Raw genomic sequence first — 144,179 nt, 5'->3', positions numbered from 1 at the left:
CCTTCATTAAGTTCATATGCTGATGATAAAATGAAGGAGGATTTTAGATAATATTTTCGTGGTCCAGGTAGTAATTACAATCGGCATGCAAACCCGGCATGGCAAATGAGGTGCACACGCAATATATTGGTCAGAATTTGTACTTCATCATGTTTTTTTTTGTATTCTCGTTGTGATAGTATAAAATGTAATGTATAAAATCCTCTATTTTATTTTCTAAATCAGTGAAGTAGGCCAAATCCTGGCCCTGATGTAGGGTGGAAATGCGTTCATTTTACTCTGAGCAGTGAATGAATTGTTATACACTTCCACTGCCCTCTGACAGTTAGTTCCTCAGTTTCTTCTTCACTTCAGTTTGCTCCTCAATTCATGCGCCTCCTTTGGAGAGTGAGGTAGCAGCGTTGTTACCTTCACCCCAGTAGCCTAAGTATTCACATCATTGTCATACAATCATTAACCACTATTGCATTTCATAACAAAATTGGCATGCGCTTGAAACGATTTTGACCATAGTCTGAACATGCTTGAAGAACAGGCCCCCTTTTTCCCTACACCATCCAGCACGCTGCCAAGGAGCGATTCCACCACAGCAGAGTTCATAGAGGTCCACGTGCTGGACGGCAGATCCATCACCATAGTCAGCGCCAGCACCCAGACAGACTGGGAGTGGGTGGAGCAGGCACTCACAGACAGCTGTCAAGGTAGTCAGAATGTCCGATGGGTTTTGGGTTCGAATGCGTCACACTTCTTTTTTGCTGCTCTCCCCCTCTGACGACTCAAACATCTGTCAGCACCTTCCTACAATTATTTCCTCTCTCGTAGTTCAAAGTGAAGTGGAGAGGTTTGAGCCAAAAGCCTCATCACAGACAGTTCCCCAGAGTATAGTTATTGGGCCAGATTCAGAGGTAAGGTAATGTGGTACCACAGCCTATGGTATATGATTAGTTAATAGAAAACAGTTCAATCACAGTAGGCTATTCAATCAACCAATTTACTACCAAACCCAACAAACTGAAAATAGATCACAACAAACTGAAAGATTTGAAATGGTATAACAGGGTTTATATTTTGTGTCCTCTTTGGAAGATCGAAGAGACAGATATGGAGAAGGAGAATGAGTTGTATGGTATACCTAATGTGGGGCCACCTTCCATGTTGGCCTACAAACCAGAGTCGAAACAACCGCCTGTTCATTTTGAAAAGGTAAGCAACCTCAAGCCCTTTGGATGAGAAATGGTACCATGACTACAAAGTTAAAGTGAGGACTGTCAGCTTTAATTTGAGAGTATTGTCATCCATATCAGATGAACCGTTTTGTATTAAAGTAGTAAAAAGTACATTTTTCGGTGCCATATTTGTAGCACGCAATCGTTGGCTTACGATAAGGGCTGTGTTTTGACTCGGCTTACCCTGGCGTGTCGTTTTGATAGCCGTGTCAAAAATGACCCACTACATCATTTACCGTTCAATTATATTGCGCACGAAAATAATCTGAAACACAACCAAAACTAACAGCAAGTGCATCCAACAATTTTGTGGAGTCACAACGAGCTTGATTTAGTCATTAAGTGCTATGAATATGGGACCAAATACCTAACTTTTTACTACTTTAATACACATACAAGTAAAAAAAAAAATCTATACTTTTTATCCCCTGTATAAAGTGCAGTAATTTCTAAACGGTACCCTAAAATTAAAGCTGACAGCCTGCACTTTAACCTCATAGTCATTGTATCATTTTGTTTTTGTATCATCCAAAGTGCTGGTGTACAGAGCCAAAACAACAACAAATGAGTGTCACTGTCCCAACACTTGGGAGCTTACTGTGTTTTTTCTTTTCCCACAGTGCTTCTTGTTTTCATGACATATTTCATGTTACATACATAATATTGTACTGCACATGCATACACTACTGGTCAACACTTTTAGAAGACCTACTCATTCAAGGGTTTGTCTTTATTTTTAGTATTTTCTTCATTGTAGAATAATAGTGAAGACATCAAAACTGTGAAATAACACATATGGAATCATGTAGTAACCAAAAAAGTGTTAAATCAAAATATATTTTATAGCCACCCTTTGCCTTGATGACAGCTTTGCACACTCTTAATATTCTCTCAACCAGCTTCATGAGGTTTTCACCTGGAATGCATTTCAATTAACAGGTGTGCCTTCTTAAAAGTTTATTTGTGGAATTTCTTTCCTTCTTAATGCATTTGAGCCAATCGGTTGTGTTGTGACAAGGTAGGGGGGTATACAGAAGACAGCCCTATTTGGTAAAAGACCAAGTCCATATTATGGCAAGAATAGCTCAAATAAGCAAAGAGAAACAACAGTCTATCATTACTTTAAGACATGAAGGTCAGTCAACACCGAACTTTGAAAGTTTCATCAAGCGCTATGATGAAACTGGCTCCCATGAGGACAGCCACAGGAATGGGAAACCCAGAGGTACCTCTGCTGTAGAGGATACGTTCATTAGAGTTACCAGCCTCAGAAATTGCAGCCCAAATAAATGCTTTAGAGTTCAAGTAACAGACACATCTCAACATCAACTGTTCAGAGGAGACTGTGTGAATCAGGCCTTCATGGTTGATTAACTGCAAAGAAACCACTACTAAAGGGCACCAATAAGAAGAAGAGCCTTGCTTGCGCCAAGAAATAAGAGCAATGGATATTAGACCAGTGAAAATGTGTCCTTTGGTCTGGGGTCCAAATTTGAGATTTTTGGTCCCAGTCTTTGTGAGACGCTGTGTGGGTGAATGGATGATCTCTATGTGTATTTCCCACCGTAAAGCATGGCGGAGGAGGTGTGATGGTGTGGGGGTGCTTTGCTGGTGACAATGTTTGTGATTAATTTAGAGTTCAAGGCATATTTAACCTGCATGGCTACCACAGCATTCTGCAGCGATACACCATCCCATCTGGTTTGGGCTTGGTCCCACTATCATTTGTTTTTTAATAGGACAATGACCCAACACACCTCCAAGCTATGTAAGGGCTATTTGATCAAGAATGAGAGTTATGTTTTATTCGTAAGAGAAATTTGAAGTGTTTTAATGAGCAGGCTTTCTTTCATGATTTGTTTTATTTTGACTGGAGCAAGATTGAGCTTATCCCTGATGTGGAAACTGCCTGGAAATTCTTTCATGATGGTTTTTCCCAAATAATAAACAAACATGCCCCATTCCGCAGGTTCAGGGTTAAAGGGCGGGATAATCCATGGTTTTCTTCTGAGCTGTCTTGTATTATTCACGACCGTAATCTAGCCTGGGCTAAAGCAAGGAAATCATGTTCTGATGCTGATTGGCTTATTTTTAGGCAGTTACGAAACAAGTGTTATTTTCTTCTCAGGAAGGCCAAGTCTGAATATTTTATCTGTTACCACTGATAACCTGAATGACCCTAGAAAGTTTTGGAAGGCTATTAAGTCTATGTCTGGTAACAGTAATGTTAATGAATTACCGTCATGTGTTTTGAAGGACTTGCTGTATATGACAACTGAAATGCTGAATTGTTTCAATGAGCACTTTTTATCATCTGGTAGTCTGTTTGATTCAGTGTCCTCTGTACAACCCTGTGTGGATGAACCAGTGAGAGCTGGTCAAACTTTTAGCTTTTTGCCATTCTCAGTGCAGGTGGTACTTAAAGTCCTGAAATCCTTAGATCAGAGAAAGCCTGCAGGTCCTGATCTTTTGGATCCCTGCATTTTAAATCTGGCAGCTGATTTCATAGCTGAACCACTTACATATATGTTCAATCTAACCCTGGAATGTAATGAAATCCTGAAAATCTGGAAATCAGCATTTGTCCTACCACTTTTAAAAGGGGGAGATCCAACTCTTATAAATAATTATAGGCCAATCTCAAAGCTGTCACCCCTGGTGAAAATACTTGAAACCCTTGTAAGTGAACAACTAAAATAGTTTTTATTTACTAACTCTATTTTATGTACCAATCGGGCTTCAGGAAGAAGCATAGCACAGTTACAGCAGCCATGAAGGTTTTAAATGACATCACTGAAGCCATTGACAAAAAACAGCACTGTGTTTCACTTTTTATTGATCTCTAAGGCTTTTGATACAGTTGATCATGCTATACTAAGGCAGAGATTGTCGAGTGTAGGTCTTTTGGAGCATGCAATTGGATGGTTTGCTAACTATCTGTCTGATAGAACTCAGTGCACTCAATTTGATGGACTTATGTCTGTTCATTTGTCTGTCTTGAATGGTGTGCCCCAAGGCTCTGTACTTGGTCCTCTCTTATTCACTATTTATATAAATGATTTAGACAAAAATGTCCAAAATGCACAACTTCATTTTTATGCTGATGACACTGTTATTTACTGTTGTGCCTCGTCTCTTACAAAAACTTTCCATAACATACCAACTGCTTTTTATACTGTTCAACATACCTTGTGTCAATTGAAGCTTATCCTCAATACTGACAAAACTAAACTAATGGTGTTTTCTTATGCAAGAAATAGACCTCTGAACCTTCACCTATTACTACCTGTCAGGGCAAGGAGATTGAGGTTGTAACCTCATATAAATATCTTGGAATTGTAATTGATGATGGTCTCCCTTAAATTGCATATTCAACAACTTACAAAAACATTGAAGCTGAAATTGGGATTTTATTTTAGGAGTAAGGCCTGTTTTTCTTTTGAAGCCAGAAGGAGGCTAGTACAGCTACATTTATGTCTTTACTAGACTATGGGGATATTTTATATATGAATGGTTCCGCTCAGTGTTTGAGATTAATTGACACTCTTTACCATGGCACTTTGAGATTTATTTTAAACTGCAAAACCCTTACGCACCACTGCACTTTCTATACCAGGGTTGGCTGGCCTTCTCTAGTCACTCGTAGGCTCAGTCACTGGTATACTTTTACTAACAAAGCCATTTTGGGTTTACTACCTTTTTATTTGTGCATTTTTATTGTTCAGAAATGTGGTGGGTACTCTCTTCGTTCACTGGACTTTATCCTGCTAACTGTTCCAAATGTCCGAACTGAATTTGGTTAAAGGGATTTTATGTCCTCTGCGTCGTCTTGGAACACCTTACAAAATACTTTTAAACTGGAAGAACTTGTCCTGATTGGGGTTTTTAAATCACTGATTAAGGATTTTGAGGCTGATTCCCTGACCTGTCAATGTTTTTAAATTTGCTGTTTTATACTCTTGTGAATGCAATGTTTTTTACTAGATTACTTGTAGTTTTTCATGGTGTCTGTCCGTATTTGTTTTTGTAGTGACTTGGTGCTGCCTATCTTGGCCAGGGCGCTCTTGAAAAAGAGATTATAATCTCAATGAGCCCTTCCTGGTTAAATTAAGGTTAAATAAAACATAAATAATGTGGAGTGCTATATCAGATGATTGGCCTCCACAATAACCCAACCTCAACCCAATTGAGATGTTTTGGGATGAGTTGGACCACAGAGTGAAGGAAAATCAGCCAACAAGTGCTCAGCATATGTGGGAACTCCGTCAAGACTGTTGGAAAAGCATTCCAGGTTAATTTTTTTATATTTTTTATTTCACATTTATTTAACCAGGTAGGCCAGTTGAACAAGTTCTCGTTTACATCTGCGACCTGGCCAAGATAAAGCAAAGCAGAGTCTCAAATACAAAATATATTTTGATTTGTTTAATACTTTTTTGGTTACTACTTGTTTCCATATATGATATTTCATAAGTTTTGATGTCTTCACTATTATTCTACAATGTAGAAGAAAAACATTTGAATGAGTAGGTGTGTCCAAACTTCTGACGGGTACCGAACATGCATATTCTATAGCACTGTACATACATTCTATAGCACTGTACATGCATACATAATATAGTACTGTACATGCATACATAATATAGTACTGTACATACATTATATAGTACTGTACATACATTCTATAGTACTGTACATGCATACATTCTATAGTACTGTACATGCATACATAATATAGTACTGTACATGCATACATTCTATAGTACTGTACTTACATTCTATAGTACTGTACATGCATAATATAGTACTGTACATGCATACTATAGTACTGTACATGCATACTATAGTACTGTACATGCATAATACAGTACTGTAAATACATACATACTATGGTACTGTACATGCATACTATGTTACTGTAGATGCATACTATATTACTGTACATGCATACATACTATGGTACTGTGCATGCATAATATAGTACTGTACATGCATACATACATACTATAGTACTGTACATGCATACTATGGTACTGTACATGCATAATATAGTACTGTACATACATACATACATACATAATATAGTACTGTACATACATACTATAGTACTGTACATGCATAATATAGTACTGTGCATAATATAGTACTGTGCATGCATAGTTTACATACACTTAGGTTGGAGTCATTAAAACTCGTTTTTCAACCACTCCACAAATCTCTTTTTAACAAACTATAGTTTTGGCAAGTCGGTTAGGACATCTGCTTTGAGCATGACACAAGTCATTTTTCCAACAATTGTTTACAGACAGACTATTTCACTTATAATTCACTGTATCACAATTCCAGTGGGTCAGAAGTTTACATACGTTAAGTTGACTGTGCATTTAAACAGCTTGTAAAATTCCAGAAAATGATGTCATGGCTTTAGAAGCTTCTGATAGGCTAATTGACATAATTTGAGTCAATTGGAGATGTACCTGTGGATGTATTTCAAGGCCTACCTTCAAACTTGGTGCCTCTTTCCTTGAAAGATTTGGAATTTGGAAATCAGCCAAGACCTCAGAAAAAAATTGTAGACCTCCACAAGTCTGGTTCATCCTTGGGAGCAATTTCTAAACGGCTGAAGGTACCACGTTCATCTGTACAAACAATAGTACACAAGTGTAAACACCATGGGACCACGCAGTCGTCATACCGCTCAGGAAGGAGACACGTTCTGTCTCCTAGAGATTAATATACTTTGGTGCGAAAAGTGCAAATCAATCCCAGAAAAACAACAAAGGATCTTGTGGAGATGCTGGAGGAAACAGGTACAAAGGTATCTATAGCCACAGTAAAACGAGTCCTATATCGACATAACCTGAAAGGCCTCTTTTTGGAGATATGTCCTCTGGTCTGATGAAACAAAAATAGAACTGTTTGGCCATAATGACCATCGTTATGTTTGGAGGAAAAAGGGATGCTTGCAAGCCGAAGAACACCATCCCAACCGTGAAGCACAGGGGTGGCAGAACCATGTTGTTGAGGTGCATTGCTGCAGGAGGGACTGGTGCACTTCACAAAATAGATGGCATGAGGCAGGAACATTTTATTGAAGCAACATCTCAAGATATCAGTCAGGACGTTAAAGCTTGGTCGCAAATGGGTCTTCCAAATGGACAATGACCCCCAAGCATACTTCCAAAGTTGTGGCAAAATGGCTTAAGGACAACAAAGTCAACGTATTGGAGTGGCCATCACAAAGCCCAGACCTCAATCCTATAGAAAAGTTGTGGGCAGAACTGAAAAAGTGTGTGTGAGCAAGGAGGCCTACAAACCTGACTCAGTTACACCAGCTCTGTCAGGAGGAACGGGCCAAAATTCACCCAACAATTTAAAGACGACGCTACCAAATACTAATTGAGTGTATGTAAACTTCAGACCCACTGGGAATGTGATGAAAGAAATAAAAGCTGAAATAAATCATTCTACTATTTTTCTGACATTTCACATTCTTAAAATAAAGTGGTGATCCTAACTGACCTAAGACAGGGAATGTTTACTAGGATTAAATGGAATTGTGAATTGTGAAACTGAGTTTAAATGTATTTGGCGAAGGTGTATTTAAACTTCCAACTTCAACTGTACATGCATAAATACATTACTATGGTACGGTACAACATTTTACATGAGAAGAATGATGGTGAAGCTTGCCCTACTCTAGATCCCAGTGTTGCCCATCTCTGGATCCTCTGAAGCTCAGTCCAAACTGAAAATAGAGTTTGTTCTATGTGACTACTGCCAGCAACCCTGTAACCCTTTCATACGCCGGGAACAATTGGAAAATAATCGTGACCTGGAATTGGTGAGTCCTGCTGACAGTGAAGTTGTTCTTCATCAATTCAAAGCCAAACAATGCAAGTAACAATGGGCCAATATTTAAATACCTGTTTCAGAGAGAGAGACTGGAATGATTGCATTCTAATGTTCCTTTATCGTTCCTGGTGTGGATCACATGCTGCTAAGATTGTAGATATGGGTTAGAATTAAGTTAGAATGAAGTTGTCTCCTACTCCCATTGAACAGTTGTTTTGTTATGTTTCTACTCAGCTCTTTTGCTGTGAACGGGCTCAGAAAATGCGAGCGTTTCTCCTGGAAGAGGAGCGGGCCTTAGCCTCCATGGAGATGAACAGGAAGATTGATGTGGGCCCTCACCCACCCTTCATGAACAAACACGAGAAGAGAGCTGCAAAGGAGCGGGCAGAGCAGAGGTGAGAGGATCTAATTTAGGTAATACCCTGTCCATTTTGGTGTCAGCTGTTTGAAACCCTCTGCAGTCGTTATTCATACAATACTTATTGAGTTTTGCGGAGCAGCGTAGAGCTGTTGTAAAGGAAGTTGTGAAGGAAGTGAGTTTGTGTTTATACAGGACCTCCCGCCCCCACCTACCATAAAACAATCATGTGAATGTGGAGCTATACAGAGCCCTCTGCATTGTTACAAAATTTAGGAGGCACATGGCAATGGGGTATGGAGCTCAATTTGGACTCTGTGTGCTTCCAGAGGCTCTGCAATTGCGTCATACGGAGTCCCCGACCACATTTTCAGATCAAACATAAGTTGTCTCTAATCGGGGCTCCCGAACGGCGCTGCGGTCTAAAGTACTGCATCGCAGGGCTAGAGTCGTCACTACAGATACGTGTTCGATCCCTGGCTGTGTCGCAGCCGGCCGTGACAGGGAGACCCATGAGGCAGCGCACAATTGCGCCCAGCGTCGTCCGGGTTAGGGGAGGGTTTGGCTGGGTGGGACGTCCTTGTCCCATCGCGCTCTAGTGTCTCCTTGTGGCGGTTGGGTGCATGCACGCTGACTTCGGGTCGCCAGCTGTACATTGTTTCCTCCAACACATTACTGCGGCTGGCTTCCGGGTTAAGCGAGCTGTGTGTCAAGAAGCGGTGTCGTGTTTCGGAGGAAGCATGGCTCTCGACCTTCGCCTCTCCCGAGTCCATACGGGAGTTGCAGCGATGGGACAAGAATGTAACTAACAATTGGACATCATGTAATTGGAGAGAAAAAGGGGTATAAAGTACCCCCCCAAAATATGTGTGTGTATATACAGTTGGGCAAAAAAGTATTTAGTCAGCCACCAATTGTGCAAGTTCTCCCACTTAAAAAGATGAGAGGCCTGTAATTTTCATCATAGGTACACTTCAACTATGAGAGACAAAATGAGAAAAAAAATCCAGAAAATCACATTGTAGGATTTTTTAATGAATTTATTTGCAAATTATGGTGGAAAATAAGTATTTGGTCAATAACAAAAGTTTTATCTCAATACTTTGTTATATACCCTTTGTTGGCAATGACGGAGGTCAAAAGTTTTCTATACGTCTTGACAAGGTTTTCACACACTGTTCTTGGTATTTTGGCCCATTCCTCCATGCAGATTTCCTCTAGAGCAGTGATGTTTTGGGGCTGTTGCTGGGCAACACGAACTTTCAACTCCCTCCAAAGATTTTCTATGGGGTTGAGATATGGAGACTGGCAATGCCACTCCAGGACCTTCAAATGCTTCTTACAAAGCCACTCCTTTGTTGCCCGGGCGGTGTGTTTTTAAGTGGGAGAACTTGCACAATTGGTGGCTGACTAAATATTTGTTTGCCCCACTGTGTATGTATGTGTGTGTGTGTGTATGTGTGTATGTGTGTATGTATGTATGTATGTATGTATGTATGTATGTATGTATGTATACATACATATGTGTGTAAATAAATAAGAATTAGCCTCTAATCGAATGATGGTGTACCTCACACCTCTCAACATACATGTGTAATAGAGTACCACAGTATGAGTCAAAATACCCATAAAACCTAGCGGTCAAATAGGGAAATGGTTCCAATCGTTTTTGCACCCTTAATTTCTCCAATAGGGGATTTTAAAAATACTTAAAATAAGGGTCGAGTTTCGTGTAGGCTTACCATTGCTTGACGTTTTGATCTCTTTAGGACAAGGTGACTTTTATCAATATATTCGCCTGTATTTACCCCCCAAAAATGAAATGCTAAAATGATTGGAACCATTTCCCTGTTTGACTGTTAGGTTTCATGGGTATTATGACACCTCCACTGTGGGGCTCTATGGGCCCTTTTTAAGACTTAAAATCTAAACGTGGTCAAAGAGACACATTCTTACGTTTTGGAAAGAAGAGGAGGATGTCTTGGGTTCTCGATCTTCTGAGAGATTTCCACTTAACCTCCCAAAGTAGTGTCCATCACTCCAAGCTGTTCTGATGATGCACTCTGAGGAAGGCCAAACTCTATTTTAACTTAAGGTTGTTGGAATGGGAACTTCAGAAGGTCCTGAAGAAAGGCAATCAGAACCGATTTTTTTCAGGTAAGAGTCAAATTTTCATGTACTCACTAAAACACCTTGATACATTAAATAGTTACAACTATTATAATCTTAACTAATATGAGATGGTGAGTATAGTGATTTTGAACTCTCAGACAAAAATGGCAATACTGGTTTTTTTTTCTTGTGTATTTAAGGTCAGATCAAAACCATCTCCTACAGACTGTCCAATGAGGTTTGGACTTTCCGAGAAGAGTCTCACTTCCCTAAGATGGACATCATGAACTCCTCAGATATCTTCACCCTCCAGGGGGAGACGGACAGGCAGCACAGAGAGAGGGTAGGTTTCTGTATTAACACCATCCCTGTACTGGCATTGGCACCAGCTTATCTCATCTGAGTGCTCTCTACACCTATTCCCTTACTGTTACTCCCTTACTGTTCAGGTCCATGCTACTCCCTTACTGTTCAGGTCCTTGCTATTCAGGTCCCTGCTACTACCTTACTGTTCAGGTCCATGCTATTCCCTTACTATTCAGGTCCCTGCAATTCCCTTACTGTTCAGGTCCCTGCTATTCCCTTACTGTTCAGGTCCATGCTATTCCCTTACTGTTCAGGTCCATGCTATTCCCTTACTGTTCAGGTCCCTGCTATTCCCTTACTGTTCAGGTCCCTGCTATTCCCTTACTGTTCAGGTCCATGCTATTCCCTTACTGTTCAGGTCCCTGCTATTCCCTTACTGTTCAGGTCCCTGCTATTCCCTTACTGTTCAGGTCCCTGCTATTCCCTTACTGTTCAGGTCCATGCTATTCCCTTACTGTTCAGGTCCATGCTATTCCCCTACTGTTCAGGTCCCTGCAATTCCCTTACTGTTCAGGTCCATGCTATTCCCTTACTGTTCAGGTCCCTGCTATTCAGGTCCCTGCTACTCCCTTACTGTTCAGGTCCATGCTATTCCCTTACTGTTCAGGTCCCTGCTATTCAGGTCCCTGCTATTCCCTTACTGTTCAGGTCCCTGCTATTCCCTTACTATTCAGGTCCTGCTATTCCCTTACTGTTCAGGTCCCTGCTATTCCCTTACTGTTCAGGTCCCTGCTATTCCCTTACTGTTCAGGTCCCTGCTATTCCCTTACTGTTCAGGTCCCTGCTATTCCCTTACTGTTCAGGTCCCTGCTATTCCCTTACTGTTCAGGTCCATGCTATTCCCTTACTGTTCAGGTCCCTGCTATTCAGGTCCCTGCTACTCCCTTACTGTTCAGGTCCATGCTATTCCCTTACTGTTCAGGTCCCTGCTATTCAGGTCCCTGCTATTCCCTTACTGTTCAGGTCCCTGCTATTCCCTTACTGTTCAGGTCCCTGCTATTCCCTTACTGTTCAGGTCCCTGCTATTCCCTTACTGTTCAGGTCCCTGCTATTCCCTTACTGTTCAGGTCCCTGCTATTCCCTTACTGTTCAGCTCCATGCTATTCCCTTACTGTTCAGCTCCATGCTATTCCCTTACTGTTCAGGTCCATGCTATTCCCTTACTGTTCAGGTCCATGCTATTCCCTTACTGTTCAGGTCCCTGCTATTCCCTTACTGTTCAGGTCCCTGCTATTCCCTTACTGTTCAGGTCCCTGCTATTCCCTTACTGTTCAGGTCCCTGCTATTCAGGTCCCTGCTACTCCCTTACTGTTCAGGTCCATGCTATTCCCTTACTGTTCAGGTCCCTGCTATTCCCTTACTGTTCAGGTCCCTGCTATTCCCTTACTGTTCAGGTCCCTGCTATTCCCTTACTGTTCAGCTCCATGCTATTCCCTTACTGTTCAGGTCCCTGCTATTCCCTTACTGTTCAGGTCCATGCTATTCCCTTACTGTTCAGGTCCCTGCTATTCCCTTACTGTTCAGGTCCCTGCTATTCCCTTACTGTTCAGGTCCATGCTATTCCCTTACTGTTCAGGTCCCTGCTATTCCCTTACTGTTCAGGTCCCTGCTATTCCCTTACTGTTCAGGTCCCTGCTATTCCCTTACTGTTCAGGTCCCTGCTATTCCCTTACTGTTCAGGTCCCTGCTATTCCCTTACTGTTCAGGTCCATGCTATTCCCTTACTGTTCAGGTCCCTGCTATTCCCTTACTGTTCAGGTCCATGCTATTCCCTTACTGTTCAGGTCCCTGCTATTCCCTTACTGTTCAGGTCCCTGCTATCCCCTTACTGTTCAGGTCCCTGCTATTCCCTTACTGTTCAGGTCCCTGCTATTCCCTTACTGTTCAGGTCCATGCTATTCCCTTACTGTTCAGGTCCCTGCTATTCCCTTACTGTTCAGGTCCATGCTATTCCCTTACTGTTCAGGTCCCTGCTATTCCCTTACTGTTCAGGTCCCTGCTATCCCCTTACTGTTCAGGTCCCTGCTATTCCCTTACTGTTCAGGTCCCTGCTATTCCCTTACTGTTCAGGTCCCTGCTACTCCCTTACTGTTCAGGTCCCTGCTATTCAGGTCCCTGCTATTCCCTTACTGTTCAGGTCCCTGCTACTCCCTTACTGTTCAGGTCCCTGCTACTCCCTTACTGTTCAGGTCACTGCTACTCCCTTACTGTTCAGGTCCCTGCTACTCCCTTACTGTTCAGGTCCCTGCTACTCCCTTACTGTTCAGGTCCCTGCTACTCCCTTACTGTTCAGGTCCCTGCTACTCCCTTACTGTTCAGGTCCATGCTATTCCCTTACTGTTCAGGTCCATGCTACTCCCTTACTGTTCAGGTCCCTGCTACTCCCTTACTGTTCAGGTCCCTGCTATTCAGGTCCCTGCTATTCCCTTACTGTTCAGGTCCCTGCTACTCCCTTACTGTTCAGGTCCCTGCTATTCAGGTCCCTGCTATTCCCTTACTGTTCAGGTCCCTGCTATTCAGGTCCCTGCTACTCCCTTACTGTTCAGGTCCATGCTATTCCCTTACTGTTCAGGTCCCTGCTATTCAGGTCCCTGCTATTCCCTTACTGTTCAGGTCCCTGCTATTCCCTTACTGTTCAGGTCCCTGCTATTCCCTTACTGTTCAGGTCCCTGCTATTCCCTTACTGTTCAGGTCCCTGCTATTCCCTTACTGTTCAGGTCCCTGCTATTCCCTTACTGTTCAGGTCCCTGCTATTCCCTTACTGTTCAGGTCCCTGCTATTCCCTTACTGTTCAGGTCCATGCTATTCCCTTACTGTTCAGGTCCCTGCTATTCAGGTCCCTGCTACTCCCTTACTGTTCAGGTCCATGCTATTCCCTTACTGTTCAGGTCCCTGCTATTCAGGTCCCTGCTATTCCCTTACTGTTCAGGTCCCTGCTATTCCCTTACTGTTCAGGTCCCTGCTATTCCCTTACTGTTCAGGTCCCTGCTATTCCCTTACTGTTCAGGTCCCTGCTATTCCCTTACTGTTCAGGTCCCTGCTATTCCCTTACTGTTCAGCTCCATGCTATTCCCTTACTGTTCAGCTCCATGCTATTCCCTTACTGTTCAGGTCCATGCTATTCCCTTACTGTTCAGGTCCCTGCTATTCCCTTACTGTTCAGGTCCCTGCTATTCCCTTACTGTTCAGGTCCCTGCTATTCAGGTCCCTGCTACTCCCTTACTGTTCAGGTCCATGCTATTCCCTTACTGTTCAGGTCCCTGCTATTCAGGTCCCTGCTATTCCCTTACTGTTCAGGTCCCTGCTATTCCCTTACTGTTCAGGTCCCTGCTATTCCCTTACTGTTCAGGTCCCTGCTATTCCCTTACTGTTCAGGTCCCTGCTATTCCCTTACTGTTCAGGTCCCTGCTATTCCCTTACTGTTCAGGTCCCTGCTATTCCCTTACTGTTCAGGTCCCTGCTATTCCCTTACTGTTCAGGTCCCTGCTATTCCCTTACTGTTCAGGTCCCTGCTATTCCCTTACTGTTCAGGTCCCTGCTATTCCCTTACTGTTCAGGTCCCTGCTATTCCCTTACTGTTCAGGTCCATGCTATTCCCTTACTGTTCAGGTCCCTGCTATTCAGGTCCCTGCTACTCCCTTACTGTTCAGGTCCATGCTATTCCCTTACTGTTCAGGTCCCTGCTATTCAGGTCCCTGCTATTCCCTTACTGTTCAGGTCCCTGCTATTCCCTTACTGTTCAGGTCCCTGCTATTCCCTTACTGTTCAGGTCCCTGCTATTCCCTTACTGTTCAGGTCCCTGCTATTCCCTTACTGTTCAGGTCCCTGCTATTCCCTTACTGTTCAGCTCCATGCTATTCCCTTACTGTTCAGCTCCATGCTATTCCCTTACTGTTCAGGTCCATGCTATTCCCTTACTGTTCAGGTCCCTGCTATTCCCTTACTGTTCAGGTCCCTGCTATTCCCTTACTGTTCAGGTCCCTGCTATTCAGGTCCCTGCTACTCCCTTACTGTTCAGGTCCATGCTATTCCCTTACTGTTCAGGTCCCTGCTATTCAGGTCCCTGCTATTCCCTTACTGTTCAGGTCCCTGCTATTCCCTTACTGTTCAGGTCCCTGCTATTCCCTTACTGTTCAGGTCCCTGCTATTCCCTTACTGTTCAGGTCCCTGCTATTCCCTTACTGTTCAGGTCCCTGCTATTCCCTTACTGTTCAGGTCCCTGCTATTCCCTTACTGTTCAGCTCCATGCTATTCCCTTACTGTTCAGGTCCCTGCTATTCCCTTACTGTTCAGGTCCATGCTATTCCCTTACTGTTCAGGTCCCTGCTATTCCCTTACTGTTCAGGTCCCTGCTATTCCCTTACTGTTCAGGTCCATGCTATTCCCTTACTGTTCAGGTCCCTGCTATTCCCTTACTGTTCAGGTCCCTGCTATTCCCTTACTGTTCAGGTCCCTGCTATTCCCTTACTGTTCAGGTCCCTGCTATTCCCTTACTGTTCAGGTCCCTGCTATTCCCTTACTGTTCAGGTCCATGCTATTCCCTTACTGTTCAGGTCCCTGCTATTCCCTTACTGTTCAGGTCCATGCTATTCCCTTACTGTTCAGGTCCCTGCTATTCCCTTACTGTTCAGGTCCCTGCTATCCCCTTACTGTTCAGGTCCCTGCTATTCCCTTACTGTTCAGGTCCCTGCTATTCCCTTACTGTTCAGGTCCATGCTATTCCCTTACTGTTCAGGTCCCTGCTATTCCCTTACTGTTCAGGTCCATGCTATTCCCTTACTGTTCAGGTCCCTGCTATTCCCTTACTGTTCAGGTCCCTGCTATCCCCTTACTGTTCAGGTCCCTGCTATTCCCTTACTGTTCAGGTCCCTGCTATTCCCTTACTGTTCAGGTCCCTGCTACTCCCTTACTGTTCAGGTCCCTGCTATTCAGGTCCCTGCTATTCCCTTACTGTTCAGGTCCCTGCTACTCCCTTACTGTTCAGGTCCCTGCTACTCCCTTACTGTTCAGGTCACTGCTACTCCCTTACTGTTCAGGTCCCTGCTACTCCCTTACTGTTCAGGTCCCTGCTACTCCCTTACTGTTCAGGTCCCTGCTACTCCCTTACTGTTCAGGTCCCTGCTACTCCCTTACTGTTCAGGTCCATGCTATTCCCTTACTGTTCAGGTCCATGCTACTCCCTTACTGTTCAGGTCCCTGCTACTCCCTTACTGTTCAGGTCCCTGCTATTCAGGTCCCTGCTATTCCCTTACTGTTCAGGTCCCTGCTACTCCCTTACTGTTCAGGTCCCTGCTATTCAGGTCCCTGCTATTCCCTTACTGTTCAGGTCCATGCTATTCCCTTACTGTTCAAGTCCCTGCTATTCCCTTACTGTTCAGGTCCCTGCTACTCCCTTACTGTTCAGGTCCCTGCTATTCCCTTACTGTTCAGGTCCCTGCTACTCCCTTACTGTTCAGGTCCCTGCTACTCCCTTACTGTTCAGGTCCCTGCTACTCCCTTACTGTTCAGGTCCCTGCTACTCCCTTACTGTTCAGGTCCCTGCTACTCCCTTACTGTTCAGGTCCATGCTATTCCCTTACTGTTCAGGTCCCTGCTATTCCCTTACTGTTCAGGTCCCTGCTACTCCCTTACTGTTCAGGTCCCTGCTACTCCCTTACTGTTCAGGTCACTGCTACTCCCTTACTGTTCAGGTCCCTGCTACTCCCTTACTGTTCAGGTCCCTGCTACTCCCTTACTGTTCAGGTCCCTGCTACTCCCTTACTGTTCAGGTCCCTGCTACTCCCTTACTGTTCAGGTCCATGCTATTCCCTTACTGTTCAGGTCCATGCTACTGCCTTACTGTTCAGGTCCCTGCTACTCCCTTACTGTTCAGGTCCCTGCTATTCAGGTCCCTGCTATTCCCTTACTGTTCAGGTCCCTGCTACTCCCTTACTGTTCAGGTCCCTGCTATTCAGGTCCCTGCTATTCCCTTACTGTTCAGGTCCATGCTATTCCCTTACTGTTCAAGTCCCTGCTATTCCCTTACTGTTCAGGTCCCTGCTACTCCCTTACTGTTCAGGTCCCTGCTATTCCCTTACTGTTCAGGTCCCTGCTACTCCCTTACTGTTCAGGTCCCTGCTACTCCCTTACTGTTCAGGTCCCTGCTACTCCCTTACTGTTCAGGTCCCTGCTACTCCCTTACTGTTCAGGTCCCTGCTACTCCCTTACTGTTCAGGTCCATGCTATTCCCTTACTGTTCAGGTCCATGCTATTCCCTTACTGTTCAGGTCCATGCTATTCCCTTACTGTTCAGGTCCCTGCTACTCCCTTACTGTTCAGGTCCCTGCTACTCCCTTACTGTTCAGGTCCCTGCTACTCCCTTACTGTTCAGGTCCCTGCTATTCAGGTCCCTGCTATTCCCTTACTGTTCAGGTCCCTGCTACTCCCTTACTGTTCAGGTCCCTGCTATTCAGGTCCCTGCTATTCCCTTACTGTTCAGGTCCATGCTATTCCCTTACTGTTCAAGTCCCTGCTATTCCCTTACTGTTCAGGTCCCTGCTACTCCCTTACTGTTCAGGTCCCTGCTATTCCCTTACTGTTCAGGTCCCTGCTATTACCTTACTGTTCAGGTCCCTGCTATTCCCTTACTGTTCAGGTCCCTGCTATTCCCTTACTGTTCAGGTCCCTGCTATTCCCTTACTGTTCAGGTCCATGCTATTCCCTTACTGTTCAGGTCCATGCTATTCCCTTACTGTTCAGGTCCATGCTATTCCCTTACTGTTCAGGTCCCTGCTATTCCCTTACTGTTCAGGTCCCTGCTATTCCCTTACTGTTCAGGTCCCTGCTATTCCCTTACTGTTCAGGTCCCTGCTATTCCCTTACTGTTCAGGTCCCTGCTATTCCCTTACTGTTCAGGTCCCTGCTATTCCCTTACTGTTCAGGTCCCTGCTATTCCCTTACTGTTCAGGTCTCTGCTATTCACTTACTGTTCAGGTCTCTGCAATTCCCTTACTGTTCAGGTCCCTGCTATTCCCTTACTGTTCAGGTCCCTGCTATTCCCTTACTGTTCAGGTCCATGCTATTCCCTTACTGTTCAGGTCCATGCTATTCCCTTACTGTTCAGGTCCATGCTATTCCCTTACTGCTCAGGTCCATGCTATTGCCTTACTGTTCAGGTCCATGCTATTCCCTTACTGTTCAGGTCCCTGCTACTCCCTTACTGTTCAGGTCCCTGCTATTCAGGTCCCTGCTATTCCCTTACTGTTCAGGTCCCTGCTACTCCCTTACTGTTCAGGTCCCTGCTATTCAGGTCCCTGCTATTCCCTTACTGTTCAGGTCCCTGCTATTCCCTTACTGTTCAGGTCCCTGCTACTCCCTTACTGTTCAGGTCCCTGCTATTCCCTTACTGTTCAGGTCTCTGCTATTCCCTTACTGTTCAGGTCCCTGCTATTCCCTTACTGTTCAGGTCCCTGCTATTCCCTTACTGTTCAGGTCCCTGCTATTCCCTTACTGTTCAGGTCCATGCTATTCCCTTACTGTTCAGGTCCCTGCTATTTCCTTACTGTTCAGGTCCCTGCTATTCCCTTACTGTTCAGGTCCCTGCTATTCCCTTACTGTTCAGGTCCATGCTATTCCCTTACTGTTCAGGTCCATGCTATTCCCTTACTGTTCAGGTCCATGCTATTCCCTTACTGCTCAGGTCCATGCTATTGCCTTACTGTTCAGGTCCATGCTATTCCCTTACTGTTCAGGTCCCTGCTACTCCCTTACTGTTCAGGTCCCTGCTATTCAGGTCCCTGCTATTCCCTTACTGTTCAGGTCCCTGCTACTCCCTTACTGTTCAGGTCCCTGCTATTCAGGTCCCTGCTATTCCCTTACTGTTCAGGTCCCTGCTATTCCCTTACTGTTCAGGTCCCTGCTATTCCCTTACTGTTCAGGTCCCTGCTACTCCCTTACTGTTCAGGTCCCTGCTATTCCCTTACTGTTCAGGTCTCTGCTATTCCCTTACTGTTCAGGTCCCTGCTATTCCCTTACTGTTCAGGTCCCTGCTATTCCCTTACTGTTCAGGTCCCTGCTATTCCCTTACTGTTCAGGTCCATGCTATTCCCTTACTGTTCAGGTCCCTGCTATTTCCTTACTGTTCAGGTCCCTGCTATTCCCTTACTGTTCAGGTCCCTGCTATTCCCTTACTGTTCAGGTCCCTGCTATTCCCTTACTATTCAGGTCCCTGCTATTCCCTTACTGTTCAGGTCCCTGCTATTCCCTTACTGTTCAGGTCCATGCTATTCCCTTACTGTTCAGGTCCCTGCTATTTCCTTACTGTTCAGGTCCCTGCTATTCCCTTACTGTTCAGGTCCCTGCTATTCCCTTACTGTTCAGGTCCCTGCTATTCCCTTACTGTTCAGGTCCCTGCTATTCCCTTACTGTTCAGGTCCCTGCTATTCCCTTACTGTTCAGGTCCCTGCTACTCCCTTACTGTTCAGGTCCCTGCTATTCCCTTACTGTTCAGGTCTCTGCTATTCCCTTACTGTTCAGGTCCCTGCTATTCCCTTACTGTTCAGGTCCCTGCTATTCCCTTACTGTTCAGGTCCCTGCTATTCCCTTACTGTTCAGGTCCATGCTATTCCCTTACTGTTCAGGTCCCTGCTATTTCCTTACTGTTCAGGTCCCTGCTATTCCCTTACTGTTCAGGTCCCTGCTATTCCCTTACTGTTCAGGTCCCTGCTATTCCCTTACTGTTCAGGTCCCTGCTATTCCCTTACTGTTCAGGTCCATGCTATTCCCTTACTGTTCAGGTCCCTGCTATTCCCTTACTGTTCAGGTCCCTGCTATTCCCTTACTGTTCAGGTCCCTGCTATTCCCTTACTGTTCAGGTCCCTGCTATTCCCTTACTATTCAGGTCCCTGCTATTCCCTTACTGTTCAGGTCCCTGCTATTCCCTTACTGTTCAGGTCCATGCTATTCCCTTACTGTTCAGGTCCATGCTATTCCCTTACTGTTCAGGTCCCTGCTATTCCCTTACTGTTCAGGTCCCTGCTATTCCCTTACTGTTCAGGTCCATGGACTACCATTACTGAGTGATCTATATGTTTGTTTTTTAGAGAATACATTTGCTTCTGAGGTTCTATCCAAATGGCAAACCCTTCATCACGTTATATCCAGACGGAACAGGTAATGTGTTGTATCTTTTTATTTAAGAGACTCGGGCACCAGGCAATTGTACAACAGCTTAGCAATAAGTTCCTTAGTGAAAACAAAGCTATCCATCTGGGAATGTTGCTATCATCATCTCCTCTGTGGAGGCTGCTGACTTCACCTATATAATCATGGAGGACAAGGATTTAGAGCCAAACTTTGAGGCCATGTTTACAACCAGAGGCCAGTCTACGTGCTACCACCCCAATGGACTTATATGGTGTGTACCATTTAATACTTGCCATGAAAATCACATACACAGATCAACTGTGGCAGTGTTCTGCTGTTACTGCATGTCTATACTGGAACTGTGGCCTACTTGTGTTTGGAAACTGGACCTAAGCTTTGGGGTGTGTGTGTGTGTGTGAAGGGTGAACCTGACTCAGCTGGGAGGCTCCTGCTGCAGTGAGACCGGGGCTCTGAGACGACGCTGGACCTGGCTGGACCTTGAGCCTCACATCCAAGCCCCTCCCTTCCAGCCCATCTGTCTGGTCCTAGGTAGCCACGTCAGCCTCCGCATCCAGTCCCAGGAACGCATCTACCTCACATTCTCCTCTCACCAAAGCAGAGTACGTTTCAACGTGGGCTCCAAACTCAAGGTGAGTCGTCACAGGACTGTCTCAAGTAAGCACATATTGATGAACTTCTCCGTCGTTCATTGATTGATGGATTTTCAAGGATAAGGATAATTACAGTAATGCACATAAAACATACATAGCTGATAAGCTGCTAATCTCATGGACACGCTCCATCCCATGTGTTCTGTTTTCTGTTGTTTTTCTCTCCTAGCTAACCCATCCGGAAGGCCTAGTGATGCCGGGGCCAGACATCCTGCAACAACATCTCCAAATGAAAAGCCTGGAGATTTACACTCTGCTGGACCGGATGCAGACCTGCATGGCCTACCAGCACTCGGCCAATCCCCACAACATTAAGCCCCAGTACAGCCTCGTTGCCCAGATGCAGAGACTCAAGAGACAGATGGAAAAACAGAGTTCACCCAAAAACACCAAAGCTCTCATGGCCTCTAAGGACTTATAACAACTGACAACTCAAAGCCTGTGTTGTTCTAGAATTCATATTGTTGCTATGAAACCAAGGCATTTAGCATTTTATTCTAATTAGAAATAAATGCAGTAGCCATGTGTAGCTATGCTAAAATATTAGAAAAGACTGGTCATGTTTCTTGTCAGATACATTTTGAATAGATTTAATGGTTGGCCCATTGTGCAAATTAAGAAATTAGTCAGCAGTCTAAGGAAAATGATGAATGAGGCACCTCACTCTTCAATCACAAGTAGGCCTAGAAGATTCAGTTGAGGTCCCAACAACCCTTGAACCCACCAACCCAGCCGTTTAATGTTGCTGGTCGGCTGTACAGCTGCCACGCGACTTGAAGGATGTGTAGTGATGCAGGAAACCTACAAACGGGGTAATAATGTTTTGACTAACTAGTTTTATACTGACTCGGTGCAGGTATCATAGCTAACTCCGAATCTTCAATAGAAATAGGCCACGGTAGACAGAACCTTAATTACTCATCTGTGCAGCAGCCTGAAGGTCAACTGATTGACCATGACATTTCTGAACAGTCTCTTCAGAGGAGCTGTGTCTGCGATGTTATGCCCACGGCATTTACATAATTTAAGTAAAAATAAATCTTGTGAGTTAATTTAAGAGTTGGCATATCATATATTTCCATATATATATATATATATTTTTTTTTTTAAGTAGTAGAAGGGAAAAAAAATACATTGCAATGAGTTTTCATGTCAGTGGCATAATGTTGACTTATCTGAATGCCTGGACCACAGCTATGGGAATGTGTGGAGGTCATCTCCAGAATGAGCACCAGGACACAGACCGACTGGGTGGACCAGAGGAGACATGAGGACAGTAGCCGAGGTAAGAGGAGAAAAGTACTATCAGATGAGATGAGTGATGATTGTTATAGGTCAGACTTCAGAATTATGCTGATCCTCGAAGCATAGCATGTTGTTTACTTACTTAGCCCAACTACTTCCCTTTCTCCTGACAAATGATTCCTTTGCAGTCAACATTCAGTCAGAAGAAGGGACTATAAAACCTGTAGAGGAATCAGGGATCCCCTTGGAATGTGTGGAGACACGTCTTGACTCCGAGGTAGCTAGGCGAAAAACACCGATGTTTTTAGAAATATTTCCTCACTATGAAAAAATATAGTAAATCACTTCAAATCAATTCCAATAAATGTCTATTTCCTGTCTCTGAGAAGTCCCTGAAGTGCTCCAAGAGCGCGATTTGTGTTGAGGGGAAAAGTCTACATCTTCATCTCAGAGTATTTTTATTGTTACCAGTCTAACAGACATCAGACAGCGTGAAATGTTAGCGTTACTGTAGATACAGAATCCTGAAATCTGGAGTTTCTCCATTTTCACTTATTAATGATGAGCAATGTGGGCACTTCTGTTGAATAAATGATGAACTGCCTTTGTTGTCTCTCTTTAGAATCTTCCTAAAAACGAGGACCCGGAGATGGATCCGTCCCTAGATAATGAAGTGTTGGCTCACTCAGCAAGGATCTCCAAACTCCCACAGCTTGCCAAGTAGAAACTAAACAGTCACCAACACATTTTGACATGGTGATGTTTGTTATTATCACTGTTGGATTGTTTCAGAAAACTTTCTTCATGCTGTTTTTTTCTAAGTACATTATGGCTTAGCTGATTCAACTGAACACTGTCACGGTACAGTAATACCCCAATTGTATTACGCATACAATATTTTCTTGTATAATTTTTGGGGGGTTGTGAAAACAGTGTATTGCTGGTATGTAGGCCACTACAGGCGACTGACTGTATGGACATGGCTAAAAAGGACAGGCTAAGAGCTGAATGCTTGTTTCCTTTTAGAGCACAAGGGCATCCAGCTCGGACTCGTCATGGGAGCTCCTGGAAAGTGAGCTGGACTCTATTACCTGTGAGTACTGCCAGCAGCACAGGAAGCCCCCAGAGACCAGCTAGTCAACAATACAGACCCAGAGGAGGTGAGGCCTTCACAAACCACATACACAAGTCTCACACACATCTAACTCAGCCAATAAGCACAATCCTTTTTGTGTGAAACTGAAATTCACTCCAACCTGCAAAGAACCTCCAGTAACATTTGTCCCTCTGGATGTAATATCCCTGGTTTGATAGTTTGAAATCTCCCATTAGAGGCACAGCCCTTTGGTAGGTTCACCTGCCACTTAGATTGCTGGAGAGAAGGAAAAAAATCACTTGTACACAATATTAGATGTCAAAATTAAGATTATACATGAATAGTCATTTATTTTGTAATAACTTTGTGTATTTATATTGTACAGATTTAATTCGAATTAAATGGCATTTCAACAAATTGGCCGGTGTAGGCCGTCATTGTAAATGAGAATGTATTCTTTACTGACTTGCCTAGTTAAATAAAACAAAATTGCTGGGAAGGCTTTCCTCTAGATGGAATGTAAACCCATTTCATGAAGCTCCTGACGAACAGTTGTTGTGCTGACGTTGCTTCCAGAGGCAGTTTGGAACTCGGTAGTGAGTGTTGCAACCGGGAACAGATTTTTACACGCTACGTGCTTCAGCACTCGGTGGTCCCGTTCTGTGAGCTTGTGTGGCCTACCACTTCGCGGCTGAGCCGTTGTTGCTCCTAGACGTTTCCACTTCACAATAACAGCATTTACAGTTAACCGGGGCAGCTCTAGTAGGGCATAAATTTGACGATTTGACTTGGAAAGGTGGCATCCTATGACGGTGCCTTTTTGAAAGTCACTGAGCTCTTCAGTAAGGCCATTCTACTATGCTTGTCTATGGAGATTGCATGGCTGTGTGCTCGATTTTAAACACCTGTCAGCAACGGGTGTGGCTGAAATAGCCGAATCCACTCATTTTGAAGGGGTGTCCAAGTACGCGTGTGTGTGTATATAAATATGTGTGTATTTCTCTGCTGCGTTTGAAATGTGTTGTCTCTGTCAGTTGTTTTTGTTACGAAGTGGCCTGGAGGATGGCTGACTGTCTGTCGGAGGGGGAGCCTGTGTTCTGCGTGATCCAGGAGAACTTAAAGGTTGATGTGGGCCCTCACCTGCCCTTCAAAACGGCTGCGAAGAAGCGGGCCGAGCAAAGGTCAGGACCAGTCTATCTGTGATAGATGGGGTACTAATACAAGCAACTCTAATTGACTCTACTTTTGATATGATATCCCTCAGCACCACTTTAAATCATCACTGAAATCCCGACAGTACTGTTCCCACGACTCTAAATTCAGAGTTTTTTTGTCCTCAGAATAACCTATTTTCAACTAAACCAGATAAGTCTACTCACAAGGTCACCGCCTCTTTGTTACATGAAATGTAGTATATAATTTAAGGTGCTAAAAGTTATTTAATATCCACTGATAAAAGTGAAAACCTTTTATTAATACAAATGGACATCTTAGGCTGCTGGACTCCGTTGACATTCAACCTCATAGGTTCTGTTAAAAGTATCAACACTCAGTGTTAACCTGTGTAACCATTTGCTATCGACTTTCAAATGAGGTCTGGACTGCCAAGAAGAAGACCCATTCGCCGAAATGGAAATCATTGATTCTCCAGACACTCTGCCCCTTTTATGGAGAAGAACAAGGACAGATGGTATACAAACTGAACTCTTAAGAGACTCTCTTGAACTCTGAACTCTCAATGTATACAAAATACAGTAATGACATTAATAAAAATACAATTATTAAGTTTCTGTATTTTCATTATACATTTTTCAAAAGTATTGATGATTTGAGAATAAGCAGGATGGTGGGATCGTTAACCCTAATGGTGTGCAAGCCATCCATCAGGAAGGCTCGCCGGTCTCATATCTTCTGTGACACTAGAGGACAAAGATCTCCTACCAGAAATCCAGATCGTCTTTACATTCATATCATAATATTGGCATTTCTGAAGAAATGCAGTGCCTTTTTGACTTCATGAGTACTGTGTGCATTTGGGAAGCTGCTGTTCTCCAGGTGACATGTTGGGTAGGAGTTTTCTGACAGTGTGCGCCTGCTTGAAATAAAACATTTTAGCCTTCACCTTTTCAGCTTCATTGGGGCCTGTGTAGGCTTACTTTAATGTCAAGTTTACAAATGTATCTGTGATCTTGCTGTTTTGCATGTTGGGTGTGTCTGTGTGTTTTGCCTGGTTGGCAGGGTTGAACCTGATCCAGCTGGGATGCTTCTGCTGCAGTGACACCCGGGAATTGTCTGGACCACAAGCCTCACCTGCATGCCCCTCCCTGACTGGACTTGAATGAACCCCAACCAAAACCAAATGTAATAATCATACAGTACTCTAACCGTGTTAGAAGCACAGAATGAGCAAACAGTGATTTATAATAGGCACGGAAGTGACTCACAGTTTTCAATTCTCTCCTAACACCCACTCATATCAAGACTGATCTGTAGTCTTCTGTAGCTCAGTTGGTAGAGCATGGCACTTGCTAGGAGAGTGGGTTTGATTCCCTGGACCACCCATACGTAAAATGTGTGCACGTGTGACAGTCACTTTGTATAAAAGCATCTGGTAAATGGCATGTATTATATAAACATATAAATGTCCTCACTGTCAAACTTAACTATGTGTATGAACATAAGATTCAACAACTGAGACAAAAACTGAACAAGTTCCACAGACATGTGACTGACAGAAATGGAATAATGTGTCCCTGAACAAAGGGGAGGGTCAAAATCAAAAGTAACAGTCAGTGTCTGGTGTGGCCACCAGCTGCATTAAATACTGCAGTGCATCTGCTCCCCATGGACTGCACCAGATTTCCCAGTTCTTGCTGTGAGATGTTAACCCCACTCTTCCACCAAGGCACCTGCAAGTTCCCGGACATTTCTGCGGGGAATGGCCCTAGCCATCACCCTCCAATCCAACAGGTCCCAGACGCTCTCAATGTGGTTGTGATCTGGGCTCTTTGCTTGCCATGGCAGAACACTGACATTCCTGTCTTGCAGGAAATCACACAGAACGAGCAGTATGGCTGGTGGCATTATCATGCTGGAGGGTCATGTCAGGACGAGCCTGCAGGAAAGGTACCACATAAGGGAGGATGATGTCTTCCCTGTAACGCACAGAGTTAAGATTGCCTGCAATGACAACAAGCTCAGTCCGATGATGCTGTGACACACTGCCCCAGACCATGACGGACCCTCCACCTCCAAATCGATACCGCTCCAGAGTACAGGCCTCGGTATAAAGCCCATTCCTTTGACGATAAATGCGAATCCGACCATCACCCCTGGTGTGACAAAACCGTGACTCGTCACCATAGCAACAACCATCCGTAGCACGCGCTCCAGCAGGTATATCGCATTGGTCGTCCCCAAAGCCAACACTTACTTTGGCCGCCTTTCCTTCCAGTTCTCTGTTGCCAATGACTGGAATGAATTGCAAAAATCTCTGAAGCTGGAGTCTCATATCTCCCTCTCTAACTTTAAGCGTCAGCTGCCTGACCGATCACTGTACCTGTACATAACACACACGACTACCTCATCCCCATATTATTACTTACCCTCTTCCTCTTTTGCACCCCAAGTATCTACTTGCACATCATTATCTGCGCATCTATAACTCCAATACTAATGCTAAATTGTAATTATTTTCACCTCTAGGGCCCATTTATTGCCTACCACCCTACTCTTCTACATTTGCACATACTACATAAATAGAAAAATATTTTATTTTGTGTTGACTGTATGTTTGTTTGTGTAACTGCTCTGCTTTATCTTGGCCAGGTCGCAGTTGTAAATGAGAACTTGAGAACCTACCTGGTTAAAAAAGGTGAAATAAAATGTAAAAAATTAAGAGCACTTTTTGCCAGTCCTGTCTGGTCCAGCGACGGTGGGTTTGTGCCCACTGGCAACGTTGTTGCCGGTGATGTCTGGTGAGGACCTGCCTTACAACAGGCTTACAAGCCCTCAGTCCAACCTCAGACTATTGCGGACAGTCTGAGCACTGATGGAGGGATTGTGCGTTCCTGGTGTAACTTGGGCAGTTGTTGTCATCCTGTACTTGTCCCGCAGGTGTGATGTTCGGATGTACCGATACTGTGCAGGTGTTGTTACACGTGGTCTGCCACTGCAAGGACAATCAGCTGTCCATCCTGTCTCCCTGTAGCGCTGTCTTAGGCGTCTCACAGTACCGACATTGCAATTTATTGCCCTGGCCACATCTGCAGTCCTCATGCCTCCTTGCAGCATGCCTAAGGCACGTTCACACAGATGAGCAAGGACCCTGGGTGTCTTTCTTTTGGTGTTTTTCCGAGTCTGTGGAAAGGCCTCTTTAGTGTCCTAAGTTTTCATAACTGGGACCTTAATTGTCTACCGTCTGTAAGCTGTTAGTGTCTTAACGACCGTTCTACAGGTGCATGTTCATTAATTGTTTATGGTTCATTGAACAACCATGGGAAACAGTGTTAAACCCTTTACAATGATGATCTGTGAAGTTATTTGTATTTTTACAAATTATCTATGAAAGACTGGGTCCTGAAAAAGGGACTTTTATTTTTTGTTGCTGAGTTTATTACTTTGCTTTTCTGCAGTTGGAGCACACGACGGGCCAGAGACACCTCCACATGAAGCGATCTGCAACCTGCTGCAGAGGATCCAGAGCTAGATCACCTAGCAACAGACCACCATTCCACCCCCTTGCCTGGCGTCGCAGATGGAGACTGGAAGACACCTCTGGATAAGCACTGTTCAGCTACCTGAGCCATATCATTCAACACTCGTATGCCTGTGTGGTTTCTTTTTCATTAAAATACTATACTTTATTGGATACAGTTGCTTTTGTTAGGTTTTTGCAATGAAAATTGCACAATGAGACATTAGCACTTTTGTATAGTGGTGGACAATGAGACAAGGACAGCAGATATTCCAATTTGTAATCCTTTAAAAAAAATCATAATGTTCATTGATAAACACAGTAGTTAATTCTATACAAAGAGGGCTGCAGTTTACATTCACCTTGTAATTCATTGAATTTTTTGTGAATTCCTTGAGGCAAATATGTAACCGTAGTATATTCAATTACTGAGTAGACCAATGATTTCTCCATTCCTTAACATCGCCAGGCCACAGAGAAGGTAAAAGTATCCCAAGTACAACATATTTTTTATTTTTTTGTACAAGTTCTCAGGGTACTTCTTACATGTATGCAACAAGTTGACAAAAACAGTCACACAGAGAACAGGTTGATGTATCTGTTGGAAACCACTGACATACAAGACAACGGTTAGAAGGGTTTATTTTATCTAAAAACAGACCAAAGGGGTCATTAAAATCTGAGGGCTTTGCAGCACAGGCCTTCATAGACCAGAGATCTCCATGTCCATAGAGAAAGGAAGGTGTAGAGACCCATAGACCAGTGATGTCCATAGAGAAAGGAAGGCGTAGAGACCCATAGATCAGAGATGTTCATAGAGAAAGGAAGGCGTAGAGACCCATTGACCAGAGATCTCCATGTCCATAGAGAAAGGAAGGCGTAGAGACCCATAGTCCAAAGATGTCCACAGAGAAAGGAAGGCGTAGAGACCCATAGACCAGAGATCTCCATGTCCATAGAGAAAGGAAGTTGTAGAGACCCATAGACTAGAGATCTCCATAGAGAAAGGAAGGCGTAGAGACCCATTGACCAGAGATCTCCATGTCCATAGAGAAAGGAAGGCGTAGCGACCGATAGACCAGAGATGTTCATAGAGAAAGGAAGGCGTAGAGACCCATAGACCAGAGATGTCCATAGAGAAAGGAAGGCGTAGAGACCCATAGACCAGAGATGTTCATAGAGAAAGGAAGGCGTAGAGACCCATAGACCAGAGATGTTCATAGAGAAAGGAAGGCGTAGAGACCCATAGACCAGAGATCTCCATAGAGAAAGGAAGGCGTAGAGACCCATAGACCAGAGATCTCCATGTCCATAGAGAAAGAAAGGCGTAGAGACTCATAGACCAGAGATGTTCATAGAGAAAGGAAGGCGTAGAGACCCATAGACCAGAGATCTCCATGTCGATAGAGAAAGGAAGGCATAGAGACCCATATACCAGAGATGTTCATAGAGAAAGGAAGGCGTAGAGACCCATAGACCAGAGATGTCCGTAGAGAAAGGAAGGCGAAGAGACCCATAGACCAGAGATGTTCATAGAGAAAGGAAGGCGTAGAGACCCATAGACCGGAGACCACCATGTCCATGGAGAAAGGAAGGTGTAGAGACCCATAGACCAGAGATCTCCATGTCGATAGAGAAAGGAAGGCATAGAGACCCATATACCAGAGATGTTCATAGAGAAAGGAAGGCGTAGAGACCCATAGACCAGAGATGTCCGTAGAGAAAGGAAGGCGAAGAGACCCATAGACCAGAGATGTTCATAGAGAAAGGAAGGCGTAGACCCATAGACCAGAGATCTCCATGTCCGTAGAGAATGGAAGGCGTAGAGACCCATAGACCAGAGATCTCCATGTCCATAGAGAAAGGAAGGCGTAGAGACCCATAGACCAGATATGTTCATAGAGAAAGGAAGGCGTAGAGACCCATAGACCAGAGATGTTCATAGAGAAAGGAAGGCGTAGAGACCCATAGACCAGAGATGTTCATAGAGAAAGGAAGGCGTAGAGACCCATAGACCAGAGATGTTCATAGAGAAGAAAGGCGTAGAGACCCATAGACCAGAGATCTCCAAGTCTGTAGAGAAAGGAAGGCGTAGAGACCCATAGACCAGAGATGTTCATAGAGAAAGGAAGGCGTAGAGACCCATAGACCAGAGATGTTCATAGAGAAAGGAAGGCGTAGAGACCCATAGACCAGAGATCTTCATGTCCATAGAGAAAGGAAGGCGAAGAGACATTAGATACTGTACAGAATTATTTTCACTACGTCTCGCAATCCATTAAGGAAACCAAATGAAGCATAAATGTGGCAGCTGCTTGTCACTCATTTGCCACCCGACTAATGAATAAGCCTTTCTCTCCTCGCCTGCTTAGAGCGTCCTCCTTTCTGCCACACAACATTCACCCTGGTTTGATACACTCACTGAGTGTGCAGACTTAACTCTTGAATTAGAACATGGTAACGTGTAGAGAATTGCAGTTGACATAGCTAATAACCCTGGTGCAGCGGTCATCAACCTTTTCTGAGTCAAGATCACAGAGTCAAAATGCAAGCCGAGATCGATGAGGTTTGTGCAGTAGGCTATAGGCCCAATACATTATAATTGCATATTGGCTATGCTTGAATTGCCCTGCCAATGTTGTTCTTTTCAGACCACTTTGAAGTAATATTAACAAAACGTAGGTATATGATCACACTGGTAATAGATCATTTGTTTGTATTACATGTAAGGCACAGCTGAGTGAGCATAATCAATAGCTTTTGATTTTTTTTAACTGGACTGACGGCCTGCATCTGATGGTCAGTTTGAGTGGAGGGACTGAGCAGCGGTGAGGTTGCCTCTGACCCGACTCACCCTCCTTCCTCTCCCTCCGCTGAGAAAAGGGGGCACAGACCAGTCGATCACTTGGTTGGTGACCACTGCCCTAGTCCAACCGTAACCACTTCATTTGATTTAAACAAGTTGATTCAAGATCAGTACCATAAAGAGTCTTAATTTCCCACGATCCTACCTACCATCTGAGTGACTGACGATCCTACCTACAGTGGTTCTTCCTTTAAAAGTTGCGTCATACTGTAGCACACCTTGCGGGCTGCCGCAGAATTCTATAGCACGTTATTTTTTGTCAGCCATTAATGCTAGTTAGTGCTAGTTTGGCCACTAGAGGGCATCTTTGTGAAGCATTTGACTATAATATTTCCTGTACTAGAGAATTGAAAACTTTTCTTTGTAAGAACATAGTATATGGGATTGATTAAGACATTTTGCTTCATTAATTCGATTAATATTATGGTGTTTTTATTCCAATAAAAAACGAAAATATGGCGCTGTACAACGTGACCGGTTGGGAGTAGGCTACTGTACTATGAGCAAAATAATCCTAACATTTCCACACCCTAATCAACAATCAAATACAAATAGAGAAGACATGTCATTGATTGAACACAACCACTCAAAATTTATTTAACCTGTTTCAAATGATGCGACACAACCAATATAAGCCCGTTCAGAGAGCAAACAGGTTGTTGAAGGTGGGAAGAAGAAAGTCTGAGAATGGATAGAAGAAACAATGTGAGAGGACGAGGACGAGTGCGTATGCAAGGTGGGCGATGAGGAGGAGGAGGGCAAGAAAGAGGAAGAAGAGGACAAGAAAGAGGAAGACAAAGAGTGGGAATATCTGATGAAATTCGAGCAACAGTTATAGACCATGTTATTGTCCATGGACTGACAATGAGAGAAGCAGGACTTAGAGTGCAACCCAATTTGAGCCGATTTTCTGTGTCCACCAAAGTAAGGACATTCCGAGAAGAGAACAGGTACAGTATACTACTGTATTTTTGTAATTGCAAATTTACTGTACTACACTATATGCAGCTGTTTCAATAGACATTTGTAAAGTTAATCACTGTATGAATTGTACTGCATGTTTTGTAACTGCACAACTACGTTTTGTAGAATTGCAAGGCTGCCACATGCAGGTGGAAGGACAGCTATATTCACTAGGGAGCAAGAGGCCGTTATAGTTGGCCTGGTCCTTCAAGATAATGCAATACGAGAAATCCAGGAACGAGTGATACAAGACAACACACACTCCCAGGGAATCGACAGTGTGAGCATTTTCCACAATTGACCGTGTCCTCCATCGTAACAGGATGCAAATGAAACAAGTATACAGAGTATCTTTTGAGTGCAACTCACCAAGGGTGAAAGAACTGCGAGCTCAGTATGTGCAAGTAAGTGTACATTCAGAAACATTTACTGTAATCCAGATTGTCTACAGTACTAACACATACTATGTGAATGACATTACTCTTCAGTACATACAATGTATGTGAATCAGAAGCCTAATTGTACTCTACAGTATAGCACTGTCTCTGCACGACTTACAAAATCCTACATACAGTATATTGTATTTCTACACAGACAATATTTGACTTGGAATCCTTGGACAGACCCCATGAGTTCATCTTTGTCGGTGAAGCAGGCTTCAATCTAACAAAGAGGAGAAGGAGAGGCCGAAACATGATTGGACAGCAAGCCATTGTTGAAGTCCCTGGTCAACGAGGTGGCAATGTCACAATCTGTGCTGCTATCAGCAACCATGGTGTTCTACATCACCATGTTACACTCAGGCCATATAACACCCAGCACCTTCTAAGATTTATTGCCAATCTAAGAGATATTTTATTTGAGCAGCAGGTTCAAGAGCAGCAGGGTCAAGAGCTAATTGAGAATCTCATTCCCACCTAGGTGATAGTGTGGGACAATGTCAGTTTCCACCGAGCTGCTCAGGTAAGGGAATGGTTTAACATCAATGGGCAGTTTATGAACTTGTACCTCCCTCCATACTCACCTTTCCTGAATCCGATTGAGGAGTTTTTCTCCTCTTGGAGATGGAAAGTGTATGATAGACAACCCTACACCAGAGTAAATCTGCTGCAAGCCATGGATTTAGCCTGTGGTGATATAGGTGAGGAATCATGTCAGGGCTGGATACGGCACACAAGAGGCTTCTTCCCCCGTTGCCTCGGGAGGGACAATATTGCTTGTGATGTCGACAAAGTGCTCTGGCCTGACCCAGCCCAAAGACAAGAAGAAGCACATTGATCACGTTTACTCCTTTGATTTTTATCCTTTTTAGTATTGTATACTGTAGTACAGTGCATTGTAGGCTGCACACTGTACAATGGACAAATTGTATGGCCCTGAACATTGTGCTTTCCATTTATTAACAGTACTGACTGCTCAATAGATTTTGACTGGTTGCAGGTTCATATCAACAAACAACAAGAATTACAGTATCACAGAGACAAAGGACACGTTTGTGAGATGCAGGGTACAGTACTGTAAAAATAGGGGTACAAGGAGGAGGAAGAACAAAAAACAAAATTGCAAAGAGCAAAGCAGAGTAGTAATTTCTGATCCATTTTTTTTTAATCAATTTTGAGCTATAGAACATGTTTTCGTTCATCAAAAGACAATGACGGAAAAATATGAATATGTTTTTAGATAAAAAAATGTACTTCTCCCTGAGAATTGTATGTTTTGAACAATGTGTTTTCTATTTTTCGGTGTATTGTTTACTGACTGCTTGAGAGTGTATATCATTTTGATCACTTGGTTTATGATTTGAGAGCAGTGTTTGATTTTGAACACAGGTAAAACTGTTTAGTGGCGAATGTTTCATTTTGCGAGAGGAGTCAGAGGTTAAGTAATAGCGCTTGAAGATGAAGTTTTGTGTTTAATGTTTTCAGGAAATGGAGCAAGGTTTCAGAAATTGTGTTTTAGCCATTGAGAAAAACTTTAATACATTGCAAGTTGGGGGGGGGGGGTCACACCTACAGTAGCCGAGCTACTAGACTATCCTTTGTAAAGGTTGAAGAGTCTATTGTCCTGCTAATAGCCCATCCTTGAAATGTTTACCTACTTTGCAGCCTGCTACACTTGTTTTCTCTCCCTGTTTTTAGAGGGAGACAAACCAAAAGCCCACCGCCCGCCCGGGCCAAACCCTCCCCTAACCCGGACGACGCTGGGCTAAATGGGTCTCCTGGTCGCGGCCGGCACGGGTATCGAATCAACATCTGTGCCACTCGGGAGGCCCCATTCAAAGTTTTTAAAGCTTATCAATTGCATTGCACAAAGTATCAAAATACTAAAATACTACTTAAACAGGACTCAAAGAATTGAATTGAAATGTTCATTTTATTTTTGGATCACAGAAACAATGAGAAAATATGGAAAAATAAATAAATAATGAAATGTTAATTATTTAAAGCAGCCTGTGTAATCAGCACATTACTCATGTCGCCTACGGTAGGCCTACAGTATATCAAAAAATAATTAAATTTAGAGGATTCTAAATCTAAATTAATATCTAAGGGGCATTTTCCATTAGGGCAAATCTGGTCTGTGAGAATATCTAAGGGGCTTTTATATAATTATAATGCAGAGTTGTTAATAATAATAATAAATAGCTTTGTTTAAAAAAATAACTATATTTTTAATAACCCCATGTGATAGTGTGGTGCAATGACATCACCATCTACCACTAACGGTCGCAGCATAAACTCGTAACTTTTAAAGGAAGAACCACTGTACAAACTGAGTGACTGATGATCCTACCTATCTACCTACTGAGTGACTGACGATCCTACCTATCTAACTACCGAGTGACTGACGGTCCTACCTACCTACCAAGTGACTGACGATTCTACCTACCTACCGAGTGACTGACGATCCTACCTACAGAGTGACGATCCTACCTACCGAGTGACTGACGATCATACCTACCAACTGAGTGACTGACTATCCTACCTACCTACCTACCAACTGAGTGACTGACGATCCTACCTACCTACCGAGTGACTGACGATCATACCTACCAACTGAGTGACTGACGATCCTACCTACCAAATGAGTGACTGAATTGCTAACTGGACCTCGCCATGCTCAGAGCAGTTGTGTCAGGGTATCTTTGTAGGATTTTTGTGCATTTTTGTGTCTTCTTAGGCTGGTCCCTGAGGGCCAAAGTCTTGTCCGGTGGTACTTTTTCTAGACTCTCACTCCACCGAGGGCTCCTGGTCTGGCCAGGTCAGGTCAGGGCTGGAGTAACAATGCTGTCTGGCCAGGTCAGGGCTGGAGTAACACTGCTGTCTGGCCAGGTCAGGTCAAGGCTAGAGTAACACTGCTGTCTGGTCAGGCCAGGTCAGGTCAGGGCTGGAGTAACACTGCTGTCTGGCCAGGTCAGAGCTGGAGTAACACTGCTGTCTGGCCAGGTCAGGTCAGGGCTGGAGTAAACACTGCTGTCTGGTCAGGCTAGGTCAGGTCAGGGCTGGAGTAACACTGCTGTCTGGCCAGGTCAGGTCAGAGCTCGTCATCTTCTATGGACCAGCCCTTCAGGCTACTTATTCACAGACAACAGCAGGTTAATCTGGAGAGAGCGAGAACAGAAACACAGAGCTAACAACATCCAGCATGACAGCATGTCACTCCAGACGCCACTACACACAGTAAAAAATATATTGTGATCCCAATTGGATAACCTGAATAAAAGAAAGTTGATTAAATACACTTGTAAAAAGACCTTGAGATCCAACAGCCATCCCCAGTGCGAGAGTGATGAACCTTGTAATACCATGCCCTTGGTTCTGATTTTGTAGTGTTGCCAGTACAAGACTTGCCTGTTCCATAGAAGAGCAAGCGATGATCTGAAGGTCCCCTCCACTGTATCCCTTCTGAATCACGGTGTGCAGTCTCTGAAACCCCTGCTGGATGTTGTTCTGTTGGAGAAAACAGCAAGCTAGCCAGAGAGCTGCTGGAGAGAAATTACACCCCCACCGGTCCCCTTTGTATCCTAGTTGCCATGTCAACGCCATTGTTGTGCACTTAGATTCACTTAGATTAGCACTTAGCCGTACACAAAGAGCCACAATAATTACTGAACAATGATTTCTCTTTAACAAGCAAGATCGAGGCTGAAAATGGTAACTGAGCATTGCTCAGCCTCAGCGACCTGCTGAAAACGTCTATTTGTTTTGTAGGCGTGTACCAAAACCATTATGAGATCCCGAACAGGGTTAGCCTGGCTCCAAATCTGTTTGTGCTGTATTGTAATTTTTTGTCAGGAAAGCTCAAACCGATTTGGGACCAGGCTAGTACAGGGTTGTTAAAAGGAGAATGAGAGTTTCAATTCCTCCAGCGTGTAACAGACACCCACCCGAACAGGCTTGAAGAGGATAAACTCTGTGTCTCCGTTGGCCCGGTACAAGGACATGCTTTGTAACGTGCTTGGCAGCTTGCTCTTCATCACCCTGTAGGTAGGCATCACTATGTCGTTGATCTTGGCTAAAAGGGGAGGCACAGAAAGTCATTTTCCAGTTCCATGCCTTCCTTCCACCACATGATTTAGAGGTTCCACTGAAATATGATGCTACTGTTTCTTACCCGGCTGTTATCCAAGGTTGTTGAGAGAGGTTGTGGGTGGGACCTCTTTGGATCACCATGGTTTTCAGAGCGGACACCTGAAACAACACAAAGTCCATCACCCTCACACAAGGACAACATGAGTAATCTCACACCTGCAAACCTTGAAGAATTTTGATGAGTACCACTTCAGTGTGGCGGTGGAATCCCAGGCCCCCCCACATTGCTCAAATCATAGGGAAATGCACATTTGTTGCCTAATAAGGATGTTGGCTGAAGGCTGCCAGGGTAGGAATGGTAGGCTATAGACTGTTAGGAGTACTTGGTAATTGGCTGCTCTTCATTAGCCAAGTAGAAATGTGTTTAAATGTACAATCAGGGCTGTCCGTAGGAGTTTCTAACAAGGTGATGCTGATGTATGCCTAAGGCTGGGTAGGGGGATGTCTGGAAGGGTGTCAGCCAACTTCCCCCTCAGAATGTAACTATTTGTTTTTAAAACATATAACTGCTGTTTCCTGAAACATACTGCAGTGTCTTAAATTATATCAAACAAAGTAGCCAACACAGAAGTCAGGTGTTTGATGGTTAATAAAATTGAGGTTGACACTTTTAATGAGACTTTTACATTTTCTAGGTGAAATTTGGGGAGGGCAGGGTAATGATCATTGTAATTAATAGGTGTCTTTATGTGGATAGTCTAGTGAAAATGTAAACTGTTTTAATTGTATAGTAGTCTAGCATATTGTGAACTGTTTGGAATATGAAACAAGTGAACTAGGCCTATATGAGTTTGTATCAGATCACCATCCTTCACCTCATCCATCAAGTTAGGTCTGACTACTAGGCTACCAATCATTCAACATGCCTTGTTTTCATTGGTGAACTGCCTTATGACAGCATGAGCAAGCTACTGTTAATTAACATACAGTACAGCTTACAGTGCCTTCAGAAAGTACATACATCCCTTGACTTTACTTTTTCCACATTGTATTGCTTCACAATGTGGAATTAAAATTGTATTTAATTGTCATGTTTGTCAACAAGCTACACAAAATACTTGAATGTCAAAGTGAAAGAAAAAAAAATGTATTCATGGAAAATAAAACATATCTTTTGATTAAATAAGTATTAAACCCCCTGAGTTAATACATGTTAGAATTACAGATGTGAGTCTTTCTGGGTATGTCTCTATGAGCCACGCAAACCTGGATTGAACAATATTAGCCCATTATTATTTTACAAATTCTCAAAGCTCTGTCAAGTTGATCATGGCTAGACAGCCATTTTCAAGTCTTGCTATAGAGTTACAAGACGATTTAGGTTATTGCGTTTTAGGTTATTGTCCTGCTGAAAGGTGGATTTGTCTCCCAGTGTCTGGTGGAAAGCAGACTGAACCAGGTTTTCCTCTATAAATTTGCCTTTGCTTGGCTCTATTCAATTTATTTTTATTTAAAAAAAACTCCCTAGTCCTTGACGATGAAAGGCATACCCATAACATGATGCAGCCACCACCATGCTTGAAAACATGAGGAGTGGTACTCAGTGATGAGCTGTGTTGGATTTGCCTAAAACATAACACTTTGTATTCAGGACAAAATGTTAATTTCTTTGCCACATTTTTAGCAGTTTTACTTTAGTGCCTAATAGCAAATAGGATGCATGTTTTGGAATATTTGTATTATGTAAAGGCTTCATTCTTTTTAACTCAGTCATTTAGGTTATTATTGTGGAGTAACTAAACTCATGAATACCTTACTGCAAATAGCCTATATGTCATGACATTAGATACACATTGAACAAAATAAAGTCATGCCTTGTATCTGGCTACCAACTTGTGCCAGAACTCTATTTCCACAAGGGGGAAATGCATGTAACAATCAATGGACTATGAAATGGCTTACTTCACCATTGCTTTAAAAAAAACTCAGTTAAGAAAGGACGTCCCTTTTACAAGACCCTCTATCAAATATAATTAGTAAAAATCCAAATAACTTCACAAATCTTCGTTGTAAAGACTTTAAACACTGTTTCCCATGCTTGTTCAATGACCCATTAACAATGGAATGAACATGCACCTGTGGAACGGTTGTTAAGACACTAACAGCTTACAGACGGTAGGCAATTAAAGGTCTCAGTTATGAAAACTTAGGACACTAAAGAGGCCTTTCCACTGACTCGGAAAAACACCAAAAGAAAGATGCCCAGGGTCCCTGCTCATCTGTGTGAATGTGCCTTATGCATGCTGCAAGGAGGACTGCAGATGTGGCTGTGAGACGCCTAACACAGCGCTACAGGGAGACAGGACGGACAGCTGATCGTCCTCGCAGTGGCAGACCACGTGTAACAACACCTGTACAGGATCGGTACATCCGAACATCACACCTGCGGGACAGGTACAGGATGGCAACAACAACAACTGCCTAAAACTAAAAACTTAAGGCCGGGAAGCATAGAAATTGCGCACGTAGAACAGATCTACTGCTTCTTAGACTTGCTTTCAACGGGAATGACAATCTACATTTCTATGTGGATTTGGTCGGGTCGCCCAAAATGTAACATATTGCAGCTTTAACTCTAAGTGTTTTAAAGTCACCACTGGCCTCATGCTGAAATCTCCAAGTAGTTTCCTTCCTCTCCGGCAACTGAGTTAGGAGGATGCCTGTATCTTTGTAGTGACTGGGTGTATTGATACACCATCCAAAGTGTACAGTGCATTCAGAAAGTATTCAGACCCCTTGACTATTACCAAATTGTATTACGTTACAGCCTTATTCTAAAATTGATTAAATTAAAACAATCCTCAATCTACACACAATACCCCATAATGACAAAGCGAGAACAGGTTTAGAAATTTTAGCAAATGTATACATTTTTTTAAAACAGAAATACCTTATTTACATAAACATTCAGACCAACTGCTATGAGACTCGAAATTGAGTGCAGGTGCATCCTGTTTCCATTGATCATCCTTGAGATGTTTCTACAACTTCATTGGAGTTCACCTGTGATAAATTCAATTGATGACATAATTTGGAAAGGCCCACACCAGTCTGTATAAGGTCCCACAGTTGACAGCGCATGTCAGAGCAAAAAACTCTCAGACCATGAGAAACAAGATTCTCTGGTCTGATGAAACCAAGATTGAACTCTTTAGCTTGAATGCCAAGCGTCACGTCTGGAGGAAACCTGGCACCATCCCTACGGTGAAGCATGGTGGTGGCAGCATCATGCTGTGGGGATGTTTTTCAGCGGCAGGGACTGGGAGACTAGTCAAGATTAAGGCAAGATGAATGGAGCAATGTAGAGAGAGAGAGATCCTTGATGAAAACCTGCTCCAGAGCGCTCAGGATCTCAGACTAGGGCAAAGGTTCTCCTTCCAACAGGACAACGACCCTAAGTACACATCCAAGACAACGCAGGAGTGGCTTGTCCTTGAATGTTCTTGAGTGGCCCAGCCAGAGCCCGGACTTGAACCCAATCGAACATCTCTGGAGAGACCTGAAAAACATACCTGACAGAGCTTGAGAGAATCTGCAGAGAAGAATAGGAGAAACTCCCCAAATACAAGTGCCAAGCTTGTAGTGTCATACCCATAAAGACTCGAGGCTGTAAAGCTTCAACAAAGTACTGAGTAAAGGGTCTGAATACTTAAGTAAATGTGATATATTTTTATAAATTAGCAAAACATTCTTAAAACCTGTTTTTGCTTTGTCATTATGGGGTATTGTGTGAAGATTGATGAGGGAAAGTTAACAATTTAATCTATTTTAGAATAAGGCTGTAACGTAACAAAATGTGGAAAAAGTCAAGGGGTCTGAATAATAATTTCACCATGCTCAAAGGGATATATATATATGTATATATATATATATATATATATATATATTATTTTCATCTACCAATAGTTGCCGTTCTTTGTGGGGCATTGAAAAACATCCCTGGTCTTTGTCATTGAATATGTGCTTGAAATTCACTGCTTGAATGAGGGACCTATAACAGACAATTTTACGTGTGGGGTAGTCATTCAACAATCATGTTCAACACTATTATTTAACACAGAGTTAGTCCATGCAGATTATCTGACTTGTTAAGCACATTCTTACTGCTGAAGTTATTTAGACTTGCAATAACAGAGGGATTGAATACTTTTCATTTTTTATTAACTTCTAGAAACATAATTCCACTTTGACATTATGGGGTATTGTGTGTAGGTAAGTGACACAAAATCTAAATCTAATCAATTTTAAATTCAAGCTGTGTGAATAATTTATGAAGGCACTTTCTTTCAAGAGGACAGATCAAGAAGTGATTAATTAACATAATCCTACTAATGTTTTAACAGTCTAAAGCATGAAACACACAGAGAATCTCACTGCTGATAGACTGGTACTCATCACAGCGTGAGGCCCTTCCTTCTCTTGCTAGAACAAAAAGTGGTACTTGCTGCGTACCAACCCGATAGCGACGATCGCAATGCTCATCATTGGCCAACAACTTGACTTTGAGCCAATCAGAGAGTACGAACCCTCCCGTGTGAGAGGCAAAAAATAATAATAAATGAGGGCATTTTCTCCATACATCCGCAGATGAGCCAGTCACACTTCATATGCATTGGTAGCTAGCTAAGTGCGCAAACGCAATGCACACAACACTAAATACTTCCTCCAAACTAGCTAACCAGTGACCTTTCCCCTACACCCAAAATAGTAATTAAAACAGAAGTGGATGGCAGAGAACATGTCTACCGTTTACCCTCACTTCCTGGACAGAACAGAGCCTGAGATATACAGTTTACCCTCACTTCCTGGACAGAACAGAGCCTGAGATATACCGTTTACCCTCACTCCCTGGACAGAACAGAGCCTGAGATATACAGTTTACCCTCACTTCCTGGACAGAACAGAGCCTGAGATATACCGTTTACCCTCACTCCCTGGACAGAACAGAGCCTGAGATATACAGTTTGCCCTCACTTCCTGGACAGAACAGAGCCTGAGATATACAGTTTACCCTCACTTCCTGGACAGAACAGAGCCTGAGATATACAGTTTACCCTCACTTCCTGGACAGAACAGAGCCTGAGATATACAGTTTACCCTCACTTCCTGGACAGAACAGAGCCTGAGATATACAGTTTTAGAAACTGTTCTTCATCCTGTCAGCATTATATGGCAACACAGGAATATTTATAGAGCACAGGGCTGCGGGCCAGAAGGTTGTGGGTTTATAGACCACCCTGGACAAGAGTAGGGGTGGAAAGATCTCCATTATAGTAAAAGCATAGCATGAATCTGTCATCATGTTTACAGGTCTGAAAAAAAACAAAGACCTTTTATAAAAATGTCATGCAATTCTTCGTAATTTTACACATTAGTAGAATATTTTTTAATAATACCACACAAATTCCAGGCTAAGAATGGACAGAGAGATAGGCCTATGTGTACATCTGACAGGCTAAGAATGGACAGAGAGATAGGCCTATGTGTTCATCTGACAGGCTAGGAATGGACAGATAGATAGGCCTATGTTTATCTGACAGGCTAAGAATGGACAGAGAGCTAGGCCTATGTGTTCATCTGACAGGTTAAGAATGGACAGAGAGATAGGCCTCTGTTCATCTGACAGGCTAAGAATGGACAGAGAGATAGGCCTATGTGTTCATCTGACAGGCTAAGAATGGACAGAGAGATAGGCCTATGTTCATCTTATCCTATTTCTCCAATGCCAAATCAGTGCATCTTGTTTGCAAATAATTTAATAATTAGGAATCGGAGCATGGTACTTTCAAAAGTTAGGTCTACCTGTCCACCACAGACACAGAAGGCCTACTGACACAGGCAAATGTGAGCTTTAACTGCTGGTTATTCTTGGTCCGTGGCTTAACCCAACGAGAGAAGGTCACAAGGTTTCCCTCAAAGCTGTCTGGGTTTAAACATCTTCTATTGTACAGAAAGTGAATAGCTTTCAACAAATTGACAGTGACAGAATTAGATTTCCACGCAAAGGACATTTTTTGGTCTACCTTGGCTATAGAAGGTTGTAGCTCAGCCTCTTAATGTCAACGAAACTAAAACAATGATGTTCCCATAATGCATCAGTCACGTCTTTCCCGGGTATTTTACAGCTTGTTTCTAGCATAAAGCATCACAGACCAAAACGCTATTATAGATCACTTTATATAATTGGATCCGTAAGCTAACAAATCAAATGTATTTATATAGCCCTTCGTACATCAGCTGATATCTCAAAGTGCTGTACAGAAACCCAGCCTAAAAACCCAAACAGCAAGCAATGCAGGTGTAGAAGCATGGTGGCTAGGAAAAAACTCCCTAGAAAGGCTGGAACCTAGAAAGAAACCTAGAGAGGAACCAGGCTCTGAGGGGTGACCAGTCCTCTTCTGGCTGTGCCGGGTGGGAGATTATAAGAGTACGCGGCCATTAAGGCCAGATTGTTCTTCAAGATGTTCAAACGTTCATAGATGACCAACAGGGTGAAATAATAAATCACAGTGGATATATGTAGCTGGTTTGTAGCATAATGCATCACCGATCAAAGCGCTGTTATAAATTACTTGATATCATTCAAATCGGTTTTATTTTCTTCAAAATCTTGCTAACAAAAGGGTAGACCTGCATTTTTTTAAAACATTTTCTTTAATAAAATGAAGGCCTAAGGCCTCTCTCAATTCGAGTCTTGGTTTTAACATAACAGCCCTTCACTGACACGGAGGGAGGCTATTTAAAAAGTGCATGGTGGGAGGAGGAATTGACTGACAAATCTATGGATATAGCAGTCTTTAGCCTAATTTCATCAGTCAAACAGAAATTGGCTCCAACACAAAGCCCCTTTTGGTGTTAGTACAGTCTAATTAAAATGAAGACGGTTCCAACTAATGTCTTCTGGAATTTGCCTACTTTCAGCACCATGTACTGTCCATTTCTGATTGGTTGTGCCCCGGCTGCTGCTTCAAGTAAATCACTAGACTCTGGCTTATTCACAATAATATCAATAACTCTGATAAATACATCATGGGAAAGAAACACATCGTTTGTATTAAAATCAAATCATAGCAAGCTATCAAAGTTGACCTCCAGTACTCCTTCTCAAACTGAACAGAACATAGGCTATAGGCTAATCTGCGCAGAAGATCCTCCTGAACCGCCAACGTACAGTAGGCCCTACACAGCACAGCCACTGGTTAGGCAGCACACAACGTTTTTGATCGGCAAGAGCAGAGCAGGGCCGGCGCTCAGGGTTGGAATATCCATCGCAGTGTGTAATGCAGCCTAGTTTTATTCACACCATCCATCTTAGAAATATAACTTTGCTCTGTGCTTCTCCAATCACGCGCTTCGTAGCCTATAGCCTATAAATCATTTGATTGAGACCACACTAAATAGCCAAAAGGCGCACTTGATATTTCGTGCCCAGCAGAGAATCAGAGATGGGGGCGGCATCGATATACACTGAGTGTACAATTATTATTATAATTTGTAAAAAAAAAAAATGTAACCTTCATTTAACTAGGCAGGTCAGTTAACAACAAATTCGTATTTACAATGACGGCCAACCCCAGCCACACCTGGACGACGCTGGGCCAATTGTGCACCGCCCTATGGGACTCCCAATCTCGGCCGGATGTGATACAGCCTGGATTCCAACCAGGGATACGCCTCTTGCACTGAACTGCACTGCCTTAGACCGCAGCGCCACTCGGGAGCACAACTGCTCTTTCCATGACATAGACTGACCAGGTGAATCCAGGTGAAAGCTATGATCCCTTATTGATGTCACCTGTTAAATCCACTTCAAATCAGTGTAGATGAAGGGGAGGAGACACGTTAAATAAGGATTTTTAAGCCGTGAGACAATTGAGACATGGATTGTATATGTGTGCCATTCAGAGGGTAAATGGACAAAACAAAATATTGAAGTGCCTTTGAACGGGGTATGGTATGGTAGTAGGTGCCAGGGGCACCGGTTTGTGTCGAAAACTACAACACTGCTGGGTTTCAAGCTTAACAGTTTCGTGTGTGTATCAAGAAGGGTCCACCACCTAAAGGACATCCAGCCAACTTGACACAACTGTGGGGATATCGGCCAGCATCCCTGTGGAACGCTTTCGACACTTGGTAGAGTCCAATTGTCTGTAACAATTGTTACAGACATATTCTTTCACTGTATCACAATTCCAGTGGGTCAGAAGTTTACATACACTAAGTTGACTGTGCATTTAAACAGCTTGGAAAATTTCAGAAAATGATGTCATGGCTTTAGAAGCTTCTGATAGGCTAATTGACATAATTTGAGTCAATTGGAGGTGTACCTGTGGATGTATCTCAAGGCCTACCTTCAAACTCAGTGTTCTTTGCTTGACATCATGGGAAAATCTAAAGAAATCAGCCAAGACGGCAGATTTTTTTCTTTGTAGACCTCAACAAGTCTGGTTCGAAGCCTGAAGGTACCATGTTCATCTGTACAAACAATAGTATGCAAGTATAAACGCCATGTGACCACGCAGCCTTAATACCGCTCAGGAAGGAGACGCGTTCTGTCTCCTAGAGATGAACGTACTTTGGTGTGAAAAGTGCAAATCAAGCCCAGAACAACAGCAAAGGACCTTGTGAAGATGCTGGAGGAAACAGGTACAAAAGTATCTATATCCACAGTAAAACGAGTCCTATATCGACATACCCCGAAAGGCCACTCAGCAAGGAAGACGCCACTGCTCCAAAACTGCCATAAAAAGCCAGAATACGGTTTGCAACTGCACATGGGGACAAAGATAGTAATTTTTGGAGAAATGTCCTCTGGTCTGATGAAACAAAAATATAACTGTTTGGCCATAATGACCATCCTTATGTTTGGAGGAAAAAGGGGGATGCTTGGCAGGCCGAAGAACACCATCCCGACCATGAAGCACGGGGGTGGAAGCATCATGTTGTGAAGTCAGAGCCCCAGGCTACGTCTGCCTGTCCTCTCCTCGGTCCGACTTACACGTTACCTTGGTGAGGAACTCCTCCAGATTCCCCACAGAGAGGCGAGTCTGTTGCTGGATGAACTGCTCAAAGCTGAACTTCAGGTGGGGGTCTACGTCCTTCTCCCAGTCGATGTATTGTTCTTTTATCTCAGGTGATCCCTAAGGTCCAACAGAGACAGAGAGACAGAGTTTAGTTACTAGTACAGGGCGTCCTATTAAATCGGCATGGCCGATTCATTGGGGCTGATTTCAAGTTTTCATAACAATCGGTAATCAGCATTTTTGGCCGCCGATTATGGCCGATTACATTGCACTCCACGAGGAGACTGCGTGGCAGGCTGACCACCTGTTACACGAGTGCAGCAAGGAGCCAAGATAAGTTGGTAGCTAGCATTAAACTTATCTAGCAACTAATCTTATAAAAAAAAAATCAAACTACACATGGTTGATGATATTACTAGTTTAACTAGCTTGTCCTGCGTTGCATATAATTGATGCGGTGCCTGTTAATTTATCATCAAATCACAGCCTACTTCGCCAAACGGGTGATGATTTAACAAAAGTGCATTCGCAAAAAAGGACTGTCGTTGCACCAATGTACCGAACCATAAACATCAACGCCTTTCTTAAAATCAATACACAAGTATATTTTTTAAACCTGCAAATTTAGCCCGTAAGCAATATTAACTAGGGAAATTGTGTCACTTCTCTTGCGTTCTGTGCAAGCAGAGTCAGGGTATATGCAGCAGTTTGGGCCACCTGGATTGTTACAAACTATGTAAAGAGCATTTCTTCCTAACAAAGACTGTAATTAGTTTGCCAGAATTTTACATAATTATGACATAACATCGAAGGTTGTGCAATGTAACAGCAATATTTAGACTTATGGATGCCACCCGTTAGATAAAATACCGAACGGTTCCGTATTTCACTAAACGTTTTGTTTTCGAAATTATATTTTCCAGCAGCTCTTCGCAATGCTTGAAGCACAGCGCTGTTTATGACTTCAAGCCTATCAACTCCCGAGATTAAGCTGGCAATACTATAGTGCCTATAAGAACTTCCCATAGTCAAAGGAAAATGAAATACAAATGGTATAGAGAGAAATAGTCCTAATAATTCCTATAACTACAACTGGGAATATAGAAGACTCATGTTAAAGGGAAACTCCAGCTTTCATATGTTCTCATGTTCTGAGCAAGGAACTGAAACGATAGCTTTCTTACATGGCACATATTGCACTTTTACTTTTTTCTCCAACACTGTGTTTTTGCATTACTTAAACCAAATTGAAAATGTTTCATTATTTATTTGAGACCAAATAGATTTGTATTTATGTATTATATTATTAAAAGTTAGTTAGTTACTAGTAACTGGTATTGCAGATGAGGTCCAACAGAGATAGGTTAGTTAGTTACTAGTACATAGTAATATAGATGAGGTCCAGAGAGAGGTTAGTTAGTTACTAGTACTGTAGATTATGTCCAGAGAGAGGTTAGTTAGTTACTAGTACATAGTACTGTAGATGAGGTCCAGAGAGAGGTTAGTTAGTTACTAGTACATAGTACTGTAGATTAGGTCCAGAGAGAGGTTAGTTAGTTACTAGTACATAGTACTGTAGATTAGGTCCAGAGAGAGGTTAGTTAGATACTAGTACTGTAAATGAGGTCCAAAGAGAGGTTAGTTACTAGTACATAGTACTGTAGATGAGGTCCAGAGAGAGGTTCGTTTCTAGTACATAGTACTATAGATTAGGTCCAGAGAGAGGTTAGTTAGTTACTACTACTGTAGATGAGGTCTAGAGAGAGGTTAGTTACTAGTACATAGTACTATAGATTAGATCCAGAGAGAGGTTAGTTAGTTACTAGTACATAGTACTGTAGATTAGGTCCAGAGAGAGGTTAGTTAGTTAGTTAATTAGTTAGTTAGTTACTAGTACATAGTGCTGTAGATTAGGTCCAGAGAGAGGTTAGTTAGTTAGTTACTAGTACACAGCAATGTATATTAGGTCCAGAGAGAGGTTAGTTAGTTACTAGTACATAGTACTGTAGATTAGGTCCAGAGAGAGGTTAGTCAGTTACTAGTACACAGCAATGTATATTAGGTCCAGAGAGAGGTTAGTTAGTTACTAGTACATAGTACTGTAGATGAGGTCCATAGCGAGGTTATTTACTAGTACATAGTACTGCAGATTAGGTCCAGAGAGAGGTTAGTTAGTTACTAGTACATAGTACTGTAGATTAGGTCCAGAGAGAGGTTGGTTAGTTACTACTACTGTAGATGAGGTCTAGAGAGAGGTTAGTTACTAGTACATAGTACTATAGATTAGGTCCAGAGAGAGGTTAGTTAGTTACTAGTACATAGCACTATAGATTAGGTTCAGAGAGAGGTTAGTTAGTTAGCTACTAGTACATAGTACTGTAGATTAGGTCCAGAGAGAGGTTATTTACTAGTACATAGTACTGTAGATTAGGTTCAGATAGAGGTTAGTTAGTTACTAGTACATAGTACTGTAGATTAGGTTCAGATAGAGGTTAGTTAGTTACTAGTACATAGTACTGTAGATTAGGTCCAGAGAGAGGTTAGTTAGTTAGTTACTAGTACATAGTACTGTAGATTAGGTCAAGAGAGAGGTTATTTACTAGTACATAGTACTGTAGATGAGGTCCAGAGAGAGGTTATTTACTAGTACATAGTACTGCAGATTAGGTCCAGAGAGAGGTTAGTTAGTTACTACTACTGTAGATGAGGTCTAGAGAGAGGTTAGTTACGAGTACATAGTACTATAGATTAGGTCCAGAGAGAGGTTAGTTACTACTACTGTAGATTAGGTCCAGAGAGAGGTTAGTTAGTTACTAGTACATAGTACTGTAGATTAGGTCCAGAGAGAGGTTAGTTAGCTACTAGTACATAGCACTGTAGATTAGGTCCAGAGAGAGGTTAGTTAGTTAGTTACTAGTACATAGTACTGTAGATTAGGTCAAGAGAGAGGTTAGTTAGTTACTAGTACATAGCACTATAGATTCGGTTCAGAGAGAGGTTAGTTAGCTACTAGTACATAGCACTGTAGATTAGGTCCAGAGAGAGGTTAGTTAGTTACTATTACATAGTACTGTAGATTAGGTCCAGAGAGAGATTAGTTAGCTACTAGTACATAGTACTGTAGATTAGGTCCAGAGAGAGGTTAGTTAGTTAGTTACTAGTACATAGTACTGTAGATTAGGTCAAGATAGGGGTTAGTTAGTTACTACTACTGTAGATGAGGTCTAGAGAGGTTAGTTAGTTACTAGTACTGTAGATTAGGTCTAGAGAGAGGTTAGTTAGTTACTAGTACATAGTACTGTAGATGAGGTCCAGAGAGAGGTTAGTTAGTTACTAGTACATAGTACTGTAGATTAGGTCCAGAGAGAGGTTAGTTAGTTACTAGTACATAGTACTGTAGATTAGGTCCAGAGAGAGGTTAGTTAGATACTAGTACTGTAAATGAGGTCCAAAGAGAGGTTAGTTACTAGTACATAGTACTGTAGATGAGGTCCAGAGAGAGGTTCGTTTCTAGTACATAGTACTATAGATTAGGTCCAGAGAGAGGTTAGTTAGTTACTACTACTGTAGATGAGGTCTAGAGAGAGGTTAGTTACTAGTACATAGTACTATAGATTAGATCCAGAGAGAGGTTAGTTAGTTACTAGTACATAGTACTGTAGATTAGGTCCAGAGAGAGGTTAGTTAGTTAGTTAATTAGTTAGTTAGTTACTAGTACATAGTGCTGTAGATTAGGTCCAGAGAGAGGTTAGTTAGTTAGTTACTAGTACACAGCAATGTATATTAGGTCCAGAGAGAGGTTTGTTAGTTACTAGTACATAGTACTGTAGATTAGGTCCAGAGAGAGGTTAGTCAGTTACTAGTACACAGCAATGTATATTAGGTCCAGAGAGAGGTTAGTTAGTTACTAGTACATAGTACTGTAGATGAGGTCCATAGCGAGGTTATTTACTAGTACATAGTACTGCAGATTAGGTCCAGAGAGAGGTTAGTTAGTTACTAGTACATAGTACTGTAGATTAGGTCCAGAGAGAGGTTGGTTAGTTACTACTACTGTAGATGAGGTCTAGAGAGAGGTTAGTTACTAGTACATAGTACTATAGATTAGGTCCAGAGAGAGGTTAGTTAGTTACTAGTACATAGCACTATAGATTAGGTTCAGAGAGAGGTTAGTTAGTTAGCTACTAGTACATAGTACTGTAGATTAGGTCCAGAGAGAGGTTATTTACTAGTACATAGTACTGTAGATTAGGTTCAGATAGAGGTTAGTTAGTTACTAGTACATAGTACTGTAGATTAGGTTCAGATAGAGGTTAGTTAGTTACTAGTACATAGTACTGTAGATTAGGTCCAGAGAGAGGTTAGTTAGTTAGTTACTAGTACATAGTACTGTAGATTAGGTCAAGAGAGAGGTTATTTACTAGTACATAGTACTGTAGATGAGGTCCAGAGAGAGGTTATTTACTAGTACATAGTACTGCAGATTAGGTCCAGAGAGAGGTTAGTTAGTTACTACTACTGTAGATGAGGTCTAGAGAGAGGTTAGTTACGAGTACATAGTACTATAGATTAGGTCCAGAGAGAGGTTAGTTACTACTACTGTAGATTAGGTCCAGAGAGAGGTTAGTTAGTTACTAGTACATAGTACTGTAGATTAGGTCCAGAGAGAGGTTAGTTAGCTACTAGTACATAGCACTGTAGATTAGGTCCAGAGAGAGGTTAGTTAGTTAGTTACTAGTACATAGTACTGTAGATTAGGTCCAGAGAGAGGTTAGTTAGTTACTAGTACATAGCACTATAGATTCGGTTCAGAGAGAGGTTAGTTAGCTACTAGTACATAGCACTGTAGATTAGGTCCAGAGAGAGGTTAGTTAGTTACTATTACATAGTACTGTAGATTAGGTCCAGAGAGAGATTAGTTAGCTACTAGTACATAGTACTGTAGATTAGGTCCAGAGAGAGGTTAGTTAGTTAGTTACTAGTACATAGTACTGTAGATTAGGTCAAGATAGGGGTTAGTTAGTTACTACTACTGTAGATGAGGTCTAGAGAGGTTAGTTAGTTACTAGTACTGTAGATTAGGTCTAGAGAGAGGTTAGTTAGTTACTAGTACATAGTACTGTAGATGAGGTCCAGAGAGAGGTTAGTTAGTTACTAGTACATAGTACTGTAGATTAGGTCCAGAGAGAGGTTAGTTAGTTACTAGTACATAGTACTGTAGATTAGGTCCAGAGAGAGGTTAGTTAGATACTAGTACTGTAAATGAGGTCCAAAGAGAGGTTAGTTACTAGTACATAGTACTGTAGATGAGGTCCAGAGAGAGGTTCGTTTCTAGTACATAGTACTATAGATTAGGTCCAGAGAGAGGTTAGTTAGTTACTACTACTGTAGATGAGGTCTAGAGAGAGGTTAGTTACTAGTACATAGTACTATAGATTAGATCCAGAGAGAGGTTAGTTAGTTACTAGTACATAGTACTGTAGATTAGGTCCAGAGAGAGGTTAGTTAGTTAGTTAATTAGTTAGTTAGTTACTAGTACATAGTGCTGTAGATTAGGTCCAGAGAGAGGTTAGTTAGTTAGTTACTAGTACACAGCAATGTATATTAGGTCCAGAGAGAGGTTTGTTAGTTACTAGTACATAGTACTGTAGATTAGGTCCAGAGAGAGGTTAGTCAGTTACTAGTACACAGCAATGTATATTAGGTCCAGAGAGAGGTTAGTTAGTTACTAGTACATAGTACTGTAGATGAGGTCCATAGCGAGGTTATTTACTAGTACATAGTACTGCAGATTAGGTCCAGAGAGAGGTTAGTTAGTTACTAGTACATAGTACTGTAGATTAGGTCCAGAGAGAGGTTGGTTAGTTACTACTACTGTAGATGAGGTCTAGAGAGAGGTTAGTTACTAGTACATAGTACTATAGATTAGGTCCAGAGAGAGGTTAGTTAGTTACTAGTACATAGCACTATAGATTAGGTTCAGAGAGAGGTTAGTTAGTTAGCTACTAGTACATAGTACTGTAGATTAGGTCCAGAGAGAGGTTATTTACTAGTACATAGTACTGTAGATTAGGTTCAGATAGAGGTTAGTTAGTTACTAGTACATAGTACTGTAGATTAGGTTCAGATAGAGGTTAGTTAGTTACTAGTACATAGTACTGTAGATTAGGTCCAGAGAGAGGTTAGTTAGTTACTTACTAGTACATAGTACTGTAGATTAGGTCAAGAGAGAGGTTATTTACTAGTACATAGTACTGTAGATGAGGTCCAGAGAGAGGTTATTTACTAGTACATAGTACTGCAGATTAGGTCCAGAGAGAGGTTAGTTAGTTACTACTACTGTAGATGAGGTCTAGAGAGAGGTTAGTTATGAGTACATAGTACTATAGATTAGGTCCAGAGAGAGGTTAGTTACTACTACTGTAGATTAGGTCCAGAGAGAGGTTAGTTAGTTACTAGTACATAGTACTGTAGATTAGGTCCAGAGAGAGGTTAGTTAGCTACTAGTACATAGCACTGTAGATTAGGTCCAGAGAGAGGTTAGTTAGTTAGTTACTAGTACATAGTACTGTAGATTAGGTCCAGAGAGAGGTTAGTTAGTTACTAGTACATAGCACTATAGATTCGGTTCAGAGAGAGGTTAGTTAGCTACTATTACATAGCACTGTAGATTAGGTCCAGAGAGAGGTTAGTTAGTTACTATTACATAGTACTGTAGATTAGGTCCAGAGAGAGATTAGTTAGCTACTAGTACATAGTACTGTAGATTAGGTCCAGAGAGAAGTTAGTTAGTTAGTTACTAGTACATAGTACTGTAGATTAGGTCCAGAGAGGGGTTAGTTAGTTACTACTACTGTAGATGAGGTCTAGAGAGGTTAGTTAGTTACTAGTACTGTAGATTAGGTCTAGAGAGAGGTTAGTTAGTTACTAGTACATAGAACTATAGATCAGGTCTAGAGAGAGGTTAGTTAGTTACTAGTACATAGTACTGTGGATTAGGTCCAGAGAGAGATTAGTTAGTTACTACTACTGTAGATTAGGTCTAGAGAGAGGTTAGTTAGTTACTAGTACATAGAACTATAGATCAGGTCTAGAGAGAGGTTAGTTAGTTACTAGTACATAGCACTGTAGATTAGGTCCAGAGAGAGGTTAGTTAGTTACTAGTACACAGTACTGTAGATTAGGTCCAGAGAGAGGTTAGTTAGTTAGTTACTATTACATAGTACTGTAGATTGGGTCCAGAGAGGGGTTAGTTAGTTACTATTACTGTAGATGAGGTCTAGAGAGGTTAGTTAGTTACTAGTACTGTAGATTAGGTTCAGAGAGAGGTTAGTTAGCTACTAGTACATAGTACTGTAGATTAGGTCCAGAGAGGGGTTAGTTAGTTACTACTACTGTAGATGAGGTCTAGAGAGGTTAGTTAGTTACTACTACTGTAGATTAGGTCCAGAGAGTGGTTAGTTACTAGTAACTGGTATTGTAGATTAGATCCAGAGAGTGGTTAGTTACTAGTACATAGTACTGTAGATTAGGTCCAGAGAGAGGTTAGTTAGTTACTACTACTGTAGATTAGGTCCAGAGAGTGGTTAGTTACTAGTAACTGGTATTGTAGATTAGATCCAGAGAGTGGTTAGTTACTAGTACATAGTACTGTAGATTAGGTCCAGAGAGGGGTTAGTTAGTTGCTACTACTGTAGATTAGGTCCAGAGAGTGGTTAGTTAGTTACTAGTAACTGGTATTGTAGATGAGGGACCTCCCAAATGACATATATGAGGTTTTCTGACATAGAAACTCCTGGTCCTGTATGTGTAGGATGTATTTCAACCAAATCTAAAGAACTTTACCTCTAAGAGATATTCTAGGATGGCATTGGGGCTGTAGAGTCTGAAGAAACTAGGTACAGATTTGGGGTTCATCATTTTGAAGGCAGCATCTGCTTTGAAACAGGAAAATTAAAGATGGATCTTGCTGAAGAAGGATTAGAGTGCTCTCTAGTGTTACAAATTAAATCTGCCCTTGGAAGTACCAGAACAGGAGCAATTCTACCGACGGCTAGATAAGGCTATACAGTAACTCAAATTATAATGTTATAATAATAGCCATGTGCATTTGGACACAACAGTCATCCCTGACTGATTATGCTAATGTCATGACATGTTTTAAAGGAACCTCTTCTGTCCCTCCTCACCATCTCACCTCTGGTTCTCTTCAGGTCCAGAGAGATCTCCTTGATGGCAAAGTCTGTGTGGAATGTTCCCTCATGATAAACAGGTGTTTGATCAGAAACAGCTGACCGTCTACTTGTGTCCGAACAAAATTAGGTAGTAGTTTTGGAATTGTTAGCTAGATTACTCGTTGGTTATTACTGCATTGTCGGAACTAGAAGCACAAGCATTTCGCTACACTCGCATTAACATCTGCTAACCATGTGTATGTGACAAATAAAATTGGATTTGATATGATAGATTAAACCATACCGGTAACTTTAACATCAGAATATTTCAAATGTTAACCCCCCCCCCCCCCCCCCCCCAGAAAAACCCAGTATTGACCCATTTAAGAAGATAAAAAGGTGAAGAGATTTGGGAAGGACACCCTTTACAGTTAGAAATGTACACCCCAGAGGCCAGTTTATTAGGTATAACTATCTAGTACTGGGTCAGACCGCCCTTTGCCTCCAGAACAGTCTTAATTCTTTGGGGGATTGGAAACATTGCTCAATTGGCATCAAGGGACCTAACATGTGCCAGGAAAACACTCCCCACACCATCACACCACCGCCACCAGTCTGTACCGTTGACACCAGACAGTATGGGGCCATGGACTCATACTGCTCACACCAAATCCTGACTCTGCCATCAACATGACGCAACACGAACCGGTATTCGAAGGACCAGGCAATGTTTTTCCACTTCTCAATCGTCCAGTGTTCGTGATCATGTGTCCAATGGAGCCGCTTCTTGTTTTCAGCTGAGATGTCGTTCTGCACGCCACTGTTGTACTGCTCTGTCAATTGTCTGTTTGTCTGCCCGTCTGTTAGCTTGCACGATTCTTGCCATTCTCAGTTCGATCTCTCTCATCAACGAGCAGTTTTTGACCTCAGGACTGCCACTGACCACGTGTTTTTTGTTTGTTGCACTGTTCTCTGTAAACCCCAGGAGGACATTTCTGAGATACTGGAACTGGCACCGACGATCATACCTCGCTCAAAGTCGCTTAGGTCACTCGTTCGGCCCATTCAAACATTCAAATGGAACAGTAGTAACTGAATGCCCGTCTGCCTGCGTTACACAGCAAGCCATGGCCACGTGACTCACTGTGTGTAGGAGAAAACCATTTTGGTGTATCTGATAAACTGGCCACTGGATGTATAACGTGACGCATTACGTGCATGGCATTGTCCTTGTGCCTGAAATAAATCTGCAGCAATCTTGTTCTTGAGTATGACATCAGAGGCTTTGAGCAGGGACTGGATGCAGGCAGATAAGGCCTCTAGAGATAAGCCCAGGAAGGCTCCTCTCTGGAGGGACAACAAATCCCATGCATCAACAGGGTGGATGGCATCAACACAGGGACAACAGGGTGGACAGCATCAACACAGGGACAACAGGGTGGACAGCATCAACACAGGGACAACATGGTGGACAGCATCAACACAGGGACAACAGGGTGGACGGCATCAACACAGGGACAACAGGGTGGACAGCATCAAAACTGGGACAACATGGTGGATGGCATCAACACAGGGACAACAGGGTGGACAGCATCAACACTGGGACAACAGGGTGGACAGCATCAACACTGGGACAACAGGGCGGACAGCATCAACACAGGGACAACATGGTGGACAGCATCAACACAGGGACAACATGGTGGGCAGCATCAACACAGGGACAACAGGATGGACGGCATCAACACAGGGACAACAGGGTGGACAGCATCAACACAGGGACAACAGGGTGGACAGCATCAACACAGGGACAACATGGTGGACAGCATCAACACAGGGACAACAGGGTGGACGGCATCAACACAGGGACAACATGGTGGACAACAGGGTGGACAGCATCAACACACTACATGCGTACTATATGTATGCATGTATACACAGTATATAAATAATTTGTCAATAAAATAGCAAGTGCAATTTATGATTTATTCATTGAAACATTAATATCAACTGGTTATATTATATGGTGGACCAACAACCTTCAAAAAGGCAGTAACCTCAGTAGTGGTGCTTGTAACCTCAGTAGTGGTGCTTGTAACCTCAGTAGTGGTGCTTGTAACCTCAGTAGTGGTGCTTGTAACCTCAGTAGTGGTGCTTGTAACCTCAGTAGCGGTGCTTGTAACCTCAGTAGTGGTGCTTGTAACCTCAGTAGTGGTGCTTGTAACCTCAGTAGTGGTGCTTGTAACCTCAGTAGTGGTGCTTGTAACCTCAGTAGTGGTGCTTGTAACCTCAGTAGTGGTGCTTGTAACCTCAGTAGTGGTGCTTGTAACCTCAGTAGTGGTGCTTGTAACCTCAGTAGTGGTGCTGGTAGAAGCCTATGGCTATGCAATGAAATAGCCTCATTTTTGGAAAATGTAAAAGACAAGACGCTCTTATTTCCCAAGCCCCTTTATCACAGTCAAGACACACTTATTTTTTAAAAGTAAACAAAAACATGTAATATAAAAACAGAATAACAATAGAACAAAATATTTTTCCAAATGAAAACAGTTGCCAGAGCGAAATGATTAAATATTTAATTAATTATTATCAAATGATGCATATCTCGAACAGTTAGTCTGAAAGGGAGATAATTTGAAACGGGGCTCAAGTTTAAATCTTTTTTTTTCAGGGTTACAAGACAAAAATCGGTCCTCTTTTTCAGGGTAGCCTAGGCGGCAGGGTAGCCTAGTGGTTAGAGCGTTGGACTAGTAACCGGAAGGTTGCGAGTTCAAACCCCCGAGCTGACAAGGTACAAATCTGTCGTTCTGCCCCTGAACAGGCAGTTAACCCACTGTTCCCAGGCCGTCATTGAAAATAAGAATTTGTTCTTAACTGACTTGCCTGGTTAAATAAAGGTAAAATAAAAAAAAATAAAATAAAATATACAGATGTTCAATGTAGTTTATTCTGCCTGTTATTTTGAATTTTCTTAAATGGATGAACAATTCCACATTGAACACTGCATGGTGATGAATTCCAGACATCTGTTTCCTGAGGCGGCATATGCTTAATGATTCTGATGGAAACACGCTGTCTTTATCCAGTTTTTCTGTGCATATTTTACGATTTTTACATGATAAAAACTATGATCACTTGGCAAGGACTGTAGCTTGTATATCCCATCGGTTAGATACATTTCTATAGGCATTTATTTCTGTAGGCCTAACAGGAGTTAGTGTGCACACTCTGTGTGTGTATATAGAGAGGTCGAAACGCAATTGAATGAATGAGACACAGAGGGAATTTAGGGAGAAGGGCGTGATGCTTGGCTTGGCTTCTTTTTTTGTTGTGCCCTGCAAATGCACATGTACACATGGAACACTAGAGTCAAAGCAAATTAACGTTGTCTTTATTAAGACAAAATGTCACTTGCCTATTCGGGCAGACACCAAATAGTTTTACAGTATTCAATAAAAAAAATGAAATCTCTGGTTAATGATCAAGCTTTGACGTCTGTTGGAGTACTCATGGATTACTCATGTCCGGACGTAGTTTATTACAAGTTGAACAGGGAATTCAACACAGAAAACATCTAACAGGCCTCTTGGAGACAGGCTCTTTCTATTCTACTCAGACAGCACCAAGTGTACTGTAAACATCTGTAGTGTAAAACACCAGGCCAAGACCTTGTAGAAGTCAAAACAAAGGGCAGTGACTGTCAGCTGCTACAGAATCAATAATAAATCCGTGTCAATCACTATCAGTGGCACAGCGGTCTAAGGAACTGCATCTCAGGGCTTGAGGCGTCACTACAGACACCCTGGTTCGATTCCGGGCTGTATCACAAACGGCCATGATTGAGAGTCCCGTAGGGCGGCGCACAATTGGCCCAGCGTAGTCCGGGTTTGGCCAGTGTAGGCCGTCATTGTAAATAAGAATTGGCTTGCCTAGTTAAATTAAGGTTAAAAAAAACATTAAAAAAAAAACGAATTAACCTTAGATTAGTATATAGGGGCAAAATTCTCCCACTGACTTAAGACAGCAGTCAGTCAAACCTACCTCCATCCTCTCTAGTTTCTCAGGATAGGCCAGGTCCCCGGGGGCGGGGTTGTATCCGATGATGTCAGTCTGGATGTAGATGTGCATCCTGGACATCCTCCAGCATCTGCTTCACCACCGCCTCAAACACCCCCAGCTGACCAGCTACACACACCGTAACGTCATACACTCCTACTCAGCCTGGTTACACACCCTCGCTTATAGAAAGAAACACCATGTCCTAGGGATGATCCCTAGGTACAGTACTTCCTCTAGTCTAGGTGTGGGTACAGTACTTCCTCTAGTCTAGGTGTGGGTTTGGAGACAGTACTTCCTCTAGTCAAGGTGTGGGTACAGTACTTCCTCTAGTCTAGGTGTGGGTACAGTACTTCCTCTAGTCTAGGTGTGGGTACAGTACTTCCTCTAGTCTAGGTGTGGGTACAGTACTTCCTCTAGTCTAGGTGTGGGTACAGTTCTTCCTCTAGTCTAGGTGTGGGTACAGTACTTCCTCTAGTCTAGGTGTGGGTACAGTACTTCCTCTAGTCTAGGTGTGGGTACAGTACTTCCTCTAGTCTAGGTGTGGGTACAGTACTTCCTCTAGTCTAGGTGTGGGTACAGTACTTCTTCTAGTCTAGGTGTGGGTACAGTACTTCCTCTAGTCTAGGTGTGGGTACAGTACTTCTTCTAGTCTAGGTGTGGGTACAGTACTTCCTCTAGTCTAGGTGTGGGTACAGTACTTCCTCTAGTCTAGGTGTGGGTACAGTACTTCCTCTAGTCTAGGTGTGGGTACAGTACTTCCTCTAGTCTAGGTGTGGGTACAGTACTTTCTCTAGTCTAGGTGTGAGTTTGGAAAAGAAGATGCTCATCCTGACAGATGTGAAACATGAAGGCAAAGCCACAACGCACCTGGGAAGAGAACACAGAACAGACAGACAACATCATCGCTGGCAAAACATGTTGAAGGCTTCTCAGATAATATCATTTTCAGTAATGTGTTTGTACAGTATCTATGCAACTGTATCTGACAAATAAAATAAAACCAATCATAAGTAAATGGATCTTAGTAAAATACTGTGATCTTACTAATGCACAGCGGTCCTTGTTGTTTATAACGGTGTAGAAGTTATTACTTATGAGCCCTTAAACAAAAATGCAGTTAAGAAAAAATCTATTTAAAAAAAATAAGAGCAACAATAAAATAACACGAGGTTACAGTGAGGGAAAAAAGTATTTGATCCCCTGCTGATTTTGTACGTTTGCCCACTGACAAAGAAATGATGAGTCTATAATTTTAATGGTAGGTTTATTTGAACAGTGAGAGACAGAATAACAACAACAAAATCCAGAAAAACGCATGTCAAAAATGTTATAAATTGATTTGCATTTTAATGAGGGAAATAAGTATTTGACCCCGTCTCAATCAGAAAGATTTCTGGCTCCCAGATGTCTTTTATACAGGTAACGAGCTGAGATTAGGAGCACACTCTGAAAGGGAGGGGGTACCAGTATCGAGTAAATGTGTAAATATTCAGGGGTACAGGTTAGTCATGGTAATTGAGGAAATATGTACATGTTGGTAGGGGTTAAGTGACTATGCATAGATGACAAATATTGAGTAGCAGCAGCATAAATGCAAATAACCATTTAATTAGCTGTTCAGCAGTCTTATGGCTTGTGGGAAAAAGCTGTTCAGAGGCCTCTTGGACCTGGACTTGACGCTCTGGTACCGTTTGCCGTGCGGTAGCAGAGAGAACAGTCTATGACTGGGGTGGCTGGAGTCTTTGACAATTTTTAGGGCCTTCCTCTGACACTGCCTGGTAGAGGTCCGGGATGGCAGGAAGCTTGTAGCGCCTTGCGGTTGGAAGCTGAGCAGTTGTCATACCAGGCGGTGATGAAACCAGTCAGGATGCTCTCAATGGTGTAGCTGTTGAACTTTTTGAGGATGTGAGGATGATAGAGGCGGGTTACCCACTCACCGTCAAGGCACCCGGACCTGCTTCCCCTGTATCTGTGTCTTCTCTTCACGCGAATGACAGGGATTTGGGCCTGGTCGGGTATCTGGAATAAATCCTTTGCGTCCGACTCGTTAAAGAAAATAATCTTTGTTCAGTTCACGGTGAGTAATCGCTGTCCTGATATCCAGAAGCTCTTTTCGGTCATAATATGTACAAAATAATTTACAAATAACGCAAAAAAAAAAAAAAAACATTAAATAATAGCACAATTGATTAGGAGCCCATTACTAATGCATAGTGGTCTTTATTGTTTTGGCAGGTCAAGTCTGCGGTTGTGGCTGTGATGCTGGGGCTGAGGAGCTGCTCTCTCTGGTCCAGGTAGAACTGGTGGATCTCCTCCAACAGCTGATGGTACCTGGGGATGACAGAACACGGGTCGGCATTACACATAGACGACAGAACACTGGTCGTCATTACACATAGACGACAGAACACGGGTCGTCATTACACATAGATGACAGAACACGGGTCGGCATTACACATAGACGACAGAACACGGGTCGGCATTACACATAGACAACAGAACACGGGTAGGCATTACACAAAGATGACAGAACACGGGTCGGTATTACACATAGATGACAGGACACGGGTAGGCATTACACATAGATGACAGAACACGGGTCGGTATTACACATAGGTGACAGAACACGGGTAGGTTTTACACATAGATACAGTAACAGAACATTTGTAGGAATTAGGAAATAAATGTAAATAATAATGGCACCCGGAGGGGATGGCTGCCATTTTATTGGCTCTTAACCAACCGTGCGGAGTGGCTAATCTAGATGTGGCAGGGCTTGCAAACTATTACATACTACAAAGGGAAGAACAGCCGCAAGCTGCCCAGTGAGACAAACCTACCAGATGAGCTAAATTACTTCTATGCTTGCTTCTAGGCAAGTAACACTGAAACATGCATGAGAGCACCAGCTGTTGTGGACGATTGTGTGATCACACTCTCTGTAGCCGATGTGAGTAAGACCTTTAAACAGGTCAACATTCACAAGGCCGCTGGGCCAGATGGATTACCAGGACATGTACTCCAAGCTTGCACTGACCAACTGGCAAGTGTCTTCACTGACATTTTCAACCTCCCCCTGTCTGGGTTTGTATTACCAACATATTTCAAGCAGACCACCATAGGCCCTGTGCCCAAGAACACTAAGGTAACCTACCTAAATGACTACGGACCTGTAGCACTCACATCTGTTGCCATGAAGGCTGGTCATGGCTCACAACACCATTTTCCCAGGAACCCTAGACCCACTCCAATTCGCATAGCGCCCCAACAGATCCACAGATGATACAATCTCTATTGCACTCCACACTGCCCTTTCATGCCTGGAAAAAAGGAACACCTATGTGAGAATGCTACTCATTGACTACAGCTCAGTGTTCAACACCATAGTGTCCTCAAAGCTCATCACTAAGCTGAGGATCCTGGGACTAAACACTTCCCTCTGCAACTGGATACTGGACTTCCTGATGGGCCGCCCCCAGGTGGTAAGGGTAGGTAACAGCACATCCGCCACGCTGATCCTCAAGACAGGGGCCCCTCAGGGGTGCGTGCTCAGTCCCTTCCTGTACGCCCTGTTCACTCATGACTGCATGGCATTAAGTTTGCCGACAACACAATGGTGGTAGGCCTGATCACCAACCACGATGAGACAGGCTAGGGAGGAGATCAGAGACCTGGCCGTGTGGTGCTAAGACAACAACCTCTCCCTCAACATGACCAAGGAGATGATTGTGGACTACAGGAAAAGGAAGACCAAGCACCCCCACATTCTCAACGATGGGGCTGCAGTGAGCAGGGTTTCAAAGTTCCTTGCTGTCCACATCACCATAAACTAACATGGTCCAAGCACACCAAGACAGTCGTGAAGAGGGCATGACAAAATCTATTCCCCCTCAGGTCCTCAAATCCTCAAATGGTTCTACAGCTGCACCATCAAGAGCATCACTGCTAGGTATGGCAACTGCTCGGCCTCCGACCGCAAGGCACTACAGAGGGTAGTGCGTACGACCCAGTAAATCACAGATGCCAAGCTTCCTACCATCTAGGACCTCTATACCAGGCAGTGTCAGAGGAAGGCCCTAAAAATTGGCAGACTCCAGCCACCCTAGTCATAGACTCAAGTCCAAAAGGCAACACAAACAGCATCTACCCCCAAGCCATAAGACTCCTGAACATCTAAGCAGTGGCTACCCAGACTATTTGCAGTGTCCCCCCCCCCCCCCCCCCCCCCCCCCCCCCCCCCTTATGCTGCTGCTACTCTGTTCATTATCTATGCATAGTCACTTTAATAACTCTACCTTCATGTACATATTACCTCAACTACCTCGGATAACCGGTACCCCCGGCACATTGACTCTGTACCAGTACCCCCGTATATAGCCTAGCTATTGTTATTTTACTGCTGCTCTTTAATTATTTGTTACTTTTATTTCTTAAGGTATTTTGGTTAAGGGCTTGTAAGTAAAAATGTCACTGTAAAAGTCGTGTTGTATTTGGCGCATGTGACAAATAAACGTTGATTTGAATGATATAAAGATAACAGAACACACCACAGTAGGTGAGGCGATCCTGATAAGCCATGATCATACAGTACATGAACCCAATACTCACTCAAGTATTCTCTCTGACCTCTGTTCCATTTGTTCAATCAGCATCTGAAAGAACAATCACTATTATTATTACATCTCTACAAACACAACAGAGTTTTTCAACCAAAAGGAAGGCTTAGCAATTTGATGTTTAATTCCAACAGAATAAATAAATAATTCTACTCACTCTGTCTTTGGGTGCAGCTGCTCTGAACTTGACACAGTGTGAAGGCATCGTCTGGGTCCGTTAGACCCAACAGATCCTGAAAGAAAAATACATTTTAAATCAGACAGACAACTCAAGACAGAAGACTTGTCTACCAGTACCAAGTCAAAATCCATGATAAAAAAGCGGCCGAGGACTCCTTCCTACCCTTTTTGTTAAGTGGCTGGTGAGATTCTGCATAGCGTTCCCAGTGTGAGTCTTCATGAAGGGCTTTAGACAGACATTGTTGGAACTTGGTCAGATACACTGGGTAATCCTTAAAGTTTGCCTGGGAAAAAAGGAAGTAAATCAGCCAACATGAAGACACAGCTCTACAATAGAATACACACTTTCCTATGTGGGATGAAAATATAATTACATGGGAAGAAACATACTCTATACAGTCCTCCAATTTCGAAAGCATTGGTATAAATCCTTCACTGTTTACAGACCGTGTGGGCGGGTTTAATTTCTGCAGAGACAGGGCGAGAATGAACTTTTGCAAGGCTTGAGTCAGGAAAAAGATTAACCAATGACATTTGCTAAAGGATTTAAAATGCCACAGAAAGGAGGATGGGAACAGGGTCTAATACATTTTTTTTTTTTAAAGACAGCTAACCGTGTTGATGTTCTCCAACTCGTTGTTGTAAGAATGCTTCTGCTGTACGTTCTCAGTCAGAGCCACCAGTTCTGACTGTTTAAGAGAAAACTATCTGTTGACAGGGAACTAGGATTTTGATAACAGGTTGACATTTAAATGTCTGATGTTTTATTCCATAACAAATGGAAACAGGTCCATACTACTTTGTTCTGTTGGTACTTTTTGTGCCTCTGACACAGTCACATAAACAAAACGTGACTGTCAGATAACCAACATGTAGGCTACGTGACTGTGTCAGAGAACCTACATCTACAGTGGTTTCTCCACTAAATGTTTTGCGATTATGCTGCGGGATTTAAAGGTAATTTGTGGTTTAGTACGGTACCCTGCGACACCACTTCATTGCTCCAGACCACCACAAGGGGGAGTTAGAAAACTCCGATATTACTGTTAGGCCATATCACCCAGGGCGACTATCAAATGCTTCTCAAAGATGCCCTCTGGTGGTCAAACTAGCACTACACAGCATTAATGGTCCCAGTGCTTCACACTTAAATAAAGGGCCATTGAATTCTGCAGCACCATGCAAGCTGCACCGCAGTACGCTGCAATTTTTAAAGGATGAACCACTGTACCCTAAGTTGGTTCTCTGACACAGTCACAAAGTCTACGTGTTGGTCCTCAGCGCGGTCGTCGCTATTTACCACAGCCACAAAGTCATGAACTCCTCTTATTTCTACAATTTACCTTTTTAAAATTTAATTTGAAACTGAATCCTAACCTTAACCACACTGCTAACCCTATGCCTTAACCTTTAATGAAGACCAACAATACATGTTTTGTTTTCATACATTTTTACGGTACAGGTATGCCAATTTGTACTTTGTGGCTGTAATATCTAGTGGAAACCCGACAGCAGCAGACGGGGTCCGGGTCCGGGAAAAAGGGCGGAGTTCCAAAAAGGGGGAGGACTGTGACTACAGCTTCCAATAGTATGACTATTTTCAGAACACATGTAGACTTCATTGGTTGAAACGTTGAAAGGCTTCAAACGTTGCACACGGAAATTAAGATGTTAAATGAAGGTTTATGCTCAGGTGGAATTTACTGAACAGTGTTGTTCCAATGCAGTTGCAAGTCTGTAACATCAAATCAAACTTAATTTGTCACATGCGTTAAGAAAATATTTACCAAATAAACTAAAGTAAAAAATAATAAAAAGTAACAAAATAACATAACAATAAACAAGGCTATATACAGGGGGTACCGGTAATGAGTCAGTTTGCGGGGGGGGGGGGGTTCAGCGGTCTTATAGCTTGGGAGTAGAAGGGAGGACAGAGGCTTTTGGTCCCAGACTTGGTGCTCTGGTACCGCTTTTTATATTTTAGTTCACCTTTATTTAACCAGGTAGGCTAGTTGAGAACACCTTTATTTAACCAGGTAAGCCAGTTGAGAACAAGTTCTCATGTACAACTGCGACCTGGCCAAGATAAAGCAAAGCAGTGTGACACAAACAACACAGAGTTACACATGGAGTAAACAATAAACAAGTTAATAACACTTGGGTGACTGGAGTCTCTGACAATTTTATGGGCTTTCCTCTGACACCGCCTATTATATAGATCCTGGATTGCAGGAATCTTGGCCCCAGTGATGTACTGGGCCGTACGCATTACCCTCTGTAAAGCCTTACGGTCAGATGCCGAGCAGTTGCCATACCAGGCGGTGATGCAACCAGTCAGGATGCTCTCGATGGTGCAGCTTTAGAACTTTTTGAGGATCTGGGGACCCGTGCCAAATCCTAGGATAGAATTACAGTCAGATTTTCCAAATGGAGGGTGAGGGAGAGCTTGGCATGCATCTCTTTGTGTGGAGTAAAGGTGGTCTAGAGATTTTTTTCCTCTGGTTGCACATTCAGGTAAAATTTTTGTAAAACTGATTTAAGTTTGCCCTGCATTGAAATCACTGGCCACTAGGAGCGCCACTTCTGGGTGAGCATTTTCTTGTTTGCTTTTGGCCTTATAGATTTGGTTGAGTGCAGTCTTAGTGCCAGCATCGGTCTGTGGTGGTAAATAGACGGCTACGAATAATATAAATGAGAACTCTCTTGGTAGATAGTGTGGTCTACAGCTTATCATATCTTAGTACTCTACCTCAGGCGAGCAATATCTCGAAGACTTCTTTAATATTAGACATCGCGCACCAGCTGTTATTGACAAAAAGACGCACACACCCCAAAAAAGCACACGCCCCCATTTAGGACACTCTTTGACATTGTGTCACTAAACAGAGGAATGACGTAACCCAAAGCATCAATTTGCATGACAGCATAGAAGCACTCACTGCTGTTGCCCATCGCTCCTAGAATTAGATTAATAAGAATGTCCTTTTGGTATCTGCTACCTGGGTGGAGTTGAGTTGAAAATTCTTGGCTAGGTAACAGACTCTGTTAGTATGTGTAATGTGTAGGTAGATTGTAATGTGTGTGTTTTACCTGCTACCATACAGAGATGGTGACATTTACCACCAGGTGGAGCCCTGGATCAGATTTGACATCCAATAAGTGATTTTTCCACAATCTAAGGATATAACTAGGCATACGGAACACTTCTGTATGACTCTCAGAATTACAATAATATCAGACAAAACCATATCAAACTGTACTGGTTTGTAAATCAACATACGATGTTCTGAATGTATTTTTAAAAGAGAAACTTATACAAGGAGCAATCCCAAAAATACTGTATGTGGAATGTTTGTGAAAGCAAGAACCCTTGAACCAGACTGACAGACTCATAGACGGTCATGTATTGCGTCTATTCAACCACTTTATTATGAAGGGGTATGAGACAGTTTCTGCCCCCCAGCATGCAGTCTGTCTAGACGTGGATCGATAAGTCCCAAGAAACGTCAGAGATCTGCATCTAGTAATGACAAAAATATTAGGCATACATATATATCACGAGTTTCGTCTGTGTTTCCTTCTCTGTTGTTTTTTTTGCGCTGTTTTCAACCAAACAATCTGCTTTCATTTATGTGAAATGTTTATCTTCATAAGGGGCTCCTGAGTGGCGCAGCGGTCTAAGCCACTGCGTGTCAGTGCTAGAGGCGTCACTACAGACTTTGGTTCCATTCCAGGTTGTATCACAACCGGCCGTGATTGGGAGTCCCATAGGACGGCGTACAATTGGCCCAGTGTCATCCGGGTTAGGTCATTGTAAATAAGAATTTGTTCTTAACTGACTTGCCTAGTTTAATAAAGAATAAATATATATATATATATAAAAGAGTGGAGGAATAAAGGAGAAAATGTGATTACATAGTTAATGTTCTTCTAACAGAATGTTCTTTCTTTGTTGTGGTAGAAAAACAACCAATTTACCTTCAGTTAAAATATCATTTTCTTGCCCAACGTTGATACGTTCCATGTTTCTTTGCTATTCCTTGGAAAAATGGTGAATGTACTGTACAGTATATCCAATACATATAATCCACATCTGAATATAAGTTTCAAATAATAATTTGATATTAAAAAATCACCTGATATTGTTGCTTAATAAGTCTTTCCAATGTGTGTTATTCATTAATACAGTTTGTTAAAAAAATATAGTGTTTGAGACTACAGCTTTAGAATGTTCATCAAACAGTACACCGTATTGATTACACCGTATAGCAAGTACACTGTATAGCAAGTACACTGTATAACAAGTACACTATATAGCAAGTACACCGTATAGCAAGTACACTGTATAGCAAGTACACTGTATAGCAAGTACACAATATAGCAAGTACACTGTATAGCAAGTACACTGTATAGCAAGTACACCGTATAGCAAGTACACCGTATAGCAAGTACACCGTATAGCAAGTACACCGTTTAGCAAGTACACCGTATAGCAAGTACACTGTATAGCAAGTACACCGTATAGCAAGTACACCGTATAGCAAGTACACCGTATAGCAAGTACACCGTATAGCAAGTACACCGTTTAGCAAGTACACCGTATAGCAAGTACACCGTATAGCAAGTACACTGTATAGCAAGTACACCATATAGCAAGTACACCGTATAGCAAGTACACCGTATAGCAAGTACACCGTGTAGCAAGTACACCATATAGCAAGTGCACCGTATAGCAAGTACACCGTATAGCAAGTACACCGTATAGCAAGTACACCATATAGCAAGTACACCGTATAGCAAGTACACCGTATAGCAAGTACACCGTATAGCAAGTACACCGTATAGCAAGCACACCGTATAGCAAGCACACCGTATAGCAAGTACACCGTATAGCAAGTACACCATATAGCAAGTACACCATATAGCAAGTACACCGTATAGCAAGTACACCGTATAGCAAGTACACCATATAGCAAGTACACCGTATAGCAAGTACACCGTATAGCAAGTACACCATATAGCAAGCACACCGTATAGCAAGTACACCGTATAGCAAGTACACCGTATAGCAAGTACACCGTATAGCAAGTACACCGTATAGCAAGTACACCGTATAGCAAGTACACGTATAGCAAGTACACCGTATAGCAAGTACACCGTTTAGCAAGTACACCGTATAGCAAGTACACCGTATAGCAAGTACACCATATAGCAAGTACACCGTATAGCAAGTACACCGTATAGCAAGTACACCATATAGCAAGCACACCGTATAGCAAGTACACCGTATAGCAAGTACACCGTATAGCAAGTACACCGTATAGCAAGTACACCGTATAGCAAGTACACGTATAGCAAGTACACCGTATAGCAAGTACACCGTTTAGCAAGTACACCGTATAGCAAGTACACCGTATAGCAAGTACACCGTATAGCAAGTACACCATATAGCAAGTACACCGTATTGATTACACCGTATAGCAAGTACACCATATAGCAAGTACACTGTATAGCAATTTATTTGTTTCCTTCTTTTGAAAAGCATCTTACTGTATGACTATTTGAACACCATCGTTGCTTCATAATGGCCTCAGGGTGATCCGACTGCTGATAACCCCGTTCTGTGTCAGATTGCGTGCAAATCCACTGTTCTCTCAATGCTCTGAAATGACTAAATGTTCATGCAATAAAATAAATAGGATTTCTTGAACCGTGTTTTCAGTGACTTAGATAACTTCTTAATCAGTCGGCATGGTTAGAATCTCTTTCTATTCCTCTCTATTGGGATTGTCTCCGGTACCGTATCACCGAAACAACCGCCAACCTCGGTGAAGCCACAAGCCAATACTTTGTCCAAGATTAAAGGCCAGATTTAATATATTCCATCCTGCCTTAGCTGTCTTTATGCATTAGTTTGGAATACACAGCTACAGTCCAACATAGAAACATCTTATTCTGAAAACTAGGTATGCCTAACTACTGCACCTGCTATTTCACCCTGTGTACTTTTATTTAAACAGATAAGTGTATGTTAATACCACTGTGTGAATACCTCGTTTTTCAGCTTGTATAATGTTATTTAAACAGATAAGTGTATGTTAATACCACTGTGTAAATACCTCGTTTTTCAGCTTGTATAATGTTATTTAAACAGATAAGTGTATGTTAATACCACTGTGTAAATACCTCGTTTTTCAGCTTGTATAATGTTATTTAAACAGATAAGTGTATGTTAATACCACTGTGTAAATACCTCGTTTTTCAGCTTGTATAATGTTATTTAAACAGATAAGTGTATGTTAACACCACTGTGTAAATACCTCGTTTTTCAGCTTGTATAATGTTATTTAAACAGATAAGTGTATGTTAATACCACTGTGTAAATACCACAAATGCACATTTGATCAAATTGACCAGCAAAACCTTTTCACAGTCTTTAAATATATATATTTTTGTAAATAAATTATTTACAGACGTCTCCAATCAACATCATTCTAGCTGGACTGTGTTCGTGCACTCGGGCTCTGTCATGATCCATGTCACGAGGGTGTCTGCTGGTGAGGTCACAGTGAGTTCAGATAATTTTTTGTTGTTGTCTATTACTAGTTGAAAGGATCGGGGTCCAGTGGGGTCTTACTGGAGGATAAAGAGAGATGTCAGAAGGAATCTCATCACAGCTTCATTGTTGTTGTACGGTGCTGAAGTGGTCTGTAGATTAATAGTGATACACAGCCACCTAGCACTTCACGACACCTTATAAATCGGTGAAATGAATCTAAGCCACAAAATATCAAGTGGTTTTCTTTTGTTTTGCCTACAGAGTGTGTGTCTGAATTAAATGAAAATTAGTTAAGATTAGGTAACAGACAAATAAAAAGCATTATCATTACAATTCACACTTTATTTATGTAATTTTATTACATTTTTTAACACATTCCTATGTGTGACAATAATGATGCATTGGAAAAAGTCAAATTGCTCAAATACCAAAGGTACCGGCATGTGAGCATACCGAGCCAATAGGTGAGAAGAAAACAGTAAGGTATTTACAGAGATTGCACATGTTGTTTCTAATTACAATTAAGACATTATTTCTGTATTGAAATGTCACTTCAAATGGCTTTTCTTTAGAAGTTTTCAACATGAATCAACGTTTTTCACATCGCAGTGCCTTTTTTTTGACAAAGAGATGAAGAATTGTGTCTTTGTGATTTTGTCAATTAATAGTCCAGTTGTCAGTGCATTAGAAGTGCTGTGATTTTAGAATTGTAAAAGAGGCAGATTAACTATTAAAATGAACTCTTAACATGTTTATTTTCACAAACATCATCCTAATACATAAGAAAAATCATGGAGAGGATCTTGTATGAAACAGAAGATTGTAGATGAATATTCCTGTTATAACTGCTCTGTAATCAGAGGAACGGATGTCATGATGATGTAATGATGATGTCATGATGATGTCATGATGACATGTCAAAATAAACAGGTTACATGTAAAACATTTAGCAACATGCTGCTAACGACTGATACATGGACAAAAGGTCAACAATCTACTGTATGTGTACTGTATGAAATAAACTCATTTCAGGGCTTTTCATTTTGTTTTATTTAACTAGGCAATGACGGCCTGCCCGGGGAACAGAGGATTATCTGCCTTGTTCAGGGGCAGAACAACAGAAAGACGTATTACCTTGTCAGCTCAGGGATTCGAACTAGCAACCTTTTGGTTACTGGCCCAACGCTCTAACCACTGCCTGCTAAGCACATCCCAAAACCAACAAGCATAAATATAGCAGTGAATATTAATGTGTTAAAGCAAGAAATAAAATCTGCAATATTTTTTTTAACCCAATAAATGGTTTCCATAAATAATTTTTAAAAAACAATGTATTTGCTTCTATAAGAGAATGATTGGAGACTGATCTGGCACCATGGCTTTGTTCTGCTTTATACAGCATGGATGGTGTGACACAAAGGCAGCCAGGTGAGGCTGAAGTGGGTCTGTTCTGCTCCCTTTGTGTTGCATTAGCTGGCCTGTTAATCCTGGCAGTCTGTCCCCTCGAGGTGGTCTGGGATGGGCAGCCCCGTGAGAACAGTCAGACACTTGTTCCACACGTTGAACACGGGACACACTGGCTGAGCGAAGGTGATGTCGAACGTGTACAGGTGCTGTGAGCCGGCGCCATCGTAGAAGGCCAGGGAACCGGCGTCGTAGTCCAACAACACCCCCACGCGGCGCAGGTGGGGGGACGGCTCGATGGGCATCTCCTTGCTGTTGTGACGTACTACCCAGGAGTTGTTGCATCGAGATAATACCCACGAGGCCGAGTTCTTGCCGATCCACTCGTGTTTCGGTGCTGACTTGTAAGCAACGCCCACAGCAAACCTGATGAAGATAGAAAAATAGCATGTTAATGGCTCATTCTCTAGTTGAGGTCCAATAGCACCTGTGGGAAATGACAGGACTCCTAGCGTCCTAGAGATTTTTAGATTTCAAGATTCTAGTCTAACAGAGACTGTGATTGGATTTCCCAATGTGAATCTCACACACCTTTGTCTCTCCATATGTTCTGGTCTGAGGTATCTGAGGCACGACTGGTCCATATTCTTACCATGTGCTCCCTCCTATCAAGGCCTCCCAGTAGTGGCGCCCGCTGTCGATGTACACATTCCCAGTGACGCCGTAGCTGCCCTGGCTGGTGAAGCGGTCCTGATTGTGGCTCTTCTTGGACGACGTCTCGTCTCGCTCCACCGTCAGGTTGTCGTGGGAGACCTTCAGCTTCTTGTGAGCAGACTTTGGGTCCAACTTGAACGGCTGACCTGTAAATGGACCATAGATTAATTAAGAAATAAGGCCTGGGGGGGGGGGTGTGTGATATATGGCCAATATACCACGGCTAAGGGCTGTTCTTAAGCACGACGCAACGCGGAGTGCCTGGACACAGCCCTTAGCCGTGGTATATTGGCCATATACCACAAACCCCCGAGGTGCCATATTGCTATTATAAACTGGTTACCAACGTAATTAGAGCAGTAAAAATACATGTTTTGTCATACCCGTGGTATACGATCTGATATACCACGGCTGTCAGTCAATCAGCATTCAGGGCTCGAACCACCCAGTTTATAATTTAACAGTAAACAATAGTAAATACGCTCGTAAATATCTCCATATGTCAATATCTCCTAAGAAGGTTTAATGACGTCAGCACGGTACAGCTATTGGAAACTCATACTGTTGGTCTTGAGCTTCCCAGGCACACTGCTGCGACTCCCTGCCTGGTTGATAGCTTTGACCATGAAGATGTACTTGGTGCCACACTGGAGTCCATGCACGGTGTAGTGGTTCTGCTTGATGTTGGGCACAATCATCCAACTGTCAGCCGAGTTACACAAACCTAGAGCACAGACAAAGTCGAGTCAGTTAAATAACAGGAGCTACAACCACTGGATTGTAACACAACACACAAATGTAACAGACATTCGTTGACATAACAACACCTTCAATTATTACTTTGTTGTCATCAAATCAAGATTGTGGTAATTCTAGCATCTGTATTGTCATAACCTCTCACGGCTGTTATTTCTCTGCGTGACCCGTCGTACACAATAACATTGTCCGCTCACTGTAGTATGAACAGGCCCTGGGGCAGAAGAGGGACAATTTCTTGCAACCCTTGCTAGGGTGATCTGTTCCAACAGTCTGCCACTTACATGAGCCGCAGGGAAACACAAATCTCCATCTGGATTGGAATCCAGTCTGACTCAGCCTATATACTCTGGCCTGGATCAGTCTCTAGCAGAGATACACAGCAGAGATCGCTGATATCTTATTATCGTCTTATTATCCAATGAAAGGAAAGCATGGTTGTTGCCGCCCTTCTGAAATTAAAAAATGCTTTATTTGATCGGCCCAAAGCTATTCACAGCAGGAGCCACTCAGATAGTCAGATAGCCACTCAGATAGTCAGATAGCCACTCAGATAGTCAGATAGCCACTCAGATAGTCAGATGGCCACTCAGATAGTCAGATGGCCACTCAGATAGTAAGATAGCCACTCAGATAGTCAGATAGCCACTCAGATAGTCCGATAGCCACTCAGATAGTCAGATAGCCACTCAGATAGTCATATGGTCACTCAGATAGTCAGATGGTCACTCAGATAGTCAAATAGCCACTCAGATAGTCAGATAGCCACTCAGATAGTCAGATGGCCACTCAGATAGTCAGATGGCCACTCAGATAGTCAGATGGCCACTCAGATAGTCAGATGGCCACTCAGATAGTCAGATGGCCACTCAGATAGTCATATGGCCACTCAGATAGTCAGATAGCCACTCAGACAGTCAGATAGCCACTCAGATAGTCAGATAGCCACTCAGATAGTCAGATAGCCACTCAGATAGTCAGATGGCCACTCAGATAGTCAGATAGCCACTCAGACACTCAGACCTTTCACGATTGAACAGTTTATACCACAACAGGCACGCTGTACAGTCACACAGCGAACTGTACTGAGGAGATCTAGGACATGCGTACGTACTGACGACATTGGCTTGTCCAGTGAAGATGGCATACTGCAGCTCATAGGAGACCACGCAGAACTCGTCATCTGATGTCCAGTGAGCAGTGATGGTGTCATACGATGCCGTACATAATTCCTCCCGGATTATTGGGGGATTTGGTGCTGAAAATAGAAACATTTAGTTGTTTTTCTTCACGTCTCTGGTGCTTGTCATTTATTTAGGACAACAATGATGAACAGTAGACACTACTCACTACAGTACATTGGATTTACAAAAAAAAACACTATTCTTTTTGGACCAAAAGGGGTTGGATATTTGGGTTGGTAGATAAATTCTAGTCCACTCTTGCAAGGGGCTGTGACTTCATTGGCCAGTTCGAAGTTGTAAATGAGAACTTGTTTTCAACTGGCCTACCTGGTTAAATAAAGGTGATTTTTTTTTATATATAAATAAAAATTGTGCCGTGTGATTCATTTGGTTAAGTTATTGGACGTAGAGTTACATGTAGTACAGAAGACATCCTGTGGAGAATTACCCAAAAGCCAGAACAATTTAAATCCAATGAATTCAACTGTAAACGAACCCCGAACTGTTAGTTTACACCTGTAGTTTACCAAGCATGTGACAAAAACAATTTGAGAAGCTACAGTGTTGATGTTTTTATATTTGACTGCTGGAGAAAATAGATAAACAGAGAAATCGCACTGTGCCAGAATGTCTCATTTCAGATAGACCTGAGTTATAGATATGTTCTCAATATATTTCTGACTGAAAAGATGGGAAGAGATAGATAACAGGCGGAATTGCGTTCACCTGTGAGGTAATCCAAGCCTTCCAGCATTTTCTTTTCCCTTGTAAAGTCCAACGCAAACGTATCAAAGGTGTCATTCAGGTTGATCTCTGGTATCAGGATCTGAGAGGATGCTGTCGCCATGGACACTCTAAAACACAACGATATATATCGTGACACACATGACATTTCTCTCGTTACAACCTGGGACTTTGTCAGTTGAGACTGTTTGAAGCATTATCACAACAACCACTTGATAGCTCACCTCTCGCAGATGCTTTTGGCTGTCTGCAGGAAGCGGGCGTGGTCTCCCTCCCTCAGGGTGTGATCTGCCTGAGTGATGAGGGATGACGATCTCTCGATGATCTGCTTGCAGGTGGCGATCTGCTGGGCTAGTTTTCTCAGACGGATAGCCTGAGAGGAAACCATGGATTATTCAATACCCCGGTGCAGGGACAGACCAATAGACTGCAGCTACTGCGGCTTCAGAAACGTCTGTACTACAGCATGTTCAATTGAGTTGACAGTTCTTTATTCAAAAGGTCACAATCGAGAGGTCATTCAATTGTACATAATCATGTCACCATTTTTCTCGAATTCAAAAAACATGCTTTGCGTGTTTTTATCTAATAAAATTTGCTTCGACCATCATGATTAGCCAAGCAGCCAAGTGATCAACTTTGAAGATGGAATGAGGAGTATCTACATTATCCAAAACATCACCATGGTAACAGAACATGCCTGCTTACCCCCTCTGTCCATTGTCAGGGAGCAGAGAGGAGAGAGGGGATAAGTGAGAGGAGAGAGGAGAGAGGGGATAGGTGAGAGGAGAGAGGAGAGGAGATGAGAGAGGGGAGAGCAGGAAGCAGAGCGCAGAGAGGGGATAGGTGAGAGGAGAGAGCAGAGAGTATAGAGGAGAGAGCAGGAAGCAGAGAAGAGAGAGCAGGGGGCAGAGAGGAGAGAGAAGAGGAGATGAGAGAGGGGAGAGGAGAGAGGGGATAGGTGAGAGGAGAGAGGAGAGGAGATGAGAGAGGGGAGAGCAGGAAGCAGAGAGCAGAGAGGGGATAGGTGAGAGGAGAGAGCAGAGAGGAGAGAGGAGAGAGCAGGAAGCAGAGAAGAGAGAGCAGGGGGCAGAGAGGAGAGAGAAGAGGAGATGAGAGAGGGGAGAGGAGAGAGCAGGCAGCAGAGAGGAGAGAACAGGAAGCAGAGAGGAGAGAGCAGAGGAGAGAGCAGGGAGCAGGGAGCAGAGAGGGGAGAGGAGAGAGAGGAGAGAGCAGGCAGCAGAGAGGAGAGAGCAGGAAGAAGAGAGGAGAGAGCAGGAAGCAGAGAGGAGAGAGCAGGAAGCAGAGAGGAGAGAGCAGGAAGAAGAGAGGAGAGAACAGGAAGCAGAGAGGAGAGGGCAGAGGAGAGAGCAGGGAGCAGAGAGGGGAGAGCAGAGGAGAGAGCAGAGAGGGGAGAGCAGAGGAGAGAGCAGGGAGCAGAGAGGGGAGAGCAGAGAGGGGAGAGCAGAGGAGAGAGCAGGGAGCAGAGAGGGGAGAGCAGAGAGGGGAGAGCAGAGAGCAGAGAGGGGAGAGGGGAGAGCAGAGGAGAGAGCAGGGGAGAGCAGAGGAGAGAGCAGAGGAGAGATCAGGGAAAAGAGAGGAGAGAGCAGAAAGGAGAGAGCAGGAAGGAGAGAGCAGAGAGGAGAGTGCAGAGAGGGGAGAGCAGAGAGGGGAGAGCAGAGGAGAGAGCAAGGGAGAGCAGAGGAGAGAGCAGAGGAGAGAGCAGAGAGGAGAGAGTAAAGAGGAGAGAGCAGAGAGGGGAGAACAGAGAGCAGGGAGCAGAGAGCAGAGAGCAGCCTCCTGACTTTGAAACGAGGCACGGGGCGAGGAAGGAAGCAGTGTTCCTCAGAGGGGCCAGATCACAGGAAACAGGTCTGATGTGGCTCTGACACTGAACATGGTACAGCATGCAGAGAGGAGAGAGGAGAGAGGGGATAGGTGAGAGGAGAGAGCAGAGAGGAGAGAGGGGATAGGTGAGAGGAGAGAGGAGAGGAGATGAGAGAGGGGAGAGCAGGAAGCAGAGAGCAGAGAGGGGATAGGTGAGAGGAGAGAGCAGAGAGGAGAGAGGAGAGAGCAGGAAGCAGAGAAGAGAGAGCAGGGGGCAGAGAGGAGAGAGAAGAGGAGATGAGAGAGGGGAGAGGAGAGAGCAGGCAGCAGAGAGGAGAGAACAGGAAGCAGAGAGGAGAGAGCAGAGGAGAGAGCAGGGAGCAGGGAGCAGAGAGGGGAGAGGAGAGAGAGGAGAGAGCAGGCAGCAGAGAGGAGAGAGCAGGAAGAAGAGAGGAGAGAGCAGGAAGCAGAGAGGAGAGAGCAGGAAGCAGAGAGGAGAGAGCAGGAAGAAGAGAGGAGAGAACAGGAAGCAGAGAGGAGAGGGCAGAGGAGAGAGCAGGGAGCAGAGAGGGGAGAGCAGAGGAGAGAGCAGAGAGGGGAGAGCAGAGGAGAGAGCAGGGAGCAGAGAGGGGAGAGCAGAGAGGGGAGAGCAGAGGAGAGAGCAGGGAGCAGAGAGGGGAGAGCAGAGAGGGGAGAGCAGAGAGCAGAGAGGGGAGAGGGGAGAGCAGAGGAGAGAGCAGGGGAGAGCAGAGGAGAGAGCAGAGGAGAGATCAGGGAAAAGAGAGGAGAGAGCAGAAAGGAGAGAGCAGGAAGGAGAGAGCAGAGAGGAGAGTGCAGAGAGGGGAGAGCAGAGAGGGGAGAGCAGAGGAGAGAGCAAGGGAGAGCAGAGGAGAGAGCAGAGGAGAGAGCAGAGAGGAGAGAGTAAAGAGGAGAGAGCAGAGAGGGGAGAACAGAGAGCAGGGAGCAGAGAGCAGAGAGCAGCCTCCTGACTTTGAAACGAGGCACGGGGCGAGGAAGGAAGCAGTGTTCCTCAGAGGGGCCAGATCACAGGAAACAGGTCTGATGTGGCTCTGACACTGAACATGGTACAGCATGCAGAGAGGAGAGAGGAGAGAGGGGATAGGTGAGAGGAGAGAGCAGAGAGGAGAGAGGGGATAGGTGAGAGGAGAGAGGAGAGGAGATGAGAGAGGGGAGAGCAGGAAGCAGAGAGCAGAGAGGGGATAGGTGAGAGGAGAGAGCAGAGAGGAGAGAGGAGAGAGCAGGAAGCAGAGAAGAGAGAGCAGGGGGTAGAGAGGAGAGAGAAGAGGAGATGAGAGAGGGGAGAGGAGAGAGCAGGCAGCAGAGAGGAGAGAGCAGGAAGCAGAGAGGAGAGAGCAGAGGAGAGAGCAGGGAGCAGGGAGCAGAGAGGGGAGAGGAGAGAGAGGAGAGAGGGGAGACGAGAGAGCAGGCAGCAGAGAGGAGAGAGCAGGAAGAAGAGAGGAGAGAGCAGGAAGCAGAGAGGAGAGAACAGGAAGCAGAGAGGAGAGAGCAGGAAGAAGAGAGGAGAGAGCAGGAAGCAGAGAGGAGAGGGCAGAGGAGAGAGCAGGGAGCAGAGAGGGGAGAGCAGAGGAGAGAGCAGAGAGGGGAGAGCAGAGAGGGGAGAGCAGAGGAGAGAGCAGAGAGGGGAGAGCAGAGGAGAGAGCAGGGAGCAGAGAGGGGAGAGCAGAGAGGGGAGAGCAGAGGAGAGAGCAGGGAGCAGAGAGGGGAGAGCAGAGAGGGGAGAGCAGAGAGCAGAGAGGGGAGAGGGGAGAGCAGAGGAGAGAGCAGGGGAGAACAGAGAGCAGGGAGCAGAGAGCAGAGAGCAGCCTCCTGACTTTGAAACGAGGCACGGGGCGAGGAAGGAAGCAGTGTTCCTCAGAGGGGCCAGATCACAGGAAACAGGTCTGATGTGGCTCTGACACTGAACATGGTACAGCATGCCAGCGGCATCCCCCCCCCAGAGCACTCTCTAATGACACTTAATGGGGGGAAAGGAAGGGAAACCACTCAAGGAGCAGAGTGGATTTGTTTCAGATGCATAACTACTGTGCAATGTCTCCTCCATTACTACCAGTGAGCTGGCATACTACAGAATACAATACTGTATAGCACACACAAAACAAAGCTACTCTAGTTAGAGCAGTCACATAGCGATGACCTGACAACACTGATTTTCATCAAATAGGCATTCCAGAGTAAATTATGTTCATCATACATTCCATTAAAGAAGCAAGCAGACTTATGTTTGCCTCTTGAGGTACACTGCAGTGGCACTGGGGCTCCCGAGTGGCGCAGCGGTCTGAGGCACTGCATCTCACTGCTAGAGGCGACACTACAGACCCTGGTTCCATTCCAGGCTGTATCACAACCGACTGTGATTGGGAGTCCCATAGGGCGGCGAGCAACTGGCCCAGCGTTGTCCGGGTTAGGGTTGGGACGGGGTAGGTACTCCATTGTAAATTGTTCTTAACTGATTTGACTCGTTAAATAAAAGGTTAAGTAAAGGGTAAATAAAATAACATAGTCAGTGAAACAACAACACCTTTACAGAGGGTTAGTAACCAAAAGGTTGCTGGATCGAATCCCCCAAGCTGACAAGGTAAAAATCTGTCCTTCTACAGTTAACCCAAGACGTGGATGTCGGTTAAGGCAGCCCCCCCCCCCCCCCCCCCAACAAGGTGGAATCAGAGCGTTGCCATCAATCACAACAAGGTGGAATCAGAACATTGCCATCAGTCACAACAAGGTGGAATCAGAACGTTGCCATCAGTCACAACAAGGTGGAATCAGAACATTGCCATCAGTCACAACAAGTTGGAATCAGAACGTTGCCATCAGTCACAACAAGGTGGAATCAGAACATTGCCATCAGTCACAACAAGGTGGAATCAGAACATTGCCATCAGTCACAACAAGGTGGAATCAGAACGTTACCATCAGTCACAACAAGGTGGAATCAGAACATTGCCATCAGTCACAACAAGGTGGAATCAGAACGTTGCCCTCAGTCACAACAAGGTGGAATCAGAACATTGCCCTCAGTCACAACAAGGTGGAATCAGAACATTGCCCTCAGTCACAACAAGGTGGAATCAGAACATTGCCCTCAGTCACAACAAGGTGGAATCAGAACATTGCCATCAGTCACAACAAGGTGGAATCAGAACATTGCCTTGTGACTGATTACATTGTCACTGTAATGTAGTGAGGTGTTTTTGCCATAAGGGCTGCAATGTCTACTTGCACGTTTTGACTTGTAGCTGTTGTTGACAGTTGCAAACGTCTATAGGGGAGGGGAGGAGGAGGGCAGTATGGAGTATTACCTTTCCCTCGTTTATCTTGGTGGCTATGATCTGTCTTCTCTGCTGTACCACGTCCATCAGGAGGTCACACTCTTCCAGGAGCTTGTTCTCTTGTCTTGATGCATTCCCCTTGGAAACAGATCAGGACAGCGATATCTAATACTTTATGTTTGGCATTGACAGGATAAAACATAGCATTTTACAGACATTTGTATTTTTATTTTTAAATTTAAAACTTTGTTTTATTTATTTAACCTTTATTTAACTAGGCAAGTCAGTTAATTAAGAACAAATTCTTATTTGCAATGACGTCCTATCCTGGCCTAACCCGGGCGACGCTGGGTCAATTGTGCTCCGCCCTATGGGACTCCCAGTCACGGCCGGTTGTTATACAGACAGGAATTGTTGTAGCCCTTTCCTGCAGTCAAATTACCACAATGCACTCTGGTGGCTTCATGGGTAGAATGTCATGAAACCTTCTTTTTTTCTCCCATAAAATCTGGTGTTTCTATGTCAAATGTTTTTTTCTTATTTTAGAAGTATTCTGTGATGTATATAAAGTGTAATATTGCTATGCAAACTCAACATGTAATACATTTCAACCCTATATCTGACATGGTACAGGTCTCTCATTTTCTTAAGTCCATAACCAGGTGTGTGAGATGTTGACTTTTGTTTCAAAGTAGATTTGTTTAAGACTACCAAGAAACACCCTGGGTGACCCTGAGTTAGGCCACAGGAGTACAATTTATTAGAGAATGCTCATAGACTGTAACAAAGCCCCCCTGGCTCATATATAACCTGAGGCAGTAGGCTATCTATTATTTCCCCAAAGATTTTGTAAACCAAATATTTTTATATCTACTGTATGTCAGCAACTACTGTAAAATGTGTCTTATCTGACACCTAATATTTACAATACAAGTAAGAAATAAAAAAAGCTTAACCTGTCAAACAATAGAAATGCCACTGAAACTGAGAGCTGTATCAAATAGCCTGATACGGAAACAGATAAACATCCTTACTTACCTCCACATGTTGGCAGATCTGGATCAACTTGCCCATCAGAGTTTCCAACTCGTTGTTCCTCTTAATCAGATTGCTGAGGTTGGAGTCCAAGGTTTGCTGTGGGGGAAAAAAAAGAATAGAACAAATATGAACAACAGAAAGAGTCTGTAGCTGAAAATATTCCGCTAGCAAAATGTAAACGTTTAGCTAAATGTGGAAAGAAGGGGAGGAAAAATCATAATCACAATCATGGCTGTGCACTGGAAAAGGACGATACACTAACAGACAGTCCCTTCATAGGGTCTGGTTGTGTCCCATTTGGTCTCTCTCTGTCTGTCTGTCTGTCTGTCTGTCTGTCTGTCTGTCTGTCTGTCTGTCTGTCTGTCTGTCTGTCTGTCTGTCTGTCTGTCTGTCTGTCTGTCTGTCTGTCTGTCTGTCTGTCTGTCTGTCTGTCTGTCTGTCTGTCTGTCTGTCTGTCTGTCTGTCTGTCAGTCAGTCAGTCAGTCAGTCAGTCAGTCAGTCAGTCACCTCTGAGCTAGCCCCAGTGCCAGAGCTCCCATCATCCAGCCTGCTCACTGAGCTGCCAAAGCTGAGAGGGACAAGCAGAGCGTCTGCCAGAGATGTATCCTAGGGCTCAATTATTTCTTGGTATTTTATTACAGATCCCCATTAGCGGCTGCCAAGGCAGCATCTACTCTTCCTGGGGTCCAAAACAAGATTAAGGCAATTACATACGAAACATAACAGAGACATTATTACACCACTACTCTACCATTATATATCTACAATACAATACATTATTACACCACGACTCTACCACTATATATCTACAATACAATACATTATAACACCACTACTCTACCACTATATATCTATAATACAACACATTATTACACCACTATATATCTACAATACAATACATTATTACACCACGACTCTACCACTATATATCTACAGTACATTATTACACCACGACTCTACCACTATATATCTACAATACATTATTACACCACTACTCTACCACTACATATCTACAATACAACACATTATTACACCACTATATATCTACAATACAACACATTATTACACCACTAGTCTACCACTATATATCTACAATACAACACATTATTACACCAATATATATCTACAATACAACACATTATTACACCACTAGTCTACCACTATATATCTACAATACAACACATTATTACACCAATATATATCTACAATACAACACATTATTACACCACTAGTCTACCACTATATATCTACAATACAACACATTATTACACCAATATATATCTACAATACAACACATTATTACACCACTAGTCTACCACTATATATCTACAATACATTATTACACCACTACTCTACCACTATATATCTACAATACAACACATTATTACACCACTAGTCTACCACTATATATCTACAATACAATACATTATTACACCACTACTCTACCACTATATATCTACAATACAACACATTATTACACCACTAGTCTACCACTATATATCTACAATACAATACATTATTACACCACTAGTCTACCACTATATATCTACAATACATTATTACACCACTACTCTACCACTATATATCTATAATACAATACATTATTACACCATTATATATCTACAATACAATACATTATTACACCACTACTCTACCACTATATATCTACAATACAATACATTATTACACCACTACTCTACCACTATATATCTACAATACAATACATTATTACACCACTACTCTACCACTATATATCTACAACACATTATTACACCACTAGTCTACCACTATATATCTACAATACAACACATTATTACACCACTAGTCTACCACTATATATCTACAATACATTATTACACCACTACTCTACCACTATATATCTACAATACAACACATTATTACACCACTACTCTACCACTATATATATAATACAACACATTATTACACCACTACTCTACCACTACATATCTACAATACAATACATTATTACACCACTACTCTACCACTATATATCTACAATACAACACATTATTACACCACTACTCTACCACTACATATCTACAATACAATACATTATTACACCACTACTCTACCACTATATATCTACAATACAACACATTATTACACCACTAGTCTACCACTACATATCTACAATACATTATTACACCACTACTCTACCACTATATATCTACAATACAACACATTATTACACCACTACTCTACCACTATATATCTACAATACAACACATTATTACACCACTACTCTACCACTACATATCTACAATACAACACATTATTCCACCACTACTCTACCACTATATATCTACAATACATTATTACACCACTACTCTACCACTATATATCTACAATACATTATTACACCACTACTCTACCACTATATATCTACAATACAACACATTATTACACCACTACATATCTACAATACAATACATTATAACACATTATTACACCACTACTCTACTACTACATATCTACAATACAACACATTATTACACCACTACTCTACCACTACATATCTACAATACAACACATTATTACACCACTACTCTACCACTATATATCTACAATACATTATTACACCACTACTCTACCACTATATATCTACAATACAACACATTATTACACCACTACTCTACCACTATATATCTACAACACATTATTACACCACTACTCTACCACTATATACCTACAATACATTATTACACCACCACTCTACCACTACATATCTACAATACAATACATTATTACACCACTATATATCTACAATACATTATTACACCACTACTCTACCACTATATATCTACAATACAACACATTATTACACCACTACTCTACCACTATATACCTACAATACAACACATTATTACACCACTACTCTACCACTATATATCTACAATACAACACATTATTACACCACTACTCTACCACTATATATCTACAATACAACACATTAGTACACCACTACTCTACCACTATATACCTACAATACAACACATTATTACACCACTACTCTACCACTACATATCTACAATACAACACATTATTACACCACTACTCTACCACTATATATCTACAATACAATACATTATTACACCACTACTCTACCACTACATTTCTATAACACAAAATCCATAATGCAGCAATATAGCAATTTTACAATGTACGTGTGTGTAGAGTGCGTGTGTTAGGAGATGTGTCCATGTGTGTGGTGTGCCTTTGTGTGTAAATTAAATTCTTAACACTGAAGACCTGCGCTACAGCACGATATACATTTAAATGCAATGTCCCGACGTTAGTGGAGACTGCATGTTCCGGCCCAATCGGTAACGATCTTTCAATTTCAAGCGTAGTATAGCGGTGAACATTGGCGATACGTATTTTATCGAGCTCCAGGCAACTAAACCATTCATGCATTAATCACCCAACGGTGACTCAGATCCAACTCTCTCAAAACTTGACTAATTATGGCATTGCTGCATGGTACATCCATGGCTATAGTGTATAGCAGCGGTTCCCAACCTTTCACTGTATGTTCCGGGACCACTCATTCACCGTCAAACGTTGTTGAGATCCACCATTATAAAACTGTTACCAAAATATTTAAATAACAATGAAATGACATATTTTCATGAAAACGTTAGTTTGATAAGTCAAATTCATACAATTACATTTTTCCACCCCCCCAAAAAATCTGGTTGTTAGTTATTTTGGTAATTAATTGTTTTTGCACAGTTGCTATGCAAAAAGACTGGTCACCCGTTCTAAACAAAATGGTTGCTATGCAGGCTGGATAACTTTCTTGTAGCAAGCTATCTCGCTAGCCTAACTTAAACCACGTCAAACATTGAACCTGGAATGACCGTATACTAGCTGCATTTTCATTTTTTCACGTTTTTTTTTTTAGCATTTTTGCAATTGGCATTTACTTGGATATATCCATGATAATGCTTTATTTCGACTGGCTCAGGAAAAGTGGTCTCGTCTGGGCACCGTTCACTATTTGTATGCTACAGAGATCGACATTCAAGAGTGAAACATTGTTTCCAAGGTTGGACAGGCAGACTGTGAGGCTTACATTAAACCCCCTCTGTACCAAACTAAAAGCTAGGCTTATATTAAACCCCCACTGACCCAAACTAAGCTAGGCTTATATTAAACCCCCACTGTACCAAACTAAGCTAGGCTTATATTAAACCCCCACTGTACCAAACTAAATGCTAGGCGTATATTAAACCCCCACTGTACCAAACTAAGCTAGGCTTATATTAAACCCCCACTGTACCAAACTAAATGCTAGCCTTATATTAAACCCCCACTGTACCAAACTAAAAGCTAGGCTTATATTAAACCCCCACTGTACCAAACTAAAAGCTAGGCTTATATTAAACCCCCACTGTACCAAACTAAAAGTTAGGCTTATATTAAACCCCCACTGTACCAAACTAAATGCTAGGCTTATATTAAACCCCCACTGTACCAAACTAAAAGCTAGGCTTATATTAAACCCCCACTGTACCAAACTAAATGCTAGGCTTATATTAAACCCACACTGTACCAAACTAAGCTAGGCTTATATTAAACCCCCACTGTACCAAACTAAATGCTAGGCTTATATTAAACCCACACTGTACCAAACTAAGCTAGGCTTATATTAAACCCCTACTGTACCAAACTAAATGCTAGGCTTATATTAAACCCCCTCTGTACCAAACTAAGCTAGGCTTATATTAAACCTCCACTGTACCAAACTAAGCTAGGCTTATATTAACCCCCCACTGTACCAAACAAAGCTAGGCTTATATTAAACCCCCAATGTACCAAACTAAGCTTATATTAAACCCCCACTGTACCAAACTAAGCTAGGCTTATATTAAACCCCCACTGTACCAAACGAAAAGCTAGGCTTATATGAAACCCTCACTGTACCAAACTTAAAGCTAGGCTTATATTAAACCCCCACTCTAGCAAACTTAAAGCTAGGCTTATTGTCACGCCCTGGTCTTAGTATTTTGTGTTTTCTTTATTATTTTGGTCAGGCCAGGGTGTAACATGGGTTATTTATGTGGTGTGTTTTGTCTTGGGGTTTTTGTAGGTTATGGGATTGTGGTTAGTGAAGTAGTCTAGGAAAGTCTATGGTTGCCTGGAGTGGTTCTCAATCAGAGGCAGGTGTTTATCGTTGTCTCTGATTGGGAACCATATTTAGGCAGCCATATTCTTTGAGTGTTTCGTGGGTGATTGTTCCTGTCTCTGTGTTTGTTGCACTAGATAAGGCTGTTTCGGTTTTTCACGTTTCTTGTTTTGTATTTTGTTCGTATTTTTCATCTTTCATTAAAGATGTTTATGAATAACCACGCTGCATTTTGGTCCTCTCATTCACCAGAAGAAAACCGTCACACTTATATGAAACCCCCACTGTACCAAACTAAAAGCTAGGCTTATATTAAACCCCCACTGTACCAAACTAAAAGCTAGGCTTATATTAAACCCCCACTGTACCAAACTAAAAGCTAGGCTTATATTAAACCCCCACTGTACCAAACGAAAAGCTAGGCTTATTTAAACCCCCACTGTACCAAACTTAAAGCTAGGCTTATGTTAAACCCCCACTGTACCAAACTAAAAGCTAGGCTTATATTAAACCCCCACTGTACCAAACTAAGCTAGGCTTATATTAAACCCCCACTGTACCAAACTAAGCTAGGCTTATATTAAACCCCCACTGTACCAAACTTAAAGCTAGGCTTATATTAAACCCCCACTGTACCAAACTTAAAGCTAGGCTTATATTAAACGCCCACTGTACCAACCTTAAAGCTAGGCTGGAAGCAAAGGGAAATAATGTGCGAGTTGAGATAAATACAAGAGATGATACTGACAGCAACATGAACATGATATTCCGTTGGAGGTGCAGAGATCATTTTCAGATGGAACTTTTTATTTTATTTTTTATTTTATATATATTTTTTAATATTATTAATTTTTTTTTTCATTATTTTTTTCAGATGGAACTGTTAGCAGGCATAAGTGTGTCTGTGATGGACATCACAGAGCAGCTTGGAACACTGCTCATCCAATCAGTATCCAGGATCCAAACAACCAGTTATTAATGCTCCCAATTGTTATTATTTTTTGAAGAAAACAAATCTTAAAGGCCCAATGATGCCGTTTCTATATCCATTTCAAAAAGTTTCTGGGTAACATTTAAGTACCTTACTGTAATAGATTTCCATAAAAAAAAACATTTTTTTACGATTTAAATGTTAGCTTTCTTACATGGCACATATTGCACTTTTACCTTCTTCTCCAACACTTTGTTTTTGCATTATTTAAAACAAATTGAACATGTTCCATTATTTATTTGAGGCTAAAATGATTTTATTGATGTATTATACTAAGTTAAAATAAGTGTTCATTCAGTATTGTTGTAATTGTCATTATTACAAATCAATTTAAAAAAAATCGGCCGATTAATCGTTATCGGCTTTTTTTTGGTCCTCCAATAATCAGTATCGGCATCGGCGTTGAAAAATCATAATCGGTCGACCTCTAGTTTGAATTTGAACATTGAAACAATGTTACAAATGTGAAACAATGTTACAAATACTAAATGTTAGTCTAAAATAAATGTGAGATAATGTCTGGATGCTTTTGGAACAGAGTAAAAAGGCATTTTAACATGATCAATTTAGCTGGTGGTAACTTGTGGAATAGACACGGGTTGGAATTCAGTTTTAACCAATCAGCATTCAGGATTAGACCCACCATTGTATTAAACCACATATCACAGTCATAGCAAGTACATTTTATGTTGTATGATTGTCTTGCACAACAATTTAGTATTAACAGCTAGTTATATCTTTGCTCCAAGGATGAATCGGTCCACCCACACAGACAGCATTGTGAAGAAGGCGCAACAGCGCCTCTTCAACCTCAGGAGGCTGAAGAAATTCGGCTTGTCACCAAGAGCACTCACAAACTTCTACAGATGCACAATCGAGAGCATCCTGTCGGGCTGTATCACCGCCTGGTACGGCAACTGCTCTGCCCACAACCGTAAGGCTCTCCAGAGGGTAGTGAGGTCTGCACAACGCATCACCCGGGGCAAACTACCTGCCCTCCAGGACACCTACACCACCCGATATCACAGGAAGACCATAAAGATCATCAAGGACAACAACCACCCGAGCCACTGCCTGTTCACCCCGCTATCATCCAGAAGGCGAGGTCAGTACAGGTGCATCAAAGCTGGGACCGAGAGACTGAAAAACAGCTTCTATCTCAAGGCCATCAGACTGTTAAACAGCCACCACTAACATTGAGTGGCTGCTGCCAACACACTGACTCAACTCCAGCCACTTTAATAATGGGAATTGATGGGAAATGATGTCAAATATATCACTAACCACTTTAAACAATGCTACCTAATACAATGTTTACATACCCTACATTATTCATCTCATATGTATACGTATATACTGTACTCTCTATCATCTACTGCGTCTTTATGTAATACATGTATCACTAGCCACTTTAACTATGCCACTTTGTTTACATACTCATCTCATATGTATGTACTGTACTCAATACCTTCTACTGTATCTTGCCTATGCCACTCTGTACCATCACTCATTCATATATCTTTATGTACATATTCTTTATCCCCTTACACTTGTGTCTATAAGGTAGTAGTTTTGGAATTGTTAGCTAGATTACTTGTTGGTTATTACTGAATTGTCAGAACTAGAAGCACAAGCATTTCGCTACACTCGCATTAACATCTGCTAACCATGTGTATGTGACAAATAAAATTTGATTTGATTTGATTTGATTTGACTTTGTCTTTCCACAAGGGTTATGCAGTGAGGCATAAGGAGAATACAAGGACATTGGTTTGATGTCTGAGAGGGTTATTCGTTAATGGTTATATAATCCTGGATGGACTTAATATTGGGATTACGCTCCAGAAGAATTGTTCCATGTATGGGTCTATTGATAGCATCATGGGCTTACTTCCCTGAATGAAAACAGCAAGCTAATACCAAAATGGACTGTTAATGCCAGAACACTTTGCTCAACAAAAGAAAGAATTTAAATCAACTGCTTGTTGAAATCCTTAGGCCTATATGTTGAAGTAATTGTTCACCATGTTTTTTCCCCCTTGGTTTTATCATATTAAGTACAAGCCCTTCGTGTTGCAATGCCATAAAGTAATTGTGACACATACAGTGCATTCGGAAAGTATTCACACCCCTTCCCTTTTTCCACATTTTGTTACTTTACAGCCTTATTCTAAAATGGATGAAATAAAAACAATTCCTCATCAATATACACACACAATACCACATAATGACATCACAATACCACATAATGACATCACAATATCACATAATGACAAAGTGAAAACAGGCTTTAGAAAAAAAAATACAGAAATAACTTATTTACATAAATATTCAGACCCTTTGACATCAGACTCATTCCTATTTCCATTGATCATCCTTGAGATGTTTCTACAACTTGATTGGAGTCCACCTGTGGTAAATTCAATTGATTGGACATGTTTTGGAAATGCACACTACCGTTCTATATAAGGTCCCACAGTTGACAGTGCATGTCAGAGCAAAAACCAAGCCATGAGGTCGAAGGAATTGTCAGTAGAGTTCCGAGACAGGATTGTGTCGAGGCACAAATCTGGAGAATTGTACCAAAATATTTCTGCAGCGTTGAAGGTCCCCAAGAACACAGTGGCCTCCGTCATTCTTAAATGGAAGAAGTTTGGAACCACCATTACTCTTCCTAAAGCTGGCCGTCCGGCCAAATTGATCAATCAGGGTAGAAGGGCCTTGGTCTGGGAGATGGGAGATGGCAGCATCATGCTGTGGGGATGTTTTTCAGCGGCAGGAACTGGGAGTCTAGTCATAATCAAGGGAAAGATGAACAGAGCGATGAACCTGCTCCAGAGTGCTTAAGATCTCAGACTGGGGCGACCTTCCAACAGGACAATGACCCTAAGCACACAGCCAAGACAACGCAGGAGTGGCTTCGGGACAAGTCTCTGAATGTCCTTGAGTGGCCCATCCAGAGCCCGGACATGTACCTGATGAAACATCTCTGGAGAGACCTGAAAACAGCTGTGCAGCGGCACACCCCATCCATCCTTACAGACGTTGAGAGGATCTGCAGAGAAGAATGGGAGAAACTCCCCAAATACAGGTGTGCCAAGCTTATAACGTCATACCCAAGAAGACTCAAGGCTGTAATCGCTGACAAAGGTGCTTCAACAAAGTACTGAGTAAAGGGTCTGAATACTTATGTAAATGTGATATTTCAGTTTTTTTTTGTACGTTTGTAAACATTTCTAAAAACCTTGTTTTTTCTTTTTCATTATGGGATATTGTGTTTAGATTGATGAGGTAAAAAATATATTTAATCCATTTTAGAATATGGCTGTAACATAATAAAATGTGGAAAAAGTCAAGGGGTCTGAATGCTTTCCGAATACACTGTACAGTACAGTACGATGAAAAAAATGGAAGAATTTAGTAAACAGAGAACTTTGGAGAACTGAACGTGTCTGTGAAGTCACTGTTTAGCTAATGTCGGGAAGCTCTCTCAGGTCGGCCTTTTCACATTGCCATTTCATTAGGCTCTGTGTGTCAGCCGTCAGCGTGCACAGAAATAGCCTTTTTCTTATGTATTTTTATTAAACTGCTCTCACCAAAATGATTTATTTATATCCAAGCAGAGGTGATGAAAGCAATTATAATAGCTTTGTGCTGCCTGCCGTGGATGGATGGATGGAAGGTGCCTGGAGATCCATAGAGCCCTGGCTGGAGAACAGCTGATGCAGCCGCACAGAAACAACCAATGACTCCATGATAAACGCTGCAATGCAGTTCATTAAGTTTAAATGGACTCATTATGATCATTTCATCGGCTGAAAAATACATTTATTTCATACAGCAGTATGTCTAGTAGTATGTTTGCACGTCAAGTTGTATAATGCACTTGAAATAATTGACTTGGTGAAGAAAACGGAACGTGATGACATGAGGAGTCATAAAGGGAATAGTTATGGTTGGTTAACATTTTTGCCAGGTCAAAATAATATTGCTTTTATGTAAATAGGGTGTCTACCCGTCTAGCCTGTCTCTCTTCCATAAACGTTTGACAGTTAGGGTGGCATGCCAGTTGACATTTCAACTCCCAACAGGAGATAAAGCATCCACTTCCTCTCAGAGATGATTTTGTCCTGTGCCATTAATTTGAAAGTGTTTGGATCCCTGAAGAACCTCCCTGTCCAACACTGAAAGACAGACGGCAGGCCCAGAGCTATATAACCCACTCGGCCAAGAACCTCCCTGTCTACACTGAAAGACAGACAGCAGGCCCAGACTATATAACCTGCTCGGCCAAGAACCTCCCTGTCTACACTGAAAGACAGACAGCAGGTCCAGACTATATAACCAGCTTGACCAAGAACCTCCCTGTCCAACACTGAAAGACAGATGGCAGGCCCAGACTATATAACCCACTCTGCCAAGAACCTCCCTGTCCAACACTGAAAGACAGACAGCAGGCCCAGACTATATAACCCACTCGGCCAAGAACCTCCCTGTCCAACACTGAAAGACAGACGACAGGCCCAGAGCTATATAACCCACTCTGCCAAGAACCTCCCTGTCTACACTGAAAGACAGACGACAGGTATATAACCCACTCGGCCAAGAACCTCCCTGTCTACACTGAAAGACAGACCGCAGGCCCAGACTATATAACCCACTCTGCCAAGAACCTCCCTGTCCAACACTGAAAGACAGACCGCAGGCCCAGACTATATAACCCACTCTGCCAAGAACCTCCCTGTCCAACACTGAAAGACAGACGACAGGCCCAGACTATATAACCCACTCGGCCAAGAACCTCCCTGTCCAACACTGAAAGACAAACGGCAGGCCCAGACTATATAACCCGCTCGGCCAAGAACCTCCCAGTCCAACACTGAAAGACAGACCGCAGACCCAGACTAGTTGTCAGAACAGAAAGTTGTCAGAACAGTTTCGAAACACAGACAGTGACCTGACCGGTCAGGTTTTTGTCAGGAAGGAAGAGAGACTGAGCAAGCCATAACCAAAGGTATGGGACCAAAAGCATTCCTCATCCAGAGGAAGCAGCTATTCCTTCCTCTCATCATGTCTGAATTGATTTAGGAAAATAGAAATCCATCGCAGGGAACTGTCCAAACACTGAGAGCATTTCAATGTACTATAGTTCAGGCACACAGTTGTATAATTTATCATTATAGTATAGAGGAAATTAACTTGAAAAATATGTAATGAAGATGAAAACATGTCAGATGAACGTGAGGAAACAATGTAGAACCTTTGGAACTTGAACCATAACACATAATGTTCCTTTTAACTCTAGAACCAATAATGATTGTTTTAACTCTAGAACTAATATTCATAATTTAACTTGAAACAATAATGAACATTTTAACTCTAGAACCAATAATGATCCTTCTAACTCTAGAACCAACAATGATCCTTCTAACTCTAGAACCGATAATGATCCTTCTTACTCTAGAAACAATAATTATCCTTCTAACTCTAGAACCAATAATGATCCTTCTAACTCTAGAACCAATAATGATCCTTCTAACTCAAGAACCAATAATGATCATTTGATTTGATTTGATTGATTTGATTTGATCCTTCTAACTCTAGAACCAATAATGATCCTTCTTACTCTAGAACCAATAATGATCCTTCTAACTCTAGAACCAATAGTGATCCTTCTTACTCTAGAACTAATATTCTTAATTTAACTTGAAACAATAATGAACATCTTAACTCTAGAACCAATAATGATCCTTCTTACTCTAGAACCAATAATGATCCTTCTAACTCCTTCTAACTACTCCTTCTAACTACTTCTAACAGTACATAACTGGGACCAAGCTTCCTGTCATCCAGAACCTCTATCTCAGGAGGTGTCAGAGGAAAATAAATAAATAAATAAATAAATAAACAATTCTAAAACTCCAGCCACCCAAGTCAGAGAGTGTTCTCTCTGCTACAGCACGGCAAGCGGTACTGGAGCGCCAAGTCTAGGTCCAAAAGGCTTCATAACAGCTTCTACCCCCAAGCCATAAGACTCCTGAACAGCTAATTAAAGGGCAACCCAGACCCCTCTTTTACGCTGCTGCTACTCTCTGTTTATTATCTATGCATTGATACTTTAACTCTACCTACTTGTACTGTACATATTACCTCAATTACCTCAACTAACCGGTGCGCCCGCACATTGACTCTGTACCGTTACTCCCTGTGTAAAGCCTTGCTTGTTATTTTAGTGCAGCTGTTTAATTATTTGTTACTTTTATTTTCTATTTTTTACTTATCTAGTTTTTTACTTACCACTTATTTGTATTTATTTTCTTAACTTCTTAAAGCATTGTTGGTTAAGGGCTTGTGACAAAAACAATTTGATTTGATTTGATCCTTCAAACTCTAGAATCATTCAAATTAGAAATATTTTTACCCCCTCCCCTCTCTTTCTCACTTTTCTTTTGCCCAACATGAGAGATTTCAGACATGTACAGGTGTCTAAATACTTCTGTTACGTCTATGATTTACGTCCCCTCTACATTAGCCAGTTCCTTCTGGGTTGTAAATGAACAGGGCTAGGATGTGGCTTCGCAGTGGGTAACATCGGCATACTGTAGTCCAGCTTGTCAAGACTGCAATTCAGAAGTGCAATTCATTTACCAACGCTACCTTTTTTTTGCAGTGAGGTCTATGACTGCATCTCCACATAAATGAAATATCTTTGTCTTTTCATAAAGTCTCTGTTAACATTATTTATTTAGGTTATTTTGTACTTTGGCTGCTGTATATTTTATATGCTTAAACTCAAAAAGGTGAAGCGGGGTGACTAGTCATTTATGTAAAAGATAAAGCCTCTTAAAAAAGATATATTTTTAAAAAATCAAGACAATAGCCCCATGTGAAAGATGCACGAGGGGGCACAAAGGAAAATGTTGCAACCCCTAAAACCTGGTCCTTCTAGTGCTATAGACTGACTCAGGGACACCGTATGACAATACCTTGGCACAGAGGTCAGGGGGGAATGACAAACAGACAGAGAGTAATCCCACACAAGACAAAAGGTATTGACAGCTGGATAAAGAGTAATGAGCACCAGTTCTGGGTTTGTTGGCTAGTTCTGACATTTACTGTCATGCTCAGAATAACTTCATTCATTTGTATCTGAAGAATGAAAGAGTTGACATGGCCACGGACGTTGTAATCAGATATAACGTAGGATTTGTCCTGAAAAAAAAAACGTGACCAACTAGTAGGTAGAGTATCTTACAACTGGCAAGAAATGTCAGAAATGCAGAGCTCAAGTTTGACCACAACTACAGTAAGTCTGCCGCTCTTCCTTTAACCTATTTAACTAAGCAAGTCAGTTAAGAATAAATTCTTATTTTACAATCTCCCTGGGGGGGGGGGGGGGGGGGGGTTATGTAAAACCTGATGGTAAACTATGTTCCAGAGTAAATATATTATCTTTATGATGTATATATACTGTATGGCATTACTCTTTACGCAAAAAAGCAGATATCACAAAGAGGCCGTGAAGCCACCCATAGTGGTGGACTATATTCTACTGGTCAGGTTTACAGAGCATTTGCACCTGTGCAAAATATTCTCCTGTTATTTTCAGAGGGGAATAAAAGAGTCCAACATATATATTTTTTGATTTTACCTTGATATATTTTAACTTGATTATTGGTATTATTTCGTCTGCAGGTTTTTTTCCCCGTTGAAAATAACAGCTGTTAACTCTTAGTAGACCTGTCCCTGAATATGGAGTTGGATTAATACTGTAGATACCGTAGATATCTCCTGGTCTGCTTCCTCTTGCTCGCTCCTCTCACTGAGATAGCAGTCTGGAGTTCTCTGCACAATGACAGCATGATCAAACAAAGGAAACACTGGTTACCGCTGATGCTCTGACCTCGATCGCCATAGTGTTGCAATCTAAGATTACCGCATCTCAGTTTCACTGGGATTCTGGGACCAAGCTTGGCATTCTCTTTGTTTTTGGTGAAAGGTCAAGCAAAAAAAGTAGTCCGTGTGTACTATGTAATGCAAAATCCCTGTTGGTGACTCATGCATAAATAGTGTCACATTTGTATTTATTTGTGAAAAGTCCTGGGGTCTTTTCAAAGTCATGCAATGGTATCCATGTGGTCCCTAGAAAGCCTTCATCTAGACACGTTATTACATGATTACACTGACTTCTCCTTTTACTAAAGGCATTGACTAAACACTGCCTCCTTCAAATAAAACATCAATTGGCTATCAATCAACTGTAAAAACAAAACAAAAAAAAAAAAAAAAACGATAATAGATATTGCTATTGTAAATACAAAAAAAGAAAAAAAATGAATTTACTAATAAAATACTTCAATACATGTGGTTCAACAGAATGTATAGGGGTTAAGGTCTACTGACATCACATCCCTATTTGCCGTGTCTCTTGATAGAGCTTGTCAGATGTGAGGGTATATTTCCATGTGAAAGGCTAACTATAATACACAGCCGCATGGTTCTGCCTGGTAATAAAGCGTTAATCGCTCCCATGAGGTTTTCTGGAGCCATGATCGAGTCCCATGGCGCGTAGGCGAAATGCTAGCCCACAAAGCCCAAACGTCAATGCTTTTGACAGGAGCTCATTCAAGTCTTAAGTGCAAGGAATGCGTGGCCACCTTTTTTGTGTGTGTTCCAGCTAAGAGCCTCTCGTGATACCATATTAATATGGACGCATGGAGGGAAAGAGGTTAGTTGAACTTAACCTGAAACCCTTGGAAGCAATCTCTATTTATTGGTTGTGATTTCGTGTCAAAATGTTATATTTAAGCCGCTAAAAGAAAGTGTCATGGTGTGTGATCACTCCTTGTTCCCAAAGCTCTTTGCACTTTGAAATATTAACAGACCTCATATGAGTTTACTGTAGCTGCATTAGTGGGGAAATCTGACTGAATGTGGAATTCCATTTGACATGTTTCTAATACTGTAAGCTTTGTGTTGACGTTTCGTAAGCCAAGAGGGCCAGTAGATACAGTATAACTGTGTGTTTACCTGATTGTATTGTTCTCTTGTGCAACACTGTTTACAACCACAATGACTCCTGATTTACCCATGAGTCTGAGGAAACATTCCTCGTTGGTTAGCAGAGGATATTAATAGGATACTATTTTATTGAAATATTGGATCCTACTTCAATTTTAAATCTTAAAATGCCCGTGTGAATTGTGGAACAACAGGGTTTTACATGCTGCAGTATGTCACATAGGTTTTTAGGATGAGGCAACATATGGAAAACAACACAATTAGCAATCACATAATTTTTTTGCATCTCTGAAAATGTGTGTGGCGAATCTCAACCAAACTAAAAAAGAATGGTCAGATATTGAATCTGATGTGTCAGGTAATTCAGGCACAATATTGTTTATTTAATATACCCAAATGTTTTTACTTGATTTGAATCAAATATGATTTTTAATCTCACCATTTATTCCACTCAGTGGACACAAGTTATTGCACATAGTGAGCTTTTCACAGTCAATCATTAATTTCCCATACTCCCCAGACATTCCTGAAGGTGTGTAGCGTATAGCATAGTACAGCACAGAGCATCTCTTACCTTGAGTTTCTCATAGCGGTCGCTGAGGGCGGCTACTTGGTGGTCCCGATGCCGACCGACCAGTTTGCACAAGGCACAGATCAACTGTTCATCTGTGACACAGTACATGTTCACCTTCTCGTCCTCGTGCTCCAGACACATGAGTCCCCTGATGTGGCAGTCCGGCATGGGCTCGATCAGACGGTGGCTGGTGAAGGGCTTCTTATTGGGGTGGGTGGCCTTCAAGCATTCGTCGCAGTAGGACACCTCACAGGTGACACAGGTCTTGACGGCATCCTGGGGAGGGTCTTGCTCACAGAACTGACACTGCACCCTCTCGCTGGGGGAGGTCATGGCCGTGCCGTCCGGGGCGACCCGCTCACGGCGAGTCTCGCTGGGGGAGTTGGGCCCGCTCACGGAAGCCTTCTGGAAGCGGTCGATGATGTTCTGCAAAGTGACGTTACGCTTCAGTCCCTCTAGGCCCCTCTGGTTGAGGGTGATGGCATAGCGACAGGTTGGGCACTGGAAGGCGCTGATGGACTGCACAGGCTCGTTGGGGCTGCAGTGGGAGATCAGGATGCGGTGGGCACAGTTGAAACACAGGCTGTGAGCGCAGGGCAAGAGCAAGGGGTCCTCGAAGAGCTCCAGACAGATTGGGCAGGTCAGCTCCGACTCCAGTGTTTCCATCTTCACACGCAACAAAGCGATGTCGTCAGCGAAATCCAGGGAAGCTGATCAGCTATCTGTAGGGATGACATGGACTTCATCATTAGAGAATGGGAGAATGGGAGAGATAGAGAGAGAGAAAGAGAGAGAAGCAAGGGGTTCAAAAGGGTTAAACAGTAGGGGGTTGTCAACTTTCCCAGAATAGAAATTAATGAGTAGTCTGACCACATTCCTAATCTAAAGAAAACTGGAGATTACTTGGTGTGGTAGAATAATAAATAGCAGGTATTGGATAACACATCTCTGGTATCTTCATCAGGGGGTATTGCATGAAATGCAGACACTTCTAAATTGAGTTTCGGTGTATTCTAAACCCCTTACAGAAATATGAATTAAAGCTGAATCGAAATGAAACCTGTTTGGTAAGAAGTAAATAAATCCATGTCGCTCTTGAGTTCTCTAGAACTAATTCCTACATATTTTATAGGGAGGCACATCTGACCGTATTTCCTGCGATGCAACAGCCAAACGAAGAAGACCGAAATTGGGAAAAACAAACAAACGCTGCATATTTTATAAGAGCTTTGAGTTGTTTTGATGATATAACTCTGGAAACACCATAAATGAGTCATTTTCGTCAAGTGGCCCTATGGTCTATGGAGAGGCTTGGCTAGGCTAGCTAGCCCAGGGCAGTGAAGCCAGACAGATCACTGAAGCAGAAGTCCCTGCCTGTTCACGGCTGGAACTCCTTACTGTGACTGGCCTGACGGACACAGAGCCTTTGTTCCAGGCCAGTCAGACACCCCAGCTGCGAGTGGATACGCTGAGCCCGTCGCGTCTCCCTGTGTGAACTCTACCTCCACTCATTATGTGTGAAAGAAGGCAAAAGCTCATTATCAGGCCAGCCGGGCACAAGTGGTCTTTGAAGTTGAGGACACAGAAACTCGCAGAGAGCTATAGCTAAGGACGGGTTCGTTCCCTTCCCCTATTCTTGTTCAAATCCACAGAGACACTCAGTTAACCTACTGGAAGATACAACTGGTGCGCTCGTCTCACATGTCTGTGATGTAGACAATATGAATTCCTCTGTGGGGCTTTGTTGTGCTACTGTTGGTGCTTTGTCCCAGACATGGAGTTTGTTTTAACAGAAACCCTCTTTCTGTTATCCAAGTTGATGAGCCAAGTCAAGCTAAGGAGGGTAGAATTAGCGTGTCCAATGTTCAAACGTGATGTCAGTACTAAGAAAACATACGGTATAGGTTACTGTATAGCAGTTGCCAGAAATACACTCAAATATTATTATGGTTTATGGTTTCCTCCACAAAAAATAGAGTCTATTCTTAATGCAATGTTAAATGATCCATTTTAAAATGCACAGTGCACACGATATAACATGTTGATTGTTTGTACACTGAAGTAAATTAATCTGGTGAAATGGAAGTTATACCATTTCAACAGTAAGATTACTTACAGAGTAGATTAGTACTCATGTCTACTAAGAATAGTAGCAGAATTAGAAGTGTCTACTTAATCCACACAAGATCACTGTCCTGAAATGTCTGTCTGTCATCCTTTTTTTTTTAAATCTTATTTTATTTAACCTTTATTTAACCAGGCAAGTCAGTTGAGAAGAAATTGTTATTTACAATGACTGCCTACCCCCAGCCAAACCCGGAAGACGCTGGGCCGATTGTGCACCGCCCTATGGGACTCCCAATCACGGCCAGTTGTGATACAGCCTGAAATGGGAACCAGGGTCTGTAGTGACGCCTCCGCTGTGCCACTCATAGTGTGGGTAAGTATTCCACAAAACAAACACAACTCGACTGACACGTACACTCTTTGAAAAGAAAAGGTGCTACAGTATATCTAGAACAAAATATACACAAATATTCAGATAAAAAGGGCGTACCAAAAAAGGGTTCTGTGCCCACATAGGAGAACCCTTTGAAGAACCCCTCTTGGTTCCAGATAAAAACCCTTTTGGGTTCCATGTGGAACCCTTTCCACAGAGGGTTCTACATGGAACCCAAAACAGTTCTACCTGGAATCAAAAAGGGTTCTACTGTGGGGACAGCCTCAGAACCCTTTTCGAACCATTTTTTTCTAAGAGTGTACTGAATATTAATAATATAATCATATTTTTGTATATTTCCTCAAAACAAATGACAATACAACAGTAGCATGCAAATAAACGTCCACCCGTGAGTGAACATCCCCGGCAAATGACTAAGTCTCCGTTCAGTGAAGACAAATAACAAGTCATAAAATATTGAAAAAGAATCAAAAAGAGCTTTTGCGTGAAGTGCAAATACTGTCCATGAAGACAAAATGTCCCTGCCAATGATGTCATCACACAATCTTACAAAAGCCCTAGATACACTGAACCCCTGTCAAAGTACACTGTGGCAGAAAGCCAGAGGAGAGTGATTCACATCAACTACACCTTTACTCCGCTCCCTTTGAAAGTTTTCCATTCACATGCAGTTCACTTTACCCACCGGTGGATTCCGTCCCGCTTTGCACTGCAGAGACATTTCGGTTGAGGGGAAAACTTCTGACCATAAATCATGAAAACGTATTAAAGGACATCAAAGGAAAACCGTCCCCCCCGTAACGAGGAGGTGGTCGGTATGCAGTACCCAGATGACAAAAGTCTTCGTAATGCAGTAATCCTGCTGTACCGGTGTACACGGCTGTCACTAACCAGGAACCAGAGACAGAGAGCAAAAGGTAACCAGCACAACAGGAAGACCTTCCCCACAACTCCAGGACAGACAGCTCCACCTACAGTAGGAGAGCTGGCCAGCAATCACTGGAAATACAGGCAGAGAGAGAGAGAGAGAGAGAGAGAGAGAGAGAGAGAGAGAGAGAGAGAGAGAGAGAGGCAGAGAGAGAGACAGCGAGACAGAGGGGCAGAGAGCGAGAGAGGGGCAGAGAGAGAAAGAGAGAGAGAGAGGCAGGACATAAGCAGAGACGGAGTTCTCCAGAACCCCAGGGGTAGACCTAGTCAGTGTAACTCTGGCCCTCACACAGGACAGGCAGGTCAGTGTCCTCTGATCCCTGCCTTTTGAGCTGTAAACCAAAGAGGAGACAGAGAGGAGAGAGTCAGGATCAGTTTCCCTCTGTGACTGTCTCCTCTGCCTTTCTAGCGGCACAATGCTGCCCTGTGTGGTGGAACTGTTCTTAGCTCTGTCACCAGGGATTAAAAACAGAGAAAGGCTGACGATACACATGCACACAAATACACACGCACGCAGGAACGCAGGCACGCACACTTATGTGCACGCACACGCACGCACGCACGCACACACACACACACACACACACACACACACACACACACACACACACACACACACACACAGGGGATGGGTTGGGATTGGAGCAGGGACAGGGGTCTCTGATTCCCTCTGCTCCCAAACAACAAGCTGACCTGGAACACAGGGATCACACCAATCTGAACTCTTTCTCCCTGCTCAAAATGTCAGTGTTTCTCAAATGTGTCACTGGGTTGAGGCAGTAAGCATACAAAGTTTCACAAATTCATCATTAGATTACAAAAGAGAATGAGAAAGGTAAGAATTGCTGTTGCAAAGATTAAAACTGTAAAACTTCCCAGTGTGTTCATGATGAACCCTGTGTTAATCTGTCCCTGTGTGTTCATGATAAACCCTGTGTTAATCTGTTCCGGTGTGTTCATGATAAACCCTGTGTTAATCTGTTCCGGTGTGTTCATGATAAACCCTGTGTTAATCTGTTCCGGTGTGTTCATGATAAACCCTGTGTTAATCTGTTCCTGTGTGTTCATGATAAACCCTGTGTTAATCTGTTCCGGTGTGTTCATGATAAACCCTGTGTTAATCTGTTCCGGTGTGTTCATGATAAACCCTGTGTTAATCTGTTCCGGTGTGTTCATGATAAACCCTGTGTTAATCTGTTCCGGTGTGTTCATGATGAACCCTGTGTTAATCTGTTCCGGTGTGTTCATGATAAACCCTGTGTTAATCTGTTCCGGTGTGTTCATGATAAACCCTGTGTTAATCTGTTCCGGTGTGTTCATGATAAACCCTGTGTTAATCTGTTCCGGTGTGTTCATGATGAACCCTGTGTTAATCTGTTCTGGTGTGTTCATGATGAACCCTGTGTTAATCTGTTCCGGTGTGTTCATGATAAACCCTGTGTTAATTTGTGTGTTCACATCACTCGAGTTTTATAAAGTGGGGATGGATCACTTTAAATTAAGGAGGGTACCATCTACCATCTGCTCTCCGTGTGCCTCCCCTCCCTCTCTCCCTCGCTCCCTCCCTCCCCTCCCTCACTCTCTCTCTCCCTCACTACCTCGCTCCCACCCTCCCTCCCTTGCTCTCTCAATCCCCTCCCTGACAGACAGATCCATATTGTTGACATTCTAGACGTCTTGGTGAACACAAAGCGGTGGGTGTGAGAGTGAGTAACAGATGGTGTTGGAGATGGTAGGTCAATGGCATTCCCCTGTCTGATGTCCTGTGAAGCCTCCAGCTGGGCAGCAATACCTGCTGTACTGTAGTCTAGTGTACCGTAGTGTAGTGTACTGTCGTGTATTGCAGTATAATGTAGTGTAGTGTGCTGTACTGTACTGTAGTGTAAAGTAATGTTAGGTAGTGTACTATACTGCACTGTACTGTATTGTAGTGTACTGTACTGTTAGGTAGTGTACTGTACTGTATGGTAGTGTACTGTACTGTACTGTATGGTAGTGTACTGTACTGTACTGTACTGTAGTGTAGTGTACTGTACTGTTAGGTAGTGTACTGTACTGTAGTGTATTGCAGTGTAATGTAGTGTACTGTACTGTACTGTACTGCTAGGTAGTGTACTGTACTGTTAGGTAGTGTACTGTACTGTTAGGTAGTGTACTGTACTGTACTGTTAGGTAGTGTACTGTACTGTACTGTACTGTTAGGTAGTGTACTGTCCTGTACTGTACTGTATGGTAGTGTACTGTTAGGTAGTGTACTGTACTGTAGTGTATTGCAGTGTAATACAATAGTGTATTGTACTGTACTGTACCGTTAGGTAGTGTACTGTCCTGTACTGTACTGTATGGTAGTGTACTGTTAGGTAGTGTACTGTACTGTAGTGTATTGCAGTGTAATACAATAGTGTATTGTACTGTACTGTACCGTTAGGTAGTGTACTGTACTATACTGTACTGTACTGTTAGGTAGTGTACTGTACTGTACTGTACTGTACTGTACTGTAGTGTACTGTACTGTACTGTACTGTACTGTACTGTACTGTACTGTACTGTTAGGTACTGTACTGTACTGTACTGTAGTGTAGGGTAGTGTACTGTACTGTATTGTACGGTAGTGTACTGTTAGGTAGTGTGCTGTACTGTACTGTACTGTACGGTAGTGTACTGTTAGGTAGTGTAGTGTACTGTACTGTACTGTACTGTAGTGTATTGCAGTGTAATACAATAGTGTATTGTACTGTACTGTACCGTTAGGTAGTGTACTGTACTATACTGTACTGTACTGTTAGGTAGTGTACTGTACTGTACTGTACTGTACTGTACTGTAGTGTACTGTACTGTACTGTACTGTACTGTTAGGTACTGTACTGTACTGTAGTGTAGTGTACTGTACTGTACTGTACTGTACTGTAGTGTAGGGTAGTGTACTGTACTGTATTGTAAGGTAGTGTACTGTTAGGTAGTGTACTGTACTGTACTGTACGGTAGTGTACTGTTAGGTAGTGTAGTGTACTGTACTGTACTGTACTGTACGGTAGTGTACTGTTAGGTAGTGTACTGTACTGTACTGTATGGTAGTGTACTGTTAGGTAGTGTACTGTACTGTACTGTTAGGTAGTGTACTGTACTGTACTGTACGGTTAGGTAGTGTACTGTACGGTAGTGTACTGTTAGGTAGTGTACTGTACTGTACTGTTAGGTAGTGTACTGTACTGTACTGTTAGGTAGTGTACTGCACTGTACTGTACTGTATGGTAGTGTACTGTTAGGTACTGTACTGGACTGTACGGTAGTGTACTGTACGGTAGTGTACTGTTAGGTAGTGTACTGTACTGTACTGTACTGTTAGGTAGTGTACTGTACTGTACTGTACTGTTAGGTAGTGTACTGTACTGTACTGTACTGTTAGGTACTGTACTGTACTGTACTGTACTGTTAGGTAGTGTACTGTAGTGTATTGTACTGTTAAGTACTGTACTGTACTGTAGTGTACTGTTCGGAAGTGTACTGTACTGTACTGTGGTGTACTGTTAGGTCGTGTACTGTACTGTACTGTATGGTAGTGTACTGTTAGGTAGTGTACTGTACTGTACTGTTAGGTAGTGTACTGTACTGTACTGTACGGTAGTGTACTGTACTGTACTGTACGGTAGTGTACTGTTAGGTAGTGTACTGTACTATACTGTACTGTTAGGTAGTGTAGTGTACTGTACTGTACTGTTAGGTAGTGTACTGTACTGTACTGTTAGGTACTGTACTGTACTGTACTGTACTGTTAGGTAGTGTACTGTACTGTACTGAAGTGTACTGTTAGGTAGTGTACTGTACTGTACTGTACTGTTAGGTAGTGTACTGTCCTGTACTGTTAGGTAGTGTACTGTACTGTACTGTACTGTTAGGTAGTGTACTGTACTGTACTGTACTGTTAGGTAGTGTACTGTCCTGTACTGTACTGTATGGTAGTGTACTGTTAGGTAGTGTACTGTACTGTAGTGTATTGCAGTGTAATGTAGTGTATTGTACTGTACTGTACTGTTAGGTAGTGTACTGTACTGTACTGTAGTGTAGTGTAGTGTAGTGTACTGTACTGTATTGTATGGTAGTGTACTGTAGTGTACTGTACTGTACTGTACTGTTAGGTAGTGTACTGTACTGTACTGTAGTGTAGTGTAGTGTAGTGTACTGTACTGTATTGTACGGTAGTGTACTGTACTGTGCTGTACTGTACTGTACTGTAGTGTAGGGTAGTGTACTGTACTGTATTGTACGGTAGTGTACTGTTAGGTAGTGTACTGTACTGTACTGTACTGTACGGTAGTGTACTGTTAGGTAGTGTACTGTACTGTACTGTTAGGTTTTGTACTGTACTGTACTGTACTGTACTGTACTGTTAGGTAGTGTACTGTACTGTACTGTACTGTATGGTAGTGTACTGTTAGGTAGTGTACTGTTAGGTAGGGTACTGTACTGTACTGTACTGTACGGTAGTGTACTGTTAGGTAGTGTACTGTTAGGTAGTGTACTGTACTGTACTGTATGGACGGTAGTGTACTGTTAGGTAGTGTACTGTACTGTACTGTATGGACGGTAGTGTACTGTTAGGTAGTGTACTGTTAGGTAGTGTACTGTATGATAGTGTACTGTTAGGTAGTGTACTGTACTGTACGGTAGTGTACTGTTAGGTAGTGTACTGTACTGTACTGGACTGTACGGTAGTGTACTGTTAGGTAGTGTACTGTACTGTACTGTACTGTTAGGTAGTGTACTGTACTGTACTGTACTGTTAGGTAGTGTACTGTACTGTACTGTACTGTTAGGTACTGTACTGTACTGTACTGTACTGTTAGGTAGTGTACTGTTAGGTAGTGTACTGTACTGTACTGTACTGTATGGTAGTGTACTGTTAGGTAGTGTACTGTACTGTACGGTAGTGTACTGTTAGGTAGTGTACTGTACTGTATGGTAGTGGACTGTTAGGTAGTGTACTGTACTGTACTGTACGGTAGTGTACTGTTAGGTAATGTACTGTACTGTACTGTTAGGTAGTGTACTGCACTGTACTGTACTGTATGGTAGTGTACTGTTAGGTACTGTACTGGACTGTACGGTAGTGTACTGTACGGTAGTGTACTGTTAGGTAGTGTACTGTACTGTACTGTTAGGTAGTGTACTGTACTGTACTGTACTGTTAGGTAGTGTACTGTACTGTACTGTACTGTTAGGTACTGTACTGTACTGTACTGTACTGTTAGGTAGTGTACTGTAGTGTATTGTACTGTTAAGTACTGTACTGTACTGTACTGTACTGTACTGTACTGTTAGGTAGTGTACTGTACTGTACTGTTAGGTAATGTACTGTACTGTACTGTACTTTACTGTACTGTACTGTAGTGTACTGTTCGGATGTGTACTGTACTGTACTGTGGTGTACTGTTAGGTCGTGTACTGTACTGTAGTGTTAGGTAGTGTACTGTACTGTACTGTAGTGTACTGTACTGTAGTGTACTGTACTGTACTGTAGTGTTAGGCAGTGTACTGTACTGTACTGTAGTGTACTGTACTGTACTGTACTGTACTGTAGTGTTAGGTCGTGTACTGTACTGTACTGTACTGTACTGTTAGGCCGTGTACTGTACTGTAGTGTACTGTCAGGTAGTGTACTGTACTGTACTGTTAGGTGGTATACTGTACTGTTAGGTACTGTACTGTACTCTACTGTTAGGTGGTGTACTGTACTGTATTGCACGGTGGTGTACTGTTAGGTGGTGTACTGTACTGTAGTGTACTCTACTGTTAGGTAGTGTACTTTACTGTAGTGGACTGTACTGTTAGGTAGTGTACTGTACTGTAGTGTACTGTACTGTTAGGTACTGTACTGCACTCTACTGTTAGGTAGTGTACTGTACTGTAGTGTACTCTACTGTTAGGTAGTGTACTTTACTGTAGTGGACTGTACTGTTAGGTAGTGTACTGTACTGTACTGTACTGTATGGTAGTGTACTGTTAGGTAGTGTACTGTTAGGTAGTGTACTGTACTGTACTGTACTGTTAGGTAGTGTACTGTACTGTACTGTACTGTTAGGTAGTGTACTGTACGGTAGTGTACTGTTAGGTAGTGTACTGTACTGTACTGTTAGGTAGTGTACTGTACTGTACTGTTAGGTAGTGTACTGCACTGTACTGTACTGTATGGTAGTGTACTGTTAGGTACTGTACTGGACTGTACGGTAGTGTACTGTACGGTAGTGTACTGTTAGGTAGTGTACTGTACTGTACTGTACTGTTAGGTAGTGTACTGTACTGTACTGTACTGTTAGGTAGTGTACTGTACTGTACTGTACTGTTAGGTACTGTACTGTACTGTACTGTACTGTTAGGTAGTGTACTGTAGTGTATTGTACTGTTAAGTACTGTACTGTACTGTAGTGTACTGTTCGGAAGTGTACTGTACTGTACTGTGGTGTACTGTTAGGTCGTGTACTGTACTGTAGTGTTAGGTAGTGTACTGTACTGTACTGTAGTGTACTGTACTGTACTGTAGTGTACTTTACTGTACTGTACTGTAGTGTACTGTACTGTAGTGTACTGTACTGTACTGTAGTGTTAGGCAGTGTACTGTACTGTACTGTAGTGTACTGTAGTGTTAGGTCGTGTACTGTACTGTACTGTACTGTACTGTTAGGCCGTGTACTGTACTGTAGTGTACTGTCAGGTAGTGTACTGTACTGTACTGTTAGGTGGTATACTGTACTGTTAGGTACTGTACTGTACTCTACTGTTAGGTAGTGTACTGTACTGTATTGCACGGTGGTGTACTGTTAGGTGGTGTACTGTACTGTAGTGTACTCTACTGTTAGGTAGTGTACTTTACTGTAGTGGACTGTACTGTTAGGTAGTGTACTGTACTGTAGTGTACTGTACTGTTAGGTACTGTACTGCACTCTACTGTTAGGTAGTGCACTGTACTGTAGTGTACTCTACTGTTAGGTAGTGTACTTTACTGTAGTGGACTGTACTGTTAGGTAGTGTACTGTACTGTAGTGTACTCTACTGTTAGGTAGTGTACTGTACTGGTGCATTTTAGTGTCAGTGTGTTTCAGTGGAGAAGAGTGAGGCTCATCTTCACACACCCGCGACCCAGAGGTTCCTAAAAACATGGTCCTAGTTCCTTTCTCTACCTTTATTAGCCTAACACATGCCTGCTATTTAAAAAATCATGTTTTGTTATACACAAAGTCCTCTAGGAATAGTTTCATACGTGCGTTTTTCCACAAGTATGCAACATTCATGCATAATACAAAATAAATTGATGGCATGCTCCGGAGTGGTGCAGCGGTCTAAAGCACTGCATCTCAGTGCAAGAGATGTCACAACAGTCCCTGGTTTGATTCTAGGCTGTATCACATTTGGCCGTGATTGGGAGTCCCATTAGGCGGCACACAATTGGCCCAGTGTCATCTGGGTTAGGTTTTGGTCTGGGTGTGCTATCATTTTAAATAACAATTTGTTCTTTAACTGACTTGCCTAGTTAAATTGACACAGTCATTGGTTGGCACAAGACTCACAATCAATAGCCAATAGGACTGTGCATTCACGTGGCCTGAGAGAGAGAGAAAGACCACTTTTAAAAAGCCAACTAACACTGTCTAATGAGTAACCACATCTAGACACCAACAGCCTAAAAAGAGACCCACAGAACTGTTGTCATAAAGGTTGTTAAATCCCCGACATCTAGTGCCAGCAGACCAGGCAAGATTAAGTGCAGGAAAGCCGATAATATAACCTTAATAATAGGATGAAGTGTAAATTGTTTATCCCCAGGGCCCAGGCATGCATGGCAGTGTAACAGCTGAACTACCAGAGAAACAGTAGACAGGGATAAGGTTCTCTGCATGTGGGCACTGACAGGTTTTCCAGTTGGGATATATGCACGAATCAAGCATTAGTACTCTACTAAGCAATACGGTGCTTCTGTGAAACTGAATATTAGAGCTTCTATTAGAGCTCACAGATGTAGGATTTTAATTTGAGTCAGTTTGCTACAGCAGTAGAATGACAAAACTTTAGAAACCTTTTTAAAACCTTGAATACACTTCAACTTTGCAATTCCTGCTATGCATGAAAATGCTCAGCAACAGAAGAGTGATCAAATTAAGATCCTACATCTGTATAACTAAATAGATTTTTTTTTTTTTTAAACAAGTCACACTTGGATAGTTTTTTCTCTCAATTCAAGCTCTTTCTAATCAGCTTTGCCACGCTATTTGATCATCTCTAATGACGGCCTTTATCCTTGTATTCATCATTAGAGAGAGAGAGAGAGAGAGAACTTGCTCTTTTTCCCGGGGCAGATACCTAACATGTTTATCTGTAATCCTGTTTTTGTGGCGTATCTGTGACCAATGTGTGACCTGGCTCTGCCTCCTAAAGCAGCCGGTTCAATGGAGCGGTCCAACAGCCTACTCCTGTCAAGGTCGACGTCAAGTCTGACATTTCAAAGTGAAATCTCAAACTTTAGAGGCCTTTTTTTGAAACCTTGAATACACTACAAGTTTGCATATCCTGCCGAGCAGGACATGTTTTCAGCAGAAAAAGAGTGATCAAATTAAGATTGTACACATGTATTGATTGTGACATGACAATAGGTATTTCATTTGTTTAGTGTTGATGTCTCGATGAAGGATATTGATTACAATGTGTGCCAATAAACAATAGCCTACAGTAAGGAATGTAAGTGTAAAAATACAATAGTACAGTTATGAAATGCAACTAGGTGAAGGAGATACACTGCAAAGGAGTTTGTGTGCAGTTGAGAGAGACAATCCAATGTAGATTTGACCACAGATAAGAAATTGGAAACAGAGGCCATTAGTTGGATTGATTCATTGCCAGTTAGCCTTTAACCAGCCAAGCAGTCAAGCAGCATTAAAACAGAGGGTCTGTTAGCTACGCCTGCTGTTGGCAGGGTCGGTCTTTCTGTAGGTCATCCTGGTCAGTTATCAGAACAGCCAAACTCTCCCATTTCCTCTCTGCGGCTTGGCAGGTGGCATCAGCAGGAACATAGTGTTTTCTTTCCATGGCCACGTGAACTTTCACTGAATCCCCCTCAGACTCATTATTTTCCCAGCAAAGCCCTGGCCCAGCATAGATTTCGTGATAACAGAATTTGGTCGCAGTTGGATTGCACTAATCTCTTACGAAATATAATCTAACGTTCTCCCTTGATCCCAAAATACTGTACGAAGTACTCACTGGATTAAATTGAGGGATTATTATGCATCATTGAAATTACTTGAAAAAATGTATAGGTTAACAAAAGTAGATATTTTGTCATTCTTATACGTAAAATGTACTGTTTATATTGCTGCATAGAGATTTCAGATTACCACATATAAATTGATGGGCAATTTAGCCACCACAAAACAGAGGTAAAAGAGGGACACCTAGTGGCTGACACGTAAACCGCATGACAATGACAATCCCTGACAAATTGACTATTTAAACGGATGATAAATCATGCACTATGCACACACACACACACAATGCTATAATACTAATCTCTATTAGTACCAAACAAAACGCTACCGATGTAGACTGCCAAAGTCATTACTCACTAACCCGCCTGTACCTTTCCTTGTTGACCTCTTTCAACATCTAGGCTACAATCAACGTAAACAAATCATTCACACACTGACAAGGTTTCCATGGGGATACAGGTGATCTAAGAGTGGTTCCAGAGACAAGTCAGGCATTCCTCTGAGATAGTTAGTTACTAATTAATCAAGAAAACCCCAGGCTCCAACAAGTCTCCATTTTACACTTATAAAATAATAAAGTAATAAGGAAGTACACAGATAAACTCTGATCTAAAACTACAGGCAATGTTTTGTAACAATAGTACTGCTTTGAAGCTAGACAGGCAACTTTATCTTATCTTAAGTAGTAAAAGACATTTGGTGGGGCATTGGGACACTGGGATGTTCTCATTCCCCTGTTAGCACTGGTATAACTCTCATACTGTGGAACAAACTGAGAATGTTATCGGTAATACACTTTTGAAAAAGAGGAGCTTCACTCAACACAAAAATAGCTTTCATTGAAATGTGTGAGAGCCAGACATGAATTCTACGAACTGAAAAACAATAAAGTCTGATATTCCAACTGCATTCCTCAAATGGAATGTTTGATTTAAAAAAAAAATGGCAACACTTCTTAGGATTGAACTAACTCATAAATAATGTTTCCTTGACAATCAAGGTGGTAAACCTTGGTATTTGGTATCAGCACTGAAGTTGACACACCAGCTCTTTCCTAATCACAACATTCACAGCTTCACAATGAGTCCCGTCAAAAGAATGAGGATCACAGACAATCCATTGCACATGATCACAACATTTTGCCGTGGTGTTGTACTCTTGTCGTTTCACTCACTGCCTCCCTCAACCACTGTGTTATTCTACACACCGTGATGTCACTTTCATAATTCAACCATAATGGAATTTTCTGAGTGCAGAACAGCAGAGTGACATCAGCTTTTGAACTACGCCCTGCCTCGAGGCCGAGTCAACATTTTGCTCCCAAACGTGTCAACACACTGACACCGAAAAAACATACAGCACACAGACACCACTTGTTTCTGTGTAAGAAAATATGCAAACCTGAAGATAAAGTAAGCAGTAACCTCTTCTTTTTTTTTTACCTGCCACATGGTTAAAATCCCATTATCCACAAACAGGAGGAAAATAAGAAATGTCTCACAGTTGACGAGTCTGGTAACACTACACTGTAATAGGCCAATCCACTGCAACGCTCTGCAATAACAGGTTGACTCGTCTGTTTTTACCTCCAGTACCAGTTTTGACTCGTCTGTTTTTTACCTCCAGTACCAGTATTGACTCTTCTGTGAGTTTCTGGCCCTCTAGGAGGGTTGAAACTGTCTGCCGTGGGCTGCAAACTAACCAATCACACAGAGGGGGAGGGACCTCTGAGATGGTGGGTGTGTCTGCTCAGGGATTGTGAGCTGAGAAGCTTTGCTGTGTTCAGAAAGAATTTCCAAAAACGGCACATATGGTGTTACTGGAGAATGTTTATATAGTCCAATAACCATCAATCATAATGTACTGTATGTGGATGCAGTGACTTGTCGTTGACATACAGAAACACAGCAGGTAGAGCCACACTATCAATCCAGAATATCACACAATGATTAGCATACACCACAACACAGCAATGTTGATGAAAAACACATAACACTGTCACAATGTGAGGTGGGGGGGGTCTCATCCCAGTCCAATGTGAGGTGGGGGGGTCTCATCCCTGTCCAATGTGAGGTGGGGGGGTCTCATCCCAGTCCAATGTGAGGTGGGGGGGTCTCGTCCCAGTCCAATGTGAGGTGGGGGGGTCTCATCCCAGTCCAATGTGAGGTGAGGGTGTTTCGTCCCATTCCAATGTGAGGTGGGGGGTCTCATCCCAGTCCAATGTGAGGTGGGGGGGAGGTCTCATCCCAGTCCAATGTGAGGTGGGGGTCTCATCCCAGTCCAATGTGGGGTGTGGGGGTCTCGTCCCAGTCCAATGTGAGGTGGGGGGGGGGTCTCATCCCAGTCCAATGTGAGGTGGGGGGGTTTCATCCCAGTCCAATGTGAGGTGGGGGGGTCTCATCCCAGTCCAATGTGAGGTGGGGGGGAGGTCTCATCCCAGTCCAATGTGAGGTGGGGGGGGGGGGGGTCTCATCCCAGTCCAATGTGAGGTGGGGGGGGGGGGGGGGGGTCTCATCCCAGTCCAATGTGAGGTGGGGGGGTTTCATCCCAGTCCAATGTGGGGTGTGGGGGTCTCTCATCCCAGTCCAATGTGAGGTGGGGGGGTCTCATCCCTGTCCAATGTGAGGTGGGGGGGTCTCGTCCCAGTCCAATGAGGGATGGGGGGTCTCATCCCAGTCCAATGTGAGGTGGGGGGGTCTCATCCCAGTCCAATGTGAGATGGGGGGTCTCGTCCTAGTCCAATGTGAGGTGGGGGGTCTCGTCCCAGTCCAATGTGAGAATGGGGGTCTCATCCCAGTCCAATGTGAGGTGGGGGTGGTCTCATCCCAGTCCAATGTGAGGTGGGGAGTCTCGTCCCAGTCCAATGTGAGGTGGGGGTGGTCTCATCCCAGTCCAATGTGAGGTGGGGGGTCTCATCCCAGTCCAATGTGAGGTGGGGAGGTCTCATCCCAGTCCAATGTGAGGTGGGGGGGTCTCGTCCCAGTCCAATGTGAGGTGGGGGGGTCTCAGGGAAACACTAAACAGCCCAGTGACAAATAGCCAAACTAAACAATGAATGATGTCACCATGCATCATTACACCTGTACAGAATGAGACCACTGGACTAACAGAGCAGAAACACCCACAGCGGTACGAAAACTAGACTTCCATGGTACAGAGTTATCATATTGGCTGTGCTGTTTACCACAGTGAAGACTCGCACTGAACACACCCTCATTCCATCTTCCCATGTAAACACACCGAATGGACATGGAGACACAGCAGAATTGATCTGCCGTTGAAACAGTTGACTGAGACGGTGTTGAAAGTCTCCTCAGTTTGTTGGCACCAGTTCCACCGCTCTCTCTCTGTGGTCATGTGGAAAAATGCACCCTCTTCTAAACGTCTGCAGCTACTAGACGTGTTTGGCAGCCTCCCGTTGATGCAATCACATCGTATAACATCTGATCAATGCTAAACCCTGGCCTCCATCCCACCTCCATAGCCAAGGGCTGATGTATATCCCGTAGCTCAGCTCACACGTTCCACTACCTCAGATGACCTTTTATCAATGGATCACTGAGATTCTCTCCCAAAATGGCACTCTATTCCCTATTTAGTGCACTACTTTTCACCAAGGGCCCATAGAGCTCTGGTCAAAAGTAGTGCACTATATAGGGAATAGAGTGCCATTTGAGGTGCAAAATATGACTATTGATATCTCGTAATAAGGCCCCGTGTTAGTATACAGCACTAAGGTCCCAGAACAGCATGCTGGCTACAGAGCTCTGGCAGTAATCCATTCAGATTGGTCATTACCCACAGCAGAACCTCTGCCATGAGAACACGTATGTTCATGTTTTCTTTTTCACTTCAGAAAGCTATGAAAAATGTAATCCAGTTTTCTATGGGTTGAGAAAAGATTGATTAATGAATCAAAATACTTCAGTGGCCCATTGAACAAGATTAGAGCAATTATCCACTGGGCACCATCTGGTTGAATCACTGTTGTTTCCATGTCATTTCAATTCAATTACGTTGAACCAACTTGGAAAAGACGATGAATTGACCTCTGCCCAGTCAGTAGGGTTACGGTGATTACATTACATTTATTTTTTTAAGTAGGGGCATGGATCAGAAAATCAGTCAGTGTATGGTGTGGCCACCATTTGCCTCATGCAGCTTGACACATCTCCTTCGCATAGAGTTGATCAGGCTGTTGATTGTGGCCTGTGGAATGTTGTCCAATTAATTTTTTACTGGCTGTGCTAAGTTGCTGGATATTGGCGGGAACTGGAACATGCTGTTGTAAACGACGATCCAGAGCATCCCAAACATGCTCAACGGGTGACATGTCTGGTGAGTATGCAGGCCATGGAAGTATTGGGACATTTTCAGCTTTCAGGAATTGTGTACAGATCCTTGCGTCATGGGGCCGTGCATTATCATGCTGAAACATGAGGTGATGGCAGTGGATGATGAATAGCACAACAATGGGCCTCAGGATCTCATCAAGGAATCTCTGTGCCTTCAAGATAAAATGATATTTATTGTTTTATCCGTAGCTTCTGCCTGCTCATACTATACACACCGCCACCATGGGGCACTCTGTTCACAATGTTGACATCAGCAAACCGCTTGCCCACACAACGCCATACACATTGTCTGCCATCTGCTCGGTACAGTTGAAACCGGGATTCATCCGTGAAGAGCACACTTCTCCATCGTGCCAGTGACCATCGAAGGTGAGCATTTACCCACTGAAGTCGGTTACGACGCCAAAGTCAGTTACGACGCAGCAGTCAGGTCAAGACCCTGGTGAGGATGATGAGCACGCAGATGAGCTTCCATGAGACGGTTTCTGACAGTTTGTGCAGAAGTACTTTGATTGTGTAAACCCACAAATTCATCAGCTGTCCGGGTGGCTCGTCTCGAACCATCCTGCAGGTGAAGAAGCCGGATGTGGAAGTCCTGGGCTGGCGTGATCACATGTGGTCTGCGGTTGTGAGGCCGGTTGGACGTACTGCCAAATTCTCTAAAACGACATTGGAGGCGGCTTATGGTACAGAAATTAACATTAAAGTATCTGGCAACAGTTCTAGTGGAAATTCCTGCTGTCAGTGTGCCAATTGCATGCTCCCTCAAAACTTGAGACATCTGTGACATTGTGTTGTGTGACAAAACTGCACATTTTAGAGTGGCCTTTTATTGTCCCCTGCACAAGGTGCACCTGTGTAATGATCATGCTGTTTTATCAGCTTCTTGATATGCCACACCTGTCAGATGGATGGATTCTCACTAACAGGGATGTAAACAAATTTGTGCACACAATTTGAAAGAAATAAGCTTTTTGTGAAAATTGTCATATGTTTACTATCATTTAAGGTGATGACAATTATCAATTAACTATGTTTAACTATTATGATGATTAAATTAATCCTGTAACAATGAACTCATTAGCAATCATGGGGAACCACGGAAAACGTTTATTTAACAAGTTACCGTTTTCTGAATTAACTCTTAAAGATATAAAGATCTCTTACATTTCAGTCATAAATCAGTCATTAATTTATTTACCTTTAGTCTCATTCTGGATGTTGCAAAATCCTTGCAGATCTGCACATCCCTAAGTGATGAATCAGTGATATACACATTGGCTTAATGTTTTATTTACTAACTAACTAAATAATCACACAGAATTACATAAACGCACAAACAGAATAGCTTACACATTGATTACTACATAATGCAATGAAAAGTCCCTAGTGGACTAAACCGACATGACGGCTTGTTACACAAAATGGCGGATTCAAAAGAGAGGGAAAGGGAGGGGCATGTAAGAACGAGCTGGAGAAAAAGGGAAAGTACTTCACTGACGTACATACAGCCGAGAACTATGCTCAGGGAAATGTGAATACTTAGCACATGAATGGCCGCTCATTCGAAAGAATTGCAATGTACACATTTACGTGTGTATGTCTTTGTTGTCTCTCTGTTGAAATCGCCGGTCCGTCTGGGGAGTAATTTGACTGAAAGTCTCTGGTTTGTTCACCAGAGATCAAAGTCTTTCGTAGTTGTAGGTCTGTTATTATGTATACATCAGATGTACCAATGGTCGTTTGATAGGGAAATGTTCTATATAATGGGTCTTTCAGAGTACCACCCGGTGGTTCTCGGTTGTGTTTACTAGACTAAAGTACTTAAACAGCTGCATACGGAATGTTCCTGTACAGTCTTCATCTTTCTCACTCAATAGAGTTTCTAACCATTTTAAGGCTAGGCAGAATACTGCCCCCTTTGGAGGAATTGCGTGCCCATAGTAAACTGAAAAAAAAATCTGTCAAAAATTGCTAATATATACATATAATAATTATTACTGGATAGAAAACACTTGAAAGCTTCTAAAACCGTTGGAATTATGTCTGTAAGTATAGCAGAACTCATAGGGCAGGCATTCTTCCAAACTAGTTTTGTGGTCATGAAAGTTGGGGCAACTTTGACGTGATCGCCCCCACCCTTCCCAACCAGCTATGGATCTGGGGACACTTTCTATGTCTTCCACTAGATGTCCTCATTCAGTAGAGCGTTTAATTGTTCAAATCCCGCGAATCCCGAGAATTGGCCCTATGGGAGTGAATTGAGTGAGTGCCGCGAGAAAATACCTGTGCGTTAGGGCGCGAATTGGTCCCAGCTGTTCCTTTGTTCCAGCACTCCGGAGGAGGACAAACAATGACCGGTTGAATTGAACATTTTTTGTATGTTTACAACATCCTAAAGCTTGATTCTGCACTTAGTTTGACCTGTTTAGTCGACATATAATATGTAATTTTGAAGTTTTGATGGGCAACTTTTCTGTCATCTGATGAAGATTTTCAAAAGGTTAGTGAATGATTTATTTTTTAATCCTGCTTTTATAATTTTATATTTTCTGGGACAAAATGGCTGCCTCTTGTCTTCGTTTCGGTGGTGGTCTAATATAAATATGTGGTGTGTTTTCGCCGTAAAACATTTAAAAAATCTGACATGCTGGGTAGATGAACAAGGTCAAATCTTTCATTTGAGGTATTGGACTTGTTAATGTGTGGAGGTTAAATATTTCTAAGAATATTTTTGCGTTCCATGCGCCACGTTCCAGCTGAACGTGGGAGGGGATGTTCCCAAAAGGGATCCCTAACTCCTCATCAGGCTAATAATTTGTGACGTCCGGTTCACACCGTCCGCCTGCTTGCTATTTAGCTTTAAACCATTTCTCAGCCATGTAGCCACTGCGTTATGCTATCTGGTCTATAGAGATTTTCTTATTCTCTGTTGAAAGTTTTCAGAGCGTCTAACCATTTAGTACCTTCCACCTCACGCTGTCGGTCCCACTGGTCTGATGTAAATTTCATCACGGGTCCTTTTATGCGCTCTGAAATAAAGGGGCGTTCCCTGATGATGACATAATGCCTGTGCTCACGGGGGTGTGGTCACGGACTGGTTAAGACTTCATATGAAAAACAATTATCTCATTTAAAAGGCTAACGCCACATTACATCTTCTCACAAATAGTTTCATATTTAATCATATAAGTTCCACAACATCTAGATGTGAATCTGATCACTGGGAAATATACACATTCAGAGATACAGTTATGTTGTTCTCTGTCCTTAGTTACATCACAAATTAGTAATGAATTCAACATGATTGTTCTTTAAGAGTCCTTTCAACCATATGGATTACGGAAATATTGTTTCATTATCCAACCTTGGATGTCACAAACCTCTCTCTGTTGCAACGAAGGGATTTTTCTACTTCCCTTTTATTGTGTGAGAGAGAGTTCCTGCAGCAATTTAGACCGTCATAAAACGTCCAACTTCACCCCTCTCTCCCACTGAGAGAGAGAGAGAGAGAGAGAGAGAGAGAGAGAGAGAGAGAGAGAGAGAGAGAGAGAGAGAGAGAGAGAGAGAGAGAGAGAGAGAGAGAGAGAGAGAGAGAGAGAGAGAGAGAGAGAGAGAGAGAGAGAGAGAGAGAGAGAGAGAGAGAGAGAGAGATCTGGTGCCTATGATCATCACCCAATAGGGCAAGTCATGTCAGAATGGAACATTTCTGAGATTTTTATTTCAGCTCATGGAACATGGGACCAACACTTTACATGTTGCATTCATATTTTTGTTCACTGTAGTTGATTTTGCGAACTCATAAAAACAGAAGCTTCCCAGATAAATAGTGGGTGAGTGGATAGTGCACTGCAACTGCATGGCATCTGTCATGGAAATCTGCCTCAATATGATGTTGATGGCCTACAGTAATCCTCTTAAACGTTAAGTACACTATTTGGGTGACTTTGAGCGATTCTGGACCAGTTCTGACCAACATTTTTCTGTACAGAGCGCTCTGTGAATTGCTCTGTGTTTTAAATCAGTTCCTGATTAGATTGGAACATTGAAAAAATGCAGTGGAACTGGCTTCGAGGTCCAGAGTTGAGTTTGAGGGCTCTAGCGGTTACAGCAAACATCATCTCGCTGTGATGTTCTCAGATGGATTTAGAATTGAAACAAGACTACTTTCTCTTTGTCACAGAGGGCCAAAATCAATGTGTGCTTAAAGCTGAAGTTGTAACGAGCCAGCAGGCATTTGAATGGTTCCAATTGTATATTGTCATTAAGTAAGCGCTGACAGACATGGCAGCTCTACTTCTAGCTCCAAAGCAACTTTGCTGTATTTAGTTTTTTTTGTGTGTTATTTCTTACATTATTAGCTCGGAACGTTTTTTGTGTTATTACATACAGCCGGGGCACAAGTTTTGGATATCAGAGCGGCGGTAACTCACCAGCATTACGACCAGGAATACGACTTTCCAGAATCCTTTGTTCGTACCCCCCAGGGCAATTGAACTGAAGTCCCAGAGGCTGCTCCAAGATGCCGTCGGGGTAGAAGAAGTATTTGGAGTGGACTTCTAGTCCGGCTCCGGAGGCATGCACACCATCCACCATCCGCTTACGAGTATATTACTCGCTCCTGTTCAGTCGCTGGACAATAAAGTAGACGAGCTCAGGGCAAGGTTCTCCTTCCAGAGAGACATCAGGGATTGTAACATACTCTGTTTCACAGAAACATGGCTCTCTCGGGATATACTGTCCCCGTCCATACAGCTAGCTGGGTTCTCAGTTCATCGCGCAGACAGGAATAAAGAACTCTCTGTGAAGAAGAAAGGCGGGGGTGTATGTTTCATGATCACCCATGGTGTGATTGTGATAACATAGTCCCTTTGTTCACCCGACCTAGAATACCTCACAATCAAATGCCAACCATATTACCTCCCAAGAGAATTCTCTTCGGCTATAGTCACAGCCCTAAAACCGATACCACGACAGCCCTCAAGTAACTACACTGGACTTTATGCAAACTGGAAACCACATATCCTGAGGTCGCATTTATTGTAGCTGGGTATTTTAACTAAGCAAATTTGAGGAAAACTCTATCGAAGTTCTGTAAAAACACTCAACTACTGAAAATTCCCCTTTCGAGATGCCTACAAGCCGTCCCCCGCACTCCCTTCGGCAAATCAGATCACGACTCCATCTTCTTCTTCAGTGGGGTTTTATCTGCGGTTGGCATCCAATGTCAGGGTGCATTACCATTCTGGAGTGTGGGCCAGAGACAGGGAGAATCTAAATCCTACTTGCCAGCCCCGTTGCTCTTTAAAAAGATAACAAAATATTTGAGACTATGTCTAATGACGTTCCACTCAATATGCTCTTTAAACTAATTTCCTGAATCCCCTTCTCCCTCATATTAGATCTCAGCCTCTCTCTTTCCCTCTGATACTGCCCACACGGTAGCAATACATGCTCAACTGTCTTGGTTTCCTGGCAATAATCACACTGTCCTGTTGGATGCTTTCCTTTAGGTTTTCCTTTAGGTTCCTTTATGCTTTTTTTAGGTCTTGTTCAACTGTCCCACCCTTAATCTTGTACCTCCCTGCTGTCCTCGTCTCCCTGACATTCCTCTGTACTTGAAACATATGCCTGCCCTTGGTATCTCTATTCCACTGCACCTACCATCTCTGCACCACTACTGTCCATATCAGGCTTTTTGCCTCTGCCTTTTTCATGGAAACTACAACCTTAACATCCCCAGTACTAAGTGCTTGTTTAGCCAATACATCAACTGGCTCCTTCCCCTCCTCCCCCACATGGGCTGGGACCTAAGTAAATCTTATCTGTATACTCATTACTCTAATCCTGCAATGGGTTTGTAGCACCTCATAAAACATGTCTTGTTTGCTATGTGAGCTAAAGTACTAGAGACTCATCAACACTGCACGTGAATCAGAGCAAATAACTACTCTGTCTGGCTTGACTTCCTCCACCCACTGCAAGGCCAATAGTATGGCCATCTGCTCTGCCATATATACAGCCAGATGATCTGTAATAATTTTCCTGACTCGTACCCCACATTCCTGCACTACAAATGTTGACCCAGTACATCCTGTCCTTGGATCTCTTGAATCTATGTAAATGGCCACCATAAATGGTCACAATATCCAGACGTCTATCAAGCAAATCATATGGATCAACACCCTCCCTATCTTTCTGTAGTCTCTCCAATCAGATAGATCAACACCCTCCCTATCTTTCTGTAGTGTCTCCAACATTTCTAGATCAACTACTGGAGGTGGGAGTAGCCATGGTGGATTTACAGGAATCGCTACCGTTGGACCAAACTCCCTTCCATACAGTCCCATCTCCTTCGCCTGGGTATTATCCACCCTCCCACCCAAAGCTCGTGTTCTGTCCTCGCTCATGTTCCAAGCATGCCTGTAAAATTCCCTTTGAAGGATGAGGCACCCCGTGTCTCTGTAGGTTGACCCAATAATTAATTGCCAGTTGCTTTCTCCTAATCTGCGATGGCATTTCCCTCATCTCCACCTGTAGTGCAGCCACTGGGGAGGTCCGAAACACCCCACTACATATTCTGAGTCCTTGTCCCTGTATGACATCTAGCCTTTCCAATAAGGTCCAGGCTGCAGAACCATACTCTATACTGCCATAGTCAATTACAGATCAGATCAATGCAACATACATGGTCCTCAATGAGGAACACCCAGTCCCCTACTCCTTCCCCATCAGATCGGATCAATGCAACATAGATGGTCCTCAGTGAGGAACACCCAGTCCCCTACTCCTTCCCCGTCAGACAGCGCATCACCGCAGCTTCTTTCCCACCACTCTCTCAATGTGTTCTGCCCAGGCCATTCTAGTGTCAAAGTATACCCCAAGGAACCTGAAGGCCCCCACCCTCTCCAAGCTTCTCTCATACAACCTCAAGCATACCTCATATCCCACCTTTCTCCTGGTAAAGAACACTGTCTGAGTTTTCTCTACAGAGAACTTGACATTGACAACTTGACATTAATGCCCACCGCTCTTCCTCATCAATAGCTTCCTGTACCGTCCTGACTATGTATGGCACATTTCTTCCTCTCTTCCATAAGGCCTCATCATCTGCAAATAACAACCTCCCAATATCCGGCCACACCTGAGAGTAAACATCATTGATCATTAATTCACAACTTCATTTTGCTCTTCCCTTCCTATAGGCAGAAACTCAAACAGGAAATGCCAGTGCTAAGGTCTATTCAACGCTGGTCTGACCAATCGGAATCCATGCTCCAAGATTGTTTTGATCACGCAGACTGGGATATATTCCGGATAGCCTCTAAGAATAACACTGACGTATACACGGACATGGTAACTGAGTTCATCAGAAAGGGTATAGGGGATGTTGTTCCCACTGTGACTATTGAAACCTAAACAAACCAGAAACTGTGGATAGATGGCAGAATTAGTGCAAAACTGAAAGCGCGAACCACGTTATTTTACCATGGCAAGGTGACTGGGAATATGGTTGAATATAAACAGTGTAGTTTTTCCCTCTGTAAGTCCCAATTCAACGGCTGAGACATGAGACGTCTGTGGCAGACAATCACAGATTACAAAGGGAAAACCAGCCACGTCGTGGACACGGACAAGCTAAACACCTTCTTCGCCCACTTTGAGGATAACATAGTGCCATCGACACGGCTCGCTCCCAAGGACTGTGGGCTCTCATTCTCAGTGGCCGACGTGAGTAAGACATTTAAGCGTGCTAACCCTCGCAAGGCTGCCGGCCCAGACGACATCCCTAGACGTGTCCTCAGAGCATGCGCAGACCAGCTGGCTGGACATATTCAATCTCTCCCATTCCCAGTCTGCTGTCCCCACTTGCTTCAAGATGTCCTCCATTGTTCCTGCACCCTACAAAGCAAAGGTAACTGATCTACATGACTATCGCCCAGTAGCAGTCACTTCTGTCATTATGAAGTGCTTTGAGAGGCTAGTGAAGGATCATTTCACCTCTACCTTACCTGACACCCTAGACCCACTTCAATTCGCTCTGCACACTGCCCTATCCCATCTGTGCAAGAGGAATACCTTTGTAAGAATGCTGTTCATTGACTATAGCTCAGCCTTCAACACCATAGTATCCTCCAAGCTCATCATTAAGCTCAGGGTTCTGGGTCTGAAACCCACACTGTGCAACTGGGTCCTGGAATTCCTGACGGGCCGCCCCCAGGTGGTGAAGGTAGGAAACAACACCTCCACCTCTCTGATCCTCAACACAGGGGCCCCACAAGGGTGTGTACTCAGCCCCCTCCTGTACTCCCTGTTCACCCATGACTGGGTTTGCAGACGACAAAACAGTAGTAGGCCTGATTACCAACAATGATGAGACAGCCTACATGGAGGAGGTGAGGGCCCTGGCACACGTCCCTATCCACATCGACGGGACCACATTGGAGAAGGTGAAAAGGTTAAAGTTCCTCTGCTTACACATCACTGACAATTTGAATTGGTCCACCCACACAGAGGTGCAAAAGCGCCTCTTCAACCTCAGGAGGCTGAAGAAATGTGGCTTGGCCCCTAAGACCCTCACAAACTTTTACTGATGCACAATTGAGAGCATCCTCTCCAGAGGGTGGTGGGGTCTGCACAACGCATCACTGGTATGCCTACTACTGTTGTGTCGTCTGCAAACCCAGTCATGGGTGAACGGGGAGTACAGGAGGGGGCTGAGTACACACCCTTGTAGGGTCCCTGTGTTGAGGATCAGCGAGGTGGAGGTGTTGTTTTCTATCTCAAGGCCATCAGACTGTTAAATAGCCATCACTAGCCGGCTACCACCCGGTTACTAAACCCTGCACCTTTGATGCTGCTGCTCTATATACATAGACATGGAATCCCCAGCCATTTTAATAATTGAACACTAGTCACTTTAATAATGTTTACATAGTGCTTTAATCATCTCACATGAATATACTGTATTCTATTTATTGCATTTTAATCAATGTCAATCCGACATTGCTCGTCCTAATATTTATATATCTCTTAATTTCATTATTTTACTTTTAGATGTGTGTATTGTTGTGAATTGTTAGATACTACTGCACTGTTGGACCTAGGAACACAAGCATATCGCTACACCTGCAAGAACATCTGCCAAATATGTTGTATGTGACCAAAAACATTTGATTTGTTGATATTTATTTGACAGTTATAAGAAAGGTTGTTTATAATTTGATTCTTACTATATTTAGAAATAATTTAGATTATTTCAAGCCCCCACTTTAGTTGTATAGGAAACAATGATATGAGACGAGTTTTACCAGAAAGGTGATTATATCATCTTTCTGGCAGTATAGGGGCGGCAGGGTAGCCTAGTGGTTAGAGCATTGGACTAATAACCGGAAAGTTGCAAGTTCAAATCCCCGAGCTGACAAGGTACAAATTTGTCATTCTGCCTCTGAATAGGTCCCACTGTTCCTAGGCTGTCATTGAAAATAAGAATCTGCCTAGTTAAAAAAAAAAGAGTTATTGTTTATGGTCCTCTCATGATAAATAATTACTTTTGAGATTGTCCATCTACTGTAGGCGGGAAATCGACATTTACCAGGATCAAACTGTTCTACTTCCTAATCAACACTGGCATATCAGCCCCTCTGATGCCACAGCAACAACAGTGGAGCTGTATTCGTCTCAGCCATATTTTTTTATATATTCCCAGCTGCATACAAATACTGGCACTATCAATCGATAGTGACTTAATGCATACTTCCCCATCATGTTCCAGCTGATGAAACATACAGATGAACAATGCAAACAAAGCCAGAGGGAAATATCAAATTATTGATTGAATATTTCACATACACACACACACACACACACAACCACAAACACACACACACACACACACACACACACACACACACACACACACACACACAACCACACACGCGCGCGCGCGCACACACACAACCACGCACACACACACACACACACACACACGCACACACACACAACCACACAACCACACACACTGATAAAAATATCACCCTACAAAGGACAAATCACCACCACCACACCTACTACCATGATAAAATGTGATATCTAATAAAAACCCAAAAGATTGCCATTGTCCGTGACCAGTCACTTCTCCACACACAGCCTGGGTGACAGATGAACACAGCACTGTCACAGACACCTTGAAGAGTGGCAAAGTGCTGAGAACATCAGTTTTCTAACTTCGGGAGCCTCTTTCTCTCTCTCAGCCTAGGTTGGTCTCTCCTGCTTCATCTGCCTTTGCCACTATTTGTGAAATTCTCCTCACACACGTACACACACGTACACACACACACACACACACACACACACACACACACACACACACACACACACACACACACACACACACACACACACACACACACACACACACACACACACACACAACACAATCGTTTCTCTCTCTTCTCTAATCCCCCTCAAAAAGAAGTGTGCTTCTGCCTTTGCCACTATTTGTGAAATTCTCCTCACACACGTACACACACGTACACACACGTACACACACGTACACACACACACACACACACACACACACACACACACACACACACACACACACACACACACACACACGCACACACACACAACCACACAACCACACACACTGATAAAAATATCACCCTACAAAGGACAAATCACCACCACCACACCTACTACCATGATAAAATGTGATATCTAATAAAAACCCAAAAGATTGCCATTGTCCGTGACCAGTCACTTCTCCACACACAGCCTGGGTGACAGATGAACACAGCACTGTCACAGACACCTTGAAGAGTGGCAAAGTGCTGAGAACATCAGTTTTCTAACTTCGGGAGCCTCTTTCTCTCTCTCAGCCTAGGTTGGTCTCTCCTGCTTCATCTGCCTTTGCCACTATTTGTGAAATTCTCCTCACACACGTACACACACGTACACACACGTACACACACACACACACACACACACACACACACACACACACACACACACACACACACACACACACACACACACACACACACACACACACACACACACACACACACACACACACACACACACACAACACAATCGTTTCTCTCTCTTCTCTAATCCCCCTCAAAAATAAGTGTGCTTCAAATAACTCCAGCAGGCAGAAGTGACTTCTCAGGCTTTTCCTCTATGTGTTGTGTTGTTGGCTGGGATCATTAACTTCCTCTTTGTGTTGTGTTGTTGGCTGGGATCGTTAACTTAGTCCCTGGAGACTTTAGGAGGTAAATAATCCCCCTCCTGTGGTGGGAGGCTGTCAATCAAACCTGGTGGCGGGGACAGGGGAGTCTGGCTTCCAAGGAGACATCCCTGGTTGGTAATTAGGGTACAGCAGTGCCCTGCATGGAGATATATACGGGACACGGGGATAGGGACATGGGGGTGGGGATGGGGATATGGTGATGGGGATATGGTGATGGGGATAAGGGGATGGGGATAAGGGGATATGGGGATAAGGGGATATGGGGATGGGGATAAGGGGATAAGGGGATATGGGGATGGGGATAAGGGGATATGGGGATAAGGGGATATGGGGAAGGTGATAAGGGGATAAGGGATGGGGATAAGGGGATATGGGGATAAGGGGATATGGGGATAAGGGGATATGGGGAAGGTGATAAGGGGATATGGGGATAAGGGGATATGGGGATGGGGATAAGGGGATAAGGGGATAAGGGGATAAGGGGATATGGGGAAGGTGACAAGGGGATATGGGATACGGGGATATGGGGAAGGTGATAAGGAGATATGGGGATAAGGGGATATGGGGATAAGGGGATATGGGGAAGGTGATAAGGGGATATGGGGATATGGGGATGGGGATAAGGGGATATGGGGATGATGATATGGGGATATGGGGATTGGTATAAGGGGATATGGGGATGGTGATAAGGGGATAAGGGGATGGGTATAAGGGGATATGGGGATGGTGATAAGGGGATATGGGGATTGGTATAAGGGGATATGGGGATGATGATATGGGGATAAGGGGATATGGTGATGATGATATGGGGATATGGGGATGGGATATGGTGATGGGGATATGGGGATGATGATATGGGGATAAGGGGATATGGGGATGATGATATGGGGATAAGGGGATGATGATATGGGGATGGGATATGGTGATATGGTGATGGGGATATGGGGATATGGGGATGGGATATGGTGATGGGGATAAGGGGATATGGGGATGATGATATGGGGATATGGGGATGATGATATGGGGAGATGGGGATGATGATATGGGGATATGGGGATGGGATATGGGGATATGGGGATGGGATATGGTGATGGGGATATGGGGATATGGGGATGGGGATAAGGGGATATGGGGATGATGGTATGGGGATATGAGGATGTGATATGGGGATATGGGGATGGGATATGGTGATAGGGATAAGGGGATAAGGGGATATGGTGATGGGGATAATGTGATGGGGATAAGGGGATATGGGGATATAGTGATGGGGATATGTGGATATGGGGATATAGTGATGTGGATATGGGGATATAGTGATTGGGATATGCGGATGGTGATATGGGGATATGGGGATGGGATATGGTGATAGGGATATGGGGATATGGTGATGGGGATAAGGGGATAAGGGGATATGGTGATGGGGATAATGTGATGGGGATAAGGGGATATGGGGATATAGTGATGGGGATATGTGGATATGGGGATATAGTGATTGGGATATGCGGATGGTGATATGGGGATATGGGGATGGGATATGGTGATAGGGATATGGGGATATGGTGATGGGGATAAGGGGATAAGGGGATATGGTGATGGGGATAATGTGATGGGGATAAGGGGATATGGGGATATAGTGATGGGGATATGTGGATATGGGGATATAGTGATTGGGATATGCGGATGGTGATATGGGGATAAGGGGATATGGTGAGGGGCATATGGGGATATGGGGATGATGATAAGGGGATATGGGGATGATGATAAGGGGATGGGATATGGTGATACAATATGGGGGTGAGGATATGGGGATATGGGTATGGTGATATGGTTTATAAGGGGGTGACGATATATGGATATGGGGATGGTGATATGGGATATGGGTGTGAGGATATGGTGATAAGGAATGGGGATATGGGGATTTTGGGATAGGGAGTTGGGACAGTTGAGCTGGCCTGTATATTGATAATGGAGATAAATGACTCCTATTATTTTGCAATAAGAGACTTGACACATTAAATTTATGTGTACTTAGCTATGTACTGTAGATGCATTATTGTTCACCGTGCGATTTCACTGCTCATATGCTACAGTTACAAGCGAGTACAGTATGAAAAAGTATCCAACCCATACAGTAAGATCCTTTTTAATTGCATGAGAAGGGATGGCATTGAGGAGAGTTGGCAGGGGGGGGGGGTGTAAGGCTTTGGTTGCCATGGTGGTGTGCGACAGATCCACAGTGCATCTTGATTCTTGTGCCAAACAGCACTCTAATCTTTTCATGGAAAGTCCTCCAGCTCAGCTCTCTCGCTCCATCTCAGATGAAAGCCTGCTTGTCTCCGAGTCAGGCCCATGGCTGCCAGTCACTCCTGCTCTCCTTCTCTCCACCCCCTACTGTGAAGACTGGTAGAATGTTTTCAAAAGGCAAAGCAATTTGTTTACAAAGGCTTTCTCTGCACAATGGGACTGGACGTGTGAAGGGTCTTTCTGTTCCCACTGACCCCAAAATATTCTCTTAAACTGATTGTTTGACATGGAGAGGCTTGAGGAATGGTACAGATGGAAGGTTTGTACAAAAGCTTCCCAACAGAAGTGGTCAAGTTGGTGTCTAGTATACCTGCGTCAACTGACCCCCTCTTCACATCGTAGCTTGAGAGGAGCTTCCGCCAAAATAGGTCAAACGCAGTGTGATAATTGTGAAATATGAAATGCATACATCATTATGAAAAAATGTACCCTCGTTTCTAAAGATAAGACAAAAAAAGATGTACCAAATTACTCAAGAACTACTTTGCAAATGCTGTATACACGCCATGTTTGATTATTCTCATTTTGCTTGACAGAAGTATGCCCCCCCCCTTATTACAGCACGTGAAAACAACTCCACAAGCTAACTCTGACACATACTGTATACGTTCGCCACACAATTGAAATTCCAGCAGTGTAGGAATCCTCCTGGAAGGCTTGTATTGAAATAGCTCTTATTCTATTCCATTTGTATAGTTTCCAGGTAAACCTCCCGAGTAAACAGGATTGCTCCATAATAGCATTTCCACTCAGCTTTTTTGTTTTAGAAATGCCATTATGACAGACGCTGCAGTGTCATTGCTTCAGCAGTCCAGGTTATTTGGGGACAATACTTTTTTTTTTTTTTTACTGGTAACAACTAGTTTACCAGCAGAAGGTCAAGTACAATATCACACCCATTTGAAGCTGAAATAAGGCTTGAGTGGAAACGTTGCTTTGAACCACTCCAAAAGGACATGTCTTGACTGCGGCTTAGCAACTGTCTCCACGTCGCCCACATGAAAATCCAACTTGATCCTGAATCCAGGCTGGCAAACAAAGCTGCAGTTATGATTTTCTGAGAGAAAAGAGTCAGGAAACCAAAAGCTTTAAGGTTTTTAACTATAACTCACTTCTAAACAAACTTCCCTCAAAAACATAATCATACCGATAACAATGAACGTCTGGTACATAATTGTGTAAGCCACATCTGACAGTGTTATAGTTAACTGAGGCATTACATACGAGTACAAACTGAGACGACGAGGTTTTAGATGGACATTAGACAGGCAGCAAATACAGCTTCATCCAATCCAGAAGGCTTTGAATATTCATTAATGAACTAAAAGTGGTTATTTTGTTTCATATATTTACACAGTAGCAGCTACAATAGTCATTTACAACATTAACCATATCTATACTGTATTTCTGATCCATTTGATGTTATTTTAAGGGCCAAAAAAGCTGCTTTTCTTTCAAAAACAAGGACATTTCTAAGTGACCCCAAACTTTTGAACGGTAGTGTATATATATATATTTAACGTTTGGACACACCTACTCATTCAAGGGTTTTTCTTTATTTTGACTATTTTCTACATTGCAGAATAGTAGTGAAGAAATCAACAATATGAAATAGCACATATGGAATCATGTAGTAACCACAAAAGTGTTAAACACATCAAAATATATTTTATATTTGAGATTCTTCAAAGTAGCCACCCTTTGCCTTGATACATCTTTGCACACGCTTGGCATTCTCTCAACCAGCTTCACCTGGAATGCTTTTCCTACTGTCTTGAAGGAGTTACCACATATGCAGAGTTGCATATGTAGAGTTGTCATATCTCTGTCAGTGTGTTCTTTGGCCCATCTTAATCTTTACTTTTTATAGGCCAGTCTGAGATATGGCTTTTTCTTTGCAACTCTGCCTAGAAGGCCAGCATCCCGGAGTTGTCTCTTCACTGTTGATGTTGAGACTGGTGTTTTGTGGGTACTATTTATTAAAGCTGCCGGTTGAGGACTTGTGAGGTGTCTGTTTCTCAAAATAGACACTCTAATGTACTTGTGCTCTTGCTCAGTTGTGCACCGGGGCCACCCACTGCTCTTTCCATTCTGGTTAGGGCCACTTTGCACTGTTCTGTGAAAGGAGTAGTACATATTGTTGTGCGAGATCTTCAGTTTCTTGGCAATTTCTCGCATGGAATAGCCTTCATTTCTCAGAACAAGAATAGACTGACGAGTTTCTGGCCATTTTAAGTCTGTAATCGAACCCACAAATGCTGATGCTCCAGATACTCAACTAGTCTAAAGAATGCCAGTTTTATTGTTCTTTAATCAGCACAACAGTTTTCAGCTGTGCTAACATAATTGCTAAAGGGCTTTCTAATGATAAATTATATTTTTAAAATGATAAACTTGGATTAGCTAACAGAACGTGCATTGGATCACAGGAGTGATGGTTGCTGATAATGGGCCTCTGTACGCCTACGTAGATATTCCATAATTCCATAATATAGAATAAATATTCCAAGCAGATGAATATTAATCCGTCAGGGGCTCTTTCCTTGGTGGAGCTTAAGACGACCAATAGAAGATATTGCCGGTTGGGAAAACCTTCCTTGAAGGACAAGATAAGGGACGGAATAGAGAAAGCGCTGAGGCCTAATGGTTCAAAGAGTCTAGCGCACATGGGTGAGTCAGATGTAGGATGTGTCATATTATGGACTGGGTTCACACCATCCATCCAATAATTAATCTACTTCTCCCAGTACTCTTGGTTTAGTCTGGTTATTGAAGCATTTAACTAGACCATATGATCGCAACTAAACAGCTTCATACATTAAGTTTTCTGAACATAATACACTTCTCAAATGTATAAAGGTTTCAGGTACAGGTGTATGAAAACTAACCACATTATTCCCCATCATCAAACAATAGTTTATTTAGGTTCATAAATATACTAAATAAGAGGGTAATGCTCCACAAAAGTAATGTGATATCCTTCAAACACTTCAAACAAAAATCGAAAGGATTCCTGTAACTCATTTACAAGTAAAAGTATACTGTTGATATCATGAATCAGCATGTAAAGAATCTCAAGATGCTACCGCTCTCTATGACATCATAATAAATAGCTACACTCATAAATTATAACAACTTTCCACAATATACAGCCTTCACAGCGTAAGCAGTACTCACATAATACGTTCCAGGGTGGTCTTATCCAACAGAGAGGAATGATGCAACTCCCACTGAATGGTTATTAAACCCTCTACTGCATGTCACTGGCACATGGATGAAACTCTGCCTCCAAACATAACACAGCCACCTAGTTACTGTGGTGCCTTCCCTCCCTCTGCCTCAGCCCCAGCCCTGGCTGTATGCTCACGGAAGCGTGTAACATGCTGGGGAAGCGTAATTTCCACTGGGTTATTTCAAGGACGCTGCCTCCATTAAGGGCTAGGGCTCTCTTTTCCCCATCTATCCATTCTCCACGTCATGAGACAAAAGGTAAGCCAATGTGAAGACAAAGGCTGGGGAGCAGGGGGAACCTTGGGGACTCTATTGTGATGAGGCTGGGGATGGGGCTGGAACTCACTCTAGAACATAACCAGGCTGAAGCCAGATGGGGCCAGCCTCCAAGGCTAGGCTGCTTTGCTGCATCCCATCCACACACCCATTCATCATCACAATAGACAGACAACACTGCTCAATGAAAGCTACTCATGAGATCATGAATGGTCAAATAAATGTTCAATTCCAAGACCACAAGATCTAACTAGGGTGGAAGGGCGACGTCTTCATTGATGTCTCCAATGTTAGCATGGTCAGCTTTGAGAACAGAGATGTAATGCAAGTGAATGCGAGCGTGTTTTAGCGATAAATGTTTCACAGATTTATTATGAGGCTCTAATGAATATTTCTGTATTCAACCAGCCAGGAGACTTAACATTAAATTGAGGGATAAATCCAGTATGAACGACACTTTACTGAACTAAATCTGCATCATTCTATAAGAACCCTATCATTGTTTTATTCTACCTTATTGTCCCCCCACAGACAGTTCTATTGGCAATGTAAATTAGCATCTGATGTGGATGTACCCACGGTAACCATGGCAAAGGTTCAAGATTTTAATTACTCTGCTGCCCCATCACTAAGAGGATCTCCCCCAAGGCTCACTTCTGAAAAACACAAGGCTAATGAAACAAATAAGTAAGGGATAAACGCACACGTTCTGTACATTACCTTGGAAGTAATGGACGACGCAGCAGGACGAGGCTGAGTCCGCTGGTGGAGTTTTCCCCCCAAGGTAATGTACAGAACGGAGGAATTATCCCGCTTATACCACAGCTGCCAAAGAAAACAATACTCAAGCATAAATGTATCCGTTAGAACATGTTTTGTTGTTGTTGATATTTTCATTATAAGCGAATTCGTACTTTATTATCTTTTGGTTGTATATTTATGGACGTGACCCAGTTGGATGAAAGAAGTGCAGGACCTGTATTTTTCTAAATCAGTCCATTAGACTATGTTCACAGAAATTCCCAAACAACAGTATGCTATAGAGACCTCTAATTATTCATACGCATTTTGACAGATGGAATTTCAATGACTTTTCCATGACTTCTCCATGATTTTGAACCATTTTTTTTTTAATGATAAATAATTGGTAGCGTCTCTATATTGTCTACATTCAAAAGTCTTCATACATGTGGTATTGACACTAGAAGGCTGCTGGTTTTTGATCCCATATAGACCTACTATTTCCTGCCATTGTGCTCTCAAATCAATCAAGGCACTTCACCCTCCACAAAGTAGAATAACTGCATTGTTAGGCTACTGTATAAAACACATGTGGTCAACCCTGCACCTGGAGAGGTACTGGGCCGCAGGCTTTTGATCTAGCCCTGAAACACACCCGAGTCTGCTTATCAAGGTCCTGTTGAGAAGCTGGTGTTTAGGCTATATCAAATCTAATTTTATTGGTCACATACACATGTTTAGCAGATGTTATTGCGGGTGTAGTGAAATGCTTGTAACTTCTAGCTCCAGCAGTGCAGGAATATCTAACCAGTAATATCTAAAAATATCACAACAATACACACAAATCTAAAGTAAAGGAATGGAATTAAGAATATATAAATATACTGTTGTGCGTTAGAGCAGGGCTACAATGAAAAGACAGCACACCCAGTATACTTAATCCTCCTGGAGGACGGCTGGCAACCCTTTACATAAAAGGTTGCAACATTACAACCAAATAGTTTTCTGTCTTTATACAATTATTCCCTCATTCAATGAATCAGGGATTAAATGGATAAAGTAGGCTTCTTCAAAGCAAAGTAGCTAATACATGTTTATCTTTAACCTTGAAAAGGCTAAAATATTCATGTTTCAGGGGAGATCTATGCACACAGCATGGAAGTTATTTGTCAATTAGGCTATTCTTTGAATATTTTGTAACATTGTCTGGATTACATAGTCTACTATTTAATAGAGGGGAATCCCAGCTTTCAAATAACAATGTCAGATTTATTTCTCAACAGTGCTGGTGCCAAAAATCTCCCCCCCACCCTGCCAGAATTCTCCCCCCTTCACGTTCTTCATTGCTGCGACTTGCTTGCTCGTTGAAATATCTGCTCTTCACAGTTTTCGGTTTAGTTATTTGTTTCATGTGTATGTGGTGGTTCAAGCTTGTATGGCGCCCTTGGCGAACCCCCACTTCAGCGCCCGTGCCCACCCCCTCCCGTACCCTGGGGCGCCCATGTCCACCCCCAGCAAGAAGCCGCCCTGGGCCCATGTCGCCCGTAACTAAATCTGCTACTGATTTGTATTAGTCTATAAATAAATCTCTTTGCCAAAATTCGTCATCTCTCCCATGTCTTATTCAACTAGTATTTTTGAAAGTGTAAGGATAGTAATTCAGCCGTAGTTGTTCTGAAATGTTTATTGTTTGCCAACATTTTACTCCCTCTTCTATGTTTAATATAACACACATACATTAATTATTAATTTTGCTTGCCGATCCTGACGTGAAGTTTGAAAACAAGGAAAACACACACGAACGATGGTCAGAACGTGACAGCCGATCCTGACGTGAAGTTTGTTCTATAGGAAGTATTTGACTCTAGCCACAATATTAAGGAAATTATTATGGGCGGAGTTGGGAGGGTCGTCAGCTACATGGGGAACACCTGGGCCCGGTGTGTTCCAGGATAAATAGACCTCTTCCACTTTCATGGAGGAGACTCTCTCCATGCAGACACCTTCATAGATTTTGTTGTGTTTCTTGTTGGTTTTTGGTTGTTTGCTTTAGCGTCTTTCAACACCCTGCATTATCACATTCATGCATGCAAAACACTCACTTACACTACTGATTACTGATTACACACACCATTGTATATTATACTTAGTTACTTATTTAATAAATATATATTTTGTTACTCCTTATCTCCACATTGTCTCCCTTTTGTTACGGGCTTTGAGCCGGTTCGTGACAAGACGTACTGTGTCTCCAGTGCGTCTTCACAACCCAGTGCGTCCTGTGCCAGCTCCCCGCCCTTGCCATGCGAAGGTGGTCCTTTGTCCAGGACGAGTTGTGCCAGCTCTACGCTCCAGACCTCCAGTGCGCCTCCACGGTCCAGTATATCCTGTGCCAGCTCCATGCACCCGGCCTCCAGTGCGTGTCTCCAGCCTGGTACATCCTGTGCCTGCTCCACGCACGAAGCCTCCAGTGATGATCCAGGGCACGAAGCCTCCAGTGATGATCCATGGCCCAGAGCCTCCAGCGACGGTCGGCAGTCCAGAGTCTCCAGCAACGGTCTGCAGTCCAGAGCCTCCAGAGAGGGTTCCCGGTCGTGAGCCTCCAGCGACGGTTCCCGGTCCGGAGCCCCCAGCGATGATCCACGGTTCGATTCCACCGGCGATGATTCAAGGTCCGGAGCTTCCGGCGATGATCCCAGTACCAGAGGCGCCACCAAAGTTGGCAGAGCGGGGTCTGCGTCCCGCATCGGAGCCACCACCGAGGGTAGATGCCCACCCGGACCCTCCCCTATAGGTTCAGGTTTGCGGCCGGAATCCGCACCTTTGGGGGGAGGGGTACTGTCACGCCCTGACCGTAGAGATCCTTTTAATTCTCTATTTGATTAGGTCAGGGTGTGACTAGGGTGGGCAATCTGTTTCTATTTCTTTGTTGGCCGGGTATGGTTCCCAATCAGAGGCAGCTGTCTATAATTCTCTCTGATTGGGGATCATACTTAGGCAGCCTTTTTCCACCTGTAGTTTGTGGGATCTTGCTTTTGGTACTGTGCTGCTTAGCTCTACTCAACGTTACATTTCGTTTCAATTAAAATGTACGCCTACCACGCTGCACCTTGGTCCGATCCTTCCAACAACGAGCATAATAATTTAATTATTTTGATTGGCTAGCTACTTCTGAAATGTGTCTCTCCTCGGGCAACGGCACAGCACACTCACACACAGATGATGCACATCACACTGTGTGTGCTGGCCTAATTCTGATCATGTCTGATATGTCGACTTTTAAGTGAGTGATGATATATTTAGGAAAGAGGAAAACACTATATTAAAATTCCATGACTTTTCCAAGATTTTCAAGACCATAAGAACCCTCGTTTGACAACTTGGAACATTCTGAAGCTGGCACCATATACTGTAGCATATACTGTACCATATACTGTACCATATACTGCACGCATACACCGGATTCACAGACTAGCAGTGAATAAACTTAAACAAAGCGAAATAAGGACATGAATTCCCACTCTCCGTTGCTATTCAATGCTGCTCCTGCCTTCATTCCGCTTTGTTCAAACTTTTTGTGTGAATGCAGGCCGGTGATCGGACATTTTGTCTTATAGAGGAGCTGAAACGCAGTTGGAGGTGCTGGTACGACCCTCCAGACTGCTCCGACCCAAGACAAGCACTGGTTATTTGTTTTATATGTTTCACTGCCATGCTCGCTGGCAACGTTCTTGTCCCATGCTTGCTAGCTAGCCAACTAACTATGGCTAACTAACTATAGCCAACTAACTATGGCTAACTAACTATAGCCAACTAACTATAGCCAACTAACTATGGCTAACTAACTATAGCCAACTAACTATGGCTAACTAACTATAGCCAACTAACTATGGCTAACTAACTATAGCCAACTAACGATGGCTAACACAGTCACGACCTCTGCAGTCAGAATAAAAGCAAAGTAGCTGCATTAGCATTCGTTTAAGCTGTTTTCTATTGACATTCATTTGGGTACATCCAAATTAAAGACAATGCCTAAGTTTGCCTGGCAAAGCTAGAAAATGTTGGATTCTCGTCAAGACACTCAACACTGTACATTACGAGGAAAGTGCATTACATATAAAACTCTAGGCTAGAAGCTAGCTACCTTAGTTAAATAGTTTGTTGCTAGGAAACCTACCAAGACCTGCCAAGATTACAACAGATGGTCAAATTAGAAACATGGGAGGATTTGACAACATAGAGCCACTTGTGTCATGACTGCAACAGTAGAGACCAGAGAAATCCATGGTCAGCACTCACCACGCAAGGTCATCAGATGCTCCCAATAAATAGATGTCTGCAAAAACAAATCAATGCTGGAAGTTTTTCCTCCTTGAACCTGCATTGACAATGTATCCAATTTCGGGTTTGTGTGGTTGTTGGTTTAGCTTTCTGTAACTATGTAGCATATACAGTTGTGTACATATTTGTTATGATTTCAAGGTGTCCGGAGTCCCGATATCTTTTCCAACTGTAAGTTATCTGGTTTTAATACCCATTTGAGAATTATCTTCTAGCCAATCAGAAACGAGTATTCAACAACGCTGTGGTATAAAAATAAATTCACAGAGTCCTACAATAACTAATGAACCTACTTTTAACTCTTATCAAAAATATGACTTATAGAATAACAATAGAATAGCAATGCCGATGCCAAGTATCCTCATAACCTTTGTTTGTTGTTTTCAGTTTGAGATGCTGTGGTTAAGTGTCTAGCGAGTGGAACTAGAAAGCCAAATGTATATATGCCACAGCAAGAGATCCACAGAATGCAAACAACCTTTGAACTGCATTCTGATCAGCCCGGATAACATATAGTTGTCTATGAGGGGCTATAGGAGTCATTGACCTGGAAGTGATGCTTTTCCTCTGGGTGTAGGCTGCTACGGTACACTACAGCGTGATTGGCTCAGTGGCTACGGTCCTGCCTGCCAGCCCTGTGGTATCAGATGCCATGCAGTTCTCTCTCTCACACGAGCTGTAGCCAACCAACAGTGGCCATGATCTGAACTGACACAGTGTAGGACGTTATCAGGAGCATAGAGAAAGTATTGGAGGAACTGTATGCTGTTTAACAGTGCAATATGAGGATGTCTACATTCCCCATGTTGCTTGGTTGGGCATTCCTAGTCGATATTACTCTGTAGATATTACTACTGATACGCTGTAGACTCTTAAAATATCATAACAGTGCTGGTATGTGTATAAAACAACACTTGTTCCATGATTAAGACTACAAAATAACTTTGCATAAAGAGATGACTTTGGAGTTTCACCTCTGGTGTTCCTGATACCTGACTCCTCAAAAGGTCAGAGGTCGTGTAATCTCCTTTCAAAGACAAATGTCAGGATTAGACTGTTTACGGTGAGGCAGGTTATGACTAGCTAGCCTGGCTCACTCTGCAGACCCACAACTTGGACACAAAGCCTGGGGACAATGTATGACTCAAATGTCCAGCACAGATAAATCCCTCAGAAAAGAACAGCAGGGATGAGTTATGATCTGTGGTTAAGAACAGCACAAAGTGACACTGAATATCTGTTGTTTTCCCAGTTAAACAGGGAGTAACTTATGGGAAAATAAGATCATGTGTTGTGTTTAGTTCCACAGAATAGCCCATAGCCAAAGACTGTTTGCTTAATTTTTTTCTTGAAAAATGTATCATTCTTTTGTAGGACTGTGGTGAAAGCCGGGCCACATTCTTTACTGCTTGGAGAGCCCTATAATTGCTTCCAGCAGGTCCTGAGGGTTTTCTGAGACTCTGTTAGACTATGAGATGTCTTCATTAAGCATCATCACAACTTAAAGGGGCAATCTGCAGTTGCTTCATCCATTTCTGGGCTTCTGAATGAATGAAATGTAACCACTGATATTTGAAGAATATAACATATAAACACCTCATGAGCTCAGTTCAACTGTCTCCATGAGAACCAACAATATAAGCTTGTTTTACTCCAATGTTTGTAAACAAAGCAAAATGTTAACAAACACCATATAAGGTAGCCTCCAAACATGGTTAAAACTACAATTGTGATATCATGGATGGTCAGTCCTTGCATCCATAGTTCTGTCTTGGAATTTGTCCAGCCCTATCCCTCAGATTTTTAAAGAAACAGGGGTGGGGATTTGGCTTTGTAATTGTTTAAACTGCTGATTGACACTTTAAAGCAGTTTTTCTCAATTCAGATGAGAAATGTCCAGGTCATACATTTACACAGCTAACAATACCCCTGATCAAATCATCACTTAACTTTAATACAGACCCTATTGTACTGTGTCTTGTATCCTCCCACAAACAGACAGTCTTAAAAAACTGAACAAAGTGGAGACTAGACTACTACTATCTAGACTACTGTGACTTATCCTGGGACAGGCTGAGCACCGCGGGGGCCCAGCTGTTAGAGAACTGGGTCAGAGCTCTGGGTCTGGGCTCTGGGTCAAATAAATCAAATCAAATCAAATTTTATTTGTCACATACACATGGTTAGCAGATGTTAATGCGAGTGTAGCGAAATGCTTGTGCTTCTAGTTCCGACAATGCAGTAATAACCAACAAGTAATCTAACTAACAATTCCAAAACTACTGTCTTGTACACAGTGTGAGGGGATAAAGAATATGTACATAAGGATATATGAATGAGTGATGGTACAGAGCAGCATAGGCAGATACAGTAGATGGTATCGAGTACAGTATATACATATGAGATGAGTATGTAAACAAAGTGGCATAGTTAAAGTGGCTAGTAATACATGTATTACATAAGGATACAGTCGATGATATAGAGATATAGGTCTGGGTCAGAGCTCTGGGTCTAGGTAAGAGCTCTGGGTCTGGGCTCTGGGTTTGGGTCGGAGCTCTGGGTCTAGGTCTGGGTCTGGGTCAGAGCTCTGGGGCTGGGCTCTAGGTCTGGGTCGGGGCTCTGGGTCTAGGTCTGGGTCAGAGCTCTGGGTCTGGATCAGAGGTCTGGGTCGAAGCTCTGGGTCTGGGCTCTGGGTCTGGGTCGGAGCGCTGGGTCTGGGTCAGAGCTCTGGGTCTGGGCTCTGGGTCTGGGTCGGAGCTCTGGGTCTAGGTCTGGGTCAGAGCTCGGGGTCTGGGCTCTGGGTCTGGATCAGAGCTCTGGGTCTGAGCTCTGGGTGTGGCTGGGTGCATTCCATCCTAACTAGACTACTGGCTCTGAGGGATCATCAAAACACTAACACTACATTATTCCCCCACTGGGAATGGCCACATGCTGGGTTGTTGGATGGCAGAATAGCTTATCACAGTGGATATAAGTTAGCTATCGCTTGTTGGCATATATCATTATTGTGCTACATGATAATTGAGAAGGTTCTGGTTCAGGTTGCTGTTGAGTAGTCTATCAGTTTACTGACAAAGCTGAAAGCTTCATTGCTTTGGCCTACTTGAGGAATGCAGAATATCATTCTTTCACTCCTTCTCCATATGTATCTCACATGCGTTAAAGTATTTGCAGGACACATTCCCCAAACTTGGCTCGAACAATAGACTCCCATTTCAAAATGGGTTAAACAGTCACCTTATCCCTTGAGCTCAGATTGTTTTCTCTGAGAACGGGAGCTTGTGCTCCAGCCTACAACAGCAGAGGAGTATCCAACCACACGTTGTGGTGACTGACACACACAGACTCAGCATCTCTCTTTCCACAGTCACTACTATGGCACAACACTAGGGCTCACATCAACCCAGAGTCGTGTTCCTTCACAACACCCAGGTCTGGGGAACTCACACTCACTGATGGCTTTGCCTCTCTTGATCTGGGATGTACTGTATTTATCATTAAGGAGAACAGTAATTGAGGCTAAAGTGGAATTTAAGAGGTGATAAAGGAAGAGAAACAAAAATTAAACGTAAATACAAAAATCACAAGAAATCCACATTATTCATGAGATATTAGCTGAAAAAAAAAGGATTTGGCTGAGTAATTCAGTCCAGAAGTGAGAGAAAGGTTCTGTTTGGCTCAGTTGTTAGAGCATGGTGCTTGCAATGGCAGGGTTCTGGGTTCAATTTAAATACACTTAAATAAACTTAAATACAAGTAAAACTAAATGCATGCTCTTCAACCGATCACTACCTGCACCTACCCGCCTGTCCAACATCACTACTCTGGACGGCTCTGACTTAGAATACGTGGACAACTACAAATACTTAGGTGTCTGGTTAGACTGTAAACTCTCCTTCCAGACCCATATCAAACATCTCCAATCCAAAGTTAAATCTAGAATTGGCTTCCTATTTCGCAAAACAAAGCATCCTTCACTCATGCTGCCAAACATACCCTTGTAAAACTGACCATCCTACCAATCCTCGACTTTGGCGATGTAATTTACAAAATAGCCTCCAATACCCTACTCAACAAACTGGATGCAGTCTATCACAGTGCAATCCGTTTTGTCACCAAAGCCCCATACACTACCCACCATTGCGACCTGTACGCTCTCGTTGGCTGGCCCTCGCTTCATACTCGTCGCCAAACCCACTGGCTCCATGTCATCTACAAGACCCTGCTAGGTAAAGTCCCCCCTTATCTCAGCTCGCTGGTCACCATAGCATCTCCCACCTGTAGCACACGCTCCAGCAGGTATATCTCTCTAGTCACCCCCAAAACCAATTCTTTCTTTGGCCGCCTCTCTTTCCAGTTCTCTGCTGCCAATGACTGGAATGAACTACAAAAATCTCTGAAACTGGAAACACTTATCTCCCTCACTAGCTTTAAGCACCAACTGTCAGAGCAGCTCACAGATTACTGCACCTGTACATAGCCCACATATAATTTAGCCCTATCAACTACCTCTTTCCCAACTGTATTTAATTTATTTATTTATTTTGCTCCTTTGCACCCCATTATTTTTATTTCTACTTTGCACATTCTTCCATTGCAAAACTACCATTCCAGTGTTTTACTTGCTATATTGTATTTACCTTGCCACCAAGGCCTTTTTTTTGCCTTTACCTCCCTTCTCACCTCATTTGCTCACATTGTATATAGACTTGTTTATACTTTATTATTGACTGTATGTTTGTTTTACTCCATGTGTAACTCTGTGTTGTTGTATCTGTCGAACTGCTTTGCTTTATCTTGGCCAGGTCGCAATTGTAAATGAGAACTTGTTCTCAACTTGCCTACCTGGTTAAATAAAGGTAAAATAAATAAAAAATTTCCATGGGGGACCAGTAGGAAAATGTATGCACTCACTACATTAACTTGTTCTGGATAAGAGCATCTGCTAAAATGTAAAGGCACTAGAGATTAATGAAGAGAGAAAATACTACTCATTCAGTCCCTTTAATATGGAGTCTCTGGAGTGTTCAAACACCACCAGATGCTTCTTTGAGGAAACCAAAATGAATATACCAGATTCCCACTTTTACAAGTGTTGGCACAGTTCTATGTATTTTATCCTTTCCTAAAATAACATGGCATTGGTGTCGTTTTAACCAAAACGCTTTAGGTTAAGATATATGTCATAATGTTTATTTCAAATGATAAGCTTTATAGTGTAAAGTTACATGGCATGGAAACCCTTTGTACTTAATTAAGCACAGTAGCCGACTGACAGTTAAATGGTCGCCTGAGAAATAAGTATGCAATTCACAGGAGCCTGCTGAGAACGGCTCATAATAATGGCATCAAAAACCTGGAAACCATGTGTTTGATGCGTTTGATACCATTCCACTATTCTGCTCCAGTCATTTCCACGAGCCCGTTCTCCCCAATTAAGATGCCACCAGCCCCCTGTGGTACGCATTCCTTTTTCTGTTTAATAAGCCAACGACAGACCGGTTTCCTCTTTGTGGTACCTGGTAACTCACTGGACCTGTCAAGACCGGTTTCCTCTTTGTGGTACCTGGTAACTCACTGGACCTGACAGACCGGTTTCCTCTTTGTGGTACCTGGTAACTCACTGGACCTGACAGACCGGTTTCCTCTTTGTCTCAGATGGAATGATTCATGTTCACACCAGTCTTAACTTACTCTACCTCAGCAATTCCTGCTCCTCCTTAATCTGAACACACACTTCCTCTCACAAACACACACACACACGCACACACACACACACACACACACACACACACACACACACACACACACACACACACACACACACACACACACGTCATAGTAATTCACTCACAGCCCATTGCTATTCTGCTGTTTATCAGTGGAAGAAAAATCCAAACAACGTTGGGCTCTGAGTCTCATGAATATTCATTTAAAAGAGATTGATGAAGTCTTTTTATAGTCCTTCTAAGGCAATACTGAGGATGTGTTATCCTAATCACTCTGCAATTCCTAATCAAATCACATGATCTGCCTTGCGCACAATGTGCAGGGGAGACAACAATGTTGAGTCAGCAGCAATTTAGAAGCTGAGAGACGCAAGTGAAAGTCATGGAGAAAGTTATGCAAAAACTAAATCATGAACACAATTCACAGTTTCATCACACATTGTTGTCATTTGTCCTTACATATGTAGGATCTTAATTTGAACCAGTTTGCTACATCAGAAAAATAATCCTGTAGCAAAAGGAAATGTCAATTATTATGTGGATTATAATGAATGGACATTTTTTGTAGGGATTGATACATTCTTTCTTAAGGGAACATTTCAACCTCAAATACACTACAAGTTTAACATTTTCAGGAAAGGTCTCTTCCAACCGGGTGATCAAATTAGGATACAACATTTGTAGACCTCTACAGCAGGGTTCCCCAACTGGTGGTGCCAGTTATATATATATATATACTTATATATATATATATATATATATATATATATATATATATATATATATATACACGCAGTTGAAGTCGGAAGTTTACATACACCTTAGCCAAATACATTTAAACTCAGTTTTTCAGTAAAAATTCCCTGTCTTAGGTCAGTTAAGATCACCACTTTAATTAAAACATGTGAAATGTTAGAATAATAGTAGAGAGAAGGATTTTATTTCAGCTTTTATTTTTTTTCATCACATTCCCAGTGGGTCAGAAGTTTACATACACTTAACTTGGGTCAAACGTTTCGGGTAGCCTTTCACAAGCTTCCCACAATAAGTTGGGTGAATTTTGGCCCATTCCTCCTGACAGAGCTGGTGTAACTGAGTCAGGTTTGTAGGCCTCCTTGCTCGCACACTATTTTTCAGATCTGCCCTCAAATTGTTCTATAGGATTGAGGTAAGGGCTTTGTGATGGCCACTCCAATACCTTGACTTTGTTGTCCTTACGCCATTTTGCCACAACTTGGAAGTATGCTTGGGGTCATTGTCCATTTGGAAGGCCCATTTGCGACCAAGCTTTAACTTCCTGACTGATGTCTTAAGATGTTGTTTCAATATATCCACATAATTGGACTGGTGTGAAGTAGACCAGTCCCTCCTGCAGCAAAGCACCCCCACAACATGATGCTTCCACCCCCGTGCTTGACGGTTGGGATGGTGTTCTTCAGCTTGCAAGCCTCCCCCTTTTTTCTCCAAACATAACGATGGTCATTATGGCCAAACAGTTATTTTTTTCTTTCATCAGACCAGCGGACATTTCTCCAAAAAGTACGATATTTGTCACCATGTGCAGTTGCAAACCGTTGTCTGGCATTTTGATGGCGGTTTTGGAGCAGTGGCTTCTTCCTTGCCGTACGGCTTTTCAGGTTAGGTCGATATAGGACTCGTTATACTGTGGATACAGATACTTTTGTACCTGTTTCCTCCAGCATCTTCACAAGGTCCTTTGCTGTTGTTCTGGGATTGATTTGCACTTTTCACACCAAAGTACGTTCATCTCTAGGAGACAGAACGCGTCTCCTTCCTGACCGTCATGAAGGCTGCGTGGTTCCATGGTGTTTATACTTGCATACTATTGTTTGTACAGATGAACGTGGTACCTTCAGGTGTTGAACCAGACTTGTTGAGATCTACAATTTTTTGGGGGTGGTCTTGGCTGATTTCTTTTGATTTTCCCATGATGTCAAGCAAAGAACACTAAGTTTGAAGGTAGGCCTTGAAATACATCCACAGGTACACCTCCAATTGACTCAAATTATGTCAATTAGCCCATCAGAAGCTTCTAAAGCCATGACATTTTCTGGAATTTTGTTTAAAGGCTGTTTAAAGGCACAGTCAACTTCGTGTATGTACACTTCTGACCCACTAGAATTGTGATACAGTGAATTATAAGTGAAATAATCTGTCTGTAAACAATTTTTTGGAAAATTACTTGTGTCATGCACAAAGTAGATGTCCTAACCAACTTGCCAAATCTATCATTTTTTGGGATGGTTGAAAAATGAGTTTTAATGACTCCACTCTAAGTGTATGTAAACTTCCAACTTCAACTGTATATATATAGACACACATACATACATACATACATACATACATACATACATATATACACATATTGTCATGTTGTCTTGTCTCTGTCCTTTCCCTTCACCCTGTCTCCCTCTGCTGGTCGTTGTTATGTTACCTTTTCTCCCCCTCTTTTCCCCAGCTGTGCCTTGTCTCCTCCTAATTACCCATTCACCCCGTTCCCCACCTGTTCCCTTTTTTCCCTCTGATTAGGTCCCTATATCTGTCTCTGTTTCTGCTCCTGTCCTTGTCGGATTCTTGTTTGTTTGTTTATGTGTCTCATGCCTGAACCAGACTATCATCGTGTGTGCTGCAACCTTGTCCTGTCCTGTCGGAATCTACCTGTCCATCTGAGCCCACGTATGTTCGTCATTAAAGTACTCTGTTTGTTAATTCGCTTTTGGGTCCTCATTCACGCACCATAACAGAAGAATCCGACCAAGAATGGACCCAGCGACTTCGGATCCTCTCCACTCAGCCGTCGAGATCCAGGGAGCGATGCTAGGCAGACACAAGCAGGAATTGTCTGCTGCTCGACATGCCGTTGAGACCCTGGCCACCCAAGTCTCCAACCTCACAGAACAGGTTCACCATCTCCGCCTCGATCCACCGGCCACTTCCAGGGCTTTCGAATCTCCGGAGCCCAGAATCAATAACCCGCCGTGTTACTCTGGGGAGCCCACTGAATGCCGCTCGTTCCTCACCCAGTGTGATATTGTGTTTTCTCTCCAGCCCAACACTTACTCCAGGATTCAGCGTGAGACGCTACCTTTAACCCTCACTGTTTCTGGTAATCATAGTGAAACCATTTCTTTTTTAATTTTTCGTTCACCTTTTACACCTGTTGTTTTGGGCCATCCCTGGCTAGTTTGTCATAATCCTTCCATTAATTGGTCTAGTAATTCTATCCTCTCCTGGAACGTCTCTTGTCATGTGAAATGTTTAATGTCTGCTATCCCTCCTGTTTCCTCTGTCTCTTCTTCACAGGAGGAGCCTGGTGATTTGACAGGGGTGCCGGAGGAATATCACGATCTGCGCACGGTGTTCAGTCGGTCCAGGGCCACCTCTCTTCCTCCACACCGGTCGTATGATTGTAGTATTGATCTCCTTCCGGGAACCACCCCCCCCCGGGGTAGACTATACTCTCTGTCGGCTCCCGAACGTAAGGCTCTCGAAGATTATTTGTCTGTAGCTCTTGACGCCGGTACCATAGTCCCCTCCTCCTCTCCCGCCGGAGCGGGGTTTTTTTTTTGTCAAGAAGAAGGACGGGTCTCTGCGCCCCTGCATAGATTATCGAGGGCTGAATGACATAACAGTGAAGAATCGTTATCCGCTTCCTCTTATGTCTTCAGCCTTCGAGATCCTGCAGGGAGCCAGGTTTTTCACTAAGTTGGACCTTCGTAACGCTTACCATCTCGTGCGCATCAGGGAGGGGGACGAGTGGAAGACGGCGTTTAACACTCCGTTAGGGCA

General features: G+C 42.8%; 2 protein-coding genes and 1 pseudogene across 5 annotated transcripts; 1 reads left to right on the top strand and 2 right to left on the bottom strand.

Annotated features, from left to right (window-relative positions):
• Positions 1 to 9,878: 9,878 nt before the first annotated feature.
• On the top strand, positions 9,879 to 21,770 carry LOC110520620 (glutamate-rich protein 6-like). The gene is made up of 4 exons (XM_036975248.1): positions 9,879 to 10,894; positions 19,998 to 20,311; positions 20,462 to 20,690; positions 20,881 to 21,770. The coding sequence occupies exons 2-4, from the start codon at positions 20,223 to 20,225 to the stop codon at positions 21,130 to 21,132; spliced, it is 570 nt and encodes a 189-aa protein (XP_036831143.1). The 5' UTR covers positions 9,879 to 10,894; positions 19,998 to 20,222; the 3' UTR covers positions 21,133 to 21,770.
• A 12,169-nt stretch (positions 21,771 to 33,939) lies between these two features.
• Positions 33,940 to 69,220, bottom strand: LOC110504837 (annotated as a pseudogene).
• A 295-nt stretch (positions 69,221 to 69,515) lies between these two features.
• LOC110520618 (E3 ubiquitin-protein ligase Midline-1) lies at positions 69,516 to 129,485 on the bottom strand. Of its 4 annotated transcripts, none has more exons than XM_036975246.1 (11): positions 129,226 to 129,485; positions 95,491 to 96,212; positions 93,675 to 93,740; positions 79,756 to 79,851; positions 78,748 to 78,855; positions 73,804 to 73,952; positions 73,562 to 73,689; positions 72,766 to 72,909; positions 71,458 to 71,619; positions 70,834 to 71,041; positions 69,516 to 70,607 (listed from the first exon to the last, which is right to left on the bottom strand). In XM_036975246.1, the coding sequence occupies exons 2-11, from the start codon at positions 96,154 to 96,156 to the stop codon at positions 70,259 to 70,261; spliced, it is 2,076 nt and encodes a 691-aa protein (XP_036831141.1). In that variant the 5' UTR covers positions 96,157 to 96,212; positions 129,226 to 129,485; the 3' UTR covers positions 69,516 to 70,258. The 4 variants fall into 4 exon arrangements, with proteins under 4 accessions (XP_036831141.1, XP_036831139.1, XP_036831140.1 ...); XM_036975244.1 differs by lacking the exon at positions 129,226 to 129,485 and adding an exon at positions 109,575 to 109,798; XM_036975245.1 differs by lacking the exon at positions 129,226 to 129,485 and adding an exon at positions 98,637 to 98,942.
• Between the last annotated feature and the right edge of the window lie 14,694 nt (positions 129,486 to 144,179).

The sequence above is a fragment of the Oncorhynchus mykiss genome, chromosome 3, assembly GCF_013265735.2.
Source record: "Oncorhynchus mykiss isolate Arlee chromosome 3, USDA_OmykA_1.1, whole genome shotgun sequence".
Lineage (NCBI taxonomy): Eukaryota > Metazoa > Chordata > Actinopteri > Salmoniformes > Salmonidae > Oncorhynchus > Oncorhynchus mykiss.
Note: the sequence above shows the minus strand (reverse complement) of the source record. Positions and strands in the feature narration are given on the sequence as shown.

Bases quoted from the DNA above. Each gene is read 5' to 3' on its own strand.
- LOC110520618 (XM_036975246.1), bottom strand. From the start codon at position 96,156: ATGGAAACACTGGAGTCGGAGCTGACCTGCCCAATCTGTCTGGAGCTC. The intron at 71,042-71,457 runs GTATGAGTTTCC...GTCCATTTACAG, and splicing joins TGGGAAGCTCAAGACCAACA to GTCAGCCGTTCAAGTTGGAC. The intron at 70,608-70,833 runs GTAAGAATATGG...TATCTTCATCAG, and splicing joins TTGATAGGAGGGAGCACATG to GTTTGCTGTGGGCGTTGCTT.
- LOC110520620 (XM_036975248.1), top strand. From the start codon at position 20,223: ATGGAGGACAAGGATTTAGAGCCAAACTTTGAGGCCATGTTTACAACC. The intron at 20,312-20,461 runs GTGTGTACCATT...GTGTGTGTGAAG, and splicing joins CACCCCAATGGACTTATATG to GGTGAACCTGACTCAGCTGG. The intron at 20,691-20,880 runs GTGAGTCGTCAC...TTTCTCTCCTAG, and splicing joins ACGTGGGCTCCAAACTCAAG to CTAACCCATCCGGAAGGCCT.